Source organism: Melanaphis sacchari, unplaced genomic scaffold (genome assembly GCF_002803265.2).
Source record: "Melanaphis sacchari strain LSU unplaced genomic scaffold, SCAv2.0 Contig111_pilon_pilon, whole genome shotgun sequence".
In the NCBI taxonomy this organism is placed as follows: Eukaryota; Metazoa; Arthropoda; class Insecta; order Hemiptera; family Aphididae; genus Melanaphis; species Melanaphis sacchari.
In genome coordinates this window covers 934,041-1,064,050 of record NW_020270431.1, presented here as the reverse complement: position 1 = coordinate 1,064,050, position 130,010 = coordinate 934,041, and the positions used below count along the sequence as shown (strand labels likewise).

Here is a 130,010-nt window from a genome sequence, read left to right as displayed (position 1 = left end):
TATTAATCGATATATTGTTAAGGTTTTATTAATGTACTACTTATTTGTACACTTTATAAATAATTATAAAACAGTCCGAATCAACAAAATGTTAATGATGTGAGTATAAAAAAAAAAATTGTGTATATATAATAATGTGAAATTAATATATAATTATGTAGGTATCTAGTAATTAATATAAGTACTAAAATAGTATGTAAATCTTATTACACATTATTTATACAAATATATTATATTCAAATAATTCCTTATCAATCACTTTTTTAAATAATATTAATATTTAGGTAGAAATGTATTGATCATTTTTAACATAAAATAATTTACATTCGAAAGTACACACTTAAATGTTATTATTTTATAATAACTATATCTATGCTTTTGTAAAACAAACTATATTAGTTGCTATTATTACATAACCTATTGCCTTTTCATTGTAACAAAATTAAAAAAATATTGAATAATCTAAAAAAAAAATGTTTGTATGTTATTACTTATTATTATATTATACTCGTACTTATACCAAAAATATATAAAGTTTCAATTTTGACACTTATATTTATTTGTTGTGAATATGTGCTGGTAGCAGTATTATAAATTTAAATTATGTGTTCATATTATTATGTATGTACCACTATTTCAGTTGGATGGACCTTAAATTGAGATGGGTTTTCACTTTTCGGAGGTAAACAATTTTAAATTTTTAACAATTTCGGTATGTTCTGGGTACATAAATGACTTTTTTTTTAAATTTGTGATGCCTTATTTTCTAATTTTGTATGGATAATATTTGTTCAACAATTTTCGTACAAAGCGTTTTTTCTAACTACAAAATCTACAGAGTTAGAATAAATTTAAATTTACAAATAATAGCTATTTTTAACGAAAGTTTAACTATAATCGTTTTATATTCAAAGTATCCCTAAATTGTCACATTACTAGATATGGGTATTTGTACAACGATTACAGATAAGATATTATAATTTTTTAAATAAACACTTGTGTTTATCAAATAGGAATTAAAATTTAAGATTTAAAAATTTGAAGTGTGTTAATGTTTATGTTTTTTATTATTCTGATATCTTAATTTTTTTTTTATATCTATTATTTCGTAAGTACGAATGAATACAAAAACAAAGAATTAGGTATTTTATTAGATAACATAAGACATAGGATAATTATTCGTATATTTCTAATTATTCTAATTTTGTCAGTTTTGTAATAATTATTAAAAAGTATTTATTTTTAATATATATAAATAAAATATGATTTAAAAAAAATATACATTTATAGTCATATATCATATGATTTATCCGAAGCTGTAGAGAAAAATTGGCGTACCTGGGTTCTTTAAAAAAAATAAAATAAACTGTATTGTGCAATCACGAACCGAAAAGATAATAATTTTCTCAAAATATATATGCTTTGGCTTACTTTTTACCTTCTAAAAAGTCTATATCGATCTAACGTCATCTATAACTAAAATATATAATATTACCTAGTGCAGTTGAACTTCCATACAACGATCATCGAAGAGAACTTAAATAATGACCGCTATTTAGAGGTGCCCATCCTACAGAGGTGACCAGTAACAGAAGTTCAATATTTTTCAGGTGACTGCTATATAGAGGTTATGCAAATTTTAAAAATAAAATACCAAATAAATAACGCATATGAATATGGGTACTAAAAAAATGTGTTACTTTTGAAATAGTATATATAATATTCATTAACGTAATGAATTTGGTTACTGTCTAGTGAAGGATTTTTTCTGTCGATCTTCATTCACATAATTTGATCTTCATTGAGTACAACTTTGATATAAAAAAAAATTTAGTAGGTGGAATTTTTATAGAGCAATCCTTATAATTAGTGTTTTAACTTATTTTTTGAGTTGGGGAATAAATTAAATAAATGATTAATTTATTAATTAATATATAATGTATATAATGTATATATATAATGTATATTTATCAATGTATTCAGTTTGAAAATATATAGTTGTGGAATTAGCGACGGCGTCCTTTTAACCATCAAATAAGTTACCTATAATAAATCTATACATGCTAACTCTATACTATATCAGTCCTTGAAGTTTTATGAAATTTTAAAATTAGTGTAAATATATTAAGTTATAATAGGTATAGATATACACGTTTTTATGTGTATAAAATCAAATTTTAATTAACCTACCTTTGTCGACTACTTAATATAACTTAATTAACGACTACTTCATAAATAAGTATCAACCTGAAATACACTGAAAAAAATAATGTTTAAGCATCATTTTTAAATAAAAATAAAGGTTTTGATGATTTTTTTAAGTCTACTTATGCAATAAATTAGAGCTTAGAATTGAAGTGCAAAACGATATCTTTTCATCTCAGCTTATAGCTGTGTCCCCGAAGCTATAACTTATTCGATAAGAATTATACTTGAAATAAAATCGATCATAGACTTATTGAAAAAAAATCATGAATTTAATTGGAAAAATATTGTATAAATCGGTTGTATAATAATTTATAATTTATAATAATACAATACATCACTTACCTATACTTTCCTAAAATATAAAATTTAAGAGAATATAATTAAGTAAATCCTTTCTTTTTCCAAATCATAATTTACCCAATTGTTGAAAACAAAAAAAAAAAAATAAATGAAAACCCGAAAACCAGTTGTATTTCTTTCAATAAAAATAGATAATTATAAAACGCACATTTAATAGACCTTACGGCTTACACCATACCGAGGTAATTGGAGTGGCAATGGTCCCTTGTGAATACGCCACCGTATATTTAATACATACCTATTATTAAAGTACTTACATACTATGAGACTATGAGTTTTAATTTGATTACATGACGTCAAAATATAATGTTGGTACCTACGTATCAATGTAAAATATACTGTAATCTTTGATTAGTTATTTAGTTTTTTAGTGTCAGTTTCAAATTATATTCAAAAAAATGTCTTCGAGAATTCCGCTCTCTCAATCAATGAATCGACTTGATATAAGTGATCAGAAAGAGTGATAAACAAAATTTGTAAGGCTCTAAACAAAAATACAGTAAGAGTTACTAAATATACCAATAGTACCCAGTCGCCGCTTTTGGACTCAAATAGGCTGGTCCTATTCCTATACGTAAGTATACCAAATTCGTCTTTTGACTTCACTACACTGATTTATGTACAAATTTTCACATTTTTTGGTCTATTATCGCATATAATTATTAATAATTAAAACATTTCTCCGAGTCAGACTCCAACTCGCATATCGAATACCTAGTATTTATTGTTGAAAATGTATTTTTTATTTTTATCGTATTCGTATTCATGATATTTTTTCTTTATATATGACAACATACACTATACATTTAAAACATAAATCAATAATTATTAGTACTTGACCGATTTGAATTTTTTCATTACAGTGCATATCATATTTATCTATTTATTCTTGGACCTTTTTCCTTATCGACCCATTCGATTAATGGGTTCAAAAATGCTGGTCCTACGGCGAGTCCAATATTGAACAACTATTGTACACGTAGATCGTGTCTAATACGAGTCGTCTAACGCCTTTATAATAATTTATTGTTATAATTGGAATCAGTGAAATAAAATGAAAACCACTTCAAACTTGCAATTAAAATTCACGTACATACTTAAGTAAGTAGGTACCTATGAAAAATGCATGTTTGTTGTCACGCTGTAGGTGAAGAACATAAAGATTGACGTTATCCGTTATATTATAATTTATAAGTTATGAAATATTTATACTCGTATTCGGACTTAAAAACTTTTTAAAAGGGAGTATTAACATGTTCAAAAGATATCTTCTAAACAAATCAATTATTTACATTTGTACATATTTAGTGATATGGCGAATTAAAAATTTTCCAGTGTTAAGTTACAAATACCCCAAGTACTCATCACTATTATTACACAAAATAAAGAACTTGGATATTAATATTGAAAGAAATTTTAAAGAAAAATATTATGGACTTCATAGTACCCGCATGTGTTTTCCCATCTTACAAAGTTTAACATACTAAATTTGCGTTAGTAGTAGGTACCTACATTAGTATTATTACTGAATGACTATAAATCAGTAAACTCAACGCCTCTTTTGCTTTAAATGTTGAAGTTATTAATGCATAAATGCATTATGTGACACAGCTAATTAAATTATTTCATGTCACTATTGACTACCTATTTAGTATATCATATAACATTTTCAACTAGGGGATCCAACAGCTACCACCCACCCCATAAAAAATGTTGGAGGCAATTGCACCTGAACATGTTAGTAAATTGTGATAATTATAATCTATATTTTTAACAAAATTCATTAAAAAAATCTAACAATGAGTTAGGTACTTTTAAATTTATTTTTGTTAACAGGAAAAAGCATTTTTTTCTAAAAATATCTTAGGTAGTAGGTACATAAATAATTCTTATCTATAGATAATGATATAGATTATACATTTATACTATATACTAGGATGTAAGTTTAGTCCTTTTGACAAAATAAACTATAAAATTATTTATGCATTATTGTTTGCTTATAATTTTACTTATTTAAATGATTACATTAAATATATCAGTTAATTATTAATATTAAAACTATACAAAATCAAATGTAAAAAAAAAAAAATAATTTTTTAAATTATAAACACATTTGTTCTTAAGAATTTGACATTTTGTCTTATAACTGTGTTGAATTACTTTAATTTGTTCAATTAATTGAAAACTGAATAGAGTTTGCATTTAACTAAGTTTGACTAAAATAATAATATTTCACTATACTTTGAAAAAAATTGTCAATAACCACATAAATATGTTATTTAAAAAAAATATATATGCATCAATGAAATTCAACAATAAAGAATATTTTTATGTTTGTAAAACGAACACAAATATAATAATTTAAAAATATTTTATAAGATAAATATAAAATATATAGATAGTTCAACCAATAAATATACTTGTCGTGGGTCTTTTTAAAAATTAATCATTAGAACCTCAGGTAAATGTTATCTTCTGGCATTAAGTAATGACACAAGCATATTTATACAGAATATTAATTTGATTATCAAATAATAATAATAATAAAAAATTTACAATTATTTACTATTATAAACAAATAAATATAACTTTGTATTTCTATTAATTTAAAAAATAATAGTTATGCACAAGCAATATTAACATGATAAAAAATTTTTAATTGAACACTGAATAAAATATCATTTATATAAATAATTATTATATTTATACATCAACTTTTATTTTTAGTTTTCTAATTTTAATAATTTTACATTTTAATTTACTACTTGTCACAAGCGCATTCATTCAGTATGCATTTAAATTTTTCTAAACTTAAATCATCTTTAGTACAGTTTTCATCAGTTGCAGTGTGCACCTCATGCAGCCAAGCTTCACGTGTTTCATGAAACCTTAATATATTTTCAGTGTATTGATTATACTTTTCAGTATTATTTAGTTCTCGATAAACTTCTACCAATCCTTGGAAATCATACAGCAATCCTGTATACTGACGACCATAAGTAGTTTCATCTAGATTAAAATAATTTAATTCCTTATATAATATGATACTTATATTTTATATCAAATATATATTTTTGTTTGATTTATTATAACTTACATATCGTTTTTGAACGCAAATAAAGTACTTCAGCCTCTTGGTATTTTTTTAATTGATATGTGTACAAACTAGCCAAGTGACCTAAAGATAAAGCAACTTCTGGGTTATCTTTACCTAAAATTGATTCTTTGATTTCAATAGCTTTTAAATGCATTTTTTCGGATTGCTATAATAAATATAAACATATTAAAATTTAGTAATTTAAGAGAACATTAATATAAATAATACCGTATATTTTTCCTGGCTTTGATAAAGTCTTCCCAAATTACAGTATGATTTTGCTGTAAGTAGGGCTTTTACTCCAACTGCTTGTAAAGAAACTTTTAATGCTTTTAAATGGAGAGCTTCAGCTTCATTTAACATGTTCTTCTTCATTCTTTCCAACAATCGCTTTATTCCATCAGCTTGTAAATCTGAAACAATGCAATTTGATACTTATAACCACTATAATCATAATTAAACTATCCAAATAATGCTACGTTAACTGTTTTAATTTACTAATAAATAAATATCATAACAGAATTCATTCTAATAATTTAACTATTACTAATTGTATAATATAATAAATAATTTCTAACATAAATGACTAAGAATTTTTATATTTATATTTTCTTTTGCTAGACTCCATTCACCAAAAGATAATGAGTGTACGCAAAACAAAACTAATCAAGTTTTAGACTATTGCGTCATTAACTATAACTGATCAATGAATTTAAATGAAAATAGAATGGAGATAATATAACAGCAGCCCTAAGTAATAATAAGGTTATAAGGATCATCCATTATATTTCAACTTTAATTCTATTTTTAAATAGAGAATATAATTTGTAGTAAAAATAATGCTAATTACTAATTAGTTAACATAATTTAAGAAATTGTGAAGTTTATTCAAAGAAAATTAGTTTGTGTCAAACTTTTAAACAAGGAAGTGACTCCCAGATGGTTGATACAGTTGGAGTGACAAATGAGTATTATATTTTTTATCTACAGATTTATAGATTTAGTGTTTTATACTTAATTACTATCTGTCATTTACCTTTCTGAGGATATTATATTAATAATTAAATAGACAAAAAATAAATCATAAAGTAATAAATAAACAATGAAATGATAAATAAATAAATGCACAGACCTCGTATACCATCATGAATGTAAATATCGATACCTCTGTCCATTATATCTAACGCTTTTTCTTCTAGTATCAATGCTTTTATTCGTCCAGCATTTACTAACAACATATTGTCATTTGGTAAACCAATTTTTTCCATGATAAATATTCCTTGTAATATACTTCGCCTAAAGTTAGTCATAATTATTACAAAAACTTATAACATTTTACTATACCACTACACAACAGTTAAAATATAATTTTGTATGTCTTACATAGCTTCATTAAAGTCAGTTGTTGAATAATCGCAAACATACCGAGCATATGCATAATCAACAAAAACAATCGCAGTATGTAAATTGTAATAACCAAATAAATTTCTTCTAGAATCTAATGCGATCTATAATGTAATAATGTTAATTTAATTAATTGTATTCTTTAACTGTAATTTCACCATAAAATTCTTACATAATAACTGTTAATACTATCTTTTGCTAAATCTGCTTTTAATGAGTAGCATGCTTCATTTAATAACAAATCAACATAAACGTTTTCATCAATTTCTTTTTTGTATGTGTGCAATTGATTAATCAATTTTCTTGCTGTGCTCAATTTGTTCAAAACAGAACAAACTCTAATAGCATGACTTATTACTAACAGTTTTAAAATATCAGCACTCTTATCTCGAAGTTCATAAACAGCTTTAACCGCCCATGACCAAGCCTAAATTACCAAATTTATAATAAAAATATGAAAAATTTAATCCTCATAAAATAAGTGACAAACCTCATTAAATTCCATTAATACATAGTAATACTGTGAAACTGATACATAGGCATACGCTATACACAATGTTCTTTCTTCCATTTTTTCGATGATACTGATAGTTTGCAGCATATTTTGTAATACTTCTTTAGCTTCGTCAAAATTATGGTAATTTGACACTACTAATAACCACCTAGAAAAATTTGTTTTTGTTAAATCAACTATTATTTGAAATTAAATAATTTTAAATTCAAGATTTTTTTTAACTTGGTTAAGCATTGAATAATTTTGACCAGTTTTAAATTTCGGTCAGGACACACCCATTTTGAAGTAATTATTTTGTATGTATGTGATAAAACTAGTGCACATTCTCCGAACCATCCGGCATCCCCAAGAAAAATTCCTATTTTTCAATCATAATTTCAATAGATTTTCAAAATTGAAATAAAAACTATTTTACAAACCTAATTTGAGACCTTGATCAATATGATGGCCATATACAATATTATTTTCATCTTGTATATCTATTTTTATCCATTCATCAGCCAATTGTTTAGGAAATTGAAAACCATTAATTTGTATACAAATCTAAAAAAAATATTATATACAGTAAAATATATTATATAACTGACATGATATTGTAAAAATCACTTCTTTTAAATATTTTGATTTTGTTTTATTCTAATATTACCTGAAAAATAGTGAACAGTTTACTTCGGTAATTGGTGACATCCACAAATTTTAAAAACAAAGTTAAATTGAAATGATGAGAAAAATTGAAACGATCAATAAATTTAGTCTATAAAAAAAAGAAATAGAAAAAATATATTAACATTATTGTAAATATTTATGTGATACATTTAAGTTTTAAAGTTATTTTAAAACATCATACATTTTTTAGTTAAATTTAAAAAAAAACTAAAAATTTACTAACAAATCATATACATTTTTTAATTTTAGTTGAAAGCGTTTAATGTTCAATCATTAAAACAAGTTTTATTATTTGTTTACGTTTTTTAATTCCACAAATAAAATTTGATAGTAATCTGAATCCTTTAGTTTTTTGACTTTTGCTGTACAAATTTGCTTATACATTATACTTAAAATGTATTAACTCAACAGATTGAAAAAAAAAAAAAAATGTTTTATTATACTAAAATCAGATATTGAAAATGGGTGGAAGGATTAGATTGTTATGGAGAGCATTTAGTATTAATACCATAATTATTTGGAACAGTTTGTTCTATTATAGGTAATAAAAATAGTCAATATCATGCACAATTCGTACTATTTTAAGTAGAAAAACATTTAAATGTTTTACATAATTTACTATTACACATTTACATAAATAGATACAATTAATCTTAAAGTTTTTCTGTAGATTTCTAATAGAAATAAATAAATAATCATAAATATCTTAAGATAATATATTATACTGTATACAAACATATTATAAATACATAAAATTATTAGTTTTTAAAAATGATGAGTTTGTGTGAACAATTGTGAGTTATATAAACTTAAAAGTGTAATTAATTTTTTTATAGTTATATTTGTGTGCTAAGTACAGCTAATTATTTCAAGTAATTGTGTATTTGTTATTGCTTAACTTTTGTGATGTGTACAGTTTTGAGAAATTTTTTTATGATAAAGGTTTGAAAAATTTAATCTAATCTCATCTTGTAAAATTTATTTCCTGATTATTTTTACCCACTAAGTGTCCAAGATCAATTTTTACCAGTTTTTTTAACACTGTCAAAATTTGTGCTATCAATTATTACCAATTCTTTTTTACCCTAAAATATATCCGCGGTATGCAAATCAAACAATAAACATTACAAAGTGTCAGTTTACTTAATTATTCATGTAATATTAAATTAAAAGTGTATAATGATCTGATTAAAAGGTATGTCGAGCCTTAAATATCTAGTAAAAAAATATGAAGAAGATAATATTAATCAAGTGCTGTTATTTTAAAGATAGTGCGACTAACAATAAGTAAGCAGTATTAAATAATCATTATTTATTAGATATTTTAAATTAGGTTTAAAAATTTAATTTAATTTTTTTTTTTTTTTTTTATAAAATTATGCATATAATTTTAGCCAAATACAAATATTTGTATCTCATCAATAATTATTATATTAAATATTCATTTATGAGTGGATCAATGAGTAAATATCACAATTTCTACTTTTTATGATTTAGTGTTTTTGTTTCATAAGATACCTACAAAATATCATTAACTGACCTAATTTACAACATAATATATTGATGTAACACTACAATAATGAAATAGGTATTATGAAAATATGAATTAGTTACTTGTTGTATGGTGGCAAATCCTTCATGAGTTTCAGAGCTCATTTGTCTATAAGAAACAGGTGCTGTATAACCTGAGTTGTGTAATGACATTTGAGCTATTTCACGTCCTCGATTAATGGAAGATAGCTCACTATCTGGGATCATATGATTATACATACATTTTTCACTACCATCATTAACATGTAAGACCTACAAAATAAAAAAAAATTGACAAATTTATTTTTAACAAAACATTATTTCTTTTACAAAAGTATTTCTAACCTTCCACACGATTTGCATACTAATTGATGGTGGTAACCACTTCAACACATTTATCAGGATGTCTTCATTCATAGAATAGCATAACTGATTTAATGACTTATTGTAAAGTGACTCAACATTAGGACTAGAGTTACTCATAATGATCTATGGAATAAAAATATTTCAATAAAATGACAACATTTCAATAAAATATATCTCTACTGTATTATTTTAGAGTGCACCACATTCACTTACTAACAGTGAAATAAACTAGTATATTATTAAGTCAATTTGATGAAGACTTCATTTAATAATGGTTTGTGTGTTATTTTCACTTAATAACGGCAAAATACTACTTGGAACTAAGAATCAAAAAGCAATTCGACATTAAAGCATTCCCATCTGGAATTATTTAATTGTTTAATATCTAAATGTCTTGAATCTTGTATTATCACCGTGACACTGTTATCAGTAATGCTGATAACATGTGTTTCAATATTTTATATATTTTATTATTTTTTATTACAGTGCCCCTTTGTATTTTGTAGTTTTGAACCTATAAAAATGTTCATAAGTCTATCGTAACAAGTATCTAGAATCACAGAGTAGCAGACTACAGATAACAATTTTTTTATTCTGAAAAAAATATTTTAAAAACAATAAATACCATTTGATGTCTTCTGTTATTGTATTGAATGGTAATTTTTAAAAATAATACTATTTTATGTTAAATCGAACTTTTAAATTTTAATATCAGTTTAGTAGAACAGTAATTATTTTTTAGTCATCATTTAATTTACTGGTCGGCAAGCTACCGAAAAAATTTCTGGGCATAATTACCAGTTAATAGTTATCAGGTACCTAGGTAACTACTACTTTTGTTAACAAAACTTAACAGTTAACGACGTTTTGAATGTTAACAAGTATAACTTATAAGTACTCCTACCTACATACAAAATTAATATAATTACATTTTATATAATAATGTTTGAACACAAAACAGTTTATAGGTATTGTGTGACTAATAACTTTGTTTGTTTGTATATAGTTGCTAAAATTTTGATATGATCAGTAAAAATAAATAAAACAATAAATAGCTAGGCACTTATTATTATATTTAGAAAAGCGTTGTTTTTAAACAATAGGTAATAACTAATAATTACGATTATCTTGACAGGGCCGTATCCAGAGTTTTATTGAAATAACATTGAAGAATGTTTGGTAGAGATAAAATATCGAATTATTTACCGAAAATCGTCAAACATATTTATAAATCATAAATAGTATAATTCATATTGACGTAATGACGTATGGTAGATGGCCGATGGGTGACGAGTGTAAGTACTACCTACACGATGAGAACGCAATTACACATACGCATCAATCATAAACAAGCAAAATTTACCAATAGTATTATTGTTATTGATATGCACGGTAGTCGGTTTAAAAAGCATCGATAAGGTTAAATCTATTAAATATTAATATCTATTATTTATGTTATTTGCACTTGACAGTTATTAGTACATAATACATATGTTACATAGGTATATATAATATATATATTATAGGTACAGTACATACCTATAGATACAATGATTATTGAATATTGATTATAATGTATAATATATTATACAATTAATAATTAGATATTTGTATATAGTTACGATTACAATAGTATGTAGTATAAGTATATCATTAGATAGCCACAGGCTACAACACAGAAATAATATAATTCTCGCAGGTTAAGTATAAAATATAATTTGAAATAAACGAAAAAAAAAATCCTTAAAAAACGATGAATATTGTGTACAATTAAATAATGTAAATATAAATAATATAATTATTACTGATGCAAATAATAATTGTTGCATATTGTATAGGTAATTTATAAAACCAATAGCACAATAAATAGTATAAAGGTACATTTTATTATGCTAACCTACATAACACGCATATGGGATAAATATTTAATATACCTACCTATTGTTTTTATCTGGATATTGAAATCGTTCTATACGTTTATCATTTATAAGAAAAAAATGATTTTAATTTCAGAATGCCGATGGCCTCGAAGATTTTATTTACATAGTTAGAAGTTGAATTTATAATTACAGTTTCTAAACAAATTACGATAATTTTAATTCTTTCTGTTTTAATATTTATACTATGTAGGTACTAATTTAAAATAATTATTATCCATATTTATATAATAATTAATAATCAATAACTAGAGCTGATATAGAAAAAAAATTGAATATTAATTTAGATATTTACTAATATAATATTTTTAGTAATTATTTACTATGTTATATATCTAATATGAAAACAAAATACACCAAAGATTTAAGTCCTACAACTTGGAATATAAATTAAGATTTATTATAATTACTGTAGTTTATTTAACTAATTAACTTGATACAAAGACATACAGTATACATAATTTTGTTTTGTTCACACTATAAATAATTGTACAACGTATACAAACGTTATCGGGTAAATGCTAAATAATAATATAACTAATTTAAAATATATTTTTAGTATTTTGTTTATTATGCGACGCACAGTAATATTTAATAAATAATAATTTTATCTGTTTCAGTTATTATTAATTTGGGCCATTTGGCCATTTAGGATTATCATTATTTTAAATATTACTATTATAATATTGTTTTTAAGGAATAATTATACTTTTTTAACACTGATAAACGAATTATTAAAACTTCATATATTATTCATATTTTATACTAATACGAATTAAATTCCTTAAACTTACGAGTTCCATTAAAATAGTTGTTAAAATAACATTAAAGTTATTTGTAATTTTATTGTAAAGTTTTTAGGTTTAAATCAGGGGTCATTAGACTGATTTTCGATAGCTATTTATGAAAGCACAGATATTTTGGACACAGCTAAACTTTTAATATTTATGTGTGGTATGACCAAGTAGTTTAATGTTTATGAAGATTAAGTCGATATGTATAGTTTAAAAAATATTACAACAGATGAAGATATGTAAAAATATCGAAAACTCATTCGAAAAATTAGGATTTTCATTGAAAAAATTAACAAGTACTTATTACTTCTGATCGAGGAAAAAATGTGAGTGGCATAAATAAAGGTTTCGTTGGGAGAAACAAGACTAAAATAATTGATAGTAAATTCGAAATCCCTATGATTTTTCATTTTATCATACACCAAAAGAAACTATGTTGCAATGTCTTGGCTTGGAAAAATATTTTAAATATAGTTGTATCAACTGTAAAATTATATATAAAAAAATGAGTAAGCCCATCGATAATTTCAACAGTTTTTGGAAGAAATTGAAGCTGAATAAAGTTATGTTATTTATTTCACTGAAATTCGTTAGTTAAGTAGGGGCGCAGCTTTAAAATGTCTTTTTAGCCTCAGGGAGGAAATAAATATATTTATGAATGAAAAAGAAAAAATATTCCTTAATTTTCTGATAAAAATTTGTTACTCGACCTTGCTTTTTTAACTGACACAGCCATATTTTAAAATTAATTAAATTTAAAATTATAAGGAAAAGAAAAACTATTACTAGATATGAATTCGGATGTTCAATAATTTTCAGTAAAATTAAACTTGTTTTCAAGCATATCGATGAAAAAATTAGATCATTTCATTTGTTGTAAAAAGCTATGGAGATATTTCAACTACCTATGTAACTGGAAAAAAGTGAAAGTAAAATTTTTGAAAACCATTGAAAAGTTACTAAACAAATTTTTAAACAGATTTTTCTGATTTTTATTTTATTGACTTCAAAATTAAGTTATTTCAAAACCCGTTTGTAGTTAATATTGATAACGTTGAATGCTATTTACAAGTGGAAATTATTGAGTTGCAAAGTGACGAAAGTCTTAAAACTGCTTTCCATGATTGACCACGATTTAGTTCAGTTTTATTCGAGTCTCTGTGAAACAAAATTTAGTAAAATAAAATATTTTGATAAACAAATGTTATCTGTATTTAGAAGTACATATATTTGTGAGCAAACTTTTTCACTAATAATAGTCACTTGAATTCCATATTTTAAATTTCTACATCGAAAGTAAAACCTACGATCAATAAACTGGTTGATGCTATTCAAATTCAAAAATTACATCAACTTTTACTGTTTTACTTCGTATTTTTTTTTTATTATTACTAGTAGATATGTGTTATAATTAAAAAAATAAATAAAATAATATATATCATATTAAATTAATACATCAAATAGCAATAAACTTAAATAAATTAAATTTGACATAATTATAAACTTTTGTTTAGATAGAATAAGGTGTATTACATTTTTGGCCCGTGAAAAAATTAATTTTTATGTTTTGGCCCTTTACACTAAAAAGGTTGCTGACCCCGGGTTTAAATGTTTAATTAACTTTTTTATTAAAGCATTGCAATAATCTATAAGCTTATATTAATTATATTAATCTAAAATACAAACCCACTATGAACTACACGTTAGCACTCGCGTTTTTAAAGTTTAAATCACATTCGAATACCTGTATCGCTAATATTTACTTAAATTGTCCATTAAAGAATAATATACGATTTTTTGCATGATAATAATTCGTATTATGATTGTGCATGCGCATTTAAGTTAAGTTTTGAGTTGTCGTTGCTCCTTACAGCAAGAATATCTTTAGAAATAAATTTAAATACATGATAAGGTTCCTATATATACAGTAAAACTCGCTTAAGACGCTCTCGCTTAAGACGCTTTCCCGCATAAGACGCTGTTTTTAGTCGGTCCCTAGACATTTCCTATACTAGTCAATGTAAAAATCACCTGTTAAGACGCTCAGTTTTTCTCTGTCTAATCGGGTAAAACGCTCTTTTTTTCAGCAGATTACGATAAATTTTAGTAGTTTTGTGAAAATAAAAATAGGATTTTTAGTACTATACGTGTTCTTATCGTTTTATTTTATCGCTATACCTATTTTATCATTACTTATTATAACAGTTTTACTGTATTTCATCGTCTACTCCTACAATAACTACTGGTTTGCAACATTTATCGGAAATTCGGGAAGTATTATCCTGTGTTGAAAATTCCGAAGAAATGTTAGGTTGTCTTAATAAAATTGAAAACTTTCTTGCTGAAACACATTGTCAGAACCTTAAACAATCAAAAATAGATCATTTTTTTAATAAACAATAATAAAATATGTATGTAATAATAATATTTTTTTAAATTAAATTCAGTAGCACAAAAATATAAGTATGTATGTATATTGTAATTATAATTAATTTATAAGTGTATTTCTCATTAAATTATGTTTAATAATAAAAAATAAACTCGATATTTCAACCACATCATTTTGTTTCATTCCCGCATAAGACGCTTTCCCACATAAGACGTTTTAGAGAGCTGGTCTCTTAAAGAGCGTCTTAAGCGAGTTTTACTGTATATATATATAACAAATAATATTTTAACTATATATTGAAAACATTGAGATAATATTATGTTGTGATTTATGACTTATTCTATAGTTGTTGACAATTTATATTAATTTTAAGAGTTTATAAATATAGGTACAAAGGTACCTACCTAAATATTTTAAAGTATATAGGTACATTAATAATTGAATTGAAATGATATACATCAATACAAGTATTAATATAATATATCCTTTACAATGTACGTGTTATATAATAAAGATTATAGATTTAGATCACATACATCTGTATTATATTTAAATGTATATGTTGAATTCCATTGATTAATAAATACTTCCCTTGTACCTGTACTATTTATAATAAATAGTAATACGTTTGTTTTGTTCATTTATAATTTATATGTTTTGAACCTGTTGAAGGTTATACTGAAAAAGTTATTGCTTAGATCATTTTGGAAAAATTTGAAGAACTTGATTTGAATAAATTGTATGCTTGGGGTCAATCATATGATAATGCTTCAAATAAATATGTTTAAGAAGTTTTAAAGAGTACAAGCGCATTTGAAGAAACCTAACAAGTATATGGATTATATTCCCTGTACTGGCTGTACTACACATTCGTTAAATTTAGCTGGGAACAATACAGTTAAACATTGTTCAGTAATATCCATGTTTTTTAAGTTTATACAATATTTATATTTATTTTGTTCAGCTTCAAAATATCGACGGGAAACAATTTGTGGTGATTTAAAAAGTCTTAATGGAAGAACTGTAGCTTTAAAGAGTCTGAGTGAAACACGATGGTCAGCTAGAGCACATTCTATTGAAGTACTTTGTAAGAATTATGATACCATGTTTAATCGTTTAAAATATTTAAGTAAAAATATTAAAATAAAAAAAAATGCTCGAAATGAAGCGTCAAATATTATTTAAAAAAATGATATCACTTGAGATTGCTTTTATGACGGTTAAATTGTATCATTTTTTTTTTTTAAGAGATAGAATTCAGTTATTGATAATAAATATTGTAAGGACTTAAGTCTAAAGCCTAAAGGGTTATTTGGATTACTATGCCCCAGGCCTGGTAAACTCTTAATTTTGTTCTGGTTATAAAACTTAAATTTTGTTATATTTTACCTACATAGGAGTCAAAGTAGCAAGTGATATACATAACAGCAACTCAATGCTGCATCTAAAATTATTTTTAAGATAGAAGATGACCATTGGACCATCAGTCTTGATGTACGTAATTACCCACTTTATCGGTTACGGTTCAAGTAAGAAATCAACTATTGTGCATAATTCCCGATTTTAGTGATCAAAGTTGGAAAAAGTATTATTGTTCGTCGGGGCACAGTTTGAATAAAAAATAGGAGGATACTGAAGCCCTATTTTTTCAGTTGGTTATATAATCACGGATTTACAATGAGCGACTTCACCACCATATCATCTATCCAATACAATCACATATTGAATAATGGATATTAGTATACAAAAGTAAATATAAATTTACTAAAATAAAACAATAGAATTATTCAACTATAAGTTGCATAAATTATGAGGGCGCTGAACTAAAATAACTCGGAGTGTTAAGCACACCCAAGTCCCCCCATCTAAAAAAAAATTGTATCTATTAAAGTTATTTGGCAGTTGTCTTTAATGGCCAAATAAAAGTGAACAAAATAGATTAAAAAATAAAAATAATATGATAAATACATGAAAAATTCAATCAGTACTTAAACTTATTAGTTAGTAAATTTATTAACGTAACACCGAACATAAAATTTGAAATTCTAACTTCGGTATTTATATAGTTTACATTTTATTCAATGAACTTCCTATAATTATATTATGCATTTATGACGGCGTTTTGGATAGGCAATTTAAAGTTGTTATCTTTATCGTTCATATTTTATAATATCAGACTGCTAAGAATATGTTATTATCTAACAACAAATAACAACCGAATAAACCAATTAAGCCAATTTAAAAACTAAATAGATGTTTATTTAAATAGTAAAATATATACTTTTTCTTATATCTAAAATATTTTTTAAAACAATCTAAGTATGCTTAAAGCTTTTAATCCAATATTGTTAGTTTTTTTCCTTGTTCCTACCCTTAGACATATTTCTCAACTTATAGAAATATTCTTTCATCTTGCAGATCATTATTAAAATTGGACTGTAAATCTACCAGCATTATTTCATCCATTCCAAACTATTTGAGTCAATTTAATTACAAAAATGAATTTTTAATATTATAAATATATTATAATACTTGTTATTATATGTTTGGAAAATTAAATTTGAACTTAAACAACAAACTTAACAAACCTACATATATCTTCAACTTCAAATTTGGTTACTTATTATAAATTATAACTTAAGTATTAAAATTATTGAATTGAGAAAGGTAATCATATACCTATGTTCTATAATTTATACAGATATGAGTAAATCACCTGATATGGTGAACAATGTGGTATTGATTCACAAATTGGAGTTGATGTCTGTTGGGTGTTAGTGACCATATTATTTTTAATGGTTAGATGACTACACAATATATAAAATGATTCACCATTCATGCTCTCCTTTTTTTCTTCAGTAAGACAATTATTATTCAAAATATAATTTTTTAAATTTTCTAATAAAGTGTGTATACGGAAACAAGATTCACTAATAATGTATTTGATAATTCATAAATTTCAAATAAATCATGACTTTAATTATAGTTATCACTGAGTTAAAAAGGAAAAATTCGTATAATTAAAGCAAATAATCAATATTATCAATTAATAGTTATCAAAGTCTATTTTTTTTGATAGTTTGGGCATAGATTAAATTGATGTAAAACATTTTTATCATGTTAAGGTATAGGTCATAGTGCATTATAATAATTTACAACTGATTTAATATTTGCTTCAATATATTGTTTTTAATCTTTATGTACATTATATATATACATATACACATGAAAATTACATTATGTCTATAACTATATTATACTATATTTATATGACTATTAAGTATTTTTAACCAGACAATTATAATGTTAGCTATAACCAAGTATCAAAGTACAATAATACAAAAATTATTTAGTAATTTTTACTTAAGAATAGTTTTGTATAAAAAATTGTTAATATTAGTGAAGTAAATAGACACATTAATTAAATTTACTCTAAACAATATGATTCAAGGGTATTAAACTAGAACTTTTCTTATTGTTCTCTGGGATTAACAATTTTGATATTATAAGGGAATTTAACACAGAAAGAACAATTTGCATTTCAATCATACTACAATGGCATAAAAAAACCAGAAATGACACAATTCATAAACAGAACATATCAGTTTAACTGACTTTAACGTAACAAGTTGTTGCACTAGCATCACAATCCTCATACTCATTAATATGTACTAGTTCAGCTTTGCTTAGGGTGTCTAGTTGTACGCATGCACAGCGAAAAGACAACTTTCCATTTTCATCCAATGATTGTAATTTACGAGGTACTCCAATCCAATTTCTTTTAATGCCACCACTAAAAACATATAACAAAAAAAAAAAAAAAAAAAACAATTATCAACATTCTATTAAAATCAAAAATAACTAGACAATGTCTATATTTTTAATAATCTAACCTCAATTTAGTACACCAGACTTTACTTTTTTGATTTTCTTGAACGTATTCTATATTACAACTTGGATATTGTTTCATTTCTTTATCCTTAGCTTCTTTAGCTATTTTACTTGATTTTATTTTTTCAAACACCAATTTTCTGTAGTCTGTTTCTTTACCAGATGAATCATAATAACGTCCTATTAATTTTCCTAAAACACCATATTAATAATAGGTATATATTAAAATATGGTACATTCAAATCAAATAACTAAAATAAAAGTTGGGAATAATAATATATATTATTATATTCAGTAGTTAATATAAAAATATAAATTTTAAATACCAATTTCTTTGTATTTTTTCTTATAAGTGTCGAGCCAAGTATCTAGTCCTATTAAATCCTTTGGATCCATATCACTAACATGATCAGTTAGGTTTTCTTCATCAAATAAACCAGTTATAAATGAACGGGTAGCATCACGGCCTAAAAATATATTGTTTTAAACAAAAAAAAAAGAATTTTTAACATCTTTGAATTTGGGTAAAAATTATTAAAAGTAAAATACTTTTTAATAAATTAATTATAAAAACAATTTATTTTAAATTATGTTATTATAGGTAGGAATTGAGCTACTTACCAGAAAATCCACTATATGAACCACCAGGTCCATAGAATTTTTTACCTTCTGTTACATCAAATACAATACCAAGAATAGATAAATATATTTTGCCACCATCATTACCGTTGTATCGACTTAATCGATTTGCATCGAATAGAGAACACACTTTAGGTGTATTAATTAAGAATCGTTCAAAAATCGCATAGCTACATAGTAGGTTTTGAGCAGGTTCATAGAAAAATAGCATAGATAATACTAGTACTATAATTGTTATACACGAGAAAAAAGTATTTTTCAAATTAAAAGCCTCCATAATAGTATTACCAAATAATTAATATTGTTATGCGATACCTATTTGTTTAGAAAGATTTATTTAAAACAAAATAATAAGTAACTAGTAATTAGCAATAGATAATAATTTATAAAATAAAAGTATAATAATAGAGTTTTAAAGTAATGAACTCGTCAGATTGTACAATGATAAATAATATTAAGATTAGAAATATCTAATACTAAATTTTAAATCATGATTTCGAAACTATGACAACCACTACATGATAAGCAGTCGGCAAGTAATATCACAGAAACAACAATAATAAAGTCGCCACGGTCTGGTGTGTGGTTTCAGTTTTTGGTAGTTAGTTATAGTGATTTTATATCACTCCATAGTATTGCCGGTTATCACTTATAATCATTAACCTTTAACCATAGGTTACAACCACAGAATATATATTCTGTGTTACAACCATAGATATAATATAATCACAAATCACGATACCCCAGTTCTTCCGGACTGATGAGAAATTATATAAATTCCTTAAATTTTTCAAAGTAGGTATACTTTTCAGTTGATACTAAGTATATTTATATGTTTATAAGCATAGTTCTATCCATAACGACTTCAACAGTGTTTTTTACAAACACTTTAAAATTATTTATTGAAATATTGAATGTCAAATGATTTGAATGACTAATGAATCATTTTTATTATTTGCTTGTAATAAAATAATTTCCTATTAACATTTAACAAATTGCATGGTTGTATTTGTATATATCATTTATCTACATTCTACGTGTACCTACCTATAAACACGGCTACATACGTATTATCTTAAATCTTTTGCCTATAAAGAATACATTTGAAACACTAAAGAATATAAATCAACTTTGAAAGTTTACTTATTAATTGTAATTAACTAGAATCTTGAATAAAGTATCAGTGTTGTAATGTTTTTATTGTTGAAATCAATATGAGTCATTTAGTCTAATAGTATAAAGAAGACAAAAAAATAAATGCTTTTTTTTTTAATTATTATTTTTTCAAAGTAATCGGAGAAAAAAATATAGGGAAAATGGCTAACAACATCCAAAGTTTACACAAAACTAGTTTAAGACGAAATAAATATGAATACAAAATAACTGTAACGAGACTTGAAATATAAATGTTTTGATTAAATTTATATGACAATATATTTGTTTAAATAAATAGCTAAAAAATTCCAGATAATTTATGACATATGTTATTATTATCCCAGTTTATTAAGAAGTATAGAAAATTAAAAATCACAGTTTTTTTGATAAACGTTTAAAGTTCAATTCTTATGGAATTCGTCTAATTTAGGTGGTTAGGTTATATTGATATAAAATTAAAATTAAAAATATTTGTAATGATTAAATTGTGCCTCTATTCAAGTACGAGTATATATTTTACTTAATAATGATTTTGTAAACAATAACAAAGGTTTTTCTATAGATATTGAACTTGAAAACTTTGTGTGTTTTTATGAAAATATATTTATATTAATATATAATAATAATACGACATGAAGTCTGAATCTCTAAAAAAGCAGAAACAGAAAGCAGGACATTCCTAATAAATACGGTATACAACTACAACTGTGATCAAAGAGTCCAATGATTATATTATTCGGTTGTGGATTCGGTTTATGATTAATAAAAATATTTTATCAGAATTACAGAAATATTTATTGCTGCGGTGTTCAAGGACAAAATCACCCAATTCAGTTAAATCATAATGTCGTAGGATTACAACTTTTCGAAAACGGATTAGTTTACTAACACGTTCAATGGTCATGTTATTGAAATTGTGAACATTACTCTTTTCACTAGCGTCGAAAAATAGAGTATTCAATGTTGATAGTTCATAATTTTTACTAATGATGGAATATGGAGATAATGTTGACGAACAGGTACTGTCTTAAAAATCTAAGGATATAATTACAGAATATTACAACATATAATTAGGTTTTTATTTTTAGTGTGGGTATTAATTTTTTAACCAAAATGACGGCATTCTCGATCATCAATAATAATAATTTTCCACATTAAACATAGAGTAAAATGTGTAATAATTTTATTCTTTTCGAGAGAGAAGAATTAATATACTATTCTCCTATAATTCTCCAATATTTTATAATAATATTTTGAACAAAGGTTTTTTTCCTGTATTTTCAAAACAAAAGGTATGAAGGTAGTATTAGATTCGTATAATTGTACATTTTCTATAACTACCTATGATATAGTGTGATTAGTTCAAAACTTAATTGAAAGATTTTTATGACAATAAGGATAGACTATAATATTTGTTATCTGTTATAAATGGCATAGCTATGCATTTTTCCCTTTTCGCCGCCCCATCACTGTCATTCCTCCCTCAAATTTACTTAATGTACTCATAGTATAGATTGTAAATTTTCAATAAACGCTATATTTATAAAAAAAAAAAAAAGCTATACATTTTTCAAAATATATGCAGAAAACATACAAATTATTATTGATATTAAGGTTTCTAGTATTTAAAATGCTGATTTACTGGTGTTTATCAAAAAATGATTAGTTTTCATGTTGAGAGAATAAATATTTTTCTAATAAAACCTATTTTAGGTCTTGATCGCATTATTTGTGAAAATGATAATTTATATCAAGAATGTACTGAAGTGTCACTCTCAAAAAATAGAGTAAATTTAACTTAAGAGTTTTAGTAAGGTACTAAGGTGATTATACATATTATACTATTCTAAAATATAGTTTTAAATATATTTGTAAAATTAATTGTGTTTATAATTCTGTTGCGATTATTCTAGTTTTATATTATATGTATATGAGTATATGATTATTATGAATATTATGATTAATGATTATTGTTACTTTTATTGTCAATCGGTCTCCACAAGTTTATCGAGTTAAAGTGGACTATCCGTTCTCCCCCCTCGTCTTTCTCTTATTATTCTTCCTGTGTGTTGTGCAATTTATTATTATGGTTTGTTATTATTATTAGTATTTATCACTATACAATACCGATAGAGCAATGATTAAATTATTGTTCTTATTATTGCTGTTCACTTTGTTCGGGTAACTTGTTAGTAAAATACATAATATGGTTTTTTTGCGAACCTCGTTGCTCATTGTATCATACTAAATCGATAACGAAAACTCCACCCGAAATAATTAAACTGTATCATCCTTCATAGTTCATCTTTTCGTATAGATATTACTTTTGTTAGTCGTCATATTGCTCTTACTTCAATTTCCGTCACCGTCTCCGCGCTGTTTACGTTGTGTCCATTCCGTAACGTTTAGATGCCTATCCGATTGAATTCAGGCGCATCTGTTGTAGTGTGCGCCGGATTTCTTTTCCAGTTCGAATTCAGGTGTAACTGCCATCTGGTTATTTGGCATAGTGTTTGTTAGACTACCTATTCAATTCAAATCAAGGAGTAATTCAAATTATTCGTTAAGTAGAATTCAACTAGACTTTCAAACAAATATTTCGTTTGTGTATATATGACTATTTTTGATTGTTTTGGTGCACCTATATTTTTTTAGGAAATTTACAGTTTACACGAAACATTTTACAGAAATTTCAAGTATTGAAAGTCCCAATAGTAAATTAAATAATTAGAATGCTAGTAAATCTATGTAGAGTGAACAACTTAAACAAATTAAATTGTTAGAAAATTTAAATTGTCTTTTGACAAGTAAAATGATAACTTTAAGTATCTACACTAAATAAACATTTAAAGGATGAAAATAAATTAATTCTTAATCGTTTTTTCAATTTTAAAGGTTTGTTAAATCTAGTTATCTGTTAATTGTGAGTGTTCCATTTTTATTCACAATTAGCATATAACAATGTTAAAAATACTTTCAATAACTCTCTACCACACGTTTACACCTTAGTATTATTAATTAATGGTATTGTATGTACTAGGTTACTAGGTATGTATAGAAGTCTCCGAGTCTTGTGATTTGCGCTTATCACCGTTCGACGGCTTCTTAGTGATGAACGCTATTTGCGGGATAATGTGATGCTAGAGCGACTATGGTAAGCCATCACCGGCCTAAGGTCTTCTGAACACCAGCATCGAATCAATAGGTCTGTACCTTTTCGAATACCGGGATAACTCAGTTAAGTGCCACATAAGTATCAGTCCTCTCACTAGATACAGTGGTTTGTGCTACTATCTAGAACCACTACCACAGCCACCATGTTTCAGCCGAGGTAGGCTCTTCGATCTGAAGGTACCAAATGCAGCTCAGATTGCCGGACTAGGGTAGATGGGGCTCGCCTCCTTGTGATACCGACTAGGTTTCTAGTGAATGTCAGTAGGTCAACTCGATCAACTGATTGACCTCCTACTATTTTGGGTCCCCAGCTGAATAATGATGGGTTGGCTGTAGTAGATACAGTTGATAGATCACTAGAATTTACAGATGAATCTATACAAAGTTATTCAACCCAAAGTTGACCATTAGAGAAGACGTATATTTTAATGTTAATTATCTTCAAGGCTTTATATTATATTTTAGACAAAAACTAGATAATTTTAAATCCCTTCTGGCCTCTATACAACTAAAGAAGCTCTTATCTGTTTAAAAGTAACTAAATTCACATTGGAAAGTTCCTATATTTTCCTATATAAGTTTTTTTTTTTTTTGTAAATAGATTGGCACAAGAAAAATAAAATTTAAAAAAAACTTACTTGGAATATTTCTCTGAAACTAGTTTAAATAATGATGGTAATAGTTTTAGCAAAAGAAAAAAATCGTATAATATCAGTAGATATACTTTATATAAGTACTAAGCATATTATATCTGGCATATACTTTACATATAAGATACTGGTATATATAATAGATATTTAGATGAAACGTATAAAAATATAAAATAATCTAACATTATGATCAATTCTTTTAAAACTTTCTACGTAAACTATAAATGTCATTGGAAATTTCGAAAGAACCCGAACTTGTTAAGCCACGGCTCTATTCTGATAAGTTAACGATTTATTTTTATCACAAATCTGAAGTATCCAATTGTCGAGTCGTGCACGATGCATAAGTTTCATGTGGGTGGCTTGTCTCAACGTTCTTGAGCAAGTTTTGAACAAGGAATAAATACAATATATTCCTTAAACTATGGTCTCGGGTTCCAATTCCCCTTTCTCTCACGGCCTCACCACATGATTGTCAATTGATCGTACAATACAAAACTTTTTGACGTTAACACCAAAACACAAAATGGAAAACATATAAATTCTTATTTTAATATTTTATACACTGTGCAGTTGCAGTATAGAAAGTCTATATAGAGTTTATATACTGTGAATTTCAATACTAATCCATTATTTAAAAACTCGTGTTGAGAAAAACCCTGTTATAATAATCTTCTGCTTTTGTGTAAATGTAAGTAGTTCTCGTACTGATGTCTGAAAGTAAATAGAATCACGAGAGCCAATACTGTAGCATACTGGTTTAAAAATATTTTTAATTTTATATATAATTATAATTGTTTATAAAATATTGCATAATTTATGCGATATAATTGTCATAATGATGTATAGATCACTTATTGAAAGTTGTAAAAATTTTTGTGTAGGTACAAGAAGTCATAGATCACTAAATGTTAGTCCGCGGACGAACTTAAACTAGCTCGGAGACAGGTATAATTTATTTTTTAAATTATTATTTTTGGGGAATTTTTAAATTAGGTTTACATTAATTTTTATTTTGGTTTTGATAATGTATCTACATTCAATTTTCGTGGTCTTCGAAAACTTCCTGATTTCCTAAATAAGCACATTACAGATATTAATTGATTATTATTAAATTAGAGGTAATATTATATAGTAGGTAAACAATAGAATTGTTATAATATTAATCTGTAATCTTTTAGACGTTAAAAGTTTAATTACTGCAAAATTATTATTCAAATTTGTTCTGTAAGATTTTCTTGTCATTAGGAAGAGTAATAGATTTTTGAATTAATTTCGCTACATGCCTTATTATAGTAGTTATTTGCAGTCTTAGAGAGACGGTTAACGGTAACAACTAACGAGTATAATTTATTCAAATGGATATATTTTTCCGTTCGCACGTATATGAGTGTAGTGCATACATGAAATAACGCAAAGCTATAATAATGCTAATGTGTACGATTATTATTATTATACTTTATAATATTCGCGTTCATATGTTTTACCTCCTATTCCACGACTTTTATTATAATGTGGTTCGCAATATGGGTACAGTTGAGTTCAAATAAATGGTGTTCGATCGTAACTATAATAATAATAAATAAGATTTTGAACGTGGCTCATCAAAATGGAAAACAGTGTAATAATATATAATAGTAATAACTATTTGGTACAGTATTAAGGTGTCTATAATATATACAATGTTAATATGGTTAAAATATCTCTGTTCTCTATTTATAAGTCACCTTTATTATAATTTATAACCAGTTTATACAACTTCATGACTTATAAGTTATAATATAATATGATATATTATGCACGGTCGATTCAATGTATTTTTTCCCAAATCAAATCGTTTATTCGCTCCCAATTTCCACGTTATCTTATACCATAAATGCCCAGCACCGTGCAAATCGAATATTAATATTAATAGGTTACATATGACGGTATTATTGTGTAAGATAGCTGATAATATTAATATTTTAAAGTGAAATTCGTCCAATATGCTTACTCCCATTGTTTTTTCTTTAACAACGATCAACAGGTTCAATAATCCAAAAAGTTTCAAAAAGTAAAAGAAGACATATTTAAATATAGCATTATATTTTTACACTTAATTATATATTACATAATATAAAAATATCAAAATTATAATTCTCTACACAACCTATATGTATTATGTATATTTTAAATTTTAAACACTATATAATATGAGTATAAAAATACGACATTTATTTAAAAAAAATGTTTAACTTATTAAAGTGTCGTCTATAGTCTATAATAATGATACGACCATAATAATTGTTTAGAGTATTATGATAACATAATTAATTACTACACATTTAACGTAATTTTATTATTTGTATAGTTGTGTAATTGTGTTATCTTTAGTAAAAAAAAAAAAAATATTCAACAAAACAATGAAACAAATCAATTATTTTTTAATACGATTAGACTCTAGCTTTAGCTAAGTACTGCGTTCGCAAAAGTATGTCTTTCTATCTACCGCATAATGCCAGGGGATGCAAATGATGCACCGTAGTGCAGAAAACGCAGTCACCGTTTTAAAATAGAGCCCGTTCGGTCGTGATGGTCACTGATGAACGATACGAAACGCGAATCGGGGCAAGATTATTTATTTTTTATTCGTTAACTTACTACAGTACTACACAATAACACGATCCGACCAGCTTTCTATATATATATATAGGTACCATATACGTGTATAAATAAATTATATGTGTAACATTGTAACCGACTTATAACGCTGTACGGGACGTCTTTTGAAATCCAAATTAAACGTCGGTTTGTGTGCGCGATATATGTATATATATATATATATATATTTATATATATATATATATATAAATATATTTCGACGTAGGCGTGTGCCATTGTACGAGCCTTAAAAAGTGTGTCCATTGTTAAGTCAATACTGCCAGTGGGTCGACGCGGCTACGGCGGCTATATTGTATGCGTTTGCGATTCCGCCGCGAAACGTTCACCTCGATGAACTCGTTTCGCGTCCGATATTATAAACGTATTATATGATTATATTATACTATTATTATTATTATTATTATTATTATTATTAGTTGTAGTAACATATTAGTATTACCATCATCGTCATACACACGATCGCGTGTATACGTATCATATTAATATTATACGAGCGTGCACGTCGAACAAACTGTGGGTAGAACAATTATTATACTTTTGAACATGACCTTTTATCTATTTTTGGTGTTTTTTAACATGACCCTTTATATTTACATATAAAATATCTAAATATGTATAAATACTTTAGCATGCATGTAGGCGGATTTGAGGATGGCACTGAAGGGGGCTTAGTCCTCGCCACTCGATATGCGAATTAAACATCTTATAATTAGTTTTCGGTCAAGTGATTGATAAAATTTTGGTCTTGATGCTAAATTTCGACTAGTTCAAGATCAAAAAGATCTTGAAAAGCTGAAGTTGAAATTATAATATAAAATACATAAAAAGCCTCTTCTAATGCGGTTTGTGTAAGTCTATTGCAAATTATAATATTTAAATACTATATTAAATGAGACTTAAGCCCTTCCAAAAATAAATTTAAAATCTATATACCAATATAGCTGAAAACATTGTACATATTTTAATATTATACTATATAAACATAATTGAACGTAAAATATAAAATAGATCTAATATTGACTTTAGTATTTATTATATGCTTGGTCGCTTGGTCCATTTTTACAAATAATAAATATTGTTAGATTTATATTAATTATTAAAATATTCAAATTACCATAGCCTCCTTATCTTTATAACCTATTATCATAGACTTATTATTCTTAGTACTCAAAGTTAAATATTTCGAAATCTACATCAAAATTAAAAAAAAAAATCATGTGCTAAATAATTTATAATAAAAAGGTGATTCTCATTTAAAAAACTTAAGTTTGATATTGCCACAGGACACTCTTTAATAGTATAAAAAAATTTAAGTACCTAAACCTATTGTTGACAATATGGTATATTAGTAATTACTAATTAGTATATTAAAACATTTTAAGAATCACAATTTAAACAAATATATTATAAAAATTAAAAAAAAATAAATAGAGGGTGAACATGCTAAATTAACTAAATACTGGTTAATTAACCTATATTGGTAAACAAGTAATTATTATGAAGTGTAGGACCAGGGATATACACACTATTTTTCGTCATCAGTATAGCCCCCCCCTAATTTAAATCAATGTAAAATTAGGAGTTTACGTTTTTTTTGTTTCAGCGTTTGTCGTCTTCTAAGACATAAGCTCGCCGGCGTTTTCCGCCGTGGATAAATCTCCACGCATGATAAAACAATGAATTTCGAATAAAAAACGCTGCGAAATATGCTGTGGAAAACGCTGTGTATAGCCCCGGGCTCAAACGGTGGGTACAACATGCGTCGCCATGCGCACGCCACACAGTTAAATGTCGACGGCGAAACTAATCCGATCCACTGGCAATTTTCATTCATTGTCGTATTCATTTTCAATTTGATAATGAAATGATTTAATACAGTAATTTAAATTTGTATTCTTATCATTTCCTTGTGTATCTAAATAGTATATAAATAATATTATTATCATTTATAATCAGTAGTAACTAGAATACCTATAGATGTTGAAGCAATAAAAAACTAAAGAAAAGCACTTAAAATAAAGCAATTAATCACTAAAAACCTAAAAAAAAGTATAATATTTAAACTATTGGTTAATTAAATTATTAAAAAAATGTTTTTTAATAAAATAAAATTCTATTCACAAGCTATTGTTGTTTCTTTTTCTCCATAGTTAATTTGTAAATTAAAATTTATTTTACTTAAGATAATTTATGAAAATAAATAATACAATAGTTACAAAAAATGTAATCACTAATATCATAGGAGTTGTATTAAACTATACAAATTTTTTTAAGTTTTCAAACAAAATAAATATTAACTTTTCAAATATACGTTTATTTAAAGTATATTTTGAAAAAATTTTACAAAAAAGCAAAAAAAAAAAAACAGAATACAATAATTGTATTTCATGCATTTGATACTAAGTAGTATAAATCGCACTTACAGCTGACATAGTTTCATTGCAGAGTAAAAGAAAGAAGTTAATACTTTCAAAAAACGTACTCTAATTATAATTTACAACATACCTAATATTATGAATATTAGAATAATTATGTGATATGCAGGAGTTTTATTTTTTAGTATTATTTTTTTCTGTTAAATAATCAATATATCCAATATTTTGAAATTCCTCTTCAGATAATTATAACAAAACAAATAATAATAATTTTAATAAAAAAATCCAAAAACCATTAAGCATTAAAATCGTATGTATACAACGTCTAGAAATTCCATAAAATATTTAACTAATATCTTTACAATATCATTTACTAGTCGTTCATCGATTCTAAAAGTAGAATTTTTGGGTGTAGTGTATTATTATCGTGTTAATATGATTATCAGAATATGTCATGGAGACACGTGGAGTTGTATTTTTCGTTATTACTCTTTATTGTTGAGTATTGCGTTATTTTGGAATTCCTCTTTAGATAACTGTAACAAAAAAATAAAAATAAAACAATAATAAAAAATCCAAAAACCATTAAGCATTAAAATCGTATGTATACAAACGTCTAGACATTCCATAAAATACTTAACTAATATCTTTTTAATATCACTCTTACTAGTCGTTCATCGATTTTAAAAGTGGAATTTTTGGGTGTAGTAATTATTATTGTGTTAATGTGACTATCAGAATATGTTATGGAGAAATGTGGAGTTGTATTCTTCGTTATTATTCTTTATTGTTGAATGTTGTATTATTATGGAATTCCTTTTTAGATAGTTAAAACAAAAAAATAAAAATAAAATAATAATAGTAAAAAAATCCAAAAACCATTAAGCATTAAAATTGTATGAAAACGTCTAGACCATTCCATAAAATACTTAACTAATGTATTTTTAATATCACTTACTAGCTAATCATTCATCGATTCAAAAAGTGGAATTTTTGGGCATAATGTATTATTATTGTATAATTTAGAAATTTGTCTTCAAATAAAATATTCAATTATTATTTTACATTAAAATGCTGTTCTTAATGTCATTTTTTAAGCATATACTCGTATTATTACTATGTAATAAATCTTGATCATATGAATTTTGTATTCATTTAAATTGTAATAAATATAAATATCGATTGAGTATTTTAAAATACGTATAACTTTACTTCAAAAATTAAAATGTCATTGAAAACTTACGTAGATATATCAGATAATATTCATATCATTTATTTTCGTAATCAGTCATTTTACTCTTATATTCAAAATAATAGAGTAATTGGAATTTTCTAAACATAAAATTTGGTGTGATAGGTGTTTTACAAAGATAAAACAAGTAAGTATAAGACATAATCGCATAGTAGTAAAAAATGACCTCGTTTATAAAGTTTATAGTATAGATTGTACTTGATCACAAAAATTATACCTTGAGTAGTAAATGCAAATATAAATAATCGTAAAAAATTTTAAGTTTTTACGATAGTATGATTATTCGTTTTTTAACTATTATATAAAAACTAAATCAGTTTTGTAGAAAATTGTTGCGTAAATATTCCCGTTTTACCTTATTTTATTGGCTTTTCCCGAAAAGTATTGGGAACTTTTTGATGTTGATTCAATTTGTAACTGAAAACCACTTTTAAAGTTGAAGATTGAATTATTTTTACTATCTACTCCAAGTGGCGAACACAATATGGTAAAACTAATACATATATCGCTCCACTCGATCAATACTCGGAATCAAAAAATAACATTAAATACCTATTTACATTTTTTTAAATATTTTATTAGTGTCAAAAGTTTATCACATATAATATTGGACACGTCATAAGCGAAATCTACGTTCATTGTGTGTCCACCAGAATTTATAATGTGTGAAATACACCTGTCGAACTTTATTGTCTCTTGGAAGTTAATTTTATTAAATATGGTTGAACGCCCACGAGCTGGTACACGCGCAAATATATTATTTTGATAGTTTATAATTGCAAATATCTAACCATTGTAATTGGCTTTGTGACTTCTTTTGCAAAAAGTACATTTAGCTGGATGATACAAAACGGTAATGTGTAATTTATGTATTAAAAATAAATGTTTTATTAACATTTTGAGTTTATTGACAATCTAAACATTTATTAAACTCAACAGAAAAATATTCTAAAACAAACAAGACTTTATTTAGGATTTTCTCATTAGGTAGATGAATATTTTCAATGTTATTTGTTTACTTTTATTATTATTAGAACAATTGTTTAGAATTATTTACTTAATTTTGTAAGTGCAAAACAAAATAATATGCAAGTGATTTTTATCTGAGTCACTATATAAGTTTCATTATTTTGGTGAATGGTCAGGTTTTTCAAAACAATATTTTCATATACATATATTATCATGGCCCAAAAAATATAAATACTCAATATGTTGATTTATTTATTAACATATTGTGTTAAGTATATTTTGTGTGACATGTCAAATATTTTTAGAGAGGATTTTGAATATAGAGAGGTTTGTTCACTATACTGCTTTGTGAATGGTTGTCACTCAACCAAAAACGTGTAAATTTAAAAATTTAAAATTCTAATTTTTAAGTGTTGAAATTTGGTTGGAATTGATAAAATAATATTTCATTATTCAGTTCAGCGCACTGAGATTTATAACAGTAAGTTATAAAATCTGTCATTACAGATTTAAGCTTACTTGCGGATATATAAAATATAGAAACTATGGAGTAGTGCACGATGGATTACCAGCTAATATATAATAATATATTCATTTATTTATCAATATTCTATTATTATGTCATTCAAAAGATAATATTTTTGCATGCCGAAAATATTTTTTAAGAAAACATAATTTATATAAATATAGTAATAAACAATTTTTTTAACGTTCAAAAATTTCTGTTTTATTTATATACATAGGGTAAAATGAATAAAAATAAAAACCTTTACGTAATTATTTTCAAATGTCAGCATATTTTTTTATATTCTAGTTTATATTTATACATTTTTAGATAAGTTGTGTAAGTAAATATTCCCGTTTTTCGTAATTTTATTTTAGTTCTCTTAATTATTTTAAATGTAAGCTTTTAAAATTTTTATTTTTGACATAAATTACAATCTAAAATATAAATCCATTTTTATATCAGTAACCACCATTAAAGTAGTAAATTGAAACCTTTTTATCATTCCTCAAGTTAAACACACTTAATATTGTAAAACAAATATGTTTATCGCTTAGTTGAGCATCTATAATATTCCTTTTATGGTTAGTTGTATAGCCAATTTTTAGCAATTTGACTGGACTATAATGGTTATTACTTATTACTTAATAAAAAAAATGTACAACTAGTTTGCTTTAAATATTTAAATTATATCTGAATATTTAATAATAACGGGAAACATTATATTATATTATATATGAATGCTTATGCCCCTCATAATTTAAACTAAATCTGCAAAATTGAATACTCTATTTATTTTGAGTACAATTTAGATAAACTAAGCTATGAGAGAAGTCCATTAAGATATTTTAAAATTGACAAATTAAAAAGTAGTTAAATAATTTTTCTTAATTGATTAGCATTATTTCATTTTATATAATAAGTCGCTTGGTAAACGGTATTTAAAAAACTCAGTTTTTATTTTCAATATCAATTGCCAGTTAATACTGATTTATTTTCAAACTAATTTCATTTACCATCATAAAATATTTCTAAACATAAATTCGTGGTCATATCGCTAACTCTGGAGGAAATCGCTTGTCATCCCGTTTTACGTCAGGCGTACCCACGTTCCCCTATCATTATAGTTTATAATAAATTCTATTCTCTAAAATTTGTCGTCTGATCTCTACGCAATCACCATTTGGTGTTTCTATTCATATATGTATATATATATATATATTAATAATCATTGTAAATGTATATGATTTTGTACAATACCAACGCTCAAAAGAACATAAGACAAGTATACAGATAAATAATTATTTTATTGTTGTTATCAAATTCGAAGGGTTCATAAATCAAAACAGGGTTAACTATGATCATAAAATAAAACGACGATTTTTTACAGTGTATAGATAATAATAATAATAATATGATTTTTTAATTTAATATTTGAGGTCAAAATGTAAAAATATCAATAATAATTGTTTTAAATTGGTTTAACGATTAACTGCATTATGGTCACCGAGGGAGATTGATAATTTATATTTCTCCCTTTGGTCATAGAATAAAAGATAGGTCCCGGAGGTAGTTTCAAATTAATTTTGTACCCACAGAACTCAGTTTATACGGGCGCTTGTAGTGTGCAGGCAATACATATCATATTATACATTAAGCTTTACACATACTTGTATATATTGTTTTGAATGGTACAAAAAAGTTTGATGATGGAAAAAAAATTTGTCTCTTCTCGTTTCATCACCATACCCCCAAATTATATATTCCCTTTTAGGCTTTTCGCAGTATTAATAGGATCTACATATTATAAATGTAATGTATATATATATATATGTGTGTTAACACTATATATAACAGGAAGTTTGTGCGGAAATGACCAGAATGTCCGTAGTTTGATTTTCACGGTAGATCGAATAATGCCACACAGATAAGTGTACCCCATGTACTTGTACACCCTTATTAATATTTACTTGGGGTGTATTGTGTCTAAATATACATAGACGTATTGACATAGGAAATTACTATCGGATCGTCGGTTAAAGTGTTTTGTATACCTATATTTAAGTAGATGCGTCTGGGTGTGATATCTCTATGTCAGTGGTGTTTGATACACTCATATAGTCATGAAAATAAACAGTCGTGCGCAGGCAGTGAAAGCTGCTGCAGGTAGTGCTCAAAAATTGAATCGATCTAGTCAGATCTGCCAGTCGGCAGACGTATAACAACTATCAATAACGAATTTAAATCACCCGAGTAATTTTGATTAAACATATTTGATGGGAAAAAATCATTATTTATCGTTCGAAAATAAAAATAGGTCAAAAAGGCCTGTGATTTGACATGCTGATCCCCTCATGATTTTTATGTTACCATTATATACAATAAATATGTTACACCCATATAGTGTAATAATTGTTCAATGAGATATTTTATTTATTTAGTGAAAATAACGTTTATACACTATATGGTTATTTGTTTGTTGAAGTGGATAAAATTAATAACATTATAATACATTATGATTGTTTTTATTTTGTTTAATACGTCTATCATATTATTAGATCTAAACATTATTTTTATCATACAATTTTTGCAATATTTTATAATTAATTATTTAATCATGTTAATTAATATTATTGTTTATTACTACACAATATATTTTTTGCTATATTATTATTTAATAATAACTTGATAAATAAGGTATTTATTTAATTATACGAGTAACTTTATAATATAAATACATACAACTTAACGAAATTAATTAATATTATTTATTTTTTTTCTAATTTGTTTTCTTGATAATTATAACTATAAATAAATAAAAATAATATTATATTTATTGAAATGAAACAATGTACAATGCGACAAACATGACTTGCGTCAGAAGCGGGTCGGTCGGCTTGTAAGTTATAACACACGTAACATGCGAACAACATCTTACCGCGTTTTTCATTCAATTTATATTTTCTATTATTCAATTTCACTCAACATTTGATACTCCAATAATTTTATGCAAACCTTATTAATAAATTTATTATTAATTTTTAATATAATAATATTAAGAAATTAATATTTAATTAATTACTTATAAATTTATAATAATAAAGAGATTACACAATGTAGGTACACTTAAATTTATTGAAAAAACGGGGTTTATTTTCAATGTAAAACAAATTGTTTATATAGTGTAGAAAAAGGTTTTTTTTTTTATTGAATAGATATAATTTATGAAGTGAACATCCATTTCCGGCCGGGAGTCTTGAAGATGTTATCATGTCGCGTGATTAGGTTTCACATCGTAGTACAAATAATGTATGAAAAAATCTCTATCCTAAACTCCCGTACACTACGTTATTAAGTAGCTGCAAAATTCATCGCGTAACCTCGTTGCCATCTAATCTTGTTCTATTTTGTAGTGCTTTAATATATACTAATTTAATTTCATAACAAGCCTCATAAATTCACTGAATTATTTTTTATTAAATTCGAGCTATAATTACGTCCTAGTACGTATTTTTATGCGTATAAATAATTTTTTTTTTTTTTTGCTGCTGCTGCTGCTGAATTACCACTTCTCTACTACCATGCGTTTTTGAGATTTAATTTTTTTACATCCAATTATAGTATTTGGAACGACCTAGTAAAACAGAAATACAATAAAAATTACATCCTAACACAGGTTTTATACCAACCTTTATGTACTTATAATTCTTAGTAAATGGTTTTTTACCCATTTATTTTTAATCTGCAAAGACCTTTGCGGACCTTATATACGTATAGAGTGAATAAATACCCATAACTTCACGAGCTCAAGTGTAAGTTTGTTTTGACGACCAAGTATAAAATAAAAAATAATTACATTCAAGAATTCAAACTGAAATTAAATTAGTTCGTGATTTAGATTTTTTTTAGTTTAATTCAGAACAGCTGTAAAGAGTATTAGAGCGAGTTTTATTTATACATGTATTTATATTATACTATTATGTTAGTGTATTGTATGTATTTGAACAATTTCTTATATTCTCATAGTTCTAACCAACCATGTATAAAAAAATATAACCTATAACTAATCATAGATTTAATTATAGATTTGAAACCTTCTTAATTTAATTTGACTATGGAAATGACTAGGAAGCATAATAATTATTATCATTATTATTACGTTTTATTGAAATGTAGATACATTTCGTCATTTCTCATTTTTAGTCAACATATAAACTGTAATCTAGTAATGTGTAGTTGTAACTATAAGTCAGTTTTGTATACATTTCAAATAAGTTTTTTATTTATTTGTAAAATATTATGTTTATTGATATTTGGAAAGAAGTATAGTCTTTTCTTAATAACTTGAACGTTTTACTAAATTACTTTACCAACTATACACTGTTAGACTTTTAAGTCATACATAAATTAATATAAATATTATAAAGATAAATTAAAAAATCATGGAATTTCAAAATTTTGCATAAAAACTAATATCGTATTTGTTTTTATACATTGTTCTTTGACAAATGAATAAATAACATTTGAATTTGATTAAATTACATTTAAATCCTATGGTTTTTACTTCTACATCATGTAAATAAAACAACCGTATTGCTTAAATATTTTCACGTAATTAAACATTTTTCATGAAAGAACAAGTAGGTATGTCAAAAGTATACACTAGTATTAGATATAACAGTACATAAGAATTGTAGTTGATAGTTGTTACGCTTTTATTAGTTATTATTATATCATATTTTTACATGCGACTAAAAATAATTAGTTATGCATATTAAGAGTAAATATAATGTACGCCTAGGTCTCAGAAATATGAGAGAAAAGGTGTATACATTATAAAAAAATAATAATTTTTCTTGAGTTTTTAATTGTGTAGTCGTAATGAGTCAATGAATGTGTCTGCCACGTGGACACAGGCTAGTAATAATTAATGTAAATCATTTTTTGAATATTTGAAACACCAAGTACAGAGAAAACTTCTTTTTCATTAAGAAAATGATATAAACAATCTGTGTATAACAAAATACAATAAGTAATAAGTATACAAAATCTAAACTTATCGAAAAAAAAATGTACGATATTTTATAATAAAAGATGGTTATTATTGAAAATGATAATAAATTAAACATTAATTTATTGTTATAAAAAGAAAACCTTAAGTACATTTTTAACTTGTATATCATACCGAATTATTCTTTTTTTTTTTTTTTTATTACGATATAATATTATTCAAATTTTTTAATTAAGCTATAGTACATCATCTTCTTGAATAATGGAATCATTCACACTCTTACTACACTCTAACTCGGAGTTTAAACCTAATTTGAATGATCGGATTGTATGTTTATAGAAATATTCTAACAAAATCTCTTCCGCAGTATAGCGCACGATTTATAAATTGAAAACTGAAATGATTAATGTTAATACGTAACTTTAGGTAATAATGATAGTGTGCGCGTGCACAACTTTATAATTTAAAAACTGTTTATAATTTTATCGGTAAATGGAATACACCTGTTCGAGTCGAAATGTTGTTTGATTAATTTAATTGGCTATACGTTTTGCATAATTGTGCATATAATATATATATATATTATATAGTATAATATAAATAATATAATACGAATAGGTTTATTATTTATGTCCATAGACATAGTGTATTGTGACGCGTGTGCATATATTTCGATTAAAAATTTTAAACGGTTGTCAATTTTATTAAGATAATTATTATAACATTAAACAATGTAAATCGGTGTCATTATGCGTTTTGATATATACTCTCGAAGGCCATAAAAAAGAAAAACAGGCTATAACTGATAAAGTTCTTTGAAATGTTCGTTTAGTTTTCAATGGATTCGACACGCGATCCCACTAAAGACTACACGGCGAACACTCAAACAATCTGACGCAGACCAAACGTAAAGTTACGTTAAGTGTTGGAATCGGCAGTAAAAGTGACGGCCGTATAAACCATTCACACACGCGCGCACCGCGCAATCTTCGTATCAAACCCGCCTCATGTATACCTACCAATGTCCTGTACACAAGTACAATATATACTATTATTATTAAATTGAACCGTCAGCTGGTCGTTGTGCTGACCTAGAAATCAAAAACGGTATACCTTCCGCTCCTCCACTCACCACTATTCGTCGTCGAACGGGTTTGAATGGCTATGCGGCGCGGTCGTGCCGCGGCCTAGTAATGACGGTTCCCGGAATTAATTTTCGGAAATCATTTTTCTCGCTTGGAATAATAAAAAAAAAAAAAAAAAAAAAAAAAAATGAAAAATGGAAAATGCACGTCGGCTGGAAAACGGAAAGACCGCGGCCGAAACACGCTATATACCATTAATACACATCAATGGATATTCATTAAATCGATGCTTAATCTCGTCGTTTCCGCGGGACTATACCAACGACAAATTACGACGAGTGAGACGTAAAAAAAAAAAAATTGGAAAAAATCGAAACAAAATGTAAGACGTCCGAGAGAGTAGCACAGTGGCTCGTGACGTGATCGCGTGTGAGGTTGTTCACCTTTCACCCTGGACAGGCACACGATGTTGACCCAGTCAGACGTCCCCACTCTCTCCTTTATACGTAAGTTATACAGCCAACTTCTCTTATTCCTTTACGCCGCGTGTATAGTAGTAATAGACAATAGAAATGGTAGTAGTAGACAGTAGTAGTATACTGTAGTAGTAATTTTGCAAAGTGATAGTGTATGGTACGAAATAATAATAATAATAATGATATTAGGTATGTCAATCGAATGCTATTAAGAAGCAAAGAATAGCGTAGAAATGGCTTACAGGAGCAGGAGTGATTTATTAAATTAATTCATCCAAATCATGAAAAAACGCTTAATGTTATCCAGAATGTATTGAATGTGTTTAAAATGTTTTATTATTATTTTAATGTTTGAAATTTTGCCTATTGTTTCATATTATTAAATGCTACTTAAAAATTATTTCTTCCAATATGGAACTGCTCCGTGTGTAATTGATGAAACGAACGTGACTGTGACGGCCACTGAGACGAACAAACCATATAATCTCTTATAGTCTTATGACGGTTTTCAATGGCAAACGGAATTACAACGAAACTGTTGTGTGTTTGTCCGATGATGTGGACGAAAATATCGATTGACAACGAAGCAACGAATGACGATATAATTAATAAAATGGTCTTTTTAATTTCACATATAAAATCCATCGCCAATAACCTCGAGTATAGTATATTAGAATAGAGTATATGCCTGATGTATTCGTTCTATAGTCATGTTCCTAAAGTCAGAAGTCAAAGCGGTTGGAAAATGTACAAAAATGAATTGTAGAAGTCGTGAAAATAAATTGCGATAATAAACGATGTGAAGAGTTCTTATTACTTCATATTGACTAGTGCAAATGCACTTCTTGACTTTCACATTATATTTATCACAAAATATATACCTATTTAATATTTATTTATTTATAGACTTTAGATCAGTTGAAAAATATTTATCAGATAATCATTTTGTTGTAAATAATTTTGATAAGATTAATTATATATATCTAAAGAACGCTTGATACTAATAATTATGGTAGAATTGAGAAACCAAGAGGCGAGAATATTGCACCGCAAAATAGGAAAAGGACGCGCGAGATCAAAGTAATATAATATTAATATCAAACGATTGCGCCTATATAGGTAGATATTAAGTAATAGTTGCATATAATATATAATTTAACAGTCAGTCGTGATGTTCACGGTATGTCGGTATACCACTGATGCCACTCGTGTTAGCTATACGCCTATACCTATGTATTATATAGGTAGATACGTTTACGTACAACGTACTCATCTGTGCGCGGATCTATGACGATAATAAACCATGTAAAAAAAAAAAAATATTGCGTAAATCGGCGGTGTGCGGGGTCGAGTAAAAGTGTGTGCCCTGCATAATCATAATATTCCAACTAATACTTATAGCTTAGAAGTTATAATATGAGGATGTATAATATATACAAGTAGAAAATTCACACGCACAGAAAATTCCTTATGAGAAATCCTAGAACCCGGTCATCTCTTTTAAATCCACCCCAACATCTATATAGATTAACTTGATTAGACAATTCAATATAAGAATTCTCACTGTTGTAGTGGGAAGAAAGGGCTTTTTTTTTTAACAATGTAAGCTGTATGTAACATATATCTTTATATTAAAAGTATATAAATGTATTGTACTTGTATGATTTAGCCTATCGAAAATGGCAAATGGGTGGGGTAAGCGTTCACGCCATGAGTCAATACTTAGGTTAAAAATCTGCTTTATAATAAACATACATTAAATCTTTTGTTGTATTTAAAATTTTATTTTTGTATGAACCACAATTAATTATTATAATATTGATTAATTATTTATTCATACATAAACCATTTTATTAATAAAGCGCTATTTTCGTTTTTTTTTAGTAGTAGGCAATATTACATTATTACTATTATTATTATTTTTAAACTAACTATATAATATACAATGCTCGATTTCTAAATTTATCTGTAACAATGTAACCCATCTTAATATTTGTTTGGGTGTATTTTAATTTTAAAATTTTAAGATAATAATGCATTTATAATATATAAATATGGAACAATAAAAGTTTTCCTTTTGATCTCTCATAAAATTTTTGTATTGTTTCTCTAAATTTTATAGTACACAATTGTCTTCAAGCTTTAGTATAAATAAGTCTTTTATGAATTATTAGGTTCTTTTCTTTAATAATCTATACACAAAATATAAATTGTATGATTCCTTTTCTTATAATGTGTTAGTATAATGTAGGAAATCAATACGTTAACATTCGTTGCGATGATGTGCATCTAAATTGCTAAAATTGCTTAAGTTAAATGCGTCAAATCTATTCATTTATCGATATTTAAAAATAATTTTTTCCTCGTGATATCTGAAAATATGGTATTTTTAATACCTAATGATATAATTAAATTATTGACAGGTACTTATAAATTTGATGTACATAATTTTCGAACACAAACTTCCGTCGTTTATTATAGTCATTTAGACTTAGACTTATTATTAGTTATTTATTTTCTTGTCTATTTATACACATGCTTAATAATTAATGAAACATGTCCAAAATAAAACTTATTACTGGCCAAAGCGGCAATCATAATAATAAATAATATTTTGATAATAATTATTTATTGTTAACTGATTTTTTTTCTAATAGAATTTGCATAAACACAAATTTTAGCTGAGTTTTTTCTTGGTAGAATTTGCACTAAAAAATAGGCACTCGCACCGAAGTTTACATGCGTATGAAATGAGTACAATTAAAAACTTAAGCCTTAAGGACAAGCCGGCGGTGGCCTACGACATGACTTGAATTTATATTATGTATATAATATATCATTTTTCTACGTGTATTTGCGTGGGAATTGCGTTTCGGTTTACGATGATTTGGTCTAATTTTTCGTTCGTATAATTTTATGTATATAATATTATTATTATGTACTATTGGGGAGACGCCGCCGAGTCCGTCGGCGTTACTAATTTTCGGTTCTTGTAAAATCAGCGTAGGTTCTATGTATATACATAATGTTTTAGTGTTGCGGTGTGTTTTTTCCTCTCCGTATTATATATACAAGTAACGACGATCATTCAATATGTTTTTTTTATTATTCGAATTTATTCTTAAAAAAAAAATCACGGGCATTTATGCGATGAACGTGGTAGGTTCTAGGTGGGTATTTTATAAATCTATTATAATATGTATTTAAACTTACGGCCGTCATATTATGTATTATTAATTATTTCCAGTGCGCGCTTTGACGATAATTATTAATTGTTATCTTTATAATAATAATACATTACAGTATATCATAGAAAACTTGAAAACGTGACGCTATATATTCCTAAAACATTTGGGTGCCGGAAAAAATGGAAAACGTGTTCGTCTAAAATAACGGTTATGTATTATTTTTTACATTAATAAACAAGTACTTTTTATAAGCACCTATATCAATATTTTGTGTAATATAAGGAAATCGTTCTCTTGTTTATTAAGTGTTTTTTATTCAACATATTATAATCGTGAGAATTTGATATCGCGGTTTTACAATTGAATTATATGCACCATGTAATACATCTACCTAGTGTCTAATAATTAGCTCATTATTATAAATTATAATAATATATATTATATTTAATATACATTTTATACATGATATAATATGATGCTATCATTATTCATTTATTTATAAGTCATTTAGTGGCACAATAATTTCCATGATTTATCATTAAATAAAAATTGCATTTCACAATACGCAATAAAAACAATTTTTACGCATTATCATTGTGATACATTTTAATAATTTTTTTGGATTTTGAATTTTAAATTTATCTAAAAGAAATCTGTCTAAGATGTAGGTATTAAACCAAGTTTTTTAAAGAAATTAAATTATTTTAGATTGGTTTATTTCTAAAATTTCACGCTAGACTAGACATTAGATATAATATTATATACGCATAAACAATAATAGAATTAATAAAATAATTAAAAAAAAAAAAAAAAAAAAACATGTATATAATATTATATGTTATTTAATGGAAAAGATTAACTAAGCAATATAGTTGTGAATAGTGATTTTAATTGTATGAAGTACCTATAACTAATATATATTAATTTGCATTTGCCCTACTTTTAAATTCGTTAAATACATATGAGACATATTTGTTCTTCGTTCCCGTTTTCCATTGGCGATTGGCCAATAATTGTATAGCTATAATTCGAACATAATACGCTTATGTGTCTCATACTATAATATAACCATCTTATAAATAATATATTTGAATTTAAAAACTCTTTAGGGTCATTTAAAATATTTGAATGAAATGTTTTTTTTTTTATTAGCAAATCTTGTGCAATTAATTCATTTGGTATTTAGTAAGCAAAACGTATAACCCATAGTCAATTATTGTCTTATTGGAGAGTAATCAGCTGTTCAGGACATATTTTACTATACCTATTATAGATGATGCTACAGTGTTTGCATTATATTAAATATTAAAAAAATATTTACAAACATGTGCCCAGTAATATATATATATAATATTATTTTTGTATGCTTGTGTGTATAGACAGTGACGACTGACAATGATTCTTATCTTGTGTGCAACACGCCGTAATACAATATATGTTTTAATCGCATACTATAACACTACTATTTCACCTCAATTATACGACTTATAAGACTTTTAAACGTGCAAGAAAAGACGGCGATAGTAGCGGTGCAAGTATGCTCGCATTTAGTGTATACTAATACAACGGGGACCTATTGCATATTCATGCACCTATGTCCTATATAATATACCGGATGATCTATTTAACGGGAAGTCACTATTAATATTTTTGAAAATATTTGGTCTAAATAATTTAATGTTGTTAAAAAAGAACAATTTTCTAAAAACTTTATATTTTTTATTGTTTTTGAATTTTTAAATGACAACATACATTTTTAATTCCATATTTTAAAGCATCATATTTTTTGGAATACTTTTATATAAATATATATAAATTGAATGTTAGACGAGTATGTTATTCGTTATAACTTATAAGTAATTAATGTTTATTTGAGCGGAGTGGTAAAGGTGTATTCCACAAAATGTTGGTAAGCTACTACTTCGTTTATCTAAACATCAAATATTTATGAAAAATTATAAAAAATTAACTATTTGTTCAAAATTTGATTTTTATAGATAAAAAATACTCCAAATTATATTAATTTTTTTAAATATGCAATTAAAAATGTATGTTATTATCCAAAACAATTAAAAATGATATTGATGAGAAAATGTTATTTTGTAATAACTTAAGATTATGTAAAAGAAATATTTTTAAGATCGTTATTGTTTTCTGAAATAATATTCGCTAAATAGTGGTTCGCCCCGTATACAATGCGTGATTCTTTTTAAAGATAACGTAAAATATTTTTGTCCAGTTACCTTGGATTAAAATGGAGCTAGGGAATACTAAAATATTTATTTTTGACGAATTTCAAATTCTTGGGTTTTTTTATTGTGTGCTTGCGCAGTACAATTAGTACTTTTTAAAATTATATTTTCAATACCAGATAATTTGTATAGATCTATTTTTTTTCTTTTAATCATGGAACCACTGCACTTAAACCAAAATTGGCTGAGTTACATATGAGTTAAATTTAAAATTTAAATGACTTAATCATTGAAATTTTCTATAATCGTACTACAATTTTGAATTTTCCGCGTTTCAGTGAGTTCTTCCTCATTTCAATCCAATGACACCAGACAAAAATATTTCGTGTTGACTTTAAAAGGAACCACACTGTATAATTTACTATGAATATGAAATACAGTATATTATGTGTTGTGGGTTTCTTCGACGGAAATGGCAGCGGTTGCAGTGGGTGTGGGTTCGATGTCCCGTTATGCTTTTATCCCGCCGTGACTGTGCACCATCGTCAGTCGCAACAAAATTGTCCGCCGGCGGGCCACGCGCGTCGTCGACGTCGTGTTGTTTTGCGTATTTTTCTCTTCGTATATACCTATAGTCCCGTGAACTGATGCCTGGTGATGTTAGGTATTATTATTATTATTATTATTGCATTGTGATATGATCGGAGCACAACCATTTTTGACGATCCTGCAGTACCGATTCAATGTACTTATAATCTGCATACACAGGTGTACGGCATATTATGGCGTATCACTCAGTTATTTATACTATTTTATTATTATGCACTGAAAGGATTTCGCTCTTGGCACCCTCTTATTGTCATAAAATTATACGCCCCACTAAACGTAATAATCACTATGATACATTGCGATTTGCAGCGGTCCAGTGCTGCAAGCGAACGTATATTTTGTCGCGAGGTTTGGAAATAGTATATATATTGTTATATTAAATGTTAACAGTTTTGCCTTATCGTATAGAATTATACAGCTATCAGCTATTGTTTAATTCTACTATTCTCTTCCTCCACACAAGTGACTCTCGCCCAACACACTATTCGGTTTTAACTAGTATTGTTGTACCCACCTATTTATATATAGTTTAATATGAACACATAATATAGGTATAAGTATTATATATTATAGTCTCGTTGGTCGGTATATAATATAATGCACATTACATACACACTCGTATTTATATGTATATATTTAGAATGAGCCCCTAAAGTTTCAGTGCGTTATATTATAACAGGTATACCTATATGTTCGCCTGTACAAATCTGCGATGTTTAGCGGGGCGGTAATGGGGGTTGATAATGCGGTACGAATGTGATCCGACGGAGTTGGTAATTCCACATTTTCACATCCAATATCCATACTAGTTATAATAAACACGCAATCATTTGATTCGTCATCCTACGTCAAGTTTAATTATAAAACTTTGCACTTTACCGGCCCGATACATATAGCCATATAGGTACTATACGCATTGACTGTGTGTTTCGTTTTAGTACAGTTTTATTTTTCTATGTGACTATGTATGTGATATGACTCCCCAAATCTCATATATATCTACATAAAAATAATTGCAATGAGAAAATGAAAAAAAATGAAAATATACATATTTTTAATATATAATAGGTATTATTTTAAAATTGGATGTAATGAGAACTTTTTTTTTTATTTATTATTTGCTATTGCTTACAATTTTATGATATTAAGAACATAATTATTATTACAAATATTTAAAATTAAAATTAATCATAAATATAAAAAGAATAGAAAATACATGTTATTTATTCTTAGTCTGCGGTCCGTTTAAAATTTATTCGCGGGCTATATGCGAGGTTAGGTATTAGGTTAGCTATTTGGTGACTCCTAGTCTATGCATTTTAATTACTGAGAAAATATTCGTTTGAAATTTGAATTAAGTCAATTAATATCTTTAAAATAATTACCCACAAAATAATTTATGGTAACAAAAAGTGGTTCTCAATTAATAAATAGAACTTAGTATCACCACAGAATATTACCTAATTTGAATAAACTTATTACTAAAGGAAAAAATAAGGGTGAGAATACGTGGTAAATCACTCTGTATAATATAATATATACACTTATATACACACATATAATTATAGTAAATATTTATGTTATAATATAATGTGTATACACTCTGTAGGAGAAACAGTGAACTATGAACTATGAAGCGCGTAATAAAGCCGTCGTTTTTAATTACTGGATAGAAGTTTTGTATAGCAAATTTTAAGGAGTAGAGTGTATTATCTGAAAAGTTTTAAGTTTGGTCAAGACTACCACGCAGAGTAAGTACAGACGATAGCAGCTACAGCATTATACACTTATACTTTAAATGCGATAATTGTCATCACGTCAGTAACTTTGAATGCGAATCATTAACTATAATGGGTAACTATATTTAACCATAACGTTCCCGAGTGCCATGTTTATTGTGTGGATCTAGAAACTCAACAATCATCGCAATAAACGCTTAGTAAGATTGAATTCCTCGAAGTAATTTACAATTTTTAACACAACAATTATATCCTATAGCGTTTAACGCCTAATACTTTTTGTAAAAATTTAAAATCATTTTTTCAAACTGTAAATACAATTCAGCTAGTGAAAAATTAATGTATCAGCCGATGCTTCAGGGTTTTATTTGAGAGAGGGTAAGACGCCTTGTCAAAAACTTGTAAAAACAAATACTCATTTTACATTACATATATCTACTATAAACGTCTATTTTTGATCTTGGCAAAAATATTTAATATATTCATTTCGTAAAAGTAAAATATTATCTAAATGATTAAATTTATTAAATTATTTTTTTTTATTACAGGAAAACCCTCAGATCTGATGATGTAGGTGTGGACTTAAGTCACGAACTCAATATAATACAGATATTAATACAATTTTAAATATAGTAGTTGTTTTATTTAATTTTGTTCATAAATTATACAGAACTAAACACATTTATACAATTTATTGTACAACTTTTATAACATTGAACTAAGTCTTGTATTGGTTTATATATTTTTTTAGTACTTTTAAACCATAAATAGTAAATATACAGTATCTAAGTATCTTAATGAAATATGTACGATGTACATAAAATTAGTCACATTAAAAATACATTATTTTTAATTACAAAAGGAATATAATTGTTAGTTTTTATATGTATACAATTTCATTCAACTTCATACAAAATAAAAATTTTTGGATAATTAATTTCATATTGTTAAAGGTTTTAAATATATAATTAATAGATTTTATAAATACTAAATAAACAATGATGTTTATGATTGATAAAAATATATTCCAAACTTCAAATTCTTTTGCATCGTTTACAAAGAATATTAACTATTTATTTATATTTAAACATTATCAGTTCATTAGTTATTATTTTGCAAGAAATCAAATATATAAGAATGGAAAACTAAAAACTAATCGTACTTATAGTTAAAGTATTTATTTATTTATTTTAGTTTTATTCTCATAAGTATATTTTTACATCTATATTTAGGTTTTTTTTTAAAAAAAAGATGTATGGTTAAATTTGATAATTTTTTCAATCAATAATTTTTCACATTTTTTGTATGAATAGATAATACACATTACACTGTATAGATATTAGATACGTAATTTAATTTCAAACACAACAAAAGACTATTATTTAATAATATATGAACAATGAACATGGACAATTTATAATATACTCATCACAACTCACTATATAGTACCTATACCTTATCTATATAATATTAATTAATTTTATGTCTGATTATTATATTCTTTTTTCTTCATGTTGACCAGTTCTATTATTAAAAGGTGACGGTTGGAAAACACCTTTGTGATTTAATCTGTTTTACTAATTTATTTTTTGCAGCATTATGAAAACATTAATTCTTAGAACACACGCGTTTCACCGTGCACAATTTTAGCTATTGCCCATTACACCGCATTATAATAATTTGGTATGCATAGTTTATATTTAATACCTATCAAACACCGACTTGCTGCTGCATATCTCGGTATTTGTCATTTGGCTAACCGCAATCAACGGTATGACCAATCCCAACACCTGTTTATAACGACTCGTTGTTGGCTTGTAGCAATAGGTTAAATTTCAGCGTCATTAGTTATTAGTTATTACTTATTAACTACTAGTTTATTATATTATGTAGAATACAATGAAAAACAGTGAGTGAGACATTTTTATGGTCTCTAATAACTACGGTTTATAATACAATATTACAAAATATTTAAATTAATTTATTGGGTTGATACCGATTAAGTTTGCCTACAGTATACCTAAACGTTTAAACAAAGTGAACTCTATTGATAAGTAGCTCTCAGTATTATTTTTATATCCAAGTGCTTACGCGATCACTTAAAAATTTTGGAAATTTTCACTTACCATTTAGATCATAAGATAGTATAAAACCCTATTTTTTTTTATTTTACTTATTATTAAATGTATATATACTTACATTATTAAATTATATTAATATGTATATATTTGTTATTTCTAGTTTAAAAGCTTTAGCTAGGAAATTCGTAAGATTTAGTATAATTTATTATTTTATTTTTGTGATGTAAAATAGTTATTTTATTATTTTGATAATGATCATGATTTAAATTTGTGATTTTGATGTTATTAAAATTAACAATAGGACGTTAATATTGCGAGATTCAAAATGGTGACCTTATTAACCTTCAGTTTAAAACTTTAAAATCATTCAAATGATTATCGTAAGTATACACATGTTAATAATAATTTCAATAGTTTCCTTAATCTAATATTTTCTTTGTCTATTACCTTTGTGTTACTACTTTTTAGCGTTGAGAACCATTAACCACTGCTATAGACTATTTACTATAATAATAATGACATGATAAATAAAAATATTGTGAAAGTATACTATTTCTGATACTATCAATAGTTAATAAACAACATACTTATTAAGTAAAAACTGGAATATTATTCAGAATACCTACCTGGAAAATGATTATAACAGCAAAAAAAAAAAAAGAGAAAAAGAGAAAAAGAAAACACTAAACAGTTTTTAATTTCAATCTAGGTAACTTCTCTTATATTACAAAAGGGTGGCTTTATAAAACTAAAATATTTTGAACTTAGTTTTGAAATAATTATTAAAATATTAATTTGATAGAAGTCAAATTAATATGCAAAAATGTATTTTTCATTACTTTCATATTACTAACATATACGTGCTCGTATATTATTCAATTATTGAAATTTATAATTGAAAACAAATTAGATACTATTATAATGTTCTATTACATTTTAATATTCTTATCTAATAGACTTTTCTATTTGATATTTGTGTTGTACTGTTGTACACCTTGTTAGTTTTTAATCATTAGGTATCAATGGAGTAATATAAGCCAATAAGTACGTTAAAGTACTTGACCAAAAATATCACATATATTTTTTTTGTTCACTTCATAACATATTTTAAGAAAATTGAAAATATAAGAAATCAAAATAATTGACTATTTTGGTTATTTGAAACAAATAATTGAGTTTTTACTTGTGTTATGGTCAAAACTCATTATATCGATTATCAAATACTATTTATTATTTAGATAGTTTTTCGAATTCTCTAATATATTAATGTTTTAATGCCTCGTTAAAAAAAATTAGTAACAATACAAAACATAATAAAATACTATAATTATTCTAACACTTATACTTATTGTTACTACAAATGGATATTTTTCGCATCAAATTCAAATTATCATATGTCTGTATTATACAGGACTATAAAACTATTTGTTTACACATTAAAATGCTTATATACTAGTATACTACGTCTTATACTAAGGTTAATTTTGATCGGAATTGCGGAGTTATGCGTATAAATATTTATTTAATTATAAACATATTGTTATAATAATATTATCTTTCCTACGTGATATATATAACTAAGGTCTAATAGTGAAACTACGCAGTATAAACTTAAATTAATACATTTAAATATTTTTTAGTTAATTTGTACGTCTAATATAAAATTAAAAATGTAAATATTAGAATAAGTCATTTGAAATTTAAATTTGAAATTAATAAAACTCATCATAACAAATTGTATTTATTTTGGCGATTATTAAGAAATAAAAATGGATAAGTCATAGATCTTGATTATCTGCATAATGGATTAAAACATAAAAAAATAGAACGTTACCATTTTGTATTAATAAGTGTTCAATAATTTATATAAAAACAGGTTTGTCATATGTAAAGTTATCACTTATCAGTTTTCATATAGATTTAAAATGTTGCTTGCGCATCAATTTTTACTTGGCATGTAATTTATTTATAAGCAGTTATAAATTATAATGTATAAAATATCTTAAGAGGAAATTATTTTTTGATAAATAATATTATATTATATTATTAATCTTTGTTTTCAGTAATATGTTTATTGTTTATTTGTTTTACTTAGATATAATGTTCAAAATTGACTATTTAATATACATTTAACATTAAATATTTTGACTATCTAGTAAATAATACTGCATAAATAATAAACGATTTTTAGTTTCTAATTTATTTTTGTTATACACACTCTATTATCAGAAAAAAAAACAATAATAATTCATAGACACGTGTTTAAAAAATACAATATTATAGCACCTCTTGTCTGTACGTAATTTACATCATTCTATATTTATGTTGACTATATTATGAATGTTAATATTATCATGTTTTTTTTGAATACCTATTTAAAAAACATATATTGGTGTTTATTTTTTTAGTATATGCTTTACCAATTGAAAATTTCTTCAAAAGGAATAATATACCATTAAAATGTTTAGTATTTATAACACTTTAAGAAGAAAATATTGTCAACTATAAAGCAAAAGATAAATAGTCTGGCTAATGAGGGCGTAACTACTGAACTTAAAAACTTTGTGGAACTTTCAAGGATAAAAAATAAAATAAAGCTGGTAGAACGTACTACTTTTTCACTGAGATGTTTATTTGAGATTTAAAATTTATACGGAGATTTTTATTCGTATCTTTTTCGTTGAAGAAATATTTTACTAAGTTTTTTTTACTAAAAATTTATCATTAAAGTTTTGATAAAATCAATCATGTTTGTATGTCTTAAACTCTTTAATGATAAATCGATACGTAAATAAATGATTCGTTTATTTATTAATAATTTGTGAAAAAATGTAAAATGATTTCTCTATGAATATATTTATAGATGCATCTCATAAGACATTCAGAAAATACAACAAATATATATATATATACTGATAAATTATAAAATAATGACTTTAAATTGCCTTTAAACAAAGGTTTTAGTTTTTTTTCCTTCAATATATTTAATATAAGTGCAAGTAGTTGAAAAAAATGTAGCGTACAGCATTATTCTTGATTCGCATGGTTCTAATGATGGCAATGGTTCCAAATTTGTCAAACCCCTTCATTGCACAACATGCATATATTTAATATAGTTGATAATAGAATATAGTAGCTGTCTAAGTACATAAGTTTAGTTCAATTAAACTGTTTATGATGTTGATATAGATTCAATATATAGCTGTGTATGGTACGAAAATGTGTTTTTTGAATACATATTTCTATGATTTTTGTTAAGATAGAAAAAGATAATTATTATATAAATGTAGTGGTATACGTGTACACACTAAATGTTTTGATATTGATTATTGTTAGTCTGTTAGTGATTGTACTAACCTACTGGGAGCATTCCAACTAAATGTCATTTTAACTCTATTAAAAATTAAAATGATTCAGCGCAGCAAGGATGGTAATTACTAAATTACCTACACTGAGCAATCGGCGCCAAATTTATCAGACTTCTGCACTACGTCATTACAATTGTCACACGTCGTAGATGTCCGGTATATAATAAGTTATATAAGTTGTGTTTTAAATTATTTATATATATCTATATAATGACGTTGTATTAGTATATAAGAAAGATATTAGTCATTAGCTACGGCTGAGCATGCATAGATTTCGGTTTTAGGTGCACAGTTTATGATCTTTTTAGCTCGTATATATTATACATAGTATATACGGTATTTATATGTATTTTAAATTAGTGGTTCTGAAATATTTACTGGATTTCACCTATATATATCTTGCAAAGAAAAATAATTCTTAGTTTGTATGGGTATAATATAAATTAATTGATTTTAAAATATTATTTTATTTAATATAATGATGCAGGTATATACTTAATAGATGTAATTAAATATAATGCAGTCATTAAAATACACGTCATTGAATAAAGGTTCGATAATAGACGATTATTGGTTATAATATATTAATATATGTATTTTATTTTCTGTGTTGGAAAATATTCTTGTTTTTCTTATTTATTAATAGGTATAATAATTAGAGATTGACAACTCGATCAAACTAACCAAGGATCGGATGACCTCTTTTAAGACAAAATAATTTAATTTTTAAACGCAGTGTGGCCTGGATAAAAAGTGTACGTGTCAACTATTGCTTTAATGAGCAGTGATTAGAATTACTAAAAAATTTAGGAATTTAAAATAATTTAAAATAATTTAGAGATTTATTACATTTTTTATTTTGTAATACATTTTAAGGTTTTTTGTGTACTTATTAATTGCAAAATGTTTGTATTAACTATTACACGAAAATATTTATTTTATTTGCTTCATTTTTATCGACTACTATCCAAAAATTAATTATTTAATTTATTTATAAATGTATATTTTGTTTGTTTTTGTATAATGTATCAGTGGACACCGGTTACACATTATCGAAGTTGCTTCTAAAGTTCTAACATATCTTATCGTGTTTTCAGTCAATTTTTATCTTATTTATATTTTTTTTTTGTCACAATTTACAATCATTACAATTATTGTATATTAGATATGGTTACTGTACACGTAAAAGTTTACGAAACGGCGTATATACTACTTATGTATTTTTGTCTTGCCACTATAGATGTTCAATTATCATTAATAAATCGGTATACAATCGTTTTGTTTTGTACGTCTTGTAATTTCTACTTTTTTTTGGCTATTTTGCAGAATTTAATAAGTGTAATTGTAAAATATTTTTTGATCTTTCCGTCATCTCAAATTTGTTATTAAAAATATGGTAATAATCGTTTGCGCAAAATCGTTTAGTCCTAATAATAAGATATAACTGACGAAGTTTGGCACCAAAAAAAAGGCAAATAGCAGACGTGGTATTTTTCTGTACTTTAGTGCCTAACCTGTACACGCCACCCCTCATTGCCGTGCTTAAGAATTATTATATTTTACCTGCGACGTGGTCGCGTTGGCGCCCGGCGGGGGGCTAGACGGACCGAATCGGTGTACAATAATGCGTACCCGGCGCCGTTTGCACCGGGGCTGGAGGAAAACGAAACACTCAGTCGCCCGCCTTCCCCCCTATCATCCGCCTACCCAACCGAAGACGAACCAGTTGCCCGAGACCGTGTGCTGATAGTAATACCTGTATGAGAAAAAAAAACTTACCTACGGCAAACACGTAGTTACGCACGAGAATCGAGATGATAATAAACGATCCGACCGGGACGTCATCGCGTCGCCGTCCAAAGACGTCCGAAGCAGTCGTCCGTCCTCGTCTGTCCGTCGGTCGTCGAGCGCGCTCGGTCGCAGTGTGCGTGCGTGCAACCCGGTGCCGAGTCGTGTGTGTGCGTGCGTGCGTGTTCGTGTACGGGGGAGAGAGCAGCGGCGGTGGCGGCGGCGGCCGGCTCATTCCAGAGGCGGCAAACGCAGTCAACAAGTAGGTAGTGCCGCGCGACGTGTCCGGCGACCGGTAGTTCGTAGTTTTTCATACTGTTTATAGTAGTGACTTGTACGCGCGCGCGCGACCACGTCGTGTCTTTTACGTTTCGTCGTTTGTTGTGCGTCGTCTTTAATATAATAACAATAATCGTAATACGAAATTCGTTTTAATCGCGCATTATACTCCCCCGTGTAAGTATAGTGTGCTGCCGCAGTGCCCTCCTACCCCGTAATAATCGAAATCGTATATATTAATATAAATAATAATAAAACCGTCTTCGCGATTGTCGTTCGTTTTCGGTCCGTTTCCTCAGGTTCTAGTCGCAGAGGATTTTCCCGTTTCCGCGCGTGTGCCTGTGCGCGATCGTTCGCCTATTATCCCGCCGCCGACGCGGGTTTTCCCGGGAACGTGCGGCCCGTTGTGATGTTCTAAACCGACCGCGCCCGCACCATTTTGAACGCGCGCGCGGGGCGATGGTGACCCGACGAACGCCGGGCACGGTGGCGGCGGCGGTGACGTTGCGCTCGGCGCACGTCTTGGCCGCCACCGCGGCGGTACTCTTGCTGGCGGCCGCGGGATACGGTCGAGACGCTGGTGAGTTTGACGGATTTTTTTTAAAACACGGTATAATATTGGTATAGAGTACCTAACCTGGTTATTTTTATTATCATTACAAATGATAAGCGTCAAGTGCTTAAACTTTGACACGGTTACCTGCAACCCAGGTGTAAATATCGCTAGTGGTAAACGAAATAGGGCTATTGATAACGAGAGAAACGGATTGTGTTGTGTCGGGTAGGTACGTCGTCGTTTTAATGGATATTTGTATATCTGGTGTGTATAATAAATGCTCGTGAGTTTGTCATCGAACCCCGCGGAGGGATCTGCTGATTCTGATACAATTACATCAATCAACCGCCCGCGGGGTCTCTTATATGTATTATACTACTACTACACTGTTATATTATATTATGACTATTTTTTTTTTATTTTTTTTTTTTATTATTTATTATTATTATTATTATTATTATTATTATCATCATCATCATCGTAACTGCGGTCCTGCCACCGCCACCTACTCCGTGGATCGTTTACTACACGGTCACCGGACGGGCCAACAATTTGAATACGTATCCCGACAACAATGTAACGCGTTACGACTGTGATATTATCCGTGTATTGTGTACTTAACGGAAATCCCACCGGCAATACTGTGGTGTGCAACGTATATACGATCCACTGAAATACTGGATTTTCTGATTCTTTTTTTTTGTGTTATGCTTTTACCACAACATTTTATGTATTAATTAGGTTTTAAACGTAGGGTTTTTACTGTAGAAAACTAAGACAGTGAGAAATACACTGTTGCAGGACGTTATTGATAGGTAGGGAAATAAAAAAAGGCACTAACACAATGATATTTAAACATTTTATCAAGTCGCCCGAACTTTTTAATATTTATTTAACTGATATAAACTTTTTAAGCTTGCTTCATTGTTCAGTTTTTATTTACGGACAAGGTTAGAGTTTACCGATGTTTCATCGTAAACGAATAGTTTGAATGCTCCCTGTGCCCACTTCTATTAACCCCTCCCTATGTTAGGTCATTCGGTTGTTTATTATGTTTGAACACACGTTGATCGTCGGTGCTGGTTGTGCAGGTGAACGGTTTGTGTATTATAAAATTATAATAATATGAATATGAAAAAAAAATTGCACCGCTATTCCGCAATAATTGATAGGTATAACTGCCTCTATAAACTCGTTATTCGCCGATACGGAATATTCACCGATTGAACTTCGAAGTTCACCGATAATTATCTTTTATTATAGATTACCTAATATGTAAGCATTATAATAATATTATTTCTATATAGTTATTCGCGAGTTTGTTTAGGTTTTCAGTAATGATTTATTACTTATAATATAATAGTCTTCTATTCATTTTATCGTTGGCATTTATGTCACAACATCACGAACCAACGTAATGAATTTAGAAACACAACGATTTAACAAAAGAATATTCAGGTTGTTTATAAGACGAGTTTAATAAATATGGAATATAATAAATGTTAACTATATTTTGTATAAGTTTAAAATGTCATGCTGCAACTTATAATCACAATGTATTATTAGGTATTTATTTTAGTTATGTAGTAGTTAATTTAATATAAAAAATTTAATGCTTAAAGTAACCGAGAGTTAAAGAAACACAAAAGCCATCTTGTTTTTAAAGTATATTATTAATTTCTATAAATGTATTGAGATATATTTATATATTAGTTGTATTTTAAAAACAGCTTTTTTAAAATAGTTAAATGTTTTTCTCGATTTTGCGAATATGCGTTATTTCACACTAAATGATGAATAATTATCATGTTTGATCTCAAAGCTGCGGGCTGTGAACATGTCACAAAACGATAATAATGAATAAATTAAAGAGTTTAAACGTTTCGTGATTGGTTCCTAAAAGCTTTAGTAGATGACAAAAACCAAATTTTTTTAGAAAATTGTACAAATTAAATGTTAATCAAAAAAAAAAAATTACTGATAAAAGGTTTTGAATAAGGTGAATTACAGATAAAAAATTTGGTTTTTAGAAGTTTCAACAACTAAGAACAACCATTTTTACGAACATATACTTTCTCACGTGTAAATAACATTGTGTGATTATCTTTTAAGTAGGTATGTTAAGACCATATTATTTGCTGACTATTATGTTATTTATTACACCGGTATCACAGGTTTTCTACTTTATAGTATTGTGCAAATACCTAATTTAGTTATTTACTTTTCGCTCGTTATAATACCATTCAATGTTTTTTCACAATAGAACGATAATTAAATAATGAATTTCGTTTTAATTGTTCATTTTTTGCCTGTTTTTCTCTTTATTTTTTCCTTTCATTACTATTTTACGGTCTGACTATTGACTCGAGAATATTTGTGAACAATTATCAAGTATCAAGTTTCATTTGAAATGGATTTTGAGCCGAATCTAGATGATGGTGAAATGATTTTTAAAGTTGCAGCTTAGTACATTACATTTGTAGTTCGTACAACTGTTATTACCTACATTATTTTAATTTTGTGATAAACAAAATAATACATGTCGGACGATTGAACCTACGTACATGATTCATGTTCTCGGATATAGTACATTATAAGGTTAAACTTAAATCGCGTTGTGTGATGTGTAAGATTGTTCTATGGTCATGGTCACTCCTATACCGGATAGAAAATCTATAATATAATCTATATTTTTATTATAATGTAGATACGAGTTTTCTATTCCAGTGCACACCATACTGTGACCGGCTGGAATCATCTGTTTTCCGTTTATACTCTACCTATGATGACGAGGAGAGAGGATCATACGACGAAGATAGCCGTAGCGAATGACGACGACGTCCCCTCTACCCTTAATAACGCTTATCGTTTCTTGACTCGCCCCCGTAAAGAGGCACTACATCACTCTTCATGCTGTTTATGAGTGAGCGATGTACTTAATAATAATTAATATATTATGACTTTTTGGGCCCGGCTTTAGAACTGCACGGATTTAAATGATGATTAAAAAAAAAACCGGTCACTACCGTTACATGAGTACTGGTCGTCAATATTATACTGGTTATATGTACAATGAGTTGTGGAACGAAAGAAAAAAAACAATACATAATAATTTTACGAGAAAAACGGTAGTTTTTAAAAATTTAATTCATAGTTTCTGCTAATTACTTTTGGTATGGTTTTACTTCCCAATTCTGAGCAAATAGGTAATTCTAAAATTTTAAACATATAATAATTGTTCGTCATAGTAACGTGTTATAACAACGACAAATATTATAATAACACATACACGATCTTGTTTACCTATACCGTTATAAAATATTAACATAATTGACTACCTATAAATACAATAAGTATTTTTCAATATTATATTAAACCATCCTCGCGAATTACCAAAAAAATTTTCAAGTTTTTTGCGATTTCAAAATGTTTACTGTAAAAATGATTTTATTATTACACCTACGCGTATTCAACTGTTTAATCGTTTGTTAAGTATACACACAGAAACTTATTTTAATTTGACTGTTAACTATTGTAATATCAATCGGTGTGCTAAAGATTTCGGATTTTGAAAGCGGATTTTTTTCTATTAATATTTAGTATGTTGATAATTATGCTTTGTTTTTCTCCCGTATATTATATTCTTATAGTTTTCTAAGTGTTAAACGCCTCTGCACAGTTGACATGTCAAGTGTTTCAGTGTATTAAAATGTTGGCATGTTATCAAAAAAACCCGCCGCAATACGGTTGTTTGGAGAAAAATAAACGCGATGCTGATAACGTGAGTTTATCTAATCAGTCTCGATGGCCTATGCAATTGGATTTCTTTCTCGGAACGGGTTCCCGGGACAACCGGTTTTTCGCTAGCCAATATAATACCGCCACCACCGCACCACACACATCCGATGTGCTTTTTTCCCGCGAGTCTTATTGCGCATGTGCGCGCGCACAGGCGTGCTGCGTATTCGAAAAAACACATTGCATTTATGGCACGAAAACCATGACATTTTTTTTCCACGAAACCATCAGACTCGGCGTCTTGGAAAGGGCAAGGTAAACCGGCTATTTATGTATTTTTTTCCCATTGTGACTCCCCGGCGTTGATTTCGTTTGAATTTTTTTTTCTTCAACAATATCAAATATATTACTTCGCGTGTTAACAACAACAATAATACGCGACAGTGCGACACGACTAGTAGGGTTGTGTGGGGGTGTTCGAACAGCAGGTCATAAACAACATAATATATATTTCGTTTATTATACTTTGTGTATTGCTAGGATTTGACATTTTCTTTTGTAATTTGTACGTTGAATTTTCCTTGTGTACTACCTTGTGCACTGTTGACTCATAGTTCATACACGCACACATACATGCACACTGCAGGTATTAATCCGACAAGGTTTACGAATAGCTTTTTTTAGGCATAGTTTACGCTTCCTTTAAGAAGGTTTTTATCGTAATAATTTTATTACCTAAACCACTAAGGGCGGCGGGACTAACGTTGTTGCGACAGAGCACAGGGGGTTTTTTTCGTATGGTCTGTGCTGTGTTATCTAAATACCTGATGATTCACTTTTTAAGGACTTATTCGCTTATTTTCGTTTTCCGATGAGGAGATACACCACGATATCATAATATAATATTAATAAATAGCACCAATATGTTCACGCAATTCCGGACGCGACGAAGAAATCTCGTTCGATGTATTATATTGTCTGATTAATGGTAATTTTTTTCTAAGCTAAAATCCGCGACGTAAGAACGAAAAACAAATTGTTTATTATGCGTCACGTACAACGACTATGTCATCCATAATATTATAATATATTTGAATAAAACAATATTTCTAAACAACCGTCAAGTTGGTTTCAAATGTATAACCGTATAATATGTATAACTATTTAAAATAACGTTTTATGCCTACACGATATTTTTGTCATAGTCTCGACTACTGACGGTATTCGTATAAAATTATTATATGCTTTTTCTACGCACAGGTAGTAACAATGGTTGTTATCTATATAGTTAATAATGTAATAGAGTACTTGTATTATGACGTATGAACGTCCATTAATGTTCGGAGGGGCTTATTGCGAGAAACGATTTCGTATTTTTCTATACTTTGTACGACCGTCGTAATATATTTATTTTGATATGAGTATTCACAAACAGACTTCATTTTATGGGTAGGAAATCGATGAATATGATATTTTTCCTTATAATTCCGTGCGACGATAACGTGTGGTAGGTACCCGTACCACTTCGGCATTATAATATGTTGTATATGCAACAAATGGAAAAAATTTATAAATAGTAGATTGTTAGATATGTTATTATATGTTTATCATATTCGCGTCCGTGAAATCTTTGGAGAACACTGAACACATGAGATTTATAGATAATATGGGTAATAAAATCGGAACTTAATATAATATGTATATGTATATGGGCTCCTCTGCGTGCCGTTGTATGTCTATAATAATGTGTATGAATCAGATTGCGCAACGTTGCGCTTATAATATTATCATTATTTATAATAGTTAAAAAAAAAATGCCGCTATAGATACAGGTACTATTATTATTTTTCGAGTTGAAGGTGTTAGGATGATATGCGCCATAATATTACATGTTTTGAAATAAATGATGCCAGCGTGCGTTTGCAAGTATTCTATATACATACGCTATGGCATTTGCGGTATGCACGTGTACCTATATTAGCGCGTTTATTATTTGAATCGACGTATGAATTTCGTCCGATTGTAATAATATTAAGACCTTCGCTTATTCTAGTTAAGTATAGTTTTTTTTTTTTTTAGTAATGTAGATTTTATTCCTTAATGATAGACAATAGCGTTTGTTGACGTGTCGGTTTCTTAGCGACAGAATCAACTTTTTATTGATCGATTGATCCTCTCCCCGCCCACACCTTTTACCTAACGAATATAATATGCGAAAACTGCGCAACGATTAAAATATTATTTATTTTTCTTCGTCGGTACCTTCACTGTAGAATTAAGACAACAATGGTGTTCTATGCGCCCACCAAAATGTCTAGTGGTAATATACTTCCTATTATGTTATTACTTATTATACATCACGTGATCGGTAAAACAATCGATTTACGAAATATAATGCATAATATTCATTGCACGTTGTATCCGGTTATTTTTAAAGGTTTTGATTAAACATTTATTTACATCAATTTTTGATTCGCTGCTTCTTATACCAGTATAAGATGAACTTGAATAGGTATATTAGTTATTACTTAGGCACTTAATGCATCTTATTTACTTATATTCTCTTTAACATTGCTTATCATTAGGTTTAATATGTTTATAAATATTATGTAACTACTTACTTAAACGAGAAAAAATAAATTGTGGTAGTTCATATGTTAACGATTTTTTTATATTTCAAGGTGATCTTGTTTTTTTCGTAGATTCAATAACATGACGTTAACAACAAGAAATTCTTTATTTTTATTTTATGCAGTTTTTAAAATTCAATCACGATACGGTAATAGATTTTTGTCCATTGACGACGTAATAAATTTTCATTTCATTGAGATGAATTGCGGTCACCTTCTCTAGGTATCGCATTATTTGTAGTGAATACATAAATGATACGGACAAGTGCAGTCACGGTCAACGAAAATATGGTCGGCGAGAAATATAGTAATGAGAGAAGGAAGAAGGAAAATAAATATAACTTATACATATCATTAATTAATATCCTATAATATAAATATATGTATATATATATATATAATGTGTATAGCCATTAATGCATAGGGTAAATTATATATGCTTGGCTATAAAGTAAATGTATGAATTACTATGATATATTGTTTCGACTAATTGAATTGATTACAATATACATGCAATAATAATTAAAATCGACCAAGAATTCGTAATACCTACTTATCTGCGTGTCATTATTTCCCAATTAAAAGACCTGAAATTCTTTCTATTTTTGTATTCAATATAACAATTCAATGAAAATTTTTAAATTTATGCTTGAAGAACAAAAATAACTTTATTAACAGACAAGAGACAACAGGTATAAATGAATCAATTAGCATAAATAGTTATAGAATATAAAACAAAAATAAAATAACTTGCAGGTAACTAATTAAATATATTTAAATATTATTAACGTACGTTTATTGATAGATGTTAATAGTTTTCAACAAAAAAAATATTGGATCCAATAATTCATTAAATAAATAATTATAATATAATATGTTTATATATTTTCAAAATCTTTAAATTTTAATTAAAATAAATTCGGGAATTTTTGATGAGATAGCTTTTAGAACTAGCGTGAGTTAGGAATTGATACTCTTTGCACTAACTAATACGAGTAAATGATTAGTATTCTTCATTTTTTCTTCAAACATCCTTACAGTCTTACACCGATTAAATAGTTTGTTCGTTAGAACTAAAGTTTAATAATTTGTAATAGGTTTATTTTTTAAGTTTCAGACCTGTAGGTTTAATTTTGGGTTTCATATTAGTAATATACTAATATTATACATCATAGTATATACTCGGTAGTTCATTTTGTGATTGAATGAGGAAGTTCTTTAGATGTATGTTGAGAAATAATAATTTTGAAATTGTCTGTGAAAATATTGCCCTTTCGTACCCAATAGTACGGCCGTGACAGTGTTAAAAAAAATTTGATTTGTATTAACGATACATACTTACATTAGTGACGACTAGTGCAGCTTTACACACCTTTATAGTCTATACAGTAAGTGCGATTACTCGTCAATTGTTCGTTTCTGTATTTAACGAACTGTTATAAAATATAAAGTGATATTAACCTGAGTGTTGTTGTTATTGAAAAATGACACTCGGATATTTATTTATTTCCTATGCCGTAGACGGGACACTGTATGTGATAATAATCGACCGATGACACACTTTACAGTGGCGTTGGGTTTACAAAACAATTTAATTTTACTATTCGATGTATGAAGTATATACGAAGAGAAGTCTGCAAGTGTGTCACGCGTACTAAATTATTATTGTTATTATTATTACTATCATGTATAAAATAATATCATTTGTACTGTGGTGACGTCCGATATGTGTTTGAAAAAACACAAATGTCAATGTAAACATATATTTTTAGGATATTAAAAAAAAAAGTTAATGAGCCTACTTTATGTATTGAAAATTACAATGAGATTACCTTTAGGTTTTTTTTTAATTATATTTTTATCTGAGTGGCCGTTGTTATTGTGACTAAAAAACTATTTAAAATTTGTATCTATTCATTTTTTTTTTTTTTTGCTATTGTTATCAGGGTAGAAATATAGCGTTTTTTACTGTGTTATTTTAAACCGTTGTACAATCGGATATCCGGCAGGTCGATTTGTATGTTCGATGTGTGTCAGTAGCGACCGTGAAAATCGGACTGTCCACAACGCACGCGGGCTACAGGAGAAGGGGTGACCCAGTTATTGGCCATGAAGAGATCACCAAAGCTTAACGATAAATACAATTACAAATTTATTAATAAATAATATTATACATGATGTTCATAATACAATAGTATGCAGGTATTATTAGGTATACATAAGTATAATATGTTAATTGTTAACACGTATCTACCAATAATATATTTAATATCATAATATGTACTTTATATTGTTACATATTTTTTTCCAATTATATTTTATCTGCAATGTGTTTTCAAAAATATTTAACCTACTTTTAAACAAATTCATGCAATATATTTTAGTTTTGAATAATGATCTAAAAATACCTATATATCAAAATAGTCGTTTTGTTGGCTTTGTTTTTTTCTAAGCATACATCAATTTAAAACTCTCACATTGTATCTAGTTGAACAAAAAAGTATGAAATTATTCCTATGCCTTATTTAGATAATGCTTAAACATTAAGTGATATCACTAGATAGTTAAATTAATAAAACAGTCTTAAATATTTGTATCATAGGTATTTTTATACCAATATATATACCAAATAAGTAAAATCAAGATAAGTTTTTATTAAAAACAATTGTTATTTCGAAGTCAAAAAATGTTTATATTTTAATTTTTTTTGCATTTTAATCAAGCTGTTTTCAATTATAGTACCTAATTATAAAACAGCACAAAATATAGACAATACACTAATATTTAATAATAACTATGTAATATGTATGCTTGGAATGCTTGGATATTTTTAAATTTATGTATTTTCATTTTTTTATTATAAATTGAATAATTATTTTTATTTATTCAGTAATATTTTTAGACTAAAATTTCAGTAAGAATAGTTGTATAAAACTAAACATAACATGTGATTTAAGTAACTTATATTTAAATTTTTTTTTTTTTTTTTATTATTAATTACATTTCATCAATAACATAATTTTAATTACTTAATTAGACTTCATTGAATTGTGTTGAATACAAATTTGTAAACGTTATGTTTTTATAAAACTCACATTAAAAATGTGAATGTGACGTATTAAAATGATTCAAAATTAATAATTATACCTAATTATTTTATATAATTTTTTATTATTTAAAGAATATTAGTTTCTATATTAATTTTAAATTTATTTTCTAATCAGACAGCCCAGTTTATTCTAACCAAAGTATTAGTGTTCAAAAGTTACTAAATATTATAATTTATAGTGTCAAAAATATAGTGTTAAAATTCTGATCAGTGTGTGACATATTATTCTGTATAGTTTTTAACTCAATGTAGAAAGTATTCACTTAAATAATATTTACTATTTTATAATAAGTGAAAAATAACAATTGATTATATACCTACTTTTTCTTTGAAATCATATAATGAAATTAATGACCAAAACAAATTATTTTAATTATTGTTTTATTAGGATACTATTATTTTGGCATATAAACTATATTATTAACTTACTGCGAACAGTACGAACACAGTAAAAAAAATGTAAATCACAAGTATTATGAGGTTCAATTTTGTTTGGTCATAGTATATGTGATTGATTATGCGATGTACATATTACATAAAACCCTAATAAACTATTATATTTTGTGCTTTACAGAATGCAGATTACGGTATACGGTACATATCCTATTATATATTTAAATACTTGTATCTATAATCTTTTGTGCATGTTTTTGCGTTGTTTTTATCGTTTAAATTTTTAACGGTGATCTCCTTACAACATTGTTATTAGTTAATACTACAAAAAATGTCAATGACGAATTGTAATTCAATTAATAATTTACAAGAAATCATTCAAATAACCAAATACTTAATGTAATTTGTTTTACATGTAAGTACGCTTTTGTTTTTTTATACTTTTTGCTTAATCTGCAGTAGTCAATAATCATACATATTTTCCATAAACCATAAAATGGGATAGGCATGGAAATTAATAAAAAATTACAAATAAAATTACAAAAATAAATAAAATATAATATTAATAATTATTGTTAGATTATATTATATGAATTTAGATTCACTTTTAAAACATAATAATATTGTTGAATGTTGTTATTTATTTTTAATGGTGCGAGAGGAAATATTGAATAACTGTTTATAATTATATGTCCATATGATAATCGCATTTATGATATATTGGCTAAATTATATACTAAATAAAATAAATTTCCTTAAAGAATTTAATGTGTGTTGTATATCTAGATAGATTTGAAAAAAATGTTAATGTCTGTATTAAAAAATATGTTTGTTATCGTTTTATAATCCTATTGATTTTTGTATTATATAAATAAATGGAAATTATACGAATTGATATAATAATTGGTCACAAATTTTATCACAAAAGTTTAATCTCAAACATATCTACTGCATTAAAAAATGATACAAATCAAATATTTCTCACGTAGGTGTAAATTTTTAATACCGTTTTACTAAAAAAAAGCGAGTTAATTTTTTTTTATTTCTAGACAGGTGTACTATTAAATTTGTATGATGAGAGTTTACTTGCTGCGTTGTGAATTTTAACATTAATTGGATAAAAAACAGTCGAGTCGTTTATTTTTCTCATTTATTCCATAAATTATAATAAAACTTATATTAATGTTTTGAGGAAAAAAACATAATTATGTGTGAAAAAAGGCAAACCGAAAGATTTCGAAAATCATTATTTTGTTAGAAGAAGGGTGCTCTTCGACCACGCGTATGCATTATAATATTCTGTTACAAAACACTTCGAATTATTGTAAACTCCAAAAATGTGTTATAATAATTGATATTGATTCGATTATACTTTGTACATACGTATGCACGCTGGCTTATTAAATCTCGGCGTAATGACTCCAGTGTATATAGCTGATATTATTGTTTAGTATTGGTATAATATTAATGTTTGTACGCGATGAAGAGTTAAACAAACGAGAAAGTAACTTTGACTAATACAATGGTGTTAATTATACATATGGTACGATGTTCACCGGCGATACCGACGGCGTAAGTGAGTTATAAGCTTGTTGTATAATATACGTATAACAACTATATGCACGTAATATACAGGTGCATGGATGGTATAGCATAATATCATAGCGTACGAAGCATCATCGTAATTTCGTCCCTTTTTAATTGAACTACATATTATTTTTATTGTATTATACTGAAATTGAATTTCCCGCCGGGGAACTGTTTCCAATTAATTATGCGATAAAAACTCTGTTTAATTATTCGGGTTGGTGAACCCTTTTTGGATGGTGCGCGATCGTCGCGTCAAGGTCGAAACCGCGGGGTATACGCATCGCATACTTTCGTACATCGTACGCAGTGCGTATATTGTATACATTGTGCGTACGCACATAATAGACGCGAGTCGACGGCTTCTTTGTACGATTATTATTATTATTAATATATAAAATGCACCTGTGTGTGTATACACACACACACACACATATACATCGTTATCGGCGGACCCTTCTCATAGAATGATGAGATTGCCATTGACTGAAGTAGCACGTAAGCAGTTTATTAGTACACATATGGACGCGTTAAAAAAAAATCGTACTTGTAAGAAATGAAAAAAAAATTATGGGTATAATATTAATTCGCGGATATAGAGTGATTTACTTAGTATGCTCACCCCTCCGTTTTCACATTCTTAATGCATTTATTCAAATTCTGATTATTAGAATATTTTATGTATATAATACTCAAATTATTTAATATATTTCCAATTTCTTCAATTTGTATACTAGTTAAATAGTGTCTGGTGACAATAAAAACTTTTATTTCTAAAACGAGAACATTGAGAATTACCTTTTTTCTAGAAATTATTTAAAATATTATTGTTTTTGAAAATTTTAAGGTAGGTATCTAAATTGAAATACAAATATTAAGTAATTGTTGAGTTATTAAACATTATGTAACAAAGATACTAATTCAAGATATATTATAATAATTATTATTTTAGCAATTAATACTAATATATTAATATTTTATTGTTTGTAAAAATTATCTGAGCTTAAGTTAGGTTAAGTTGGATTTGATTAAATATATAAATATATATAAATAAACTATTTTTAAAAACTATATCTATTAACCTTATAGTACTTATTATTACTTTTTTTAATTACTCAATAACTAATTGTTTAATTTTTAATTCAGATACATAAACATTTTCAACAAAATAGTTTTTTTTTAACTATTAACAATAAAAAAAGGAAGATTCTCATTTAAAAATAGAAGTTTTTATCGCTATTTGTCATGACAAAAAAACTAAATACCTATTTAAAATAATAGTATTTTAGTAGTATATATTTTGAAAATTCTAAAAATTAGAATTTGAATAAATACATTATTAAAGGAAAAGAAGGGATGTGCAAACTGCATACTTGTGAATCATCTTTTAAACAACAAATCCACGTCAATTATCTGTTCACGGTGTTTGGATTTGTGTGGTCACTGTGGTCTACTTAAATCATTACAGCATCGCGGGGACAATCCACATATTATAATTATCGCGGGTTATGATAATATAGGATACGTCGGGCCTTAGGTTTAATTATAATATTAATATATTATGTGTTATACTACGATTGTTATTGAATATTTATTGATTAACTACATAATTCTATTTTGGCTGTTCCGTGATGTTGGTAATGATATCCCTAGGTCCCCTTCGATTGATGATCGATCGCTGTCGCGATATTGCCATGGCCTATCGCCAAGTAGGAGAGGTTCAAAGAATTTTTCGCACCGTGACTTGGCGGAAAGCGAGTAGAAAAGAAAAACATCAGATAACCCTGTAATAATTGAATTGGTTGTATCGTCAGTCGTACTGTAAACGAGAATCATGACAAATCTGTAACAGATCGTCGCCAAGTTTCCGTATCGGTAAATTCTTTTAAGCTCGTTAATATATATATATGTGCGTGTGTGTATATTGACAGGACGTTGGCCACGTGCCTCGTAGTGACAATTTTTCAACGCTAACTGTTTTACACCACGACCGTGGTATTTTGTTACACCGTATAATATATTATTAACCGTACGATTATTACGTTTTACGTAGGTATTCAGTTTGGAATAATATAATAAAGGCATTGGTCCGTAACAATGTAACACGTACATTCTACGTCGAACTCTTGTATAGTCACTTCGTTTCTCATTATAAGTATACGGATTTGTTTGAAGACTTTAGAATAAACCGATTTCGCAGTGTACAAGTATTGTGTGTGTTTGAGTATTATATAAAATATAATAACTACATCATAAAAATAATCGTTTTCGTTAGCAAAGGTTATTTTTTCTCTCGTCATTCTATTTACGCATATACCTACATTATATATAAATAATATTGAAAATATTGCTCGCGGTCTTCAGTACAATAATCATTATTTTGATTGCGCAATATTGGATCAGTCTAGCGTGTTATTTGCCATGTACATGGATAGGAAGTTATTTCGACCGGAAGAATGTATTTTAAATGTATTAACTTTAAGCGAAACGAAAATACCTTTAAACTTCTGTGGCGTTCGCGTATTTTTGTTAGATATTTTCATCCGAGTGGCAAGATTATGATGGTTCCGTTGCGCGTTATACGTCAATTATTATTTTTGGTAGCACTTCCCGCACGCGCATTTAATATAATATTATAACATACACAATATATGACATAGCTTATTCTTCGTAACAATAATAATCATATTAATAACACGGCGACCTATAAATGTTAACAACCGCTGGACTGATGGTGTGTGTGTATCACTTAACTCTATAAAAAGAAGTGTCTAAACTAATTCTTCCGGCCAATTTGGTGGTCATCGCTCGTGTGCGAAAGCCCCCAGGTCTTACAAGTTACAGCAATAATAACGTACTATGTATGTATATTGTATATATATATATAAAAAAAAAATAATAATAATAATCGTTGACGCCCTCCGGTGGCTGGAAAAAAATACACTTCGTTTGAACGCTGCGTCATTTCGTCTGCTCGTTATTAAGATTATATTATTATTAAATTATTTTTCTTTATTATAGTTATTATAAACTCTAATATAACTATCAAATCTTCGTTTCATTGACGAGTGACGACGATTCGGTCCTCCGGGTTTAGTGCAAAATCGAGTGCTTTACGAACACGGCCGTTGTAAACGCTTATAACTTTATCGTGGCCATCGAAATCATTTGAGGTTTTGTATAAAAATAAAATCAATGACGATATAATCATATTTTATATAGGTGACAACAGGTGGTACGAATGAATTGTATATGTTGTGAGCAAAAATCAAAATCGGGTAATTCATTGGAAATGGGAACTGCAATCTCACGGTACTTGGGCTAAATGACATATTTCGGCTATTGTCTGGGTAAATCTAGTTGTGTCCAACATTATTTGGGTAAAATCGTAAATTGAAACTTGAAACTATGTATTTGAATATTTAACAGTATTATAAAGTAAAAATGCTTCAATAATATATTTTTATTATTAAACCATAATAATATAATATGCTATTTTATGCGTATGATAAATTTATTCGATAATTTTGTAAATTTCTTTATGATTTTCTTTTTTAATTATTAAAATTAACATTATAATAGTCTTGTCGTGATTAAAATATAATTTACTATTATATTTATACAATAATTATTTTATCGTTATTTATTTGTTTTATTTAAAAAATTTGCTGTGAAGTATTCATATGTACCCATAATTTCTATAGTTTGCTCAAATTATGTTGGCAACAACTAGGTTTGACCGAACAATAAGTTCGAGTTTTTCTCAAAATTTTCTGAGATTTGCCTTGTTTTGAGTTTTGTTTGAAACATATAATAATATGTCATCAGCCCAACGTTTATGAAGGCTTAAACGTGTCTAATTGTTCACCTTGTTCGTCGTTTGCGAAACGTTGTCGACATCATCGTCTTGACCGAAAGCCAAAATATCGCTGATTCGTAGCGATCAAGTCCCTTCAAAATTATGGAGTATAAATTCTTAATTTCGGTTTAAACGTGTGTTGGTATCGAAATGATACTATAAATTATAATTTAAAGGTACTGCCGTAGTATCTATCTGTCATGTTTAAATAATAACGTGTGAATTATACAATCACGACATACTATAAAAAACAGTTCGACCTCAAAATTGGGCTACAATTTGTTTGTGCACATTTACCTTTTTTACAATTCTTTTATGCAAAAAAAACTCAACTCGATTGCGCACATATATTTTGGCTATCTGTGACGAAAATCCCTAGTATTATAGATCTCGTTTGCGCACACATTTTCCTTCTCACTTACACGCCTTGTTTCAAAAATATTAGAAATTTCTACGTTTATATTAAAGAGTTTATGTCGTTAGCACACTAGTCACCACTATACTGAACCATAACTACTAAAACTGTACCAAAAGTAGTTAGGTACGGAAAATCCAAAATGATTTAATTTACACAATCGATTATAAAATTATTTACTTTCAAATATTTAATAATGTGTATTGCAGTCTGTAACGATTTATTCATGTGTGTGAATATGTTTTTGTGCGCAAACGAGTGATATGTTTTCAGGTAAACGACTGATTTCGTTGTACGCAAGCTAGTCATTGATTTTCAGGTAAAAATTTTGAATGTGTGCAAACGAGTTACAGCGTAAAATTGGAGTCGTGATCTGAGGTTGGAATGAATCGCTACTTTAGTGGCTAATGACTCATTACTCATTAGTATTCTAATTTATTATAATTATATAATATAATTAGAATAATTTATTAGTTTGAACTTTAAATTAATTAGTCATTGGTTAATACGTCTTTAAGTTAATTTTTAGGTAAATAGTGTATATGCATTTTAGAATACGTTTTACACGGTTTTTTAAAACATAATAATTTAATTAAACTCATAAAAAAATGCATTTTTATATTATTAGGTTTTATATATTTTGTGATGGTATTAAATTAATGCACAAAAATAAATAAAATTAATTTTAATTTTATTTAAATAGAAACACTAATAATTAGGAGTGAGTGGTTAACCTTTGACTATCAAAACTTGTATTGTTCATGTCAATTATTTTATTTTTTTCTAATCATATTAATGTGAATGGATTTTTATGATAACATATAAATATATTATAATTCTGTTCGAATTCATAAATTATTATAAAACAAGTGTTATTTTACCTTGGTCAATTAACTGAAAAAAATAATATAATAATCATTATTAATTTATATTACCCAAGTTCTTAACGAGGAGTATTCCTTAATAGTCGGCAAATATTCATAATACCATTAAGTTGTAATGTATTATAACAGAAAATAATGTGCAACTAGCTAATAGCTAACATAAATGTATACAATTTCTGTTTATTTTTGAAAGTTACGGGAATGTTCTTATTGCTTATTTTGCAGTTTAGCATATTAGATTGAGAAGTCATGAATTATATTGATATTTCATATTTCAACAATACATTTTATAATATAAAAATAAAACTATGTTTAGAATAGATACTAATTTTGACTTTTCAATGTATATGTATTTGGTTATTGTTTAATTTATAGAAATATTTACGTGTAAGCAAAATTTTAAAACGTAATTTTGCTAAAACTAATATTAAAAACTTTATTTTTTCCTCTATACCTATGTATTTTCTCATATTAATCGTACCACCATAATTCTGCTAGAAATTATATTAAATTATTTAGAAATTTTAATAGTCAATAGAAAAGTTTGACTAAATATAAATTATATTCTAGCGTTTTAAGCTCTCGTGAAAAAAGATAATGAATTTGAATTTGGGGTTATTAAATACCAGTATATCGACTTACATTTTATTTTAAGAGTTAAAAAAATATTCAAACTCAATACTTAATTTAAATCAAAACTTCTTATTAAGTTTAGATTTTATGTTGAATTAATTTTGAACAACTTAAAAATATGTAAAACAATGTATTTTTAATCAAAAAAATTCTGATAATATAATATTAAAATTAATTTTAAGTTTGTATTGTATTTTATTAATTCTGTGATGTATTTATGGTTAAAATTATAAATCAACATAAACAAATTTCTAATAAAATATTTGCACTGATCTGCTCAGCAGTATGTATATTCACTATTCAGATATAAGCGTAATTTGGAATGGAAGAGGACATTTGCCTATTAAAATTTTAAATGGAGGGTTTTGCTAGAATATAATTTTACCTCCTTATTTAAGATCTAAGTAATTGAATATTATACCATCTATATTATAATATTATAAAGCTGAAGATTTTGTTTGTTTTTTTGTTAATTGATTTTGTTTGTTTGAAATTCAAATTTTGAACACACTAATCTCTGAACTACCTGTCGGATTTGATAAATTATTTTTGCATTTTTATAATCCAATTTTTGAGAAGGGTTATAGGCTATTTAACATCATATACTATAAACCTTAAAAGTAGAGCAAAAATAAAAAAAGTCAGAAAGAATGCTAAGCGAAAATGAAGTATAGTATATACTAAGTATATTTTATTAATACCATACGGTAACAAAACTAAAAAATATGTTGTCTATGATGAAGTACTATAAATTATTTATAAATAATCTAATTTCTTTTAAATTAAACGACGAGTGTAATCACGGAGCATAGCTATTATATATTATATTATAACACGGTATATTATCATATATATATATATTTTATCCATAAGCATTTCTAAAATAAATAAATACACATTTTAATGTAAATTAAACGCAATAAGTATGATAAAATGTGCAAAATTTAATTATTATTGTGTTGAAAATAAAATAAAAATTAAACTTAGACTTATATTTTTTCTCTTTTTTTTAAATATTGAACATCTTATGTTTTTTTGTTATTGAATAACGAATTAAATAAAATTTAAATCATTTAAGAGGTAGCATTTTTTTACGGGAAATGAAGTATATATATAAATTTATTTATTTTTAAATCATCATTCTCTTGAAAAATATTTGAGGATATTTAAGGATATCAAATATTATATAATATCCTAATATTTCTATATATTCGTAAATTGTTGAACGATGTTTATTGATTAATAAAGTGAAATTAATTTTCAATTTACACAAATTAAAATTAAAATTTATTTTTAGACGCAATAGGTAAAATATATTTATTTTATTCTGCTCTCTTTCCTCCAAAATAAAAACAAATTATTTCAAGTTACTCCACTGTGTATACAAAGATATACGTTGTGCTCATACTAGAGGAACCCTTTTTTTCTTTTTTAAATTTATATTTGACTTTATCGGCGTTGTTTACAGAATGTTTATAAGTATCCCCTAACAAATAATAATGATCCAGAGATCAATGTTGTGCGGGGTAGGTATATCAATTTAAAACTAAAAACTGCAAATAATTATAATTTTGCCATTTTAGGAATCAAATCTAGCATGTGAATATAGTAATTACTAATTACACTATCAAAAACTACAGAAGGCTGTATGCTATAAACATTAAACAGTAATCGACCACAGTGACTACTGGTTGTTACAATATTATGGGTTAGGTCATTAGGAGGTATGTACCTAATATGCATCCAACTCGGTAATAAATAATAATTTAATAAATTACTACGTCAACGATGATGATAATATAATACTAAAAATATACTAATATACAATGCCTATACAAGCGAAATATACAATATCAATGAAAGAAAGTAGCTCATTAACGAGGGTATTATTACTTTAATAACTGCAGGACGCTCTTTTTCTATACTATGTATACATCAGATACAGCGTATTTCAATATGATTCTTTCCGTCAATATTTTTTGTTTTTTAATAGGTATGAATTTGAATTATCATTGCATTATGAAAAATATAATAACTTCTACGAGGATGTTTTTGTTTTATTTGAGCACAAAATTAATACTAATTAAATATATTGGAATCCGTGTTCCTCAAATTGTAAGAATATAATTTATTTAAATATCAAATGATGTATTATTGTTACAATATGTTGTATGTAATATAAAATATTAGAGTTGGGTGTATATTATGTACAAACATGGTGTAACTGGTGTGACATTCTGCGTATATATAATATCATGTATACTAATTACCATGGTATTTGTATATTATGTTAAACATAATAATATTATACATATTTTATTATTTTAGAAATTTTACCTATTTTATGGTGAACAAGAATTATGATAAGTACCTATATTATTGTATAACATAATATAGTTTTGCGTGAGGTCTCTTGAGGCAGCTGTGGCCAGTGCCAGTACCCATGCTCATGCCCAGTGATGCTGCTCTGGTTGCAGGACGACTTACTACGTGCGTCGCATTTTAGTCAATAACGATGGACCAAGGACGTCCATTATCGATCCATGTACGACGGTTATATACGTTGTATACATAATATTATAATAATAATTAATATTATACATCGCATATAGATGCAATTACCGAGTGTGTAAAACACACACACAACCGCAATGACGTATTAACGATTTTATTTTTCTTATAGTCACGCGGATGTTTTCTTTTTTCCTACACCTTCTTATTATTATTTCTCACCTCTTGCCGCGCAATGGCGTCGTTGGTCTACGATGACAATGTGAATTTCGGACGTTTTTACGTACATACCTATACCTGTCGCCGGACGACTAATCTCGCTGAGCAATTATTCACGTTGTTGAACACACGTCGTGTTCACCGTCATACAACGACGGTGCATCCATGCAGGAATATGACTTCGTCATTATTATAATAATTTATAAGTTTTTATAATGCACCTTTTATGTATATTAGCACACGCGCGATAAAATTGCCGCCGTATGGCGTATACAAGTTACAGACTGCAATGTTTTTGTTCCGTTGAATTTCCGTCCAGCAAGGTCAACCCTGTACGAAATACAATTGTGTGAGTATCAGTTTATCACTATCAACCCTTTGTTACCGCCTCGAAACTCACACGCTTCTGTGAGACTACCCGACCCGTTCGTCGGTACCACCCTCTATGTAGAGTCGACGTCACGCGAGAATGCAAGATTCAATTAGTTTTGTCATACAACAACAATAAAAATAATATGTGTAACAATAATGTCGAGGAATAGACTACCTATATGGGGTATTATATTATTAATAAAATATTATCGATCTATAGGATGGTATAGGTACCCGTCGAGATATTATATTGTATAGTCGACGAAGACGCGCGTCATGCATGCAGCAGACGTCCCGCGGTGACGGCGACAGTCTGTTTACATAGCGCGGGAGTCCTTGACTATATAGAGTTCGAAGTGCGTGGCGTCCGAACCGATTTTGATCGATCCTCAAAGCATTGTATTGGCGTCGCTGTGACGAGTCATAGTCTAAGAGCGGTCTTCGGCATAATTGGAAATTGTCAAGGTTGTATTTAGGGTGGGTTTGATAGAAAAAGCAATAGCCCGTGTGCCAAATTTTCGGGGTTGACGTGTATTTTAATAAGATTCATAGGTATATATGAAAAAATTATTATTATCTTTGTTTTATTGTTTTGAGTGATACATTTTTTTTAAATAAAAATTTTGTGACTACACTGGTTGAATTGTTATTGATTTAAGATTATATATATATGCATAGTGAAACTTAAATTAAGCGATTTAAGAACTGAAAGCGTTGCTGCTATTTTGTATAATTTGTATATTTACGTTTTGCTATTGAAGCAATGGTTGTCCGTCTATCATGTGTATTATAATTTTGGTGTTGGGAACTAGGGAAGGGCCGCAAGTCTATTATATCTTTGTACCAATCTATAATCAAAATGTCTAGTTTCGCCTATATGCTCGCGATAATATCACCGTCGTGTATAATAGGAAGAGCTTGCACGCTACATGAACAGAATTACGAAACATGCGGAATTCATAATGCCGTGTCTATTACGTGTCTATGATGGTTAATTGAAGAATGTAAATGCGCGATTGCGTACCAAATCGTAACTATAAAATAGATAGGAAATACATACAAATACATACACCCGAATAGAAGCGTATTTCACATTATAATTTAATATTGTATTTTTAAGTGTTATAGTTCTTCCGCATCTTTTCGTCTCTTGACAACGTGGTTGTTTTATTATTAAATCCAGCTCTAGCGCAACGTCGATCGATTTTTTTCGATGTATTATTAATTATTATAAGGTTAGGATTTATATGCAATAAAAAATTGTGAAATATGCAAAAATATGCAATTAATATTATATTCGTCAAACAATATGAAATATATACACTTAAAAAAATCATAAGGCTTAAAATTAATTAAATAATATTTTTAACTATTCACTTTATTCAAATGTATTACTCAAAACAATTACATGGTGTTTTAAATTTTCAAAACTGGATAGTCTTCTGTTAGACCTTAATATGGGCATTATTAGGATTTTAATCAGGAGGGCAGTTGATAACCTTTTTTTGGTTAGGGTTAGGTTATCTGATGACTTTTTTGCTTTTTCATTGTTTTATAGTAAAATTTGAGAGATGAGAAGAAGGTTAGAATCGGGAGAAATATGGACATTACTTACAAAAGCAATAATCAAAAGTTTCAAAAAAAAATTTACTGTTGCATATAAATCCTAGCCCTATTAATTACTATAATATAATCTTGAGAAGAAAATCGCCTGTGTGCCCGCACGTCTGATGCATTCGATACTCGACACACAGTATAAGTACGTATAGTTGTTGTAGTACAGTAATACAGTATATATTATGTACTACAAAACACGAATACATAATATACGTTATAGAATTACTATTATATACTTGCAACTAATTTCGATACCTGTAGCGTGGTTTGTGTTCGTAGTTTATCATATATTAGTCAACAATAATTTAACGAAAATAAATAACACATATAAAAATAATATGTGGCGATCGTAACACTGGGTCGTTTCGTTGGTGCAATGATTGTGCCCTGAAAAACGTTTTTGTGAAAATTGCTTTAACGCAAAAACTATTATCTCATGTAGGCAAACTCGTTTGGCTTTTTTGTTATAAAAATATAATGTATAAATATGTCGGCTTAGAACAGACTTGGTCTCGCGTAACGAACGTGTGCATTGCATATCAAAGTACCGTACCGTTTGTAGCAAAACTGCTGCAGTGCGGGATTATAAGACACGATCGTGCGCGTATACTCATAAAATGACTAGGAATATTTTTGTGTTCGTTGTTATCGCGGCACAGTATGTAAACGTTATTCATCACAGTCTTTATTTTTTTCGCGACTTTCAACGTACATTTTTGTCTCCTGCAGGCCTATTATATGTATGATTCGAAATTAGAAATCTTCTGTTATTTTTGACTTCAACTACCGCAAGGTTCACACACGGTAATTTCCTCGACTTCCCAACACATACGAGAGAATGAAAGTGAATAAAAAACTGACCATAATACCGTATCACGACTAATTATTAATATACAGCGCTTTTTGCTATTTGTTGACCTGAAACGCTACCTAATACGCTTGTTCGAAAATTAATAAAAATCTATTCGATACGATTGCGTCACATTATTATTGATCATTAGGGGCAAAGTACTGTAAATTATAGGTGTATTACTAAATTTTGGTTTTTTCCATCTTAAAGCAAAAATAGGTGACGCACAGTTGGCAGCATCACGTGTAATATTATAATAATGACTCAAAAACGTATATTGTAGATATTATGTAGACATGTAATATTTTGTCTGCGGTTTTACACATATGTTTTACGCTGAAATAATTGCAGTTGAACCGCAAAACTCACGGTAAACGTCATACATATTATAATGTACACACGTGAACCAGAAAATGTGTATATTCAAATTGACGGGTTTTGACCAAGCGGTAAGAGAGATTTGATTTTTTAGACAATCGTTTATCTTTATGATATATCTGTTAGGTTTATATATGTTTTAAACTGAGTGCGCAAACCGTAAAATTTGATATGATCTCTCGATATAATATATGTACATTATGGGATTGTTGCATATAGAATTTATATATTGCATGCTGCAGCAGTTCAGCGGTTCTCAACCTTTTTATATCCGAGTACACATTTTGTTTTGAAATACTATTACTATAATGATTATGTTTTAAACACTCTAATCAGACAAAAGCTGATACTGTTTTTTTTTTCGTTAACTATGTATTATATTGATAACTATTTAAGTCTTAAATAATTTTCTTTGTTTAATTATCTTTATACATATGTATATATATTAGTTTTTATGTACATATATTAGGAACATTTATTTTCTTACAGATTTATTGATACAAATAAAAAGAATGAAAATTGCAAAACTTGTGTAGACAACGCCAATATTTAATGCAATAAAAATTCTAATTTTTTTTTATCAAGCATGACTTATTTTTTGTATATTATCTTTATGAGATTTCCATGTAACACAGGTTGCAAAACGCTGCTACAAATTTTCGTGGTAAGTCTAACAAATGTCGCCGTCTGTTGATAAATGTTCACGAATGTATATTATATAATATATAGGTAAAATATAAATAGCGTTTCTGGCCGCCGGCGTTAAAGTCACTGTGTAGTATTGTTGATTATCGATTTCGTTAAATAGCAAACGCATGTTAATTAAAAACTTAGCTCACCAGATTGTGGAGATCATAGATTTTAAGGTATAGGAGGTATACTTACTGTTATTATATCAGTTATTATTATGCTGTACCTATAGTATTGTCAGCGGAAAAACGAAAATCCTACTTCGAGTTAAGTTTTGATTTTTTTGATTTATTTTTTGGTATCGATTGTGACTATTATTACTTAGCATTTTACATCATAAATTTAAAACATAAATCGATGAAATGTCGTGCCGTTTTGCTCTTGATAAGCTATCTCAGTAAAATTAGTGTGTGATATTTCACTGCACATGATGATAGTAGAAATTATCCTTGGATACATCTATGATGAATTGCCAATTATACATTCCCGGAATACAATCCATGATGTATTTATAAATATATAGATAGGTATTTGATTTAATAAATATATCATTTTAAAATATTGTATAGTTCAACAATCATCAACAATTAAAGTCACTAGAAGAATCATCAAATTAAAAATCCAAACTAATTAAATTTTTTTTTCGGTTATTTTCCTATGAATTTTCATCCTGATTATCATCTATTTGATCATTTCGTATTAAAGTTAAAGTAAAAAAAAATATTACTATAAAATAACATAAATAAAGTTCGTCGCTGATTACTATAATATATATCATACCTCGATTTCAATCTCGGTTATTGTCGGTATAAAATACACGTACGGGAGATAACCGAACTTACTGCTGCGTCTTCTGAAGGCGAGTTTTATTTTTACCGTTAGACTCGTCAGATTTTCGGTTTATTTATTATTATTATATTAATGTAGTAGCATGGAAAATGGAAACCATTTACATCATAGTACATTTGCCGTACCCTACATATTATTATATATAATGTAGTAGGTACGTATTATTATTATTTTAAATACGATTTACATCTATAATATTATATCGTTGTGTTTACGTCGGTGGCTTTGCGGTGCCGCTTAACTCCGTAACTGCTATTCATTATATTATAATAATATGACGTGTGTCGTCGTCATGAGTTGAGCGAACGTGTTCTTTTGAACAGAGCGATTTTTTAACTTAAAATAGTTAATGGTCTTGTTGTTTTTCAAAAATTCTCACCGCTTGCGCGGGCCAGCGATAACAATCACAACCGTCCAGGTTCGCGGTACTTAAACGTACTTTACACGTGTTAATGGCGTTTTAACGATAAACAGACGTATAAAGATATTATTGTATATTATCATCTATACGTGCTTATAGGCTTGTATGATCATAATATGCATATACGACTCCGCGGCAGCGCAACGTTGTGTATCCGAGTCGTAGTCCCCCCCGCTTTTCATGGCGTTGTTCTCCCTGCCGGGTACGAAACCAGTTAGAGGTCGACTCCGCGCGGATGGGTGTGACCTGGGGAATCGGGTGAACGAACTCCGGGCCGCTCTCGGGTTGGATGCAGGTCATGTGTATGTGTGTGTGCGTGTGCGTGTGTGCGTATGTACGTAAGTCTTTCACGAGAAAAGAAATCAAAAGTATAGCAAAAACAGACGAAAAAATAAATGTCATATTGATATCATGAATCGGTGTTGTCTATGGAATTCGAGCTAACTTGACGGTGTTTTATGTTCCATTTATTACTTTTTTTTTGTTTTTAAATATTTTATACCATTTTTCATACTTATATTTTCGATAATTTTTATAGGTTAATTTTTTTCTCTACTAACGAGTCGTGTTATTACGAATTGCGTTAACGTTATACGTACTATTTTATGTGTGGCGAGGCAAGCGCTGTCCTTCGATATCCACGCGACGCACTGTTTTCTATGGAGAGTTCGCGCACGAGCTCACGTGTACGTTTCCTGTAATTACCGTATTTGATGGCCCTTTAACGGCTTTAATGCACTCGGTAGTACTGTTTTTTTGTACGTTCATCGACAATTGCAAACTGTCCGCATTCCGATATGATGTATAGATTAAATTTTAATTGGCGTTATTATACTACACCGCAGTTATATTATTATTGTTATTATCATTTATCCGATAATAATTTTGACATGGATGAGAGGAATTTACCTACATGACTTGTTCAATCGTTAGTCCTCATAATATTTTATCGATATTGCACATCATCTTGGTGATTATGAATTATATAATTATAACAGTCTCCACGAAATAGTCAAGTAAGAAAAGACACGAAAAGGTTTGCCTTGAACGATGGACATTTTTTTTTCGACACGGGTCATTTTCTTCTCGTGTACTATTTGTGGACTGTATAATTTCTATTGACTATTTCATATAACAAATACTGTTGGGATATTTATTTATCTTTGTACTAGCTAACCTCGTGTACTTTGTTTCCCATTAAATCATGCCTCTTACGTGATTTAAATGTTATTAAATTAGTTTTTTAATACTCATTATTCGTAGACGACACAATGTTCATTTTATACCTTTATAATTATACTTGCACCGTAAAAAAATGTCACCTTTTATTTAGGACTTGACTTATTAATTTTATCATTTCATCATTAATTTACACTGTGATCATTGTCGGCCCCTGACCTACCACGTTATATCATTCGCCTGCGCTATTATTTTGTTGTCGCTTAACATATTTTCTATTTGTTTTTTTCTAAAAGGTCGTAGCATGATGTTAAATAACTTATAACCTTCTTCAGGAATGTATTATTAAACACAAAAAAAAAAAATGTTCAAATCTGACTAAACTAAACTATTTAGCTTTATTATATTATAAGTATAGATATGTAACAAATATATGTATAGAATTATAAAATGTATAAAAATGGAAACAAATAAATTAATTTGCATATAATTTTACACAAGTATTATTAAAGTATTGTTTTTCAATCCCATTAGGTTTGCCGTAAGTCATAGAGTTAAATACATGAATTTCGTTTCTGCTCTCGAAAATCAAATATTTTTTCGTCCCCACAGTCAGATTGCTTACATCGATTAAGTTAGTTCACAAAGCAAGGATCCGAGATACATCAAAACTGATTTTCTTGTGAACTGATACACTAAAATTGAGATATATTTTAATATATTGCACTGTATTTTATACTAAACTGATTGAAATTACAAAATAACATACCTAAAATTATACTTAGAGATTAAAGAGGAACTACGTGTTCAGCGTCAAGTACCTATATGACTATGATAATTGAATGACTATAAATTCTTGTGGTACCTTAAAAGTTATTTAGTTTTAATTAATAATGAACAAAATACAAATTATTGAAACATCAGTTAAATACATTTTAATTAATAATTATACATACTTTTTCACTTTAATAGTTCTATATTCTTTTATTACTATTATAATTATAATTTGGAGAAAAAAACGTCTACGATTCAATTGTTGTTAATGGATGTAAAAGTATGTAAAGTAATGTATAATAATTATATTGATATCACTAGAATTGTTCCTATTTTGAAATAACCACGTACTACGTAATCGAATATTAATGTTTTAATAGAATTTTATGATTTAACGATATTTAATAATTAATCAGTATAGGGTCGACTATTTGTGTGTATTCTGTGACGTTTTTTGAATGTATCATTTTCACGATTTGGACAACGCTACAACATGCGAATGTGTATACTACATATATTTATTATTTGTTAATTAATAAATATACGCCTATGGCGAGACAAGAGTATAATAGCTAGTGTAATATTAACGTATAAAGGTACACATAATATAAAATAAATAAAATAAAAATATAATATAGTGTATATTATTAATTAACTAAATTTAATAAATTGTATTGCTTATATTTATTTTATATATTTTAGAATACAATGTTTTAATTTTAACTTACTTTATCTGTCTATATATATTATGTAAAAGAATTAATATAATTTAAACCGTTACAGGAGTTAAAGACTCGATACACGGGACTACATAGAATACAATTTCTTACGCAAATTACAAATATCGAACATGTGGTACATTAAAAGATATTTTTTGCAACGAATTCGGACTGTCACAAATTTAAATTTATACACAAAAAATACATCAATAAAATTGCGTTTAGATTTCAATAAATTCATATTGCATTTACGTTCAACTTCAGAAATCAGATGATTAGCTAAATTAATTTTATGCCTTACCATGCTATAAGTATGTCTTATGCGATATGATAAATAAGCGCATCTCACCGCCAATGATAACTTCTTCGATTATTATTATATCATCCGTGCAGTAATAAGTTACAGTATAGAATTGACGTGAGAAAGTAAAGTTTTGCAATAACATTTTAATCATACGAACCAACTTAATAAAACGATAAATATCACATTATGTTTTAGGTGTTCCGTAAATTTGTAGCGATTTGAGATGATTGTTTCATCAGAAGTGGTTTGTGCATTATAATATAGATAGTGTATTTATATTATACTATTCTCAAGATTTTTTGGAAATTCGATCATTGCCATCAAATGTTTTTATAATGTACATACTTTACATTATATTTTTACGTCCATTAGTCAACCCACTAGTCGGATGCCTAATGATTTGAGTCTAATGACCTATAATGTTCGGTTAATACATTCTCTAGCGCATGCGTGAAATCGGTGACGTTGATACGTATTTTACTTTAATAATAAAAATATTCTGCATCGACGTTTTACCATTTTAAGTTATAAAATTATGTTTAATAATATCGTGTTCAATCTTGAAGTAGAAAATATACATTCGAAATTTGCTAGTCGAATGTTGAGTAATATGGTCAGTTGAAAAAAAAAAAAAAAAAAACAGTATTAATATCAGTTCGAAAATGGCGTCACGTTCGGAAAAATCCACTGTCCAGGTCGTTAGAAACGAAGACGTAAAAAAACGTCAATTATTATGGTCATATATATTCGACGAGTGTAGATGATTATACATCTATATATGCGTTATGGATTTGTTTTTTCTGCTGTGTATAGTATATTACACATTACACACTTATCGGGTTTTCTCTTTTAAGAAGACGAAAATAGTGTCTGTGAAAACCATTATAATCGAATTTTTTTTTTTTTTTGGACACTTTTTTGCGTTTTTCCACAATTATTGTATTACACGTGCAATTTCTTAAGTTAACCTAAATCGTTATTACACGTATGTATATACATAAGTGTATGTGTGTGTATACATATATATATATAGTAGCACGGATACGTGGACTGGAAAAAATTACGAATCGTTACATTGTTGTGGTAAATTTGCTTTCACTTCGGATGACACCGAAGAGAGGTGAATGTTGTGCGTTCTTTTTTCTTTTTCGTTTTACATTATTGTAAAACCGCGACGGCTGTGCAGGAAGAATATCTTCAACCTTCACCGCTCGTCACGACTACATACGAATTGTATGTTGAATGTGTATGTCTGTGAATATGCAAATATTATAAGAATCATTTTGATAGCTATTTTTGACTGAGAGAGAGAACACACGAAAAGGTGTGTGGACGACAAGAAGGATGAGACTAGAGACACTATTGTATTTGGTGATTGATTAATCGTATCAGATTGTTTTTAAGACTCATTGTTAGTGCTCGAAAGGTTTTCGGTCGTCTTGATGTTGTGGGTACACGATTTTATTCGTCGGTTATATATTAGGTAAACCTATAATGTATTATTCGCTCGTATATGATATGATATTAAGTCTGTCAATTGCAGAAACACTAGTTTAAAAGCTTTGAATTTGGATACCTCCTCGTAACCATAGAATAATTGTACTGTGAACTATTACATTTTTTTCAATTTAAAACTTGCAAAATGTAGTCATATAGTTGTGTAATTTTAATAATCATAAAAAAAAAAAAATAATAATGATAAAACAACTGCATACGTAAACATTTTAAATTTTTAAACGAAATGATGTAGATACCTATATATAGAGTTTCGGATATTTTATGTATTATTAAATTTCTGTTTATCTTTGTCATATATTTTGTTGTAAACAACCGATCAAATCGCGCTTGGTCGGTTGAAAATTAATCTGTTATCATCACTTTGGCGATGTTATATTATTTAAAACTTGTATTATGTTCGATTTTCTTATAATTTAAAATCATAACTTTTTTATGAAAAAAAATAATAGAATAATGGAGTATGATGTACCTACTAATCTGTCATTATTTTTCGTGATACTCAATTCGGTCATTATTGATTTTTATTATTATATTATCAATTCATTTTTTTCATACCAATATGATAGACTTATATTTATATTTTTAGCTTATAATATAAGTGTGTATTGTTTATTGTTATTTCAACAATGATTGTATTTTTTTAACGAGAATAATAATAATGATAAAAACGATTTTCATGAGGTTTAAACTAAGGTTAAGTTAAGTTTTTTAATGCTTCTTCTTTGATGGTATTTTTCATTGAACGCACGTAATAATTACGCATTTATTGAATATTGCGTATAGTTAATTATGCATTAATCGTATGGAATATCAATGGTATCATATTATATGTAAGTAATAATTTTAAGTATGCTCAAATAACACAACTTTAGTTTTATTTTTTTTTTTTTATGGCTGTACTCGTATAGTGTTATTATAACATCTTGAATTCTGTATAATTTGTATGTCACGCGAATATAACTTGATATGCCTGTATAACGTTTAAACGATGTCATGTGTGCATCCCGTGATCATCGGGTATATATTATAATATAATAATTTAATAATTTCTCGTACTAAGTCGGAAAAAATAAAGTTACATGCGCTGTCGAACTGCTGTTGTATCGTTTTGTGTACGAGGTCAACACATTTTTAACGCAAGGCCAGGTATTAGATAAATAATAATTATAATACAAATATTACATGAGTTAAAGTTTTAAAAAAAATATGTAAAATTGAAAATAGCACCAACGTTTTCAAGCTATAGGATACATTTATAAAATTATACTCGTTAATATTTTATTCGTTGGTGACAAACGATGTTGACTTTTTATTTTTAATAATGTATTTTAATAAATAGAATTTTATGTATATATAGACATATTGTCAAATATATTTATACAGCACAAGGTGATCAGGGTTGACAATATTATTTACAGGTACAAAGAGTCCATTCTAAGTTGGAATACATTTTACGATACCCTTTAGCACGACAAGGTCGCGTGTGATAAATTAGGACTCGTAAAATAATTGTATTATTTTATAACGTTTCAACCTTATATTATGCGCATGTACTATTATGTTAGTTTTAATAAATCGCTAGTGTACAGGTACGAGAGATAAATAAAATAATTAGTTACAGTGAGTTGATGGATGATATATAGAACACAATGCTGTTGTTGTTGATGTTTATGAGATAATAATATTTTATTTTTTTAATCACCATATTCGTTAGGGATTTTATTTTGCACGATAATAGTATGACGTAGATAGTTTACGTTGTAACTCAATAAAATAGGTATGTTAAAGTATATTTCATATTTCAACTTCGTAAATAATATTAAGTTGATATTTTATACTAATATTTCTAAATTTTAAATAACAATCAATTAATATTTTTTAGAAAAGTCTACATGATGTAAAAATATTATTAATATGTATGTTGTGAATATACATTTTATTTACCGTTTCTGAAATTTTAAAACGCACAAATCTTATAACCATTAGCCTTAAAATTTATATCGAATAAAATATTATACATATACTAAAAGTTCAGACAATTAGAACTTTAGAAAGCTTATAAAATATTTTAACTAAATAAAGCTCTTACTTTATATTATAAAAACAGTATTATTAAATACTGCATATTATATTGATTAAATATTTCTTTCTGATCACAACATGCAATGAATGAGTGTTGTTGTTATAGTGTCATAAAAATGTATTCGAAACTTATATTTATGTATAGGAATGACTAGACGATGCATGTTTATTGATTACTTACAAACTACTTAGGTTCTTATACGTTACACTTACCCAGTTGTTCGTGCAGTGTATAACGTTAAACTCTTTAAAGTTACTTACAATCATGGAAATTTCCAACCCATATATCGTGTATTCAATATGCATATAACAAAATGTTGGTCTGCAAGTTTATTTTGTCCTGCAAATGTATATACCAACTAGGGTCCTATATTAATAGTTAACTATAAAGTTAGAACCCAACATTATTATCGTGAACGTCTGTAGCGATGAGAGTGCGTATGTTATACGGTAGCTGCAGGATATAGATGAAACTTCTCGTAAACCGATTTCAATGATCTCTCATAGACTTACGGAGAGCTGTAAGTAAACCATGATGACGAGTCATACACTTGAGCCTGTTAATTAATATAATGAATAATATTTTGTTTGGCCGTACACGCAAGCACTTACTTCGGTATATGGTATTTAACGTATGTTTTGTGCTTACACCTCAGTAGCGTGTTCGTGTCAAAGGCTCTATTAAAATTCCATACTTTTAGGGTGCATTTAATTTACGCGCGTTAGTAATGACTGATGAGTATGTCGGTGGCGTAGAGATAACATCATATTTGCGTTGATGCTTTTTAGTTAATTTCCTGTTACTTTATTGATTTATCAATTAGTATTATTGATTACTACTATAAGAAACAATGTCAATATAGTAGTATAATGCTGATGTTTTTAAAAGAGTCATGAAATAAACGTTGTTGTATATTTATAAAGGGTGTAGTAATAATATAAAAAAGAGCAGCTAACTAGAAGTTTTTATTGCGATAAATCTTAAGAATAGTATTCTATCAAGTTTAAAATAACCTTATCCCTCCCACTCAGAAAATAACAATAAATAAATATCAATTTTTCGATCCACTATATTTTTTTGCTTATATAGATTATAGACTATATGTATAAATAATAATGTAAATTATGTCGGAGAAAGTCTTTGTAGACTCCTCCACAACGGCTGCGTAGCACGAAAATGTAATATGTACCAAATTATTACATACACTGCGATACCATAAAAATGTTATTTAATTGTTCCTGTATGACGAATATATATATATATATATATATATATAATATACATGAGTATTAATTGATGTATTATATTATTAAAATGCTTTACACATTTACATATTATATTAACTTTTACGAACCCGCCATATAAATTTATAATGTACTTATATTCATTATACGTATAACAGTATACACTATACATATTATGTGTAGGTATTCAATTTTTCAGTGTCATTACGGTAGAGTGAGCTAGAACACTTTAAATAATTTTTTTACGACGGGGTGTCCGATTCTGATAAGAAAAAAAAGTAATTTGAGAAGTGTATAATATCGCGGTCGTCGCTACGATGTGTTAGATATAATATGCAAGACTGTTATACAATACTACAAGAAAGATACGTATATAGTCTTATATTGCTTATATATAATATGTGCATATAACAATTATATTATTATTTTAATTATGTAGATACCTTATGTATAATATATATGTACTTTTATTACTTATTCGTATTTATAATGGGTATAATACGATTGTGAAGGAATGATTAATACGCCTGCAGTGCGTTCAAAAAGTATAGTATAAGTAATATATAGTCTTTCAGCCTATATTTTTCTTAGTCGCTATAATGAATATTTATGGATTCTGATTTTTACATTTTGAATACTAATACCCTCCCCATTTTTTGTGTGACAGTGGTCATCATTCATTAATAGTTTAAATGTTTTTTTTTTAATGAAAGCTGTTTTTTTTTCTTATTTTAGAATTTTTAGCATAAAACTAATAAAATAAAATGTATAACAGTTATTGAAATTTTAATTTATCTACAACAAAAAATTTCTATATTTTATTAAGCGATAAAAAATAGAGAACCAGAAATATCCCTAGATTAATTACATAATATAATATCAGTATATCTTTATTTTTAATTTTCTTATAATGCTACTATGAGTTGTATAACGTTGTATCTGTCTATCTATATATATATATATATATATATATATATATATAATTTGTAATCGAACTTTTTGCGTTTGCGATCCACACTAATATTTTAGTAGTGTGAGTTAATTTGCAAACGACCTGATTTCGCGGTGTCCATAAAATGCGGGCCAATATAACAATAACACTATACAAATAATTACAATATAATATACACTCATGAAACAAATTTTTTTTTTATTGATGTCCAATTACAGTAAAAAAAAAAATCATACTTTTTTCCCCTTCAAACAATACTAGCGCACGCACTACACTCATAACAGTGGCGGTGACTATCGTCCCGTATAAAAATTATATTTGTATATATATGCTTATATGTGTACTTTATATAAATACGCTTATTGTGACCATGTCCGTTGCCACTGCCGTATTTCAGTCGCTTCATTGGTTCGTAAACCCGTGAAAATCACCTACTGCTAATGTGCTTATACAAAATAAATTTATTTTATTGTCAACCGTTAAAGAAAAATACAAGAAATTAATTTTATTTACGTAGAATTTTTAGAATTTCAAGTACTAATGTACTAATGTTTCACCATAGAAAAATTTAAAATATTATTTATGTTTTTAAACGCTTAAACAATTTTTGTATTATATTTTCTGAGATATACCGCCTGCTTGATTCTCAATAAATGTTATCTTTATAATTATTATTACCTATGTATGATATAAAATATAGGATATTTTTATGTATAGATATGTGCAGATTTTGGTTTAAGGTACATTATACAAAAGTATGAAAAATATGATTAATCCCTGACCTTTCTTAATTTTCTTGAAACTTACTTTTACTGTTACCCTGATTAGGTGATAATATTTACCTAGTTCATATATTAATATGTAGTTGATAGAAAAAATATATTTTAATAATTTATACTACTCAATACTATTTTAATAGTTTGGCTTTTAAACATATAGTTTTATTAAACAAATCTACGACATTATATAACATACATCAAAACCGTTAAATTATAATGGTTATTATGATTATTAATAAATAAATACAATACTATATCATAATTTCATTTTTCGTGTATAATTATTGGTCGACGTCTTTAATTAATTTTTAACTTTTATAAAACGTCTCTTGCTATTATAAAGATGATATTCATTAAACCTAAGATGTATAACATTTTATTTCATATTTTAAATTCTTAAATTACCTTATTTTTAACAGTTTAGTTGACTACGATTTTTTATAGCATTTACATCAAAAATCCTAGCTAAAATTATATTTTTCAATGTTTAATTTTAAGTGATCATCTGTAATGTATTACAAATAGTAATCGCCATGTATTCATGCTGTGTTCTTCCAGAAGTCTATAGATTACAGTTGATACATTTATTACAACTGTTAGTAGCACTATGTATACTTACTCCCAAAAATGTCTGATGAATTTATTTAAAGGTATTTGTTATATTGTCCCGCTTATTTACATACATATAGTTTTACTATATTAACGATTCATTCCTTTACGTCATATAGATCATATTACGTAATCGTACTCTAACGTTTAATTGTATATTATAATATTCAAGAATAAAAACAGAAAATATCTCTCTTGTACGTACGTTAGCGAGACGTGTCTCGTTCCATTATTATTGTTATCATTATCCGTGGATGACGACGACCCCCGGAGTAATGGCGACGGCACGAGGTATTACCTACGCGTTATACATAAATAATAATGATATAATATTAATATATATATATATAAGCAGATGAACCAATGATATATTTTATTACTTACCACAGGTAAATATGTATTACCGTATAGCCAGTATTTGGTAGGTATACATATTATAATAACGCTTATATGTATACGTTTTTGGCGTCCATCCGTCCGAAAGGTGTGCTCGAAACACAATGGTCTCTTGTACAATATAATAATATAATTTATAAACCTATATTGTATATTATATCGTGGTGTGTCGTTTATTGTAGACCCGATGCAGGTGTTCCCAAAGTGTTTATGTTTGTATCGAATGGCGAAAGGTTTTCGTTTTAGGCTATATAAATTTAAAATTTTACAACTTTATAATAATTATTTTGTTCTCGTTTCTGTGTTTTAGTAGCCGCTGAAACAACGACTGGTGCCTCGACAATGATGACATGTGGCCCAGGCATGTTTCGGTGCTCGGACGGCAAGTGCATAACTTCCGACTTGCTGTGCAACATGCAAAAAGACTGCGACCGGGGAGAGGACGAGTTTCAGAGTTGCCGTGAGTGATATTTATATTAATAATAATAATTGTCGACAGAGTATTAGGTTCCTAAATTTTACGATTTGTTTTTTTTTTTTTACTCTCGTCGAATACGCTAATAATTCTTAATCCTATTGGCAGAGTAGACTTTTGATTTTATTTTTCTAGAAGAGGCTTTAGTCTTCGTACTTCTTTATTTTTCTATACAAATTATATAAACCTTTTAACCTACTAAAGAGCTTTTTTTCTTTAATAATAGCCATTTTACGGTTGGGTATAGTTGTTGTTTTAGTTTCATGGTTATAATGTCGGTGACACATAATGTATAATATAGGCACACCGACCCCGCGCGCCGTGTCAGTTTTAACACGCTGTGTATTATACAGAGTGGTCAATGATGGAGAAAAAACAAATAATAATGTCGTATCTTGTTTGATTTTCCATTAGCTCCGCCCGAGTGCGAACCCACGCTGTTACCGTGCCGTCAGTACCATTGGAACAAGACGTACTGTTATCCGCCGCACTACCGATGCGACGTTACCGTAGACTGTGTGGACGGTTCCGATGAAGCTGATTGCAGTGAGTATATTATATACCTACTACTTTACCAAAACTCTACCCGTACACGCCTAATTATACTACGTATACCTACCCATAATTTAAAAAGTAAATATGTAATATAAAGATCGAGTTCTCATTCGTAATGTATACTCGGTTTATTGCCGGTCATAGTTTGTGCATCAACACATCGAACAAATTGAACAATAGAATGGTATGAAAAATATTGAAAAGTTGGTACTTCACAAGTTGTTGGTAGTTCATAATTTATTAAAGGAATTTTCAATAGAAATTAAATCCTGCAAGTTGAACTTGAAAATTTCATAATTATAGTAATTCATTTATGATAATAAGTACCTATATAACATTAAAAAAAAATTAAAATGAATTGGCTTTTTACTTAAATTTTAAATAATAGTTATAATTATAATACATACATTATATAATATTATGTTAAAAACCTACAGTTTGGCCATGATAACGACTTACCCATGCACTTCACAGTTAATTAATCTTGTTGTATAATGTATACGCACAACTCCTATATTTTTAACAGAAATACATACATAATATTTGAAAATGTAATATTACGATCGTCAAATACTACCATAAATAACTTGCGTTTTTAGGTATACTTCATCAATGTTGAAACCAGTGAATCTTGAGTCTAAGCGTGATTTAGAGAGACCCTTATTTATATTTAATTTTTGGAGAGACCCTAATTTAAGTTTTTTATACCTATTTTTGTTTATAAAATCTGAGATCAATAAATTATCAATTAGCAGAAAAGTATCATTTTTATGATATCAAATTAATATGCATTTTTTTTTAAATTAAAAAAAAATATATAATAGTTGATTAAATGCCTAGTATTAATTTTTTGGATTCCCTTTCTTTTCCAATGCTATCGTTAAATATGCTGACGTGCAAATTTTGTACAATAATTAAGACGTAAGGTAGACGGGAACTGTGCAAGCGATGCGCATAACTCAAAATTGAAATGATTGCAATAGTGTTACAAAATTGGTCGAAATAAATAATAGTGATGCACAAACAATGTAAGGCTACATATATATATTTATATTATATAAATGAATCGATTCGTCTGCAGTGTTTACAACTGCATTACAGTAGGATACGCGTGTTCAAACATATATATATGAATGCGGCTGTCAGCGGTTTAAACGAATTGTGGTTTTAAAAAAATTCGACGAGATAGGCTAATACATCATTATTTTTTTTCTATTTCATCTTCTACGTCATTCTTCAATATTATTTGATTGCCCGTGTACATTGCCTATTACCGTATATTTTAGTGGTGTTTCGGAGAAAAAAATATTATATTGAAGTAATTTCTTGTACGTGTATTCTTTGCATTGATCTTTTTACAAATAGCTTGTTTGATAATTATAGTGTTTAAGTTGGTATATATACATGTCATGTTATTTTAATGTACGACCGGTGTAATGACATCGTCATATTGAAAAAACGAAACTATCTTCGGCAATGAAGTTTTTTTTCACCAATGAAACGCCGATTTGAATTCCACGACTCGCGAATGTATGGAAGTCGCAGCGAGGGGTGTATATAATAAACGACCTATAATAATAAATAACGTGCTCTTAGAAAATGTTCAAAGATTTTAATCTTAAAGTTAATTATATTGTGTGTAGCGCACATATAATATGTAATAACATTATATACACATTTTTGAAATAAAAAGAAACGGCCAACCATTATACGGGGTTTAATCGTTTCATCACATCTGTCGTACGAAAACAATTTGTGTAAACAAGATGAAACAAACGGTAATCATTCGTTGTCGTTTACATTTTAATTTCGTGTGTTGAAACTCACGCAAAACCTCTTATCAGTCGTGTATCGTGAAGTGTTTTGATCTCTCCCGTGTTGCTGTCCTGTCAATTACGGCTGGCGTTTTCTTTTTCACGTCGCATCCGCATCGATCTCGGGCTGTCGTGATTTATCTCTAAAAACACATTATTATACAGCACGGTATATTATATTGTTATGATGTACATTATGTGCAATTTATTGCTTAGCGTACCGAAAATGTCAGACTGAAGACTTCCGCTGCGAGGTGAACGGTCCGGGCAGTGGTCCATGTCTACCCAAGACCAAGCGGTGCGACGGTTACTTCGACTGCCGCAACCACAAGGACGAGGAGAACTGCGGGTCAGCCATGAACATGTCGTGTCCATTAGACAAATTCCGGTGTCTAAACGGACAAAAGTGTATCGATCCGAAACTGAAATGCGACCATCAAAACAATTGTGGCGACAACAGTGACGAAGAAAACTGCAGTGAGTATTATATATACATATAGACACGATTATCTGCAGGCGTTGGACATCATTGTCTATCATTTTCCGCGACTTATCTATTGGTTTCACTTAAATGTTTAATTTTCCTAAAGATTTTGCGGCTTGCCACGTCGGCCAGTTTCGGTGTGGCAACGGACTTTGCATTCCGCTAAACTATCAGTGCGACGGGTACGCCGACTGCCACGATGGTACTGACGAGTTGAATTGCACTGCGTTGGCTTGTCCTGGTAAATATCTATGTCCCCAGGGCGGACCGAACAAACGGCCCAAGTGCATAAATAAGTCGCAACTGTGTGACGGGCATAAGGACTGTGATGATAATGCCGACGAAGAAACAGCGTGCTGTAAGCGTTTATAAATTAATTAATTATTTTCCGCTCTAATTCTATTTTATACTTAAATGTCTTGTTTACAGCTACGCTCAGTTGTCCAGCTTTGGGCTGCGAGTACAAGTGTCAGGCATCACCCACCGGTGGTTCGTGTTATTGTCCAGAAGGAAGAAAAATTGCAAACGATTCAAAAACATGTATAGGTTAGTATATATTTTTAGTTATCGAGTCGTGAAGTGTGACGTACAAATGACTAATTATTTCACCGATTACGGCGAAGATGGGTTAGGACAACAAAGACACTATAATTTCATTGTTTTTATCGATTGGTTCAGCGAAAATCATTTCTTGTTAGTACACCTAACCTTGCATAAAATAACTTTTCACCAAATCTGAAAATATTTTAGTTTTGCGATATTTAAATATTAAATTTGTATTTTCTATAAAGTCATCAAGAAAAAATTTGTAATCTTACAGGTTTATTAAATTTGTTTTAGCTATAATAATTCAAATAAAATATAGTCTATTTTCCTTAACGGATTTCTATGAGTTTGGCGTGCCAGCGTACCGTGGGCCTCAACTAATCACCTGTTTAGGTTAGGTCATTTATGTTTCGAAATATCATTTAATTACAACACCTAATTATAGAATTTCTTAAATAAAAAAAAAAAATAACAACTTTGTTCGCAATCGATGTTTTTTCACCGACAAACGGCGATGAGCATCCCGACTCGTTTCCTAAGTACGAAAACCCATATAACGTGATTTTCGATTGTATACTCGCGTGAGTGTGTGCGTGTGTAATATTATGATCGTTATACTTTCAGATCGTGACGAGTGTTCCGAATGGGGATTCTGCGAACAAATGTGCAAGAATACTGAAGGATCGTACGCGTGCAGTTGTTACCCCGGATACATGTTGATGGAACGGAAAAAGTGCGTGGCCAACAACCGGACGCAACCGTTCCAGGTGTACTTCGCTCAGGACAGAAACATCATGAAAATGGATTCCAAGTACCAAAACCAGGTGGTGGTGGCCAACACGACGTCGGCCAGCGGCATGGACTACCATTACTTGTTCAACACGCTGTACTGGTCTGACGTAAAGCTGAAGAAGATCAAGTCGGCGAGGCTGCTGGACGTGGACAAGTTCGTGCGGGACGGCAACGCCATGCCGCCCGAGATCACGTTGCCCGGAATGTGGGAACCCATTTCGGTGGCGGTGGACTGGGTCGGCAACAAGCTGTACGTGGTGGATGGCGTGGGCCAGAAGGTGGACGTGTTCGAGCTGAACGGCCGGTGGCACGCGATCGTGCTCAGCAGCAACTTGACCAACCCGTCGGATATCGCGCTCGACCCCACCCAGGGGTACATGTTCATAGCGGACGGCAACCAGCTGATCCGTGCCAACATGGATGGCGGCGACACCAAAGCCATAGTCACCGACGCTGTGTACAAGGCGTCCGGCGTTTCGGCTGATATACTCGACAAGCGGTTGTACTGGTGCGACTCGCTGCTCGATTACATCGAAACGGTCGACTACGACGGAAACGACCGACACCTCATACTCAGGGGCCCGCAGGTGCCATCGCCGTCCCGGCTGGCGGTGTTCGAAAATCGCGTGTACTGGTCGGACGGCACTAAGCAAGGCATACTGAGCGTCAACAAGTACGACCCGACCAGCGTTTCGTCCGTGTACAAGAACCGCGATATCAAGGACCCGAAATCGGTGAAAATCGTCCATTCGCTTGTCCAGAGAGAAGGTAAGCGACGCGTTTAAAATTTGCGTTTTAAGTTAATTAATATACCTAATATAATATTAAATGTGGGACACCTCCACTTTTATTATACATTAAAATATATTATCATTAAGTAAAAACCTATAAACATTTTATAACTTATTTTATTTTATTTATTTAACAACTAAAAGCGTACGTAAGTTTTAGAAATTTGCACGTACGTGAAGTTGGTACCCCAATCAGTTCTAAATTAGTGTTTTTTTTTTTTACAACTAATTTACAACAATTTACTGCGTCAATAAAAAAAAAAAATTAATAGATTTTTTTCGGCACTAATATGTTTGTAGACAAACATAACATTGGTGTGTCAACTTTACGTTGCACCCCAACTTTGTCCAATCGATTTTTGAATTTTTGCATGAATTAAGGTATACTGGTATTTTTTTTTAATCAATAATAAAGTAAAGTTTTTTATAACTTATAAGTTAGTAGGTATTTAAAATACTCGTATACTCTACATGTCTATGAATATAAATATATTATAAATATGTATATTTTTTTATCTAAAATCAGTCTCAAATTTTAATTAAAACAAGAAACATGTAACGACTAAGCTAACACCGAAAAAGATGTTTAACTTTTCAACAAAATTAACAAAATACGTTTAAATGTTTTTTTTTTATCCTTATTTTTTAAATTTGACGACAATGTGTTTCATCTATAACATTGTTTTCTTGGAAAAATGTTCTTAGTCTTTTCGTATTTTAACGTTGATGGTTACATGCGAAGTTGTATATCTATCCACGATCGTTGTCACCTTTTATTTATAATTCATATGTATAATGTGGTTATTACATAGTTATCATGTATTACTATATGTGATGTCAATATTTTTAAATATCTAGTAAATAGTCTTTTTCGTAAAAATAATATATCGTCTATACCTCAGAATCTTAAAATTAGATTTATGTACTTAATTATGTGTCTCTGTACGTAGGAGAACTGTCAAGTATTTACCATAATGCTATAAAATATAATATTTAATACTGATAATTTTATTATTTTTAATATTGATGTTTTGTGTTCGCAGTATTGTCACCTTGCAGCAAGAATAACGCTGGTTGTCAACACATGTGTATAGTCACTAGAGGCAGCGACGGTTTGTTAGCACACAGGTGCGCCTGTAACATGGGATATCAACTTGCACAAGATATGCATAATTGTGTTTGTGAGTATATAATATATTTACAAACATTAATTGTTTGTGATTCGTGTATTTGTTGAATATTACGTCTATATATAACCTGATGTTTTTCGTTTTTATTTTAGTGGTCGACGAGTTTTTGTTGTACTCTCAACAAAGATTCATCAAAGGTAAAGTCTTGAATAAAGTTTCTCAAGGGTTTGCTGACGCCATACTGCCTGTATCTTCGAGAAGAGCAAGGTTCGTGGGTCTAGATTTCGATGCTCGAGACAATTACATTTATTATTCCGACGTTCTTCAGGACGTTATTTACAGGATATACAGAAACGGGACAGGTAATTATTTAAATCACTTTTCACGCTTAACTTTGTCGTTATGGAATAAACACGTTTTGGGGACTAGCTTATAAGTTATAACCATGAAATATTTGCAGGTAGAGAAATTGTATTAGCATCACAGAACGAGGGCGTGGAAGGTCTTGCCGTTGACTGGGTGGCCAAAAACCTGTACTATATCGACAGTAGAAAAGGTACATTGAACGTCTTAAGCACTCGTAATGTGACCAACAAAAGAGTGCTATTGAAGAATATGAAAAGACCCAGGGCAATTGTTGTTCACCCTAACAAGGGGTAAGTGTCATAAGAAGAAAGCATTATAATTTATGACTACGTTCGAGTAGTATACTCTGGTATAAATATTTATGTGTATCTAGTACTTTTCTATGTAGTATAGTTTTCTGTAAAAATTACGTTTTATTTTTAACTCTGAAAATTAAATTATTGCTTAAAATGTTGGTACGAGATAAATTTAATTTTTACAGACGTAATAGCCAAATTTATTTTTATTTTTTATTTGGTAGTATTCTGTTTTCTCAAAAATAATTTGTTTAAATTATAATTTATGCTATATGCAAAAATTTTTTATATAATTTCAATTAAGTATGTACGTGCAAGATGATTTCATTATGGATTTTAATTATATATAATTACCATAGAATGTGTGCATTATTGTGTTTAAAATCTATAATTGATTATATAAAATCGTTACGTAACGATGCCATGCGCATGATTAGGTTTTCGTTATTGTATATTATTTAATGACTGCGTATATTATAATACTATGGTTAATGAATTTTAGGTACATATTCTTTTCCGAATGGGACCGACCGGCCAACATAAGTCGCGCATACACCGACGGTTCAAATTTGATCGTGTTCCGTAACATCACACTTGGATGGCCAAACGGTTTGGCCGTGGATTTCGCTACAGACCGACTGTACTGGTGTGACGCTTTGCTGGACCATGTCCAGCACTCGAATTTGGACGGAACAGACGTGAGGACCATCAACTCCACACTGATACGACATCCGTTTTCAATAGTCACACATTATGGTATGCATTTCAGCGATTTATTTGGTCTTGATAGGTCGTTTTAAAGAATTTTAAATAATCCTTCTTAACGATGATTCCCAGTGTCGATTAAAATATTTGATTCTTGATTTAAAATTTTATAGTAACGATTTATAATACGTAATCATTGCGTTACAATATAATATAATACGTACAGGATGTAAAGTAGGTTAAAAAGTTAAAAATATAATTAACTTTAAAGTTGACTTAAATCTATTATTAACTTATTAACGGTTAAAGTATATGTTGTCACTATTTACTAAATGTGTGTTACACAGTTCCAGATTAGTACTACCCGTCTATACCTAAGCTTTAATAATAGAAAGAATGGACCTGTTATACAATTTGAAGTTATGATAAATTACTGGATTGATAATTAAAATATCGTTAAAAAACCACTACAAAACACTAAATATTCTTTCATTTTAGATCCACGAGGGTGGTTAGTTATAACTCTACTATTAAAATTCACTAAGTATACAATATCAAAACTGATTGAAATTAAAAATTGCCATATTGTAATCAGTTCCTCCTTAACCCGGTCTTTTTAAGTGTTAACCCCGCAGAGTTTGTTCGCCAATTGTGCGACTGCTGTAGTTGGCGTTTGCGCAGTGTGCTCCATTGACTTAATTGGTTGTCTCGTGTAGATTGGATGTACATCACCGATTGGCGGCTGGACGCCATAATCAAGATACACAAGCTGACCGGCGTCGTATCCAACATCGAGGTCCGGGAGCCACAGAACAACCGGCTGTACGGCGTAAAGATTTACAGCGAACACGAACAGCTCATCGACTACTCTCACCCGTGCTCGATCGCGTCCAACTACGGTGGTTGCCAGAAGCTTTGTTTCGCGTTGCCATCCAACAAATCGTCGACGTCGTCGCTCCAGGCACAGTGCGGCTGTCCGTACGGCGAGAAGATCGACTCGGACGGCAAGACGTGCGTGGCCGACCCGAACGCCGAACCGCCGGTGACGGCTTGCCCGAACACGTGGGACTTTACGTGCAACAATATGCGGTGCATACCCAAGGCGTGGGTGTGCGACGGCGACGACGATTGTCTCGACAACTCTGACGAAGAACAAAACTGCACCAGTGAGTATACTATGGAAACAATAATAGAATGATACTTATTGACTTAATGCCGTGTGTGTTTGTACTCGTTTATATCGTTTATAGTGCGCACTGTATTAATATGTCACCATTAACCGATCTAACTGAGAAAGTTGGTGGCATAATTTTTCGACCAATCAATGTAAAATTACATTAACATAAAAAATAGTAAAGTTAGAATACACGTTGAGTTTTGATATTTCTAAATGTTTTAATTAATTTGTGTATATAATAACTTAAATTGGAAATAAGTAATTAAATTAAAAACCCATTCATTTATACGTAATATAGAAGTGACGTTTAATTAATTGTCGGTAATTATCCAACTAAAATAATTAATAGTAATAATTGATAATTTTTTCAAGTGTTTCAATTATTGATCTTAACTTTTTGATTGTAGACAATATTTTCCGTTTTACTCGAACGTGTTTACATATTATCGTTGTTTTTTACACATTTTCATTATCGTTTTTTAGAACCTACCTGTGCTCCGGGTGAATGGCAGTGCGGTTCCGGCCGTTGCGTACCAGGCACGTTCCGGTGCGATGGCGAAAACGACTGCGGCGATTACAGCGACGAAACAGGATGTACGAACGTCACGTGTTCTTCAACACAATTCTTATGCGAAAATGGCCGCTGCGTACCGGCTACGTGGAAATGTGACTCCGAAAATGACTGTGGTGACGGTTCGGACGAAGGCGACTTTTGCGCAGAAAAAACGTGTGCATATTTTCAAGTAGGTCTAATGCCGACTGATCGCTTGCGATCGTTGACGATGTTTAACAACAGTAATAATAGTCGAAAATTCGTCATTTGTTTTCAGTTTACTTGCCCGAGATCCGGACACTGTATTCCGCAAACGTGGGTGTGTGATGGCGACAATGACTGTTTCGACAACCAAGACGAAGAAGGTTGTCCGCCAATTACGTGTTCATCGACACAGTTCAAATGTGCCGACCTCAGGCAGTGTATACAGGAGACGTACAAGTGCGATGGAATATTAGACTGTAACGATGGCAGTGACGAGCTCGGTTGTCGTAAGTGCGATTGTCGTTAAATATTCATTACGCGAGACTGCCATAGCGGTTCAGTTAAATTGATAACACACCGAAAAAATATGTCATATACAACGATAGAGCTCTTAAAAAAATCATTATTTCTACATTTTTATGAAATTGATTTACTCACTTATGATAATGACAAAGTTGTTCACTCAAAATATGAACAGACATATATTTTTTTTTTTTTTGTTTAAATATATTATTGAGCAGTCAAAAGTTCTCAATCGCATATATATTTGATACGTAACATTATTATTGGAAAAAAAAACACAAACAAATTAAATGAATACGAATTTATTTTTGTATTTAATTTAGCTACATTGGCTCCTAATCAATGTGACACCGAAAAACAATTTCGCTGTGAAAAGTCGGGTATATGTATACCAAAAACATGGTATTGTGATGGAACCGCTGATTGTGACGATGATTCAGATGAACCGAAAACTTGTGGACAAGTTTCTTGCCAGTCAAACTACTTTAAATGTAACAATTCACAATGTATTTTCAAGGCATATATCTGTGATGGTAGAGATGATTGCGGTGATGGTTCTGATGAAGACTATAGACTTGCTTGCGGTGCACCACCATTCAAGTTAGTAATTCTGAAATTTTCTATTCAGTATGAATTAAAATTTTTAATATAAAATATATTATTTTTGTAGATGTATGTCAGGTGAATGGCAATGTCCCAATACAACAAACCGCTGTGTTAATATAACAAATGTATGTGATGGAATACCTCATTGTCCAAATGGTGCCGACGAAGGACCTAATTGTGATCTTCCTGAATGTGACAAAGAGGGCAGTTATTGCTCAAACGGATGTAAACAAACACCAGTAGTAAGTTAGTTTAGATTGAATGGCTAATAAAATGTTGTACTGACTTCTAGTTTATATTAAAATAACATAAATTATAGGGACCACTGTGCACGTGTCCTCACGGTGAAGTCTTAAACACTACATATGAATGTATGGATCTCAATGAGTGTGATCCACCGGGTCTTTGCTCACAACATTGTACAAATACCAAAGGCAGTTATTTCTGCTCCTGTGCTCCTGGCTATATTTTAGAACCTGATAAACACACATGCAAAGCTTTAAGTAAGATAAGACCTTATTTAAAATAATAATTGCATTTTTCAGTCTTGTATATTTCTCTAATGGTAATTTTCATTTCATGTATTTTTAGATCACAGTGCAGCATTTTTAATAATTTCCAATCGCCATTCAATATTGGTTGCTGACCTCAAGGAACAAGGCCTAGAACGAGTCCCTATTATAGTGGAAAATGTCGTGGCGACTGCATCAAACATGCACACGGGGACTATATTTTGGTCAGATATGAAACTTAAAAAGATATCCAGATTGGACAAAAGCAGCGAGCCTAAAGATGTTCGTATATTATTTATTAAACTAAAAATTATAATATTCCTATGAACAGTATCTTACAAGATACTTACATCTTAGAGTTAATAATAAACTTAAATTTGATAAAAAAAATCAGTTGTAGTTATAACTAAAGTCCATCATTTTCTGATACTCATAATCTTTTTTTAATAATTAAAAAAAAAAACATTTCCATGATTTACAGAAATTGCATAGTCACTTTATAATATAACTTAATAAAAAATATATTTTCATGATATTATTGTATTTTTTGTTTAGATAATTACATCTGGGTTAGATTTAGTTGAAGGTTTAGCTTATGATTGGATTGGAGGACATATTTATTGGCTAGATTCTCGACTTAATACTGTTGAAGTGGCCAATGAAAATGGAACCAATCGCATTATTCTGTTGAAAGAAAATATTACTCAACCGAGAGGAATGATGTTAGATCCAAGTCCAGGGTAAGTTATTTAAACTTCATAAGAGTCAGTGAGATAAAACTATTGTAACACTAAACATTTTCAGAGCTCGATGGTTGTTCTGGACTGATTGGGGAGAAAATCCAAGAATTGAACGTGTCGGTATGGATGGCACAAACCGTTCCGTTATTATTAGTTCAAAAATTTATTGGCCTAATGGTTTAACTTTGGACATTGTTAATCAACGAGTATATTTTGCCGATTCTAAACTTGACTTTATAGACTTCTGTTATTATAATGGAACTGGTCGTCAACAAGTTATTGCTGGAAGTCATTATCTACTACATCCTCATTCACTTACTTTATTTGAAGATACACTTTACTGGACTGATAGGCAGTTGAACAGGGTAACATAAATTATTTATGACATTATTGTAATGACGGTTGTCTAAACATTTTTTATTTTAATTATAGGTATTATCAGCTCATAAATTTAAGGGGAAAAATCAAACTGTTGTTTCTCATTTAATTTCACAACCTTTAAGTATTCATGTACATCATCCATCTTTACAACCAATTACACCAAATCCATGTGAAAATGCTACTTGTGAACAACTCTGTTTGTTATCACCTTCATCACCCAATGGTTATACATGTAAATGTAAACCAGGATATAGAGTAGATAATGGCAAATGCAATGAAAGTAATAAATAATATAAAAATTGTATTATTATAAATTATCTAATAATAATTTTCCTTCTAGATGAATCTCCATTTTTATTAGTCATGCGAGGTTACCAAATCATTGACGTCAGTTTAACACCAGGGGATAAAACGACTGGACATATTGTTCCAATTGTTGGTATTGAAGGAGGTACACAAGTTGATTATGACACCGAAACTAAATCATTATTTTGGGTAGAAGGATTAAAAGTAAATGAAGAAGATGAAAGTATTAACAGTGTCAATGTACGTAGTTGTTATTTTTCTAATATAATTTTATATTTACTAATATTTGTATAAATATTTAGTGTACATTAATGATGTCTCCATATCACGGAGGAAACAAATCATCTTTGTTAGGCGAACTCACTGGTTTTGTGGGTGCTCCATATGTCATAGCTTTTGACTGGAATGGTCGAAACTTGTATATTGGAAATAGGGAGTCTTCCAGCTTAGAAGTAATCAAAATAGATGGTATAAATAAATACAGAATGGTATTATTATCAAACAACGGAAAGGATATATCTGTGGCAACTCCAAGTGACATTGTTTTGGATCCTAGCGAAGGGTAAGTGTTATCAAATGTTTTTTTTTTTTTATATAATAATATATGATATGCCCAATAATTAACAAAACGTTATACTTTTACAGAAAACTCTATTGGGCTGACCAAGGAGGCTTTGGTGTACCTCCTAAGATAGGTAAAATTAATATGGATGGATCTAATCCTCAAGTGTTAATTAATGATGGTCTTGCACCTGAAGCAATCGCCATTGATCTAGAACAGAAAAATATTTATTATAGTACACAATATCCTAGCAATGTAAATTAAATTAACATATTTATTTTCATAACAAAGAAGTTTTTTAATAAATAATTTTATATTTTTTTCTCTCCAGATAAAAGTCATGAGTGTAAATGGTATGAATCATCGAACAATAATGAGCGACCATAATAGTATCGCTCTTCCAAAATCATTGGGAATCTATGATCGGTATCTATATTTCATAGACTCTAGATATGATCACCTTGTAAGAGTCAATGCCGAAGATGGTTCTGGGATGGAAAAAATTTTAGATAATGATCCAGATCTTAAATCATTAAAAGTGTTTTCGAAGAAAACTAGTGAGTTTGTATAATATGTTTATATTTAAATGGGATAAAACTATCAAATAAATACATTTTTTTAGATGTAAATCATCCATGTGCTGTGACAAAGAATGGAGGATGCCAACAGTTTTGTATTCCAAGCGAAAATGGTAACAGAGTTTGTGCTTGCTCTGTGGGATACAAAAAGGAATTTGATATAAAGTGTACACCGCATTCTTCATTTGCGGTCGTTTCTCAAGTAGATTTGGTCAGAGGGTATAGTCTTACTGATACACTTGATGCTATTGTTCCAATATCAGGACCAGGTAAATAATATATATATAATACTGTGATATGTTTAAATTCAGATGATAGCTTTACATTATTTATATCTGTCTTGTACTCAGATAATCTATTAAAAACCCTCTTTTTCATTAAACTAGTGCCCTAAAAATCTCTAATCAGTATAAGTTATTAATGAAAAATGCTGATCTATTGTACTGAACTATAATTTTGGATAGTTATTTTTTCAATTTTTATTTTGGTTGGTTCACAGCATTTAATTTAATTTAATAATTTTTGTGATCTTCAGTAAGTCTTTTTAATCTAGCTTAAATATTTATCATAGCATTTTTTTTTTCAGTTGAGATATAATATATAAATATTTTGGTCTTCATAGTTGTTTCTGTTCTTTGATTGTACCTTAAATTGTAGTATGATGACATAATTATAATTATAATTCTCTATAATGACATACAATCTTTTCCGCTATATCTCATCATCAGCGCATTGTAACTTTCATTATGGTTCTCGTTTCTTCAATTTCAGTTTGTCCATCTTCATTCGTTTTTTTTTTCTGTTCAGCTTATCTTTTCTATACATATGCCTCTAATACCATATTTATTATATTCTAAGAGAATACCTTACCTAATTTTTTAATAATCTATATCTCCAAACCATATAAAATTGCATAAAAGTTCTATTTATGTATAAACATGTTTGTAATATCTTCTTTATTCCTCTATTAATTTTGTTTGAGACCAGAAATTTCTTTTTCTTTACTTCCTTCTATTGTTATTTGATTGCTTAAAAAATTAAAGTTGGTTTTCTAAGTAAACATTTATGTTAATTGTGTATTCACGGACACAAATCAACATTTTTATTTGGTTTGAATAAATACACATTATATATTTAATTATAATCATTTGTATCTCCATCACACATTGAAAATAACTTTCCATTTCTGTTAAGAATGCTATGTTATCTAAATTTAATAAATAAAAATGTTTAAAAAAAATTCTTTTAAAGAGCATTAAATTAACTAATTATTAGTAGAATTATTAATAGATTGAATTAAGAGAATAGAAAACAAAATGTTTTAACCTTTTTTTTTTTTTTTTTTTTTTTTTTTGATTATTATAATTGAAAAATTAAAAACTGCTTAATTGAAAAAAATAATGATAATTTTAAATTTTAGTAAATTTTAATATATTTGAATAGTTTTGTGATTTTTTTTGAATCTAACATTATGCTATGCTTCGTATTAAAAAGTTCGCTTTACATAATTGTTAAACTTACCTATCTACCTTAATATTATGTTTTATATTTCTCATTTTATGTGTATTTTTGTTCTAATTTTTAGATAATAAGACTATTTTGATGTACCAATTTGCTAAATTTTTAGTGTTTATCCTGCTTATACTCATAAGTACCTAATTCTTGTATATTCAGCTGAAACAGCATTTAATCATGGCATAATACATACAGTCCCAAAACTACATTTTGTATAAATATATTCTCATATATTTTTTTTAAATACCTGTTGAATAAAATTAAATGCTTTAATAAAATTCTAGTTCAATGGTTCTTCAGCACAAAAATATATATCAAAATATAATAAAAAAGTTTAAAAAAAATACAATTTTAATAAGTAGAGGCATCATGTATACGGTGTTAAGTTCAACTACATCGCATAATTATTTTTATACTGATAATAATATCATTGAACAATGTAAACAGAAAATTATGCCCGTACGATAACTCTTAGAATTGAATATACTTTAATACTAATACAATATATTTTTCGTGTTGTCTTCTTCAAAAGATATCTAGCAATTGACTAACATCAAAAATATTTTATAGGACATCATATCTTACATGTGGACGTTCACGTGTCCCAAAATTGGATATATTGGGTAGAGTTCAGTCGTGGTACATGGAATGGTATTTACAGAATACGACCAAATGGTACCGAGCTTCAGCATATAATTAAAGATGGAATCGGTTCTAATGGTATCCGAGGCTTGACGATTGATTGGATCGCGGGAAATATTTATTTCACGAACGTGTTCCCTCACGAAAACTACGTAGAGGTATGTTGGTTAGACGGTTCTATGCGCAAAGTTCTCGTTAAGACAACAACGGACGCACCAAAAGAACTGGCGGTGAACCCGATCAAACGATTGTTATATTGGATCGATTATGGTCAGTATCCGAAAATTGGCAAAGCATATTTGGACGGATCTAATTGGATGCCAATCGTGACTACCGGAATAAGCCAGCCTAGAGATTTAACGGTTGATATGATCACTCATGACGTGTATTGGGTGGATGGCAGATTAGATTTAATTCAAAAAGTATCGTCTAGCGGAGGTGAAAGACAAGTGAGTCTCATAAACCATTTCCTTACCTAAAAATTTTTTATTAAATACGTTCTTTACATGTATTGAATATTAATATTATTTTTTAAATTATTTTTTCTAGATTGTTCGACGAAATATTCCAAATCCGATGGGTATCGCCATACATTTGAGCGATATGTATTGGGTTGATAGAAACTTGAAGACTGTATTTAAGGCTTCCAAACTTCCAGGAAATAATTCCATGCCCATTCCCATTAGAACTGGACTTCCTAAATTGCGCGATATAGCTATATTTGACGTTAACACTCAACCTCCGGACGAGTCCAACTCTTGTTCACGATTTGGTAACGGGGGATGCGATCAACTGTGTTTCTCGTTTCCGCCTTCATACTCGATAAACAAATTTTTGTTCCGTTGCGACTGTGCCACTGGAATTATAGCAGTCGGTACGGGCACTAAATGCGACACTGTATCCGAATACTTGGTGTTTGCCACAAGGACTGAAATTCGATCGGCAAGTTTGGACCCTCTATCGACCACATTACCATTTAAACCAGTAGTACGTATTTCATTTGGTTCATAGTTATATTCATATTTAGAATTGATAATTTATATTTGTAATTTCTAAAGGGTAATTTATCAAATGTGGTTGGTCTGGACTTTGACTATGCAGACAACAAGTTATTCTTCACTCAAATAAGACCGATGTCCCAGATATCTTCTGTATCGAGTAATTCGCCCAGTAACAGTCAAATAAAGATGATACTAGGCCGTCGAATCAATCCAGAAGGAATTTCATATGATTGGACTCAGAAAAAAATATATTGGACGGATTCATCTAACAATTCTATTTATGCCATGAATATAGATGGCACTGAGGTGGTAATGATTGCTAGAGTTGAAAGACCTAGAGCAATCGTAGTCGACCCGTGCAATGGGTTAGTAAAAAAGTTCATAATTATTAAGTATCTTGTTTTTGTTTATTAAAAATCTTTGTTTTCTTTAGAACGTTGTATTTCACCGATTGGGGACGTTTTGGTACTGCCGGAAAGATCTTCAGGACTACAATGGCAGGATCTTTGAAGAAAGCCATCATCGACAAAGACTTGTCTCAACCCAGTGGTTTGACGATTGATTTTGATGACCAAATGTTGTACTGGTCTGATGCCGTAAGAGAAAAAATAGAAAGATCTACACTGGATGGTGGTGATCGTGAAGTATTGATAACTGCAACTATCTATCCGTTTGCTTTGACCGTCCACGGAAATTATATATATTGGACAGACCTTCAACTAAGAGGTGTTTATAGAGCAGAAAAACATACCGGTGCTAACATGATAGAAATAATCAAGAGATTAGACGATTCGCCCAGGGATATAGCTATATACTCAAAAGACAGGCAAAAATGTTCGGTAAATCCCTGCTCGATTAGCAATGGCGGTTGTACACAGAGTTGTCATCCTGGACCCAACGGTACAGCTGAATGCAAGTGTGATGATAATTCGAAACTCGTGAATGAAGGCCGTATGTGCGTTAATAAGAACATCACTTGTGAGAGTAATAAATTCCATTGTCGTAACGGCAAGTGTATATCGCGCATGTGGTCGTGTGACGGTGACGATGATTGCGGCGATAACAGTGACGAAGACGTTAAATACTGCGGTACGTAAATTTTATATATATATGGTTTCTTAACATTCTATCCGTATTTTACAGTAGAATTAATTGTATATTTACAATCATCACTTATAGTCAATGTAGCTTATTTTTATATTACACATGTAGGTAATAATTCATTTAAAAAAAAAATTGTTAATTATAATAAATTATTTGTATTCTTATAGCATATCATTCGTGTAGTACTAACGAGTTCCGATGTGCCAACGGTAGGTGTATATTTAAAACTTGGAAATGTGATCACGAAAATGACTGTAAAGACGGATCTGATGAAGTTGGATGTGTTTATCCACCATGCGCAGATGGGGAATTTACTTGTGCAAATTCTAGATGTATTGCCATGTCACAAGTAAGTTTACACTTAAGAAATAAAATAGTAATTATTTTCAAATATATTATTTAAATTAAATCTAGATATTTATCTCGTGTTTTTTTATTCATAAATATTTTTTTCCAATACAATGAAAATGAACATATAACTTAACTACTCTCGACATTTAAACAAGTAAACATATTAATTAAATTGATGAATAAAAAGTTACGTTTTACTTTATATTTTCTTTTGTATTGAACGACACAAATGGTCAATCATATGTAGATATAGTTACGATAAATTAATAATACTTGGTTAAAGTTATGTAAAGTTCGTTAATTGGAAATTTTTGAATCACACAATTCACATCAAACCACCACATCAATGAAAATCTTTTTAAATTTTCAGGTGTGCAATGGCGTTAACGACTGTAAGGACAATGCGACTTCAGATGAAACCCACGATCGGTGCCCTAAGAATATAACGTGTCCAGCCAACCATCTGAAGTGTGAAAAGACGAACATTTGCGTGGAACCGTATTGGTTGTGCGACGGTGATAACGATTGTGGTGACAACAGTGACGAAGACGCTGTGCATTGTTCTCAGAGGACCTGCCCGACGAACAGCTTCCGGTGTCCCAATCACAGGTGTATACCAGCAACCTGGTATTGCGACGGTGACGATGATTGTGGTGATGGGTCGGATGAACCACCCGAGTACTGCAAATCAGAGGGTCGTACGTGTTTCGGTGACCTATTTACATGCGATAACGGCAATTGTATACCTAGGATTTACATCTGTGATGGTGACAACGATTGTTTGGACAATTCCGACGAGGATATAAGACACCAGTGTAGTGAGTATAACTAATGAAAATGTATGGTATTTATCATAGGGCCATATTTGGGGCCATAATGGGAAGGGGCTAAAGAGGGCTGTTGACTCGGGTAGATATTTAATTTTCAAAATTTTCATTGTTTTAATCCTCGTTTATAACTTAATTGGCTTATTCCCTACAGTTATTATTTCTATATTTTGTAATTTATAATATTAACAAAAATCCAATAGCAGTATTAAACCTTGAAAGAGATTTCACCACTATCATAAATTATGATAGTAATTAATTATTTTCTGAGGTACAATCATGGAAGAAAATTTAAATAATTTAACTGACATTTTTATTTAAATATAATAGTTCATTATATTATAAAAATTGTTTTTTAAAACTAGTAGATTTTTTTGTTGTATAATTTACGGTTCATTTTGTCTCTGGATGAAACATTTTTAAAAACAGTTATTAAATATAATGCTGCTCAGCCTATATGTCTACTTTTCTAACTATATAATTCAGCCTCATCTGATGAGTTAGTAGTAATTAGGTAATAGGTTTGTCTTGCATAGGTTTGAATATTGTATAATATTACGCAGGTCGATATTTTGTGGTGGATTTTATATTATTAAAAATAAAACAACATATGCTTAGAAATTTCTCAAAACAGGGAGATTCTTGTATAGAGGATAAAAAAAAAATCTAATAATTATTCAGTTTCCATGCATTATAACATTATTTTTTCCTCACAGACAACCGTAAATGCGACGAGTCGACTGAATTCACGTGTCTGGCGAACAAGGCGTGGAACCGGGCACAGTGCATACCGAAAAAATGGCTGTGCGACGGAGACCCAGACTGCGTTGACGGAGCGGACGAGAACGCAACATTGCTCAATTGCACGACAGTGGCCAACTGCAGTGCAGATCAGTTCACATGCGGAAACGGGCGGTGCATCAATCGCGGTTGGGTGTGCGACCACGACAACGACTGCGGAGACGGAACTGACGAAGGAAAGGATTGCCACGCACACTACAAGACGTGTTCGCCGCGCGAATTCGCGTGCCAGAACTTCAAGTGTATCCGGAACACGTATCGGTGCGACGGCGAAGACGATTGCGGCGACAACTCAGACGAATTCGGATGTCCGGCGGGTGGCCGGAACGGGTCGGCGACCGCGTGCGGCACTGACCAGTTCCGATGCGCTAGCGGGCAGTGCATTAATGCCACATTGGTGTGCAACAAAGTGTCGGACTGCGCGGACGACAGCGACGAACCAGCACACTGTAACGTGGACGAATGCGCTCGAGTCGAGCTCAACCAGTGCGCCCATCGATGCATCGACACCCCCACCGGATTCACATGCGAATGCAACGAGGGATACAAGTTAGTCTAATTTATTTATCGTACTTAATCATTTCTATTCGCATACATAAACGACGGGTAGTGCTATTAGTTGTGTCACGCGGTAAAAATATCCTCCAAATTGCGGTCTATGAAATTTATTTTTATATCTATTAAAATAATTAAAAATTCAAACAAATATAAATGTTATTTGGAATATTATTTTCTTTTTCCATTTTTACACTAATAACGATACTATAAGTTTAGTATTTATTTATTTATTTATTTATTTTTTTGTAAATTTGAATAGTCTAAGTGTAGTCAACCGTAATGTAACATGATAGATACTTCATAAAAACATATTGTAGACTAATAATAATAATATGTTTAAATCTATTTTATAATTGTCATTTTTCAACTGTCGTTATTTTTAAACAAGCTACTATAATATTTTAAGTATGAATTTATAATAGACATAGCTTAAAATGTTAATTATTAATCAGGTAAAAATTAGGATACCTATAAGATTTTAGCGTATAAAAATCCAGGCTGAAGTATTAGTATAAGTGTAACAAACGTGAGTTATGTATACTACAAACTCGTACAAAATTAATATTTTCTAACTTGTATGTATGATGAGTTCGTATCTGATCATTGACTTATACGAGTGGGTATAGATGTTTAGTGTTTTAAACGTTTCGATGTGTTTTATTTGTCTTAGGCTTATGGAAGATGGTAAAGCGTGTGACGATATTAATGAGTGTGTAGAAGTGCCCGGAGCGTGTTCACAGTATTGTTTAAACACACCGGGATCATTTTATTGTAAGTGCGACGAAACTTACTACGACCGGACATCTGATGAACGAACGTGCAAGCGGCGTGATAGAAACAAACCTTGGTTAATATTCACCAACAAGTATTATGTGCGAAACATGTCATTAGACGCATCTGAGTACTCGCTCAATCATCAAGACCTATTGAACGTAGTCGCATTGGATTTCGATTACTCGGAAGAGAAGTTGTATTTCTGCGACGTGAGCGCGAAAACCATTTACAGGACGAAAGTTGGAAGCACGGAACGCGAAAAGATCATCAGACATGACAGCCACGGTCTAGAAGGCATCGCTGTGGATTGGGTTGGCAGAAAATTGTATTGGCTAGACCGACACAGCAAACATCTGGAGGTGGCTGAGCTAAACGGCACAAATAGGAGAACGCTCAAAGCCGGCATTCAAGACCCGAGAGCAATAGCTGTACACCCGGGAACTGGTTACTTATACTTTACAAGTTGGCATCTTCAGGTAAGTTATAAACATGACATTTTTTCTACTTGATTAAAATATACATAATGTATTTAAAAATTACACGTGGTATTTAACTGACTAATAATTTTTTTTTTTTAATTTATGACAAAAAATAGTATTTATTTTTAACACAATCTATTGCATTAAAAAAAAGATATATATATTCACGGTTAAATTTATTTATTTAATGAATAAAAAAGTATAAAATAATATACAGATAATATGTTTATATTTATCTAAATAAATAATATTGTAGGTAGAAAATTAAGTATATATATATAAATAATTTCTATAGTTTTAATTTTTTTTAATCGAATTAATGAATAAAATATTCATTGTTTATTTACAGGCTTACATAGGAAAAATCGGCATGGACGGAAGCAACTTCACTCAAATATTGACACACGAGAACGACATTGCTTGGCCTAACGCTCTAACTATAGATTACTTCACGGAACGAATTTATTGGGCTGATGCTCATTTAGACTACATAGCTTCGGCTGATCTGGAAGGCAGACACAAACACATTGTACTCTCTGGCGAACGCGTGCCACACGTGTTTGCACTCACGTTGTTTGATGACGAGTTATTCTGGACGGATTGGAACTTGAAAGCTATCGTCAAGTCAAATAAATTTACAGGTGAGTAATTTAATAACAGCCTATGCTCATCCCATTTTCATTAAAAATACTTTAAGATCATAATTAAATTTGAAAAGTACCTACTTCAAATAATTGTTTACGATAGTTGAGTAGGTATTAAAATAATACGTATAATATTATGGCTTGTCGAGATCGTATTTGTTAAGTGTATTAAGTTTATTTTAAAAGTATTTTTAACAATATTGGTGTATTCTATCTGCCCGAAATCACCAAACGTAACTAAAATATTGAAAATTGTTTTTTTTTAGGACACGATTATAGAGTGCTTAGGAACACCACACATCGACCGTATGATTTGCACGTCTATCATAATTTGCGACAAATTCCGTTTGCCAATCCGTGTGGCGGGGATAACGGTGGCTGTTCACATCTTTGCCTCTTGCGTCCCGTGCCCGGAGTGGATACGTCTCCTGACGGTTATCTGGATGCCAAGAGTCCAGTATCGTTTACATGTGCCTGTCCTAACCAATTCTACCTGGACCCTCGTGATAACAAGACCTGCATATCCAACTGTACCGTTGGTCAGCACGAATGCAAGGAGAATGACCAAAAATGCATCCCATGGTTTTGGAAGTACGTTTAAATAAAAATCGAGATTTCTTCGTTTATACTATCATTATGTTAAAAATCGAGACCAATATTTATATACATTATGTTTTAGGTGTGATGGAGAGAGAGACTGTGCCGATGGAACGGATGAGATCCAAAGTCAGTGTCCCACAAGATATTGCCGAGGTGGAGCATTCCAGTGTGCAAATCGGAACTGTACGCCATCGGCTACAATTTGTGATGGTGTTGACGATTGCGGAGATGGATCTGATGAGAAAAACTGTGAATTACCGTGCCCGAGCATTGAGTTCAAATGCCGTTCAAATGGAAGATGTATATTGGATTCATGGAAGTGTGACGGTGAACCTGACTGTAAAGACGGTAGTGACGAAGATCCGGCGATGTGCCGTAAGTACTTCTGAGAATTAATTTTTTGTAGGGTTTTCACAAACTATTTTGTACAATTAGCCTGTTCTATTATATTTTACAATGAGATTTAATTTGATTACCTAAAAATTACAAGTTTTAAACACTATATTATTGCGAAAAAATCTTATTTTAACATAGATAAACTGTTTTTGAGCTGGATAAGATTTTTATTTCTTCTTAATTGTGGTGAATTTTTGTAAAAAAATGTCTGACCAATTTTGCTTTACAGTTATAAATAATTTAAAAACGTATAATAATAAAATAATATTTTTTTTCTGTATTATAAATCCTTCAAGTTTTTCAAAAAATACAAAGATTTCCTTGGAAAATTAAGTTAGCTAGTTAAACTTTTCGTTATAATGATAAAACTTCTCAAGGTTGACCAATATCTAATCATTAAATTAATAAATCAAACTATAAAAATATATCATGCAAGCACAACATTCAATAATCTTTAATTTTTTTTTTTTATTTTGCTTATAGATAATAGAGAATGTGATCCGAAGTCAGAATTTTCGTGTAAAAACGGTCGATGTATTCCGAAATTGTGGGTTTGCGATTTTGACAACGATTGTGGTGACGATTCAGATGAACCTGCCTACATGTGCCGACAAAGAAACTGTACGACTGGATGGCAGAGATGTCCAGGAAAGACCAATTACCGGTGCATTCCGAAGTGGTTGTTCTGTGATGGCAAGGATGATTGTCGCGATGGTTCAGACGAGCTTCCAGAAAACTGTCCGAAGTGCCAAGCTGCAACAGACTTCCAATGTAAAAACAATAGGTGTATACCAAAGAGATGGCTGTGTGATTTCGAAAACGATTGCGGTGACAATTCAGACGAATCAGAAGACCTGTGCAAAGGATTATACCGACAGTGTTCGGAATCTGAGTTCCAGTGTTCCAACGGAAAGTGTATACCAGGCCAATGGAGGTGTGACCATGACGATGATTGCGGAGATAACTCGGATGAACTCAATTGTGGCGGTTTCCAATGCAAAAACGGCACGTTCCAATGTAAGAGTGGTCATTGCATCGCGTCTTACTTCCGGTGCGACGGTGATAGGGACTGCCGGGACTTTAGCGATGAAATAGGTTGTCCGCCCAGATATCCCGAAGGTCGGTATTGTCCTAAGAACAAGTTCGAGTGTAAAACCACCAAGCTGTGCGTTTTCAATTCTGAGATCTGTGATGGGGAAGACGATTGCGGCGACGGCTCTGACGAAGCGTCTGAACTCTGTTGTGAGTGGCATTTGATTTCATAATGACAAAATATAATATAATTTTTACTTATAAAAAAATATAAATATTAAATATATAAATATTTTTACTTATTTTTAGTACTTATCACCACTAATATTTATATTTTTTTTTTTTACAGCCAATATGAGTTGTACTCTCGACAACCGTTTCTCTTGTGAAAACAAACACTGCATCCCGATGTACCAACGTTGTGACGGCGTAGACAATTGCGGAGACGGTTCTGACGAAAATGACTTAAGCGTTTGCGGTATGATGCACAACATCAGGCAGTGTGATCATTACACAGAATTTACGTGTGCCAATCGCGAATGCGTCAACAAATCAAAACTATGTAATCTCCAGTACGACTGCGAAGATCTGTCAGACGAAAAGGGATGCCGTAAGTGTTAATACGTGTGATACGAATATGAGTTGTTTTGTTACACGTTTGGTGTTTTTTCGTTTCAGATTATTCAGGTACGTGCTTAGAATCCACAAAAGGTGGTTGTGAACACTACTGCTTGAATGTGACATCGGGTAAAGGATTCAGCTGTGCCTGTTACGCTGGATACGAGATCGGAGAAAACAGTAAAAAATGTGAAGGTAAGTTTGAACAACAATTATGCATTGCAAAACATTTTTTTTCTATTTATACATGTTGTATGAATGTTTCAATATCGTTATAGATTTGAATGAATGTGAGTTGGGACTACATCATTGTTCTCAAGATTGTACGAACATAAATGGCTCGTTCATTTGTTCATGTCGCGATGGTTTTGTGTTAAGTGATTTGTTTAGCGGCGTATGCAAGGCCGTAGATCCGAAGTTAACTATAGTATACACTAATGGTCCTGAATTACGTGGTTACGAATCCAACGAGAGAAAACATTTGTCGATTCTCAGCAATGAAAAACGTATACGAGCTATTGATTACGATCCAAAAACTGAAATACTTTATTGGGCTGATTCGTACGACCATTCGATAAAACGTTCATACATGGTGGACGCCAAGAGTGGACAAGTCAAAGTGGGATACCCGCAAGATCTGGATATCAAAGGACCATTCAAGCCTGTGGCGGTCGCCATAGACTGGATGGGTGACAACCTCTATTGGGCTGAGGTCGACCTATCGAAAGAAGATAAGCCAGCTGGCCGAATAATGGTTGCTAAACAAGACGGAAGATACAGAAGGTCGATTGTTAGCAGTGGTATGTATATATATGAAGAATAGATACCTACATAAAGTTAACTAAACAAAATTTAATTATATTATACGACTAAATATCTGTTTATTTTTTATAGGATTGGATACTCCTTCCTCTTTGGTCTTGGATCCCGAAATGGGTAAAATGTTCTGGGCGGACGTAGGAGAAACCCCAAAAATTGAAATGTCTTGGATGGACGGGTCTAGAAAAACGCCACTGGTCACCACTAGACTACACTACCCAACAGGACTGACAGTTGATACAGCTATGGATCATTCTTTGTATTGGGTGGATACCAAACTCAATGTCATCGAGTCAATTAAATATGACCAAAAGAACAGAGTTGTCGTGATACGCGGAGGTGAGTGTCGATATAGTCATAACATATTTGGGAATTTGTTAGTTATTTATTATGTTTATCGTTTTATTTACAGAACACCTGCATCACCCTATATCGCTAGATCTGTTTGAAAACCAACTATATTGGCTATCTAGAGAAACCGGCGAGTTGATGAAACAAGATAAGTTCGGTCGTGGAGTTCCAGTCACCATTGCCAAGGATTTGGTGAATCCGACCGGTGTTAAAGGTTGGTTGCTCTCAGAATTTTTTTTCCTTTTAATCAATTAATTCATAAAATTATCCATCCGTTTTAGTTTACCATCGGCAAAGATATAATTATACAATGGCAAACGCGTGCCAATCAGCCGGATGTTCACATCTATGTCTATTGGTACCTGCGGGTGTATATTGTGCATGTCCAGACCATACTCATGTACAGCAAGGTGTCAGCGAAAAAATTTGTGACGCCGGTAATTATTATTAATATATTATAAATTTACACAAATGTTATGTAGATTGTGAATAAAATTTAAAACTAAAATTATGCTTTATCAATTACAGCCGAAGAACCACCGAAACCAGCACCGCGAATTTGTCGCTGTCAAAATGGTGGTATTTGCACTGAAGACTCACCAGATGGTGAACTCAATTGTTTATGTCAACCCGACTTTAGCGGTCGCTTATGCGACATCACTTCGAAACGGATCAGACGACAGGGTATTTTCAGTTCCATGCTTATCATTCCATTAACTGGGCTATTGTTACTATTAGTCGCTGGTGCGATTTTCATTTTCATTCGCAAGAGACCATTGTATGTATTATTTTTATGAGTACTTACTAACTATAAACAGCTATTTATGTTTATGTTTTTATTTCAGTGGCAAGGGAGCTGTACTTGGAAGCTTAACTAACTCTCAGAGCGTGTCCTTTAGACAAGGGACAAATGTGGAATTCGGTCCAAACGCATTCAACAACGGTCAAGGAGGAGGGGTAAATGAGAAAACTAAGAGAGAAGATAAAATTGTGTTTTGGTTTTAACTCTGTTTTTATATGTTTACAGGAGCCGTTGGACGTGGAGTACAACATGACAGATATAAGTGGTAAGAACCGTGACTTCAGCAATCCGATGTATGATGCCCTTGGCAATATGGAATCTGACGCTGGTAATGGTATATATGAGGTGCCTTTGGACGTTACCAAGACCAAAGGTCTAGTACAAGAACCTGCTTCAGCCATACTAGCACCATCCAGTATTATACAGAAAGCATCGCCCCAAATACAAAGGAGACACAGGGAATTAGAGCCGGCCACAACGGACACAGGAAAAGACACTCAAATGTTAGTTGAAGAGACAGACGACTAAAAATGCGATATTGTATGATTTGACGAACGCAATAAAATTTCTCCTTCCTCTCCCAGGATGGAAAAACCTATTTGGTGCGTGTATTAATTTATTCAACTTTGAATCCCCTAAAATGATATGAAAGTTAAAAGTATTGTTTTGATAAGTTTATATTATTATTATTTTTATTATTATTATTATTATTATATATATTTTTTTTGTATAATATTTTCATGTTTGCCAGTGTTTAACATCGTCTTTGTTTTACTTCTAGTTTTTGTTTTACTAGTAGCGACTGACCAATACCATGGTGTAAGTGTATAATAATAATAAAAAAAAAAAAACATGAGCATTATTTTTGTTTACACCATGACCAAAACGCGTTAATCGTTTGAACTTGTGATATCGATTATATATCATACTTTAAAGAATAATATTTTTGTTAAGTGTATTATAATATTTAAATTACTATATATTTTTGTTTATGTACATTTTTTTTAATTACTACTAGTGACAACATGTGTATTTTAACAGCAAAATTAAGACAATAAAATTTTATGAAATTTGTTGATATTCCTATGATGGTTCTTTATTAAAAGAAAAAATAATACTAAAAATTATAAAACAAATAAAATCTTTGCGAATGGTGGTAATGATCATACAATAATATTATGGTAACAATAAAAAAATAAAATTAATAAAAATACACATCAATCGACCTCCAATTTCCTGAATGATCCAGTTAATTCTTTTTGCATATCGTCGAATTCACTAATTATTTTTCCTTTTCCGTTGATGTTGATTTTCATGTCATCTAGAGCCATTAACATTTCACGTTTGGCGCGGAGTTTCTTCTTCAGCTCAACTATAATTAAATAAAAACATACCAAACACATAAATGATAGCGTAAAAGTTATTAATATACTATATAGTATATTATCAATATTATTGTAATTTCAATCATGGATTCAAAATGGATTAACAGATACATCGCTTTGTGTGTTGAATTTATTAAACCGAGTAAATAAAAATTTAGTAAAATTTATGCAAAACTTTACAGACCTATCATTGTGGCCAAAGGTATTTCACCACCGTATTCTTTTGGTAGGTATTTGGGATCGATGAATTTCTGTATGTCTTTTTGACCGCTGTAGAACTGAAAATAATGGAACAAGCATATGGTTATTAACAGTTTGTCAAACAGAAATTTAGTATTGAGGGTAGGTAGTAATAATTAGTGGTCACATTGTGTTAGTTAAATAAAAATATGAACGATATATATTATTTTAATTTTTTAGAATTGTATTTTGGTGTTAGTACATTTTCCATGTCGTAAAATGGAAAAAGTATCTACAGCCCTGATAAGAAATTAAATCGTGATAATTTCAGATTGCAAGTACTATCGTATAGATGTAGGCTACTCATAATAAATAAAGTTAAATGTACCTTAACTCTGCTCTTAAGTTTAGAGTTTAAAAATGAAACCGTAGCCGTGAAAAACTTGTCCGCGAAATTAGGGACGTTTATGAAGTACGTGGATTTGTGTCTCATCGGTGTCGAACTCTAGACAAACAAAAAAATCAATAAATAAACCGATTTAAATGAGTTTGGTAAGTCTATTCGCCACTACTATGCGTACTTGCAAACACCGTATGATGCGTTTTAGATCTGAAAACGACCACAGCGTCATGTGTCCCATCAGCAATCCGGACTCGTCGTTGACATAACTGTACCCTGTGAAAGAAAATAATCCATGTTAATACAATTATTAATAACGGAAGGATACCGCGGACGATCGTCAATGTTTAATGTGTATGCTGACCTTTGATCTGGTTTTCGGGATCGTCCATGAGGCTCTCGCCGATTAGTGCATGCACGCGGGCCATATCCGCCGACGTGTACTTGTACGGATCGAAACGGCCGGCACACGAGAACATTACGCACCTGCCAAATTCATCTCGGCCCGGCAACGGCACCAAATATCTGTCGATAATAATACATGATAATATGCGTTTGATTTACGTTGTCTCGTGTGTGTTCCATACAGATCAGTAAGTACAGGTTTTAATATTTTTGTTATGTGGGTGGGGGAGCGATTTATCGCAGCAGCGTTGTTCTTGTATCATATATTCATATAGTTGGTGGTTCAAAAGCGAACTAAAAACGCTGCAATAAGTTCCTCGTTTTTCCCATGTATTAACAAACGATTATTTACGTGAAAGGGTCTTTAAATTTTAAGACAGCAGACCATTCAATATTTTTTAAAAACCTTGAGGCTAACATACGTATGTTTTTTAATAAATAAATTTTCAGGTTTTTATTATGTTTATTGTAATAGCGGGGGGGATTGACAAACCAAAATTAGGACCACTCACCCGCTGTCCAATATGTCGGATATGATCGGGTCGTCAACGTCCAATTTGGAGAACCACTGTGGATATAGTTGTCTGATAACCAGATACCGTTCAAGCATGTCTTGTGCCATGGGAACGCTGAATTTTTTCGTTCTTAAAAACCGCAACAAGAATGGTGCGTCTGGAAAACGAAAAAAAAAAGAGAAAATTATTAACGGCACTCTATAAAAGTGTTATATCAATTATCATCAATTGTAGAATTGAGTTCATCGACAGAACCGTAAAATATAATTATTTGAATTTTTATTATGAATTATGTATAATATGTTTTAACACTTATCCCAATGACCTTTCTCCCGAAACCTAAACACTTAACAAGCTTCAATATTTGAATATGAGCCTTTTAAAATAATAAAAAAGGATTATTTAAACCGTTCAAAACTGTTATAATAGAGCGATACAGGTGTTGATTTGTTTATATTTTTAAAATAACCAACTATATATTAAAATATTTTTGTACATATTGCATATCTAAATATTAAATATATATTGTTATTATTTATAAAATCTATCGTTACGTTTGAAATAAACCAATAAAAATAAAGCCAAAAAATATTCTATACAAAAGGATTAGGTATAGTGGTCACCAAATAACGGCTCATGAATGAACTTAATCTGGCCTCCCTATAGGAGATATATTTTTTTGATTATAATTTTTTATGGAGAACTAAATAAGGTTTTCATTTGATTTGTAAATGCTTTTACTTTTTTTTTAAAAAACATATGTAGGCACATTATATTTTGATAGCCCCAAAAACTTGCTAAATTATTTTTAAAATATTAATTGTTGATTACAACTGTATAGGGTGTTGGCAATTTGTATTGTTATTGTTACCTGTGCGACAGTTAACAATGTCCGGGTGCTTTCTGATCCAGTTGCGCATTGCTCGTAACGAGTGAGTCCTGATAACGTCATCCTCACGCAATTCTTGTTTGGCCACTAATCGCAGGCCGTCAGCCAGTGGACATTCTTCCACGGTGTTATCGTCGCTATCATAGCCCACACCCATTGTGATATGTTGGTGCGTTTATCCTGCGACCGAAAGACTGTACTTAACAGAAATGGCCGCAGCGCTCGTCCTGATAGGTGTCTATTGTTATAGACCTAAAATTAAATTATTATTTAAAACATCAATAAATAAATAAGAAAAAATCATAATTTATTAAAATATAAAAAATATAAAAATATTATAACAAATATGAACAGATATTTGAAGACCATGCGCAAAATACATTTTTAAATTCCTTTCATTTAACAGAATTAACAAACTACTTCAAATTATTATTTACCTATATCACCTTTGAAATATATTTAATAGAATTTTTAAACACTTATTGTCACGTATAATTCAAGCGGAAATAATCATACAATTGATGAGGTTTACACAAAGTAGTGAGGGAGCCAAGACTCGATAGTGTGACGCGTGGTCTATTTGATTTCTAATTTCTATTTCCACCCAAAAACAAATGTCTCCTAACTAGCAACTACACAGCTTATAACATACTATATAGATTACTCGTATATTATTCTGCAGACGTTCGAAGAAACGCAAATTATAATAAATTATATAAACTTTGCCGGCTCCATAACCCGTAATATTATATGAAAAAAAAACAGCTGGAAGTAGCAGCTAGTGTATAGTACATTACATTACGCAATAAAAACGTGTAATACTCGTATAGATACGCGAACGGGTCTATCGGTATCGATTTTTGTAGCATATTTATATGGAATGTATAGTACTTAGTACTCTATCTCATGACCACCCGAGAGAATTATACTACGCACCATATTATCTGTCGAATTAGATTTTTAAATGAGTAAGATTCAGAGAATTGTAATATAAATACTAATATTACATCACGAATCGCATAATTATTAAAATGAACAACGGTAGATACTTCCGAGTCCCAATAATGCCGCGAAATTCGTTTTAAAGACGCATAGAAGCCCTGTCGACTATTTACTTTAAAGCTCTTTTTAATTAAAAAGGTTGGTAAAAATTAATATCACGACAAGACAATTTTTAATATAGGGTCGGCTTTAACTCATTCGTGCAGGTTTCAAAGTTTTATTTTTCATCCGGAAAACCCTATAACAATTTATTTGTGTCAAAATATTAGTATCTGACATCCATCATTAGCCAGTCTGCAGTCACAATACGCGCAAATCATCAAATGTTCATCTCAACACTTATGAACCTCGGTTTATACGGATGCCGACCGACGGTTTTGGGCAGCAAACTGTGTCGCCGAATACATTTTTGAAACGCGTTATTGGCCTCTTAAACGGTATCTACATCATGAATAATCGACACAGAACATATTATTTATAAATTTAGTACCTACATTTCCATCGTTTCGCGATGACTACACACTCGAGTTCGATACAACAATAGGTTTATAGGAGGTGTCCATTGCAAACGAGCCTATGAGCTTTATGGTCTTCATACTCAGCTGTTGGGTGGGTAAAAGAGTTTCGCAGACGGCATTGTAATGGGCACGATGATAAACATTACGCGAAACCGATTACAAAACACGAGTAGGTATACGACGGACGTAATAGTTCTATAACCAGAAACGCGTTGGCTTTGGTTCACAGTGCCATAATAGGTATATATATATACATGTTGCTTGTGTACCATGTATATTATTATATTATATACGTGTACCTGTTTACATATTATTTATACATGGAAGTCAATGCATGCATGTATAATGTATACACCTATATGCACACGGCGACGGTTGGCGCGATTTGCTTCCTGGTCCGGAAGGATTATCCCATCATAATAATATATAGCGGTTGCGCAACAAGCACCGGTTTCGACCACAACTGCAGCGGCGACCGCGTAATAGCGTTTTATTCGTTTATGACTGTAAAAAACGCGATCAACCGCTACTATGGTTATGATAATAGTTATAATAATATCACCGACAACACCATGTGCATAATATACATATTACGATGTATAGGCGACGCGTTATTTCGCGGATAAATGTGGTTGCGTATTATATATTATACTATACATAATAGTTAAAAGTCTGTCTTAGCCGATCTCTTTTAAGAAAAAATTCAACTTTCATTAAATGATATTATAGAAAAAAAATATAATATATTGGTAAATATTATAATAATAATAATGCATAATACCGTATATACGGTGTGTGTGTGTGTGATACGTTTGCAAAAGTGTTGGTCGTTTATATAAAAAAAAAATTCTAAACACTCTTAAATTTAAAAAAAAATAGGTATATGCAATTTAAACAATATTTTTATTACATATAAATTATTAGATATGCATTATAAAATAATATAATAAGCATAATATAGGTAATGTAATAGTTAGATGTTATACATTTTAAATCCTATAATATAAAGAATTCAAATTTTTTTCTTCCATACAACATTTTGAAAATGTATATCCTATTCTTGCCATGTACCCCCGTAAACGATGGTCGATAATGACATAAGTATTACACAAAAATAAATACGCAATTAATTTCGTTAAGAAACGTGATATTGCGCATTCGTTACGCGTCTGGCGATCTGTCACAGAATTTGAGATATGAGACCTTCGTCGCCTTCCTGCGTTTCATTGTTGCTCTACAATTTACCACGGTCGTGATTGATCCTGAGTTTGTCCTATTCGTCAAAAAAGTTTTGATATAATTTATACATAAATGTGTATTCGATGGGTTACTGTGTATATTTCACGGTCGTTTTTAATAAAAGTCTTTCGATCAACAATGTCATCGCTCGCAATATAATTTAATTTAATAGATATAATATAGTAACTCACAATTTATTTGATAGATAAACACGACGAGTTCGTTAAGTTAGAAAACAATAGTTAATAAACAATACAATTAACTCGCTAAGTTTAAAGTTAATATGAAAATAATATTATTTCAGTTTAAAATAATTTAAACTATTTTTTACTAGTACGTGGATCCTCATAAAATCATAAAAAAAGGATATTTTAAACCCATTTATATGTAATATTATTTTATAAAAAAACATAGGATATATAGTATTAGATTATTTTTATATTGAAGACACCGAGGTAGTAAAATTAATGTATAACAACTATTAAAAACAAATACTTCAAAAATATTTTTGATTTTAACTTAAGGAATTATTTTTAAATTAATTGTAAGAAAGCTTAGAAAGTCAAGTTATTTCAACAGTCAATTAAACTATCTAAAACTAGATAGAAAATTAACTGATTAATTAAGTTGAAAAAATTAAATTGATTTTTTTAACTAGTTAATGCCTCCTATTTGCTTATGAATATTCTTGACGTGTCTTGTACTCTTGTACTATAACATTATTTACGCTGTTGCGTGTCGTATCGTGGCAAGGCCGAATCGTCTATTACCCGAAAGGCATCATCAACAAAGCAGCGATCGTTGAAAATCGACAGCAGAAAATCTTCATCTGCATTAAATATTCACATTGGAAAGCGAGAACGGAAAACCTTATCAAAGACATCGAATAGTGGTCGTCTCAGGTTATGTGTCACACAGCGGGTATTATTATCGTTGTTGAAAAAATATTATGGTTACATCACCGGCGTCGTACTTTCACCAGTTCCGCGACGACAATAATATTATAATGCTATTATTATTCACCCAATGCAAATGAAAAGTAAAAAACCGGAAATTATCTGAGTGAAAAAGAATATATAACAATGCAATATGAAAAATAAGTACAAGTATGCGTATGCGAAGCTTTGTGAGAAGTAAGATATTGAGGAAGTTGAAGTCTCTCAGAATTGTTTGGAGCTACTCAATAAATTTTCAACTTTGTTTTTGCTAAAAATGATGTTCAAACACTTGGAAAAATATTGTTTCAATTTCAGGACTTAATGTAATAATATCATCGTACGGCGTATGCAGAATTTGTGTTATCGGACAGCTTCCAGAAATGGATTTTTTTCACCGTCGACACACTCGGGTACCGGACGAATTCAGGAAAAGCAAATACACGTGCGTATACCTACCCGGTTTTATTACACATTTAATTTATGGGCGGTAAAAAATACTTCGAAACGAAAGCGACGGTGAACTCTAGAGAAATTGCGTAACCGCATACGTAAAACCGGTTGTTCCGGACCTGGTGGGCGGCGGAGGCACCGGACGCGTCGGAACGCCGAAAACAGACAAGGCGCATAGTTCGTTGTCGAGTGATGCAATATAATATTGTCGATTTGATAATAACGATAATAATAATAATGGTAATTAATAAAACTATCCAGCGTTGCAATAGAATACGATCGTCAATGGCGTACGGCCTGTCGCAGTGTCGCCGACACCGTGACTATACAGCTGCAGGGCGAAATGATAATTATGCGAAGACTCATAAAAATGCCGTCGATTCGCCACGAGATCAAACCAGGGCACAACCAGGAAGACTTATAAGCAGCAACACAGCCCACAGGAACGACCGATTTAATTTGCCCGAAATATGATTCAAACCATAATATACCGCAACCAAATATACATACCTAATATCGGCATACCACGATATAATTTTAACCGTAAACGATATGAATACAACGCCGGTGTTCGAGTATACCTGTCAAAATTTCTCCAGCTATTACGAACGTCCGAAGAGGTCAAGTCGATTTAAAATAACCTGTACTGCACAGTATATTTGCATAATACATGATATTTCGTGCGTCCAACTGCGTTTCCGAGTTGATGGACTGCAGACTGCAAGCATAACGATTGTATAGTATAGTCAGTTAGGCATTGATGACGAACTCAATAACTGGACACTTCATATAAATCATACATACAGCAGGCCACTGTCAAAGCCTGTCTTACGAATTTGCGATGCGGCGGCGAAGTGCAATTCAAACGATTCTGCAACGTGTCACGTGATGTAGTCTTCGTTTTCGAAATCGTTAAAAAACAATAACTGCGACGAAAATCGTTCGTTTTCGGTGTAGTCTTTATAATAATCTTACCGAAGCAATACACGCGTGAAACGAATCGCGAATGATCGTATCCCGTCGATAGATCAATACGCGAACTTGATGCACGCAGCACGCCGATAGCAATAATAACCGTACACCGTCTGTCGAAATTTTCCAATCAGATTTTCGTAATTTTTTTTTGTCCCACCCTAACACACGAGAGAAGCGCGCACAATCAAGCGAATCGAATTTTAGACTTCCCGTCGGGCTGTGAAACGCGTGTCTCCCGAAGTTTCACAACGTATGTTGTGTGCATCACTCATTATTGATTGTAATGATATTATGTGCACACATTTTTATGTGATTTGTTTAACGCCATCGTGTCGAAAACCTTATCACTTGCACCTGTTCGCGTTCATGAATTTTAGCAACAATGACAAAAACCGAACGAGAGGTACTTTACCTCCGAACAATATATTTTTATTGTTATTATAATACTATTAATTGCATATAACTAAATAGTAAACGAGAAAGTAGTCGTATTATAAATATTATTTTATAAAAGTGTATCAGTATTCAGTGTTGTGTATAAAACCAATATAATAATGTAATAATAGTGCTAAGCTCTTCTTTAACGGACATCTCTTAATAGCTAACAAAATACCAGAAACCAAGAGTGCCCAATATTTAGAGGTTTCACTTTACCTAATACTTGTATTTAAGTGATTTTGTTTCCATTTGAAACAAATGCGGTATAATGTTATACTTGATCCTGATTCCTTTCGTCAGCTTTTTCACCAAGTTTCATCGCTGGAGATATAAATGGTTCTCATGATATCGATCTGCCCACCCCCATATATAATTGCTATGCTTGCAGTGGTATTTTAATAAAATTCATAATGTTGATATGTTTTTCCAAAGTTTTAATAATACTATCGCTCGAATTAAGGTACAACACAACATGGTTTGTAAATAATATTTATGCATTTGTGATGGGTGTATTTATCAATTATTATAATATAATAAAAATGAAAAAAATCCTGGTGAACTATCAGATTACCAAATTCGCGGTTTTTCCATTTGAAAACTTAGACGAAATGTTTTTATACGATAAAGCCCGGTAAACCTGCTAAACATAAGAAAATTCGGGAATGTATATATATATACATAAATATAAAAATATTATATTATATCGTATTGATAACCAAACAAGTCATGATGTAGTCATAAACATATAACAAATAATAAAGTTCGTAATTGACGACGACATCACAAAGTATATTATGTAACCATTAACCGTACCTACTCATCTAAAAGTTCAAATAGTGAGTAACATAATTTCACGTAATACATATTTTCATCTCTAGTTGTATGTATACGCATTACGCTTTATACATAAACCGAAGTGATAATTTATTAGTATTATACAATGCGATAAAATTAAACTCTGTGGCTCTACAAGAATCTTACCTATATCTACACACATTACAATATATTATATTGTGCCACGCACCCACCGCAGACGCACCTCAAAATTCTCCACCACGACGGTAATTTGTTCGTTTTTACTTCAGTCTCATAACGCGTTGTGATAACCCACAGCTAACCCACAATCAAATGTATCGACACTACATAATATTGTGTGTGCGTGACTCGTATCAACATTTATCTAAGACATTTACTGGAAGGATGTTGTAATTTGTAAACAAAAATACGTAAAAAAAAATACACACGGCACGTTTTAAAAATTATTATAATGTTATACACAAACGATAAACAACCTTGGGGTCGCGTTTTTCTTTCTCCACACACACTTTTACCTCTGAAAGTTGACTATGTACCATTCATCATACGCATATGTAGAGGCGCGCTTGCAATAGACGACGGCCTCCACCTCGTTTTCAAACTCATACCATCTATATACATAATAATATAATATTTAATATATATATATATAATAATAATCACATCGCCTGATCTCGCGCCCACGTTAAGCGACCTAAATCATATTCGTGCAATCCAATCCCAAATCCGAAGGACGGACGCAGAACTAAGTACCATATACGTATATGCTTAACAACGGTCAGTGAACCTATGTTATATTTATACAGTGATCGTAATAATGTTATTAATGTTAATAATAATAAACCGGATTGAAAAAGAACGCTAACAGAAAAACGGAAGGTCGCGAAAGAGATTTTTTCATCGGTTAATTATTTATGATTTCGATTTTGTATTTACCTGCGAGCTTGAAGTTAATGCGGCGACTCCGAACTGGACGGCTGCTGGTCTGGAAGTACTAGAAGAAAATAGACGGACCCGGTCGGCCGAAGATCTTCTCCCTTTCTCCCGTCGGTGCCCGGTCGTTCCCTCCACACAACGCAGTGTCACAATTACGATATACGTATATACTAAATTTATTGGTATACCGACTTAACATAGAACGTACTGTGTATTAATGTGTTATATACAATGCCGTCGTTGTTATATATGATTATCGCACCATATAATATTAATATATATACTAATACGCTATGTATGCCACTTGCAACTGTGTGTAAGACTTCAATAGAGAGTGGGGCTTAGAAGGGCTTATTCCTCCTCAAACCAATAAAATATTTTAAATACGTTTTAGAGTTTTATAATATTTCTAATGAAAATAATTTGTTGTACAATTTAAAACATATTATTTTGTTTATTTGTGTACGTAGGTATTACGCAATACATTTGTATAGAATATACAAACACAAAGGACGGGAGATATCAACTATCAAGTAACAAGACTAACAAGTAGCAGTTTAAAATCAATATATTTTTCGTAAAAAATTTAGATTTTCGTTTCATAACAATATGCAATGACTATAATGTGTTTTTTTTTTACCATAAAATATATGCTTTATAGATTGATTAAATTACATATACATGAACGTCGATTTTATAATAAGGGTCTTTTTAAAGTGATATAGGTACAAGTAAAATAATAATATTACATCGTTTCAAATAATAAATTAACCAAAAAGTTCAACAATTTTAAATTAAATATTGACGTGGGTTGTGTTTCGATTAAATTATGATAATATTGTGAGATGGTATCATAATACGTGATAAATAATTTCAAAATTATAAAGATATGAATGAACTAAAATCAAAACGATACACGAACAAAACAGAATTGTTTAATTAGAATAATAGAAAAAAAAATTATACTCCAAACCATGATTTACAAAATTAAAAAAAAAACAATTATAATATAGGTATTACTTATATAAATAATAATATTTACATAATGGCCAACTGCCGCATTGAGATGCGCGCAATATGGACACTCGAAAGAACTGGCCAAGGCCGATGGTGA

At 29.4% G+C, this 130,010-nt stretch overlaps 4 protein-coding genes across 6 annotated transcripts; 1 reads left to right on the top strand and 3 right to left on the bottom strand.

Annotated features, from left to right (window-relative positions):
* Positions 1 to 5,282: 5,282 nt before the first annotated feature.
* On the bottom strand, positions 5,283 to 10,543 carry LOC112603793 (amyloid protein-binding protein 2). Of its 2 annotated transcripts, none has more exons than XM_025352540.1 (13): positions 10,359 to 10,543; positions 10,125 to 10,268; positions 9,864 to 10,052; positions 8,230 to 8,337; positions 8,003 to 8,126; positions 7,806 to 7,941; positions 7,560 to 7,731; positions 7,242 to 7,496; positions 7,049 to 7,173; positions 6,798 to 6,961; positions 5,894 to 6,078; positions 5,666 to 5,831; positions 5,283 to 5,577 (listed from the first exon to the last, which is right to left on the bottom strand). In XM_025352540.1, the coding sequence occupies exons 2-13, from the start codon at positions 10,260 to 10,262 to the stop codon at positions 5,330 to 5,332; spliced, it is 2,010 nt and encodes a 669-aa protein (XP_025208325.1). In that variant the 5' UTR covers positions 10,263 to 10,268; positions 10,359 to 10,543; the 3' UTR covers positions 5,283 to 5,329. The 2 variants fall into 2 exon arrangements, with proteins under 2 accessions (XP_025208325.1, XP_025208326.1); XM_025352541.1 differs by having other exon boundaries at positions 10,363 to 10,543.
* Positions 10,544 to 18,537: 7,994 nt separating this feature from the next.
* On the bottom strand, positions 18,538 to 20,097 carry LOC112603819 (neuferricin). Its single transcript, XM_025352587.1, has 4 exons — positions 19,778 to 20,097; positions 19,483 to 19,623; positions 19,159 to 19,348; positions 18,538 to 19,058 (listed from the first exon to the last, which is right to left on the bottom strand). Exons 1-4 carry the CDS (start codon positions 20,070 to 20,072, stop codon positions 18,872 to 18,874), a joined length of 813 nt encoding a protein of 270 aa, XP_025208372.1. The 5' UTR covers positions 20,073 to 20,097; the 3' UTR covers positions 18,538 to 18,871.
* A 34,230-nt stretch (positions 20,098 to 54,327) lies between these two features.
* Positions 54,328 to 118,592, top strand: LOC112603833 (low-density lipoprotein receptor-related protein 2). 2 transcript variants are annotated; one of them, XM_025352608.1, is made up of 47 exons: positions 54,328 to 54,932; positions 90,934 to 91,080; positions 91,510 to 91,641; positions 93,681 to 93,941; positions 94,055 to 94,306; positions 94,378 to 94,494; positions 95,119 to 96,054; positions 97,121 to 97,258; positions 97,360 to 97,569; positions 97,668 to 97,863; positions 98,372 to 98,625; positions 99,291 to 99,740; positions 100,235 to 100,494; positions 100,582 to 100,795; positions 101,135 to 101,411; positions 101,482 to 101,659; positions 101,737 to 101,920; positions 102,009 to 102,211; positions 102,485 to 102,669; positions 102,734 to 103,034; positions 103,102 to 103,330; positions 103,391 to 103,596; positions 103,659 to 103,918; positions 104,002 to 104,173; positions 104,250 to 104,475; positions 104,541 to 104,765; positions 106,582 to 107,102; positions 107,203 to 107,640; positions 107,712 to 108,019; positions 108,088 to 108,743; positions 108,926 to 109,107; positions 109,480 to 109,927; positions 110,653 to 111,286; positions 111,966 to 112,545; positions 112,898 to 113,189; positions 113,459 to 113,783; positions 113,872 to 114,167; positions 114,672 to 115,430; positions 115,570 to 115,830; positions 115,899 to 116,033; positions 116,117 to 116,638; positions 116,733 to 116,996; positions 117,070 to 117,222; positions 117,290 to 117,445; positions 117,537 to 117,786; positions 117,854 to 117,965; positions 118,036 to 118,592. In XM_025352608.1, the coding sequence occupies exons 1-47, from the start codon at positions 54,812 to 54,814 to the stop codon at positions 118,336 to 118,338; spliced, it is 13,929 nt and encodes a 4,642-aa protein (XP_025208393.1). In that variant the 5' UTR covers positions 54,328 to 54,811; the 3' UTR covers positions 118,339 to 118,592. The 2 variants fall into 2 exon arrangements, with proteins under 2 accessions (XP_025208393.1, XP_025208392.1); XM_025352607.1 differs by having other exon boundaries at positions 90,931 to 91,080.
* A 100-nt stretch (positions 118,593 to 118,692) lies between these two features.
* Positions 118,693 to 129,090, bottom strand: LOC112603834 (clavesin-1-like). The gene is made up of 8 exons (XM_025352609.1): positions 128,897 to 129,090; positions 121,567 to 121,836; positions 120,693 to 120,852; positions 120,140 to 120,300; positions 119,957 to 120,051; positions 119,764 to 119,880; positions 119,380 to 119,473; positions 118,693 to 119,182 (listed from the first exon to the last, which is right to left on the bottom strand). The coding sequence occupies exons 2-8, from the start codon at positions 121,739 to 121,741 to the stop codon at positions 119,028 to 119,030; spliced, it is 957 nt and encodes a 318-aa protein (XP_025208394.1). The 5' UTR covers positions 121,742 to 121,836; positions 128,897 to 129,090; the 3' UTR covers positions 118,693 to 119,027.
* Between the last annotated feature and the right edge of the window lie 920 nt (positions 129,091 to 130,010).

What these genes read in the sequence shown, in the direction of transcription:
- LOC112603819 (XM_025352587.1), bottom strand. Translation starts at nt 20,072, where the DNA reads ATGGAGGCTTTTAATTTGAAAAATACTTTTTTCTCGTGTATAACAATT. An exon ending in GAAAAAATACAAAGAAATTG is followed by an intron (nt 19,349 to 19,482) that starts GTATTTAAAATT and finishes ATGGTGTTTTAG; the next exon opens with GAAAATTAATAGGACGTTAT. An exon ending in GTCTGGTGTACTAAATTGAG is followed by an intron (nt 19,059 to 19,158) that starts GTTAGATTATTA and finishes ATATGTTTTTAG; the next exon opens with TGGTGGCATTAAAAGAAATT.
- LOC112603793 (XM_025352540.1), bottom strand. Translation starts at nt 10,262, where the DNA reads ATGAGTAACTCTAGTCCTAATGTTGAGTCACTTTACAATAAGTCATTA. An exon ending in GATTTGCCACCATACAACAA is followed by an intron (nt 8,338 to 9,863) that starts GTAACTAATTCA and finishes TTTTTTTTATAG; the next exon opens with ACTAAATTTATTGATCGTTT. An exon ending in ATAGTATTAACAGTTATTAT is followed by an intron (nt 7,174 to 7,241) that starts GTAAGAATTTTA and finishes ATTACATTATAG; the next exon opens with ATCGCATTAGATTCTAGAAG.
- LOC112603834 (XM_025352609.1), bottom strand. Translation starts at nt 121,741, where the DNA reads ATGGGTGTGGGCTATGATAGCGACGATAACACCGTGGAAGAATGTCCA. An exon ending in TCCGACATATTGGACAGCGG is followed by an intron (nt 120,301 to 120,692) that starts GTGAGTGGTCCT and finishes TATTATCGACAG; the next exon opens with ATATTTGGTGCCGTTGCCGG. An exon ending in TCCCGAAAACCAGATCAAAG is followed by an intron (nt 120,052 to 120,139) that starts GTCAGCATACAC and finishes TTTCTTTCACAG; the next exon opens with GGTACAGTTATGTCAACGAC.
- LOC112603833 (XM_025352607.1), top strand. Translation starts at nt 54,812, where the DNA reads ATGGTGACCCGACGAACGCCGGGCACGGTGGCGGCGGCGGTGACGTTG. An exon ending in CGACGAAGAAACAGCGTGCT is followed by an intron (nt 94,307 to 94,377) that starts GTAAGCGTTTAT and finishes TCTTGTTTACAG; the next exon opens with CTACGCTCAGTTGTCCAGCT. An exon ending in GGATATAAGACACCAGTGTA is followed by an intron (nt 109,928 to 110,652) that starts GTGAGTATAACT and finishes TTTTCCTCACAG; the next exon opens with ACAACCGTAAATGCGACGAG.